At 42.7% G+C, this 144,179-nt stretch overlaps 1 long non-coding RNA gene across 1 annotated transcript; it reads left to right on the forward strand.

The window, feature by feature from the left end:
* The first annotated feature begins 8,986 nt into the window (after nt 1-8,986).
* On the forward strand, nt 8,987-93,589 carry LOC141105316 (uncharacterized). The gene is made up of 2 exons (XR_012235565.1): nt 8,987-9,091; nt 93,163-93,589. It is a non-coding gene; the product is annotated as an uncharacterized lncRNA (long non-coding RNA).
* The last annotated feature ends 50,590 nt before the right edge of the window (nt 93,590-144,179 follow it).

Here is a 144,179-nt window from a genome sequence, read left to right on the forward strand (position 1 = left end):
TGTGATGCATTTCAGAGCATGTGCAGTGGAGCCACTGAGCTGCTGCATAGGAGGCATCTCACACCAACGAACCTATAATGTCATTGCAGTGCATTAATAGCATAAAGGAACTACATTGCTAGTACAACCCCTGGCAAAAAGTATGGAATCACCACTCTTGGAAAATGATCATTCATTTGTTTAATTGTGTAGAAAAAAACTAATCACAGACACGCCTCAAAACTATTTTCATTTAGACCCCTTTTAAACTGGGGCGTTGCAGGTGCTTCTGGGCTAAAAATAGCGCCTGAAAAATGCCTCCCCTGCATCCCCAGTGTGAGAACCCGAGTGCTTTCATATTGGGGCGGTGCACTTGCAGGGCGTTAGAAGTCCTGCAAGCAGCATTTTTTGGGCAGTGAGGGGGCTGTGTATACACCGCTCCTCCACCGCCCCTGCCATTGAAATCAATGGGCACTGCTGCCGAGGGGCCTGCAAAGCACTTCGGCAGCAGCGCTTTGCGGGTGCTTTTAACCCTTTATTTGGCTGCTAGCGGGGGTTAAAAGCCTCCCGCTAACGGGCGAAAAGTGCCGCGATTAAAGCGATAAAGTGCTGCTAAAATTAGCAGCGCTTTACCGCTAACGCCCCCCCGCCCCAGTGTGAAAGTAGCCTTAACATTTCAACCTTCTGGCTTTAAGAAACACTTAAAAAAAATTAAAAAAGAAAGAAAACCGTAGTCAGTTGCAACTGTTTTTGCAGATCAAGCAGAGGAAAAAAATATGGATTCACTCAATTCTGAGGAAAATAGTATGGAATAACCATGGGCTTTGCAGTTCTAAAACAAACATCTGCATCAGATTACATCCTGAAAAAATGATGTCATCATCACCAAACATCCTTTCAATTGATGGAATAAGAAAAGTTTTCAAAATCTCAATATAAACTTGTGCATTTATTGAAGATTTAATGACTGTCATCTCCCTGTACCTTTACCTGATATGCAACCCCACATCATCAAGGATTATGGAAATTTGCATGTTTTCTTCAAGCAGTCATCTTCCAGCATCATCACCCTGCACAATGCAGATTAGTGATTCATCAGTGAATATCACTTTCATCCAGTTATCCACAGTCCATGATTGCCTTTCTTTAACCTACTGTAACCTTGTTTTTTCCTGTTTAGGTGTTTATTGGCTGAAGCATTGGTGCGTGTACGTTTGCGCATGCGCACATTGCCTGACAGAATTGGCACTTGTGGGACTGCGCCCACGTATTAGCGTCCGCCCTTGGGTACCAGTCATACCATGGCCAGCACGTCCCTGACACACTTTCTTATTCCATCAATTGAAAGGATGTTTGGTGATGATGACATAATTTTTTCAGGATGTAATCTGATGCAGATGTTTGTTTTAGAACTGCAAAGTACATGGTGATTTTCCACAGAATTGAGCGATTCCATATTTTTTTCCTCTGCTTGATCAGCAAAAACAGTTTCAACTGACTACAGTTTTCTTTATTTTTTTAAGTGTTTCTTAAAGCCAGAAGGTTGGAATGTTAAATGAAAATAGTTTTGAGGCATGTCTGTGATTCAGTTTTTTTCTACACGATTAAAACAATTGAATGAACATTTTCCAAGACTTTTTGCCAGTGGTTGTATATAGCTACTTTAGTCTACAGGATTCATCCTGCATGATAAGGTTGGTTCAGAATTTTTTTTTTCTTTATGACAGGTATGCTTTAATCAATTGGTGTGAACAGAGCATGAATTTTAATATAGTCTGTAGAATATTGTACTTAGGAAAGGTTCTCTGGAAGAATGTTTGACATTAAAACATTACATTAGCAAGTAGTATAGATTTTGTTTTCCTTTACGAAGATGTAAAGCCTAACTGAATGACATTTAGTTTACTAAAACACTGTGCATCATAAAACAAGTGACATTTTTAAAAACATTACTTGTTTTCACACATTTTAAATAATTTGTTGCATCTTAGTGCTGCCAATCTTTTAAAGTATATCTACAGTCAAAATCATAGATTTACTTCTGCATTGAATTTCAATTATTTCTACTCTAGTCCTATTCCTCTGAATGAGGTTGACATTTTTTAACTTTTAAAGTGCACCAAATCACTACGTTGTGAAGAGCATTATCCTTAGTCCTCCCATTGCCATAGCTACTAATAAAGTTAAGCAATACCCTGTATTCATTATGTCTGGGAGGCCTAAAAAGACAAGCAGAGATTAGTTGTGCATGCACACTATGCTGAGGGAAGTAGTTTAGCTCCTGAGGCTTAGAAGAGAATATGGCATATGCAGTTTGTACGCTATTACTTCTATTTTAATATTAACTTTAAATTATTTATTGTTCCTTCAAAGCTAAATGGGGGAAGTGTTAGCAACTGAGGGCTACTATAGATTGTTTTAAAAAAGCCTATGCAGTGTGCACAATATTCCTTCTTTTTTAGTGTAAAAAAATACACCTTATTGTGTGTATGTAGCCTGAACAACTGCATGCATTTCATCAGTTTTAAAATGCAGCCTTCTCCAACTGCCGCACCTATGTAGCTTGAATAATATTTCTTCATTTTCCTGTTTACATATATACACCAAAAGGTGGATTTTTGGGATAAAAAGCTGAACGCTTAGTGTCCTTTCCTAAATGCAGCCTACGCCAACTGTTTTAATGCAGACTATGGAGTATGGACAATACAGCTATAAACAATTCCTGCAGCGCTCATGCACATCTCCTTAACGCAACAAAATAAGCATAACAGGAAAAAATTACATGTACAACAATAAATCAAGACACTCACTCAAAACTGCATGTTGTTTCTGGGCTGTGTTGCTCCAGTGTTGCTAATGCAGTGCAAGCCTGTGTGTGCCTAACAACAGGTTCAATAGGAGAAGAGTAAGGATGAGCCGAACACCCCCAGTTCGGTACGCACCAGAACTTACGAACAGGCAAAAAATTTGTACAAACGCGCAAACACCATTAAAGTCTATGGGACACAAACATGAAAAACAAAAGTGCTTTTGAGGGGAACCCCGAGCCAAAATTTGAAAAAAAAATGGCGTAGGGGTCCCCCCTAAAATCCATGCTAGACCTTTATCTGAGCAAGCAACCTGGCAGGCCGCAGGAAAGAGGAGGGCGAGAGAGCACTCCCCTCCTGAACCGTACCAGGCCACATGCCCTCAACATGGGGAGGATGTTTTGGGGTCACCCCCAAAGCACCTTGTCCCTATGTTGATGGGGACAAGGGCCTCATCCCACCAACCCTTGCCTGGTGGTTGTGGGGGTCTGCGGGTGGGGGCTTATCGGAATCTGGAAGCCCCCTTTAACAAAGGGAACCCCCAGATCCTGCCCCCCCATGTGAATGGGTATCGGGTACATTGTACTCCTACACATTCACCAAAAAAGTGTCAAATTGTTAAAAATGACAAGAGACAATTTGGGACAAGTCCTTTATTAAAAAAAAAAACACGCCCCCTTCTGACATTATGTGATGTCACATAACGTCAGAGGGTGTGGGTGACCTGTTTACGTCACTGGGTGGCCCGCCCTCAGCTATATAACAGCTGTCATCGTGGAGAGGCTTCAGTCAGTGTGACGCTTCCCATGGAGGCAGAGTTTTTTCCATTTTTTTATCGGGTCGCTGTGATCGAAGATGGATGGACATCGTGGGACAGTTTTTCTTTAATAAAGGACTTTCCCAAATTGTCTCTTGCCATTTTTAACATTTTGACACTTTTTTGGTGAATGAGTAGGGGTACAATGTACCTGATACTCATCCACACAGGGGGGGATCTGGGGGTCTCCTTGTTAAAGGGGGCTTCCAGATTCTGATAAGCCCCCTGCCCACAGACCCCCATAACCAGTGGGCAAGGGTTGTGGGGATGGGGGCCTTGTCACTGTCAACATGGGGACAAGGTGCTTTGGGAGCAACCCCAAAGCATCCTCCCCATGTTGAGATCATGTGGCCTGGTACAGTTCAGGAGGGGGGAGATGCTCTCTTGTCCCCCCTCTTTTCCTGTGGCCTGCCAGGTTGAGTGCTCGGACCCCTTTGCCATTTTTTTTAATGATTTTCATCTATATTGTTGGGACACCACGATACATTACAGCCATGAGTAGTTTTAAATGACATTTTTTCCTTTAGAAATGTCATTTTGCTGTTGTGTTGTTATAAACATGGGAAAAATGTGCTACTTTACAGGCATACTATAGACACCCCCCAGGCACGGTATTTAAGGAAATATTTCATTTTTTTTGTTTCACTTTAAGCATTATTAAAATCACTGCTCCCGAAAAAACGTCAGTTTTTAAAACTTTTTTCTGCATTGATACATGTCCCCTGGGGCAGGACCCGGGTCCCCAAACACTTTTTATGGCAATAACTTGCATATAAGCCTTTTGGTTTTTCATGTTAGTGTCCCATAGACTTTAACTGCGTTTTGCGGCTTTTGAATTTGCCGCGAACGCCGCATATTGTTCACTGTTCTGCGAACGGGCGAACACCCGATGTTCGTGTCGAACTTATGTTCAACTCGAACATCGGGCTCATCCCCAGAGAAGAGCAAGGAAGAGAAGCACTAATCAACTTGACAAAACAGGTTGGGTCCCGACCGCTAACACCCAGCCTGTATCGTATAGTAAAAAACAGTGACAGTGCACACTCCACAACAGTGCCCCTGTACTGGAGGCATCACCTCCTGCCTATACTGACATGTTTCAATTGGATACCACCAATCTTTCCTGTTTTTAGACCTGTTGTGTCTGCTACTTCAACTGCTCTATTTTGATATATTCTCATTAGGTAAAAGAACAGTTAGTAAAAACTACCCAAATTATTTTTTCTTTAAGTTGAAATTAACCACATTGAGGTTCTGCTGCTGTAAGTGAAGGAATAAAGTAAAAGTAAAACAATTGTATTACACATGCAAATTATGTGATGCCAGGAACATGGTGTTACTGGCACTAGCCTTGGGAATTGTACTGCTCCGTAACACTGCATACAGCTTAATGGCATTTTGCAAGCATGTCATTTTTAAGGTGTGTTTACATTACAAGCAGGATCCCTCTCCCTTCTGAATAAAAAGAAGAAAAAGTATTAAGAGTATTTTTAAAAATGTTTGTCTGTGTCCTCTATTTGACAATCACTGGCCTATTAGCCTTCAAAAAGGGAAGAAAAGATTTTTTAAATTAACCCCCTTGACTTCACTGGGGCTCAAATTACAGTTCACAATTCCTGGGATTTTTGGTGAATTCAATGAGTGTCCTGCAAATTAAACCCAAGCACATTCACTTATCCCTAGTTAAAACCCTAGGCAGTTTATCTTTTGCCCCACTGCAGAGATTTTCCTTCCCTTACTGTCCCAAAGATACAAGAAGTGAGATGACCTTTCTACAAACTGAGGAAAATTCTTCTCAGACTTTCTCTCAGACAGCTGTCATTAGAACAAGTGTCTCCTTTGGAACATATTTCCTCAGTTCTTGTTCTGGTGAGTGACAGCTAAAAAATGTTGATTTCACATTAAAAATATATATATTTTAGTAAGGCCCCTTTCACACAGACGCCTCCATTTTGCAGATTCAACTTGCTCAGTGGGGGATGGCTCAGCTGATCCCCACTGAGCAAGTAAATGACAGGTCCTGTCCGCTCTGCTTTGCACAGTCCCACTCTCCTCTATGTGGAAATCGGGTGGACTGCTTGTCCGTTTTCACCTGATCCTCCAGATGGATGGAAAATAGGACCACCATCCATATGGATTTTGCAGGATTGGATCGGATGGCAGCGGTTGTCAGTGGACATGTGTCCTCTGAGATCCACCGCTCCATAGAGGAGATTGTAAGGTCTGACCAAGTCCGCCTGAAAAACTGACAAGCAGACCTGATCGGAAAGCCTGTGTGAAAGGACCCTAATAGAAAAAGTGAATCTCATCTGTGGGAACAGACAGCAAGAAAGCCCTGACAGGGAGTCTAACCCTTCCTTATCTACCCAAAACGTAAAAAAGTTTTGGCTATAGATACAATTTAATAGCAATCACCTACGTGTGTTGAGGCCCCATTTGTTTCTAAGCCAGCAGGTCTTGTAAGCCACAAATTCTGCAGTAACTGAATGGAACAAGACATTGAAGAAAAAAAAGAAAAAAATAAACCCCAAAGAAGTGGTTTTATTGAAGAAGGATAAGGTATGCTTACCCCAGGGTATCTACTTTACTCATGTACCACTTCAAGTATAATTACCTCAATATGTCACCATGTAACCACATATCACAAGAAATAATACAAACAATAACAAACATATATTCTTTTTAAACCCACATATTCCCAAAACCATTTTAGCTGTCTACCAATACTGGATAGTGGACAGAAATACTTTCAAAACTGCTAAATGGGCTAAAGAAAGATCTTTTTTTACAAACGTGTGCTGTGTGTTACATAAGAATGTAAGGATAAAGGGGGGGAAAGACAGTTTCAAGCCCCCCCCCCTTTCCTCATGGGATTTGAGGCAGCGGCAGCCAATTAAAACATTACAGAAATTTGGGTCAGCGTAGGATAGGTTAAAAATAGGCCATATGACCCCCTGGAATGTTCTAGAACATCAGGGTAATTCTATAAAAAGGGGCTCTGGGTACTAGATTTTGACAGTCGCCAGAAGGTGATTGAAAAGGACAGCTCCCCCGCCCCTCCCTTGTCGTGGCTTTTTATGTGGTAAGACCCTTTCATATAAGGGGTAAAATGTTGTGCATTTTTGAAAAATAAAATATCATTCAGCCCGAGCTGTAGTGTCTGGGCTGTACTTTAACATGAAGAATGTTAAGATTGAAACAGTAAATGGTTTATAAAATAATTATTAATATGTTAAACTGTTATTAAACCAATAAAAAAGCCGTGGCCAATATTTATCCAATATTTATTGTCTGGATTAAATTTTTGGTATGTTTGGGTGAATGCCTGCTGCCTTCTATCCCATGTCTTTATTATTATGAATGTAAACCCAAAATATTTTTTTTTTGTCATAATGTAGAGTATAAGATTTCCTATCATTTGAGCCCAGTCTTGCCACAAAGAGTTAATCCAGCTCTGAGCAATCCTCTTTTATTGTTCAGTGAGATAAATCTTGACAAACAGAGAAAAACTTTGTCAAATCCTCCCCCTTGCTGTGAGTGACAGGTGATTTACATATCTTGTGCACTAGCCTAAGACATGCATTATTTTTTAATTCCCACCCCAACTCCTTTCTTCGGCAGCTCTGCAAGGATTGGCTGTTCCACACCTCAGCATGATTTGGCATGCTAAAGTCATGTGGTTACTTTCCTGTCTTTTCACTGGATGTTAGAGATCATAGCAGAAGTTCAGAGTGTAGAGGTGGGCCGGGAGTCTACCGACATCACGACTCTACCCACCGAGCTCCAGACAATAGACCCACCCACAGAATATGCAGTTTTTCGGGTCTCATAACAGACAGAGGGGAGACATTTGACAGGTAAAGATACTTGCAGGAGGCATGTATATCCTTATAGATAACCCCTATGGCAGTAGTTTAGAAAGGATGACATTGGGTTTACATCCACTTTGAATGAAAATCAAATCATATTTTATATAGATATTTTATATATATCTCAGTACACAGCGCTCAGTTGTGTTGTTTCCTGTCACATATTCTAGTGCAAAATTAACCCTTATATTAGTGAAACATATGTGCTATTCATCCAACAAATAATCAGATCATATTTTAGAAGCAACTCACGCAAAAATATCCCTCTATATGGAATTAAATAATGAACACTTGCTGGTCCCTTCCTTATCACACCAGATCCCCTGGGTATAATATATAGAAGAGACTACTTGTTGGGACTTTTAAGGTGCTAAATTTAAACACATAGAACCAGGTTCTCCAAAATGTCAATCTGTTTATTCAAGATAATTAAAAAATATTTTGTAATAATAAAATACATATAAATGCTCAGCCTTGTCAAGGCTATATTGGTACTGCATGTAAGTACATAACAAGTAGCTTCACCATTGAACACTACTGTGCCTTATTTAACCACAGCCATAAACCATATTCATTCCTCATCAATTCAGTTTTTTTTTCTTCCATTGCTACCACTCTCGTCCTGTATGTTGGTCATGTGGTGGTCGCAGCGAGAATCTACAATATTTCATGGATTTTAAAACCCCCTTCATTAGTTATTTGTAAGGACTATAATATTCATAAATTAGAGCGATCAGCCAAATAATCCAAACTTCCACCTCACCAAGCCACCCCCTAGGAGGAGAGCAATTAGAATGCTACTCAAATACTAGTCTATTGAGGGTTCAATATTACACCTATCCACTTCGGGAACACTCAAAGGAGTCCAGAAACTCTTTTACCCCTGATAAGGACAATCAATGATAAGCTTTTAACCCAAATAGCTGGTGAAAATAAGCTCACCCATTTTAGCACTCCTGCACTATACATTCAAAATTTAGCTTTGTGTAACTGTACCATATCAAATTGCTTTAAAGTATGTGCTGGGATGATGTCTGATGGGGAGGGTGCCTCCATCCTTGCCATTAACTAGCACCTGTAATGTCCTAAAAAGAAAAGTGTATTTTCTATATGTTCTCCCTACATATGGATAAAAAATCTCTTAAGCCACCAACTTTTACGATGGGTATTCTATATGAAGAAAATGCACCGTCCACGTATCTGCAAAACAGCCATATCCATTGTCATGACAGAGAAGTCATGACTTGGTATCATTGAATGGGTTACTGCGTTTCCTGAGTTGCAGGCTTATATTCTATTTTTTGCTGTGTTTCCTATTATTTTAGACTGCAGGAACATAACATTCCATTGTTTTTGTATACATCAATTTACTTAGGGCATTTTTACAAGAACATTCCAGTTAAGTACCTTTATATCTTATGTTTAGATCTTGTTGTACTTTTTTACCAAAAATACCTGAAATACAAACATCATTTAACAAGAGAGAATTGCTTTTTGAGTGCAATGGTTAGTGTATATTTTTAGCAAATTGTTCTGCCAGTGCTGCTGACTCTGAGGTTAGTAACTTTGTTAAATCTTCAAGTGACTGAGCTGGATGAAAGACCTAAAGATTTCAAAAGGTAAGTTGACCTTTTTATTATCTGTAGAGTCTACTGAATCATTACAAATTTGGCTAGATAAAAGTTTTAGAAGTTAAAAAAAAAAAAAAATTTCAAACTTTCCATGTGCAAAGAAAAGTTAAAGCTTCTAAGCTAAAAATGTTATAGGAAACAAAACTGCCAGTATAACCAGATTTACTACAATGATGGCGTAATTCTAAAAGGCAGGTGACTGACTTTGTTTTTTTTTTTTTTCTTGCTACTTTAGCGATTTCATTGAGAGGATTTTAATCACCATTTATGGCTCATTTTTTTATCCCATCTCATTATCGTCACATCATGGTAGCATATCCTTAACTTTATATATTTTGTCTGTTTTAAGAAATCGTGATTAATTTTTACAAAAAAATTGCAATTCCCTCAACTAACACTAGCCCATGGAATGCTACGTGAAGTCCCACCCCCCCTCCACCCGCCACCCCCCCCCCAACCTGCAGTCATGCTACCAGTCACACGTGCATACATTACAGGAACTTCTCGGCGAATCTCCCTGTTTTTTTAAAGATAATCCACTTCGCCCACTTATCTCTATCCAGGTCGGCATCTATCTCTGGCCAAGTTTCTTCAACCTCGCCCGCCTCTAGAATATAGGTTTCATCAACCCTTACTAACCAATCTCAAATGCTTGGGCCCTCGCCTCTTGCCATTTTTTTGGTATTAAACTTTTTGCCGAGTTTAGGAGTACCGGGGTTAGAGAAACATTATACTTGCTCCTATGGCCCTCAATCCCATGGAACAAAACCACCCAAGGGTCCTCCTTGATTTCAAAACCCATTATCTCCTGTATGATCTTAAGCGCCTCCTGCCAGAATTTTTTAATAATTGGGCACTCCCACCAGAGGTGGGCCATTGTTCCTCTGGCGGAGCATCCCCTCCAGCAGTTTCTGGAAATTTCCGGTTGGAGCTTATTCATTCCATCTGGTGTCATGTACCATCTGGCAAGGCATTTGAAATTTGCTTCTATCGTTCTCATATGCACTGCTGATTTATGTGTTGCGTTGAGAATGGCCTCCCATGTCACTCCGCTAGATGCAGCTCCCAATTCGGATTCCCACTTATTGAAATATAGTGGTTTCTCTACTTCACCCTCATCCTGCAATATTTTGTATAATTCTTTTATTTTCCTAAATACTTTGTTCTTCAGGAACAGATTCTCCAATGGCCTAAGGTTCGTCTTATCTCTAATAGGATCGGGGAGGCTTTTAATAAAAAGCGCCAACTGATTATATCGCCATGTGTCTATTTTCATTAGGTCCTTGAGTAGGTCTAACTCCTGTAAAGTGACTATTTTACCATTGTTCATAATATCTATTAGTTGTGTATCATTCTTTTTTATCCAATTCCCTCCCACTTCCCTCAACCCTGGCAGAAAAAACTCATTATCTTTTAAGTAAATAAATGGTGAATTAAACTCCCATGCTTTTTGTTTGTGTTATGCCCCGTACACACGGTCGGATTTTCCGATGGAAAATGTCCGATCGGAGCGTGTTGTCAGACATTCCGACCGTGTGTGTGCTCCATCGGACATTTTCCATCGGATTTTCCAACACACAAAGTTTGAGAGCAGGCTATAAAATTTTCCGACAACAAAATCCGATCGCGTCAATTCTGACCGTGTGTGGCCAGTTCCAACGCACAAAGTGCCACGCATGCTCAGAAGAAATTCCGAGACGGAACAGCTCGGTCTGGTAAAATTAGCGTTCGCAATGGATACAGCACTTTCGTCACGATGCTATGTAAAAAATGGTTTAATACAGCGCACTCTCTTCTTCTTTATAATGTGAGAAGAATGAAGTAGTTTTGCTGCTTATATTCACACAGACTTCTCACAAACTTCTTTCTTTATCATTTATTGGGATTCCCTCAATATATTTTGATTTGTCACATCTGACCAATTTTTTTTGGTTTGTTTTTAATTGCAATACATTTTTTTCCAGGCTGTTTTTGTTAAAAAATGTTTTTGCTTTTTAATAAAAAAATTTTTTGTGTGTGTTTTGTGTGTCAAGTTACCACAACACCATTATTATCTTAGATTATTGAATCTCAATTAGCTTGTTGGGTGTTGGTGTCTCTTGTTAATTTCACATTGTATATTTGAAACGTACCTGCCTCCTCACCAACAAACTGTTTTTTTGGAAGGAAAACACACATAGGAGAGTATAATTGAACCAAAAATTCCTTTATTAAGGGCTCACAACCAAACAAAGACGGAGGCAACACTGGAGAAACAGCAGAAATTGGTGAAGCCTTTGGCCCCCAGGGCAGACATCAACTATTTTACTGCCAAATTGGTGGCCTGAGGAGCCCATATCTAAGGGAGTGCAGTCTGGTCCAGAAGTCCCAGAGATCCTGAAAGCAGCAGATGACATCTGTGTCCCCAGGCTGTGGTACTACAAGAGACTGCATCTTTTGCCAGACCAGACTGAACCCAGGGTCATCACTCTCTGGTCTTCCTTCCAGTTGTGGCAGCAGGAAGAGGAGGAGGAGGATGGTCCAACTCAATCACGTCGGTCTTGGGTATGATTTCGCCACTCACCCCCTTAGTTAGGGCTTTATAAATAAGTTGCTCACACATGAGGCGTTGACCCTCCTGCATGCACTTCAGTTTAGTGGCAGCCATGCAGGCAAAGGCCTCTTCAGGAGTGGGTAAGGCTCTGAGGGAGGCAGAAGCCTCCTGAATGAGCCTGAGTGCTGAATCCTGCATGTGAGATGCCTTCCTCGCTCTTTTGTATGGAAGGCGGAGGGGAGGAACCTGCGATTCAGTCAGGCTGCGACTGGTCCCAGGCTTCTCCTGGCTGACACTTAGCCCCGCCTCCTCCTGGATGCCACTAACCCCGCCTCCTCCTGGCTGCAACTTAGCCCCGCCTCCTCCTGGCTGCCACATTCCACAGCCTCCTCCTGGCTGAGGTCTTCCTGTGTATGAAAAAGGGACATAGTTTTAGTTTTTTATTCATCAATCACACAATTTTCATCTCATGACTGTTGCAAATTGAATTGAATGTTAACAAATATAACAGACTATCATTCTGAGCCCAGCATTTTTCATTCTTGTCCCAATTATTTTTGCCCACTACTGTCTATTGATATGTAAAACACTTTATTAAATCAGCAATTAGTGATCAATAATGACATCTAGTAAAGATCATTTATTTATTGACCAGAAATCTGTAGAACAATGCTATACCTGACTCCAGCTGGGCTCCTCCACTTCTTCCTGGCTGGAAGGCCCAGGTTGGACATCGGAAGCCTCAGCTGGGGTGGAAGATAGGGTGGAAGGAAGAGTGGAGAGGGATTCCCTGACTTCAGTGTGGTCTGACAGAAATCGCAGTCTCTCATAGTACCACAGCCTGGGGACATAAATGTCATCTGCTCCAGCTCCGGATCTCTGGGAATCTGTGACCTTCTTGCGCTCCCTTAGATAAGTGCTCCTCAGGCCACCAATTTTGGCTTTTAAATAGGCGATGGTTGCCGTGGGGACCACCGGCGTCACCAACTCCAGCAGTTTCTCCAGCGCTGCCTGCCTCTTTTGTTTATGATTATAATGCGGGTGTTTCACCTGCCACAGACAGGGCAGCTCCCTGTACTTGTCTATGAACAGGGGGAGGAAGTTGTGATCATTGAAGCCATCCATTTCATCTGCAAGACACAACACAAGACAAACCCTAATGTCAGGCAAAACTCTCCTAATCTTGTCCCAATATAGGCCTCAATCTAGAAGCAGTATAGGCCCAAGTTTTGATCTTCCTTTCATTATCACGATCGGCGCCTCCTATACTCCTTCATCCGCTCACAGATCGTACGTACTACGCACGCGTGTTACGCTTTATACACACTGCGCATGCATGTAACTACGCCCGCCCCTGACGTTCTTTCTAGTCTATTCCCCGCCCCTTTTCGTTCGGCGCAGTGGGGGAAGAGCACATGGCGGAGACAAAGCAGGTGCGTGCTAATTACAGCAACGAGGAGGAGGAGGAGACAAGCCCGGAGCCTGAAATGTCTGGATCCAGAAGGAGAAGATTTAAGGCATCAAATATGTCCTTTGGGGAGATGTTGGAGATGGTCGACATCCTGAAGAGGGCCGACTATGATGGAAAGTATGGACCTTACCCCAACCCCAATGTCCGAAAGGCCAAGATCATGGCGAAAGGGGTCAAGAGCCTGCACCAAAATTTCGGGGTACGACGATCGAAAGATCAGCTCAGTACAGCAGTACAGAAAGATCCGGAGAGTGCTGCAAAAAAGTAAGTAGTTGTGCTGTGTTCCGATTCTTTTTGTGTTTATTACATTCGAGCTGCTCAATGTGCTTTTCTTAACTGTTGTACAGTTTAAAATGGCAACTTTCATGTTCATTGGCACATTATTCGTTCTTATCAAACATTTTTCTTTCGGCTTATGAAACACCATTGTTTTGGCCATATGCATTTGACCACATTTTTTAGGGCCTACTTGTCTGAAAATAATTTGGCTGTGTAGATGGGTTTGTTACTAGAATGAAATGCAAACTAGATTCTGTGTAAGGAGAGGACACTTAGCAGCTGTTTACACATCTGGACGCTGGAGCACTAGTGTGGGACACAAGAACAGCATTTTTATTAGGGGGTCCCACACAGATGCTCCAGTGTATACTATAGGGGTGTCTCCATCTGTGAATCTTGAACAAAACAGGTAAGTATTGAAGCTTGACAAAGGACACTGAAAATTCTACATCTTGGAACTCTGCCAAAATTTACAATTGTACCCCACTTCCAAGCAATGTTTCATATTTATAGTTCTTCCCTCCAATATCTGTGTGCTAAGTATACTATTTTTTGTTTTACATAGGGGAGAAAAGACTCGAAGGACACCCCTCATCCGAGGAGACCAGAGACCCCCCACCTCTGGAAGAAGGGGAAATCCCATAAAGACAAGAAGAGGAGGAGGAGGAAGATGTGGTGGAAATTGGCACCACAACAGGTGAGTGTCTGCGACCACAGGCTCAAGTAAGAGATGGATGCCGCCATATTTATAATGCATGTTTTTTTTTGGTTTCTATCTTTTTAGGTGATCGTGATGTTGTGGATCCAGGGCATTTCACCTCGGAAAGTGCACAGATCCTGATCAGGGAGATCATGGGGTGTAATGTTGCATTGGAAAACATCAAGAAAAACATCAATGATGTTATTCAAAAAAATAGGAACATCATTGATGTTTTGGGGGGAGTTTAAAACCCCTCCAAAGCCCTTTCTTTTATGGTGTGCTACAATTTTTAACTTTTTTGAAGAATTGTAGAAAAGCCAAATTTTGAAGATGCACACAGTGTGTCAACATGTGCTATCTGCCATCTCGGGAGATCAATGGACGCGTTTTGGGGGTGCAACTCCTTCCTCAATAATAAAATAGCTGAGAGGAAGGGGTTGCTCCCCCAAAACACATCCCTTGATCCCCCGTGATGGCAACTAGCACATGTTGACATTTGTACATTTGTGTGCATCTTCAAAATTTGGCTTTTCATGGGGTGACTTCACCCCATCTGAACGCAATATCATACTCATTTCCTAAATACTCATGTCTCATGTCTCAGTTCCTAAATACTCATGTCTGATCTTGAACTTTGTAAGTTCAAGATTTGTGTCTTTCTTGTTGGTTTGAAACATGCCTGTTTTATCTTAAATGGACATTTCTACTTTTTCTAATGCCACCCCAAAAATTGTTATACAACAAACATGTTGGTTTGTTTTAAAAACCTTTTCTAAATGCACATGTGATTGTGCTGGTATTAAAAAGATTGTTAATCAAGAATGTGTGGATAATTGTCTCAACGCTACAACACTTTTGTGGTGCTCCAATTGCTGCTTTCTGTGATAATGGGGGTTATTTCCTAAGGGAAAATCCACTTTGCACTACAAGTGCAGTTTCAGTGCAGTTTCAAGTGCACTTGTAGTGCAAAGTGTCTTTGCCATTAGTAAATAACACCCAACAGTGCTTTGTATAAGGTTACACAAACACACCATTTTCAGGACTCACCACATTTCTGTCAGGGTCAGCTAAAACAAACACAAGCAGTAAATGTCACCAAAGATTTGCTTACTTTTTTTTATTTGATAAAGGTTTCACACATTGTCTGGCATATTGATAGCCCCCCTACCCGCAAAGAATTCAAGGTATCTTAGCCGGACATCACGGGCACTCAGGGAGGGCAAGCCAGGACGGCCACTTTCAAGCGCCATCAGGGTTGTTTCATTTATAATTCCGGCCTCAGGCCCAACTGAGCCAGCATAGTTGGCAGAATGTTGCTGTAAAAAGTTATGTAGAACACAGCACGCCAGGATAATGTGATTCAGTTTGTACTCCGCCATATGTATGGGTGTAAGAAATAGGCGGAACCGGCTGGCCATGGTTCCAAATGTGTTATCCACCACTCTTCTGGCTCTGGCCAGCCGGTAATTAAAAACCCTCTGGTCCGGGATTAGGGTCCTCATCGGGAATGGCCGCATAAGATGGTCCCCCAGCGCAAAAGCTTCATCCGCAATGAAGACGAATGGGAGTCCTTCCACATTGTCTTCTGGAGGTGGCAAGTCCAAGCTGCCATTTTGGAGACGCCTGTAAAACTCTGTCTGGGCGATGACTCCACCATCGGACATCCGGCCATTCTTCCCCACGTCCACATACAGGAACTCGTAATTAGATGACACCACCGCCAACATCACAATACTATTGAACCCCTTATAATTATAATAGTACGACCCTGAGTTGGGTGGTGGGACGATGTGGACGTGTTTCCCATCAATTGCCCCTCCGCAGTTAGGAAAGTCCCACCGTTGGGAAAAGTGGGAGGCCACAGTCTGCCATTCCTGTGGCGTGGAAGGAAACTGTTGAGGAAAACGAAAAAATTTGTCTTTTTGCACATTAAAACATGGAACGCAGATTAGACACAAACCTTCTTGGTCAACATCAAGATAACATTTATTAATGGGAATTTTTTAAGACCAAAGTATAAGGTACACCTATCATATTCCCCCTCCCACCCTCTCCTGTGCCATTTCTAACATTATAGGGGGGGGCTCTTGGACAGGTAACCCTTTCCACTTCATTGAGAGATGAATGCCTAAATAATGGGTGTTACTTTGGGCAGCCCCTCCTTAGTTACACTATTGGCAGCCCACTGGACAGGTAAGAAGTGTCATAATACAAAGATATAAATACACACTGTACACATTTGAGCACATTTGGAAATTCTGCTATTACCTATCAAGATAATAATAGTATACAAAAACTTTAAACAGTACCATTTGAAAGTATACAGGCAGGCCCTTGCACTACATGCTTTGGGGAATTCATCCATAAATCTGACCACTAAAGAGGTGGGTATAGTGTGCATGGGTTTGGCAAAGTCAGCAGATAGATGATTGCGGATAGATAGAGAACTGGTATCAGCTGACTTAGCAGTTGGGGGGAGGGAGGGTTCCAAATGATTTGGGTACCCCCCCCCAAAAAAGTCTCTGGCACTCTGCCTGAATTTAAAGCACAAATCACATTTAAAAACATTTTAGGGGGTGTTTGGGGTAAAGCACTACTATGGAGCTGATAAAATACATTGTTAAGTGACTACATGAGGTGAATATAGGGCCAGGAGAGCATGCTGGGGAGGTAAGTGAAGGCAAATATGTATGAAGGAAAACAAAAATAGTGACCTAAAAATCCAGCATGCATGAGGACAAAGGGGACATTCACAGCATATTACAATCATGGTAATTAGGGAATGAGGAAAGAAATAAAATATATTATCAAACATTAAATACAATAAAATGTGATATTAAAGGATAAATCTTACCTTAATATACTCCTTCTGCAGGACCTGTATGATGGCAGAACAGGTCTCTGGGATAATGATCCCCAGAGCCTGGGGGGAGATGCCTGTCGAGAACTTCAAGTCCTGCAGGCTTCTCCCCATCGCCAAGTACCGCAGGGTGGCGACGAGCCTCTGCTATAGGGGGTCAGCAAAGCCAACAAACGGTGAAATACGGGGTCCGTCATCCTGAGAAAGTTCCTGAAATCATCAGAATTATTCTCACGGATCTCACGGAGCAAAGGCATATGACAGAACTGGTCACGCTGAAGCAACCAATTCTTGGTCCATGAACTCCTCCCCACCCTGTTCATGGACTGGACTTGTGTCAAGGTCAGGACCCCAACACCAAGCCCCCGCACAGCACAAACTCTACGAGGAGTACGTATACGCAACATGGCTAGAAAACGGTCGGCTGCTCAGGAAAGAAGTAACAGAACGCACTGAAGAACAGCAAGGCCTGTGAAGAGCGACCTGAAAAACAGTAACGAACGAACAAGAGCACAATGACTAATCAAAGTCACGCGTAGCTTGCTTGCACGCACTGAAGAGCAGATACAAACCCACAAGCACAAACTGAACCGCAGAAAACGATCTGAAAACCACGAGTCTGAAAAAGCGCAAATCGTCTCTCACCAAACTTTTACTAACACGAGATTAGCAAAAGGAGCCCAAAGGGTGCCGCGCTTGGTTCTGAACTGGCCTTTTCTAGTCTCGTCATACGTGGTTTACGTCACCGCATTCTTGGTGATCGGAAATTCCGACAACTTTGTGCGACCGTGTGTACGGAAATCAAGTTTGAGCCAACATCCTAGGATTTTGTTGTCGAAATGTCCGATCAATGTCCAACCGTGTGTACGGGGCATAACTGGTCCCATATGTTTAAAGTGTATCGTGTTATGTTATGTGCGTTAGGGCCTAACTTCCTAAAGTGTGGGGGATTCCAAATTAATTGGTGTAATTTTGCGTTACTCACATCTTTTTCTAGATTTATCACTGTAGGCAAGTAAAGGCGCAAAATTGCTAGGCATTCCTATGTACCCATTATGTGAATAACAGGAGGTGATGATTGATAAAATCCATAAAAAGTCTGTATGGGAAAAAAAAGGGGACTCAATACAACGTTCTGAAAAGTTTTCAAAGTCCACACAAATGGCTGCCTTCCTGGAAGAGCTGAACCTAAGCCCCAACAATCTGCAGAAAGAACACAAGGAGAGGAGGCGCCTCTAAGTGCAGTATTAAAACCAGATTTATTAAAAAAACTCTGTGCAAAACACTCACATTTTGTAGAATAACATTAGGCATGTAATGTGACTAAAAGTCCAGGAGGAGAGGGGTCCGTCAGATCCGTCACAACTAGCGCTGAGTCCTGCTGTGCGTGCGGCTGTGCCTGAACACCGTTGAAGCCGGCCGCGGTGATGGAGTTCCAGAGCGAGGCCTGGGACGCTGATGGAAGGCAGGCGCGGAGCTGTGACGTCACTGGAATGCGACGCGTTTCGTGAGCGTGCGGGCTACGATGGCACGGTAGCCGCGCTCCTTCATCAGAGCTTTCATGAAGGAGCGCGGCTACCGTGCCATCGTAGCCCGCACGCTCACGAAACGCGTCGCATTCCAGTGACGTCACAGCTCCGCGCCTGCCTTCCATCAGCGTCCCAGGCCTCGCTCTGGAACTCCATCACCGCGGCCGGCTTCAGCGGTGTTCAGGCACAGCCGCACGCACAGCAGGACTCAGCGCTAGTTGTGACGGATCTGACGGACCCCTCTCCTCCTGGACTTTTAGTCACATTACATGCCTAATGTTATTCTACAAAATGTGAGTGTTTTGCACAGAGTTTTTTTAATAAATCTGGTTTTAATACTGCACTTAGAGGCGCCTCCTCTCCTTGTGTTCTTTCTAGATTTACCCATCTTTTATCAATCGGTTCCTTTCCCCAATCTAACACCTGTGCTAATATTATCGCTCTGTGATATTTTTTAAAATCTGGAAGTGCCAATCCACCCTGGGCTTTATCCCTATTCAGAACCTTATAGGCAATCTGTGGCTTCTTATTTTTCCATATAAATCTAGTGAGAATATTATTCAATACCCTGAAAAAGGTCTGTGCCAGCGGGATCGGGAGTAACTGCATTATATACAGGATCTTTGGGTCTAGAGACATTTTGACCATATTTACTCGTCCGATCCAAGAGATCGGAAGGTGCATACATTTTTTTGTTTCCTGCTTGATCACGTCAAGGAGTGGGATATAGTTTAAGTGATACATTTTCCTTAAAGAATTTGCTAGTGTAACTCCCAAGTAACTTATTTTTTTGCTCCACGGAAAATGGAATATTTCCTTAAGTTTGGTTACTTCTTGTCCATCAATGTTAATGTTTAGAACTACTGATTTACTAAGGTTAACCTTATAATTTGATAGCGCTCCGTATCTCCTCAAAATAGCCAGGAGATTGGGGAGTGAAATCCTCGGTTTCATGATATAGTGTTTGTGTCTCTCCACTACGCATCCGCTTATGTCCGGGTTCTTTCGAATCGAGGCTAATAAGGGTTCCAGGGTCAATACAAACAGAAGGGGGGACAGAGGGCAGCCCTGACTGGTCCCGTTTTCCATTTTGAACTCCGCCGACGGAGTACCGTTCACCCTGACAAATGCCGAGGGAGATTTATACAAGGCTTTAATCCAATTCACCATGGTGCCTCCCAAACTGACTGCCCTCAATATAAAACCCAAGTCTACTCTGTTGAAGGCTTTCTCTGCGTCGATCGACAGAAGTAGACCGGGGGTCCCCTTCGCTTTCATCGCATTCATAACCAGGAGCGTCCTAACGCCATTGTCCCTCCCCTCTCTCCCTGGTATGAAACCTGTCTGGTCTGGGTGGATCCAGTGTGACATTTTGTCTGTTAATCTACTGGCTAGTACCTTGGCGTATAATTTAATGTCTGTGTTCAGCAGGACTATCGGCCTATAGCTCGAGCACAGCGAGCTATCTTTCCCTTCCTTTGGTATTAATGTTACTGACGCAGTGTCACGTACCTGACGGTAGAGCCTGATGTGCAGGGAACGGCCTCTCTTGCTCCTCTGATTCTGGCACCCTGATAGAGTAGACAGGAGGAGCAGAAGTGCAGAGTCGCACAAGTGCCAAACAGTTTGTCTTCACTGTAATGTGGAACAGTGGCAGGTGGCACGGTGCTGGAGCAGGGTTCTCCAATGAGCGGAAGATGCAGGTCGGGCAAGCCGGGTCAAACACTGGCAGGAACGTCAGGAACAGAAGCGGAGGCAGGTGCGTAGTCTGGATGCAGGCAGGGTCGGCAACGGGCTGGCAGCGTGGTAGAAGGAGCAGGCAGATGTGGAGTCAGAACAAGCCGGGTCAGATGCAGGCAGCAGGTAGCAGAGGCAAGCCGGGTCTGTAAACAGGTGCAGGTATCACGGGTAAAGCAGGCAGGAACACACAGGAATGCTGTAGAACGGACAGCACTGGATGCAAGCACAGACCAGGTTTAAATAGCCCCTTGGTAATGTGCACACAGGTGAACCGAAGGTGTTCTGACAGAGGCTGAGGTCACAGGTCGACTTCTCCGTCGGCCATCTTGAGTACTGGCTAGTCTTCCCTGACAGGCTGAGGTCACAGGTCGACCTCTCCTTCGGCCATCTTGAGTACTGGCTAGTCTTCCCTGACAGGCTGAGGTCACAGGTCGACTTCTCCTTCGGCCATCTTGAGTACTGACTGGTCTTCCCTGACATTGCCCCCCCCCCAACGGGCAGCCTCCGGATGCCCAATCTGGCTACTTTGTCAGGATAGGTCCTCTTAAAGGTTCGGATCAGTTCTTGGGCATGAATGTTGGTTTCAGGTTCCCACGAATTGTCTTCAGGACCGTAACCCCTCCACTTAATAAGATATTGAACTTGACCTCTCCTTCTCCTGCAATCTAAAATCGCCTATATTTCAAATTCCTCTTCGCCATCTACCACCACAGGTTCGGGTGGCTCTGTATTCCGATCCGGAAAAGAGTTGAGGATGGCGGGCTTCAGTAAGGTTATATGAAACACCGGGTGGATCCTGAAGGTCTCCGGTAACTCCAGCTCATAGGCAACATCGTTAATTCGTCTCTTTACAGGAAACGGTCTCACGAATCTTGGGCCTAATTTCCTTGAAGGACAGGTTAGTCTCAGATTTGTTGTGGCTAACCAGACTTGGTCCCCCGGGTTCAGCATCAGGTCCCCTCTTCTCTTCTTATCGAAGATCTGTTTGTTATAAGCTTGAGTCTTGGCCATTGTCTCTTGTAGCAGCTTGTTGTTGGATCTAAAGAAATCCAATGTTTCAAGTACAGCGGGTACCGGGCATTCAGGAATGTTATTAAACAGAAAGGACGGGTGAAAACCGTAGTTTGCAAAGAAGGGAGATTGTTTCGTGGCTGAATGAGAAGAATTATTGTAGGCAAACTCGGCTAAGGGAAGTAAGGACACCCAATCGGCTTGTGAAAAGGAGGAGAAGCAACGCAGATATTGTTCCAGTGTCTGGTTGGTCCTTTCTGTCTGACCATTAGTCTGCGGATGATAGGCTGAAGAGAATGAAAGTTCAATACCCAAGGATTCACACAAGGATCTCCAGAATCTGGAGGTGAACTGGACCCCTCTGTCTGAGACGATGTTAGCCGGAACCCCATGGAGTCTTATAACCTCTGTGATGAAGATCCGTGCCATCTCTTGTGCAGAAGGGGTGCCCTTCATAGGAATGAAGTGGGCCATCTTGGACAATCGATCAACGATTACAAAGATAGTACTGTATCCCTCGGATGGGGGCAGTTCCGCAATGAAGTCAATTGAAATCATTCTCCATGGTCTGTTCGGGACAGGTAATGGCTTCAACAGATCCCAGGCCCTGGATTTACTGTTCTTATTACGGATGCAGGTGGTGCACGATTCCACATATCTCCTACAGTCTCTTGCCACCCCCGGCCACCAGAAGGTTCGCTGCACCAATTCAGCAGTCTTGCTGACCCCAAAGTGTCCTGCCAGCACGTGGTCGTGGCACATGCTCAGCGTGGTAGTTCGGAGATCCTCTGGCATGAAGACCTTATCATTATACCAGAGTAGCCCTTCCTGTGTCCGTAAAGTGATCCCAGATGGTGTAGAACTCCTCACAGAGGCTTGTTTAATCTGCGTCATTAAGTCCTCTTGTAGAAGAAGGAAATTTCCCAAGGACAGGATCGTATCCGGGGGAGAGATGTCTTGGGATTTGCTGAACATGCGTGATAGCGCATCTGGCTTTATGTTCTTGGATCCAGGTCTGTATGTCAGATGGAAGGTAAATCTCGAAAAGAAAAGTGCCGACCTGGCCTGGCGAGGTCTCAATCTCTTTGCTGTTCTTAGATATTCGAGATTCTTGTGATCTGTGTAGATTAAGATTGGATGTGCTGCTCCCTCGAGAAGGTATCTCCATTCTTCTAATGCTGCCTTAATTGCTAAAAGTTTGCGATCCCCAACGTCGTAATTCTTCTCCGCGCTAGACATTTTACGCGAGAAGAACGCAACTGGATGCAACAGGGCCTTGGGGCCCTGTCTTTGGGACAAGATAGCTCCCACCGCAGTTTCCGAGGCATCCACTTCTAAGACATACGGTAAGGCCAAGTCTGGGTGCTTCAAGACGGGTGCGGATGTGAAAAAACTCTTCAGCGTTTCAAAGGCCGACTGAGCCTCTGGAGACCAGCGGAATCGGGACCCCTGTTTGGTAAGCTGTGTAATGGGGGCAATGATTGCTGAGAACCCCCGAATAAATTTTCGATAAAAGTTTGCAAAGCCTATGAAACGTTGAATACCTTTCTTGTCACATGGAGTAGGCCAGTCCAGGATAGCCGTTACCTTCTGGGGATCCATCCGGATCCCTTCGGTGGAAATGATCAGCCCCAGAAATTGGATACTCTGGCGTTCAAACTCGCACTTCTCGGGTTTGGCATATAATCCGTGTTGTCGAAGGCGGGTTAATACAATTCTCACGTGTCTGCGGTGGTGTTCTAGGGAGGAAGAAAAAATTAGCATATCATCAAGGTATACAATGACAAATAAGTCCAGGAAGTCTCTGAGAACATCATTAATGAAATGCTTCCACTCGTCTCCCTCCCGAATGCGCACTAAATTATAGGCGCCCCGAAGATCCAATTTTGTAAATATGGTAGCGGAACCAAGTCTTTGAAAAAGTTCAGGAACTAATGGAAGTGGGTAACGGTTCTTCACTGTCACCTTGTTAAGTTCACGGTAGTCCACACAGGGCCTTAATGACTGATCCTTCTTCTGGACGAAGAAAATCCCCGCCCCAGCTGGAGACGTGGAAGGGCGGATGAAGCCTTTCCTGAGATTGTCATTGATATAGTCCTTCAGTGCCACCAGCTCACTTTCAGACAGAGAGAAAATCCTCCCAAAGGGAACTTCGGCTCCGGGGAGTAGCTCTATAGGGCAGTCATAGGGCCGATGAGGTGGGAGGATCTCTGCCCCCTTCTTACTAAACACGTCTAGGAAGCTGTGGTAGGCTGGAGGCACAAGCTGACTGGTTTCAGAGTCCGTATCTAGACACAGCAGAGCGGGAACATCACAGGAGGTCTGTAGGCAGTGCTGGATGCAGTAAGAGGAGACAAAGTTAATGCTTCCTTTAGACCAGTCGATATGGGGATGGTGAGCCTTCAACCAAGGTATACCGAGGATAACTGGGAACAGAGGGGAAGCGATGGCGTCTAGTCGTAGCAGTTCTCGGTGGTCCTGGGACATGATGGTCAGCAGAGGAATGGTTTCGTGAGTGACTGCTCCGGACTTAATGGTGGAACCATTGGCCAAGTGAACCGAGAGCTTCTGTGCTTTAGGCTGCAGGGGGATATGATGTTCGGCAACAAAGGACAAGTCCACGAAGCAGCTGCAGGCTCCGGAATCAATTATGGCGGTAGTCTGAAGAGTCCTTCCTGGCAGCTGTAGAGAAATGGGAATAGTAAAGTGAGCGGAGTTGCTAAGCGAGCTTGGGGTTAGTGAGGCAGAAGTAGTGAAGAGAGACTTACAAGGTTTCACTGGGCAGGACCTCACGTAATGTCCGGATCCCCCGCAGTATAAGCATAAGTTCTGTTGGCGGCGGCGTTGTCGTTCTTCAACAGTAAGAGAGGGCCGCAGCAGGCCGAGTTGCATAGGTTCCGGGGCGTCAGGAGCCGGAGTGACTGGAGCAGGTGGAGCGGGATAGGACGAGCTGGGTACCCGAGGTAACATCCACACTGGACGGGATGGAGTGGACGCTCTCTCTATTCTTCGCTCTCTCAGCCGGCGATCGATCTGGATGGATAGATCAATCAGAGTTTCTAAGATAGGGGGTACCCTACCCGCACTCAACTCATCTTTGAGTGGTTCGGAGAGGCCCATACGAAATTGGTATCGTAGGGCAGCGTCGTTCCAGTTTGTGTCAAATGCCCATCGTCGAAATTCAGAGACGTAGTCTTCCACCGCCCTACGACCCTGTTGAAGTGCATGAAGGGCCGCTTCGGCTGAAGCTGTCTGCTGAGGATCTTCATACAGCTGGGCCATGGCACTGAAGAAAGAGGTTAAGTCGGATAAGCATTCGGCCTTCTGTTCCAGAAGGCGGTGGGCCCAGGACTGTGGCTCCCCTTGTAGCAGGGAGATTACAAAGCCGACCTTGGTAGCTTCTAAGGAGAATGTGCGGGGTTGAAGGGCAAAATACCGTTCACATGCGTTCCGAAACGCTCTAAACTTGCTGCGTTCACCCAGGAACCGGTCTGGGGTAGGTACCCTGGGCTCAGGTGGGAGCATGACTACGGCAGGAGCAGGAGAAGATCCCTGAGAGGAGGCTGATGCTGAAGGTGGACCCTGCAGAGTTGCAGGGTCTGTCAGGGTCTGTAGGCGTCCCTCTAGCTGAGTGTAGCCCTGCTGTAGGTCTTTGACGGCTTGTGCCAAGCCGGCCAGGTGCTGGCAAAGTTCATCCAGAGGAGAGGGTCCCTGCGCAGGCTCAGACATGGCTGTCCGTTACTGTCACGTACCTGACGGTAGAGCCTGATGTGCAGGGAACGGCCTCTCTTGCTCCTCTGATTCTGGCACCCTGATAGAGTAGACAGGAGGAGCAGAAGTGCAGAGTAGCACAAGTGCCAAACAGTTCGTCTTCACTGTAATGTGGAACAGCGGCAGGTGGCACGGTGCTGGAGCAGGGTTCTCCAATGAGCGGAAGATGCAAGTCGGGCAAGCCGGGTCAAACACTGGCAGGAACGTCAGGAACAGAAGCGGAGGCAGGTGCGTAGTCTGGATGCAGGCAGGGTTGGCAACGGGCTGGCAGCGTGGTAGTAGAAGGAGCAGGCAGATGCGGAGTCAGAACAAGCCGGGTCAGATGCAGGCAGCAGGTAGCAGAGTCAGAGGCAAGCCGGGTCTGTAAACAGGTGCAGGTATCACGGGTAAAGCAGGCAGGAACACACAGGAACGCTGTAGAACGGACAGCACTGGATGCAAGCACAGACCAGGTTTAAATAGCCCCTTGGTAATGTGCACACAGGTGAACCGAAGGTGTTCTAACAGAGGCTGAGGTCACAGGTCGACTTCTCCGTCGGCCATCTTGAGTACTGGCTAGTCTTCCCTGACAGGCTGAGGTCACAGGTCGACCTCTCCTTCGGCCATCTTGAGTACTGGCTAGTCTTCCCTGACAGGCTGAGGTCACAGGTCGACTTCTCCTTCGGCCATCTTGAGTACTGACTGGTCTTCCCTGACACGCAGTCAGTGCCCCCTCACAAAGCTCTTCCTGACCCCCTATTCCATTCCAGATCTGACAAAGCTTGGTGATTACCGACTCCTTAAATTTTTTGTAAAAATAGGCTGTAAAGCCGTCTGGCCCTGGACTCTTTCCGAAGGGAGATGCTTTCACGGCTCTCTCGATCTCTTCTTCAGTAATCGGACCGTCGAGATCTTTTGCGCCACTATCCGAAAGGGTTGGTAAACCTGCCTCCCTTATAAACTCATCCATCTTCTCCTCTCTTTCCAGGGTACCTATCCCGCCATGCCTAACCTTATAAAGGGATGCGTAGTATCTCCGAAATTCTTCAGCTATATCTCTGGAGGTATATTTTAATATCCCCTTTTTATTTTGGATCTTATCTATAAAGTTGGTCCCTCCTTTCCTTTTCAAGGCTGTTGCCAGATGCTTCCCCACCTTATTACGCCATCTAAATCTCTCTTTTAGATTTTTGTTTAAGATACGCTTAGATTCTATCTCCATTAAATCTTTTAGTTCTTCTCTTTTTATTATTAGTTGGTGTAGGAGCAAGTTATGATTACCATTCGCGGCCTTATGTAAATGTTCAAGATGGTGAATTTCATCTAAGAGTTCTGATTTCCTTTTTGAGCTTTCTTTTTTTTCATTGGCCCCTATTGAGATCAAAATGCCCCTTAAGTAAGCTTTAAACGCCTCCCACAGGACTGATCCAGAAATCTCACCAGTATCATTTATCGAGAAAAACCCATCTATTTCTTCCTGTATTTTACTACTAATTATAGGATTCTCGAGAGACTTTTCATCCAACTGCCATGAAAATGGGGGCCTCTGGAATCCCGGTATCCCCACCTTCATTAAGACTGGGGCATGGTCGGAGAGCGTGGTGGTTCCGATCTTCGTATCCTTGACATAATCTAATAGTCTATGATCTACCATGAAATAATCGAGCCTTGAATAAGACCCATGAACTGAATAAAAGAAAGTATAGTCCCTGTCCTTCGCATGCTGAACTCTCCATGCATCGATCATTTGGCAACTATGCAATTTCTGTCCTATTTTTTTTAAGAGTTTTCTACTTACTCCCTGTAATCTAGATGTACTATCCAATGTTGGATCTAGGCAAAAATTGAGATCTCCTGCCAGTATCACCTCTCCTGCCCTAAAATCCATCAGCTTGTTCAGGACCTGAGACAGGTATTTAATTGGGTTTTTATTAGGGCAATAAACATTTGCCAGAGTGAAAACCCTTTCTCCCACAATCACCTTCAAAAAGAGGTAACGGCCCTCCTGGTCTGCGCTTCTCTCCAGGAGCGCAAACTTGGTCCTTCTTGAGACCCCAATTGCCACCCCTTTGGCCCTCTTATTGGGGGAGTTACCATAGAACCAGTTGGGGAAGCAGTTGGAAAACAGTCTAACATGAGTGTCCTGTGAGAGGTGGGTCTCCTGAAGAAACACAACGTCAACCTTGAGATGCTCTAATTCTCTCAACACTTTGTGTCTCTTGAGAGGGGAATTCAACCCTTTTACGTTATATGTCAAGGTGACTGACTTTGGAGTACTCAGTCTCCAGTTTCAATGGATCACAAAATCTAAGACATGTTCTAAATCATGTTAAATTAGTGCAGGTGACCTTGAAGATGGAAAAGAACAAGATGGAGATACTAGACATAAGCAAAGCACACTGGAAATCAGGCGGTCAAGTAAATTTGACATATGTGCATCTCCTGAATGAAAAGGAATTGGTGATGTGTATTGAAATACCTGGTCTGTCTGATCCAATGAAAACAACAGAAAAAGAAACCTAGTGCTCAAGGCACAGTACAACCCCTCTGGATTTTATAGCAGACCAGGTAATATAGTAAAAAATAGTAAACTTTATTTGTAAACATACAATAAAATAGCATAAGCAATGGGTCAAATTCACATAAAAAAAATATCAAGTTACAATGTACCCAAATTATATATCGGTATGGAGATTAGCTGCCCTAAGTACAATTCTGGACTAGCATATGCACATACTAACGATGACACCTGACATGTTTTGCACCATGTAGTCCTTCTTCAGAGGCTTATGTCATATTGGGTCATGAATATTCTATAATGTAAATATATAGTGTATTAGTAACATAGCAGAATAATACAACAATGTATCAAAAAAATAAACATGTCTTATCACATCAAAACAGAAAAACAGCAATAGAATTTGTACGTACAATATTGATGAGCAAATCGTTAATACAAACAACCAGGGATCTGGTGATCATTGCTCCCACAGATCGAAGAAATGGCTGTGGTGGACCCATATGGTGATACAGGGTAAGAGGGCATGGAGGAGAGGAAACAGAAAGATGGCCGCTGTCCCAGCCACAAGGACCCTAGGCAATAAAGCATGGCTCCTGCCAAATTGTGGCCAACTAGATCTAAATGGGTAAAGCAGTGGAATATTGTATATTCATCTGTATATATATATATATATATATATATATATATATACAAAGAGGAAAAACATGGGAAAAAGGGATCAGTTAGGATTCGTTTGAAAAACTGCATTCATTAAGTCTAGTGCTGAAATTAGGCTTTCAGAATGGTAAAAAGCATAAGCATGTACTCAAGTATTGACAGTGTATTGCACATGAGGCACAAAGGGAATGAGTAAGAGGAATACAGCAGAGAAAGAAGGTTCATTTTGGGTAAAGACTCCTAACTTTTCCACATACCTCCACTTGTGTTTCCATTAGCTATATAGCACATCTGCCACACAACCACAGCCGCATCACTATGGGTGCCTTGGGTGCTGCGCGATTGGTATCAGCTGGCCAACAGAGTGATGACCACGGTGCTAAGACAATAGCAGCTGAGGCCCATCACTGAGTCCCTTGGCGTGATAAAGCTCGGCTCAAGCACACCTCGAAGGGCGGAGTCACGTCCTGCGTCACCGCGCCACCGATGCACATGCAGTCCGCCTGCCAGCACCTCACGGTGGGACGCAAGCAGGTTCCAAAGCGAAACCCAGGATGGGCATCGACAGAAGACCCCTGCGTGCCAGGCAGTGGGGCAGGGTCATCAGACTGTGAAACCTCACATGGGATGGAATTACTGCCACATGAATAGTGTATACATACACAAACCACAGCCAAAAAACCTGTCCGTGAGAACTATGACTCCTGGTGGTATGTGCAACTCCTGCAGTATTCTAGTCTAGAGATATAAAGGGTAAACACAAAAATGGAATACAAACCAAATTTACAAGCAGTCTTTAGGTTCTCCCCACCAGGTGGTGAACAAGCTGGGATACGATGTGGTTGGTATCAAAGGCGTAAACTGCACTTAGGTGAACCAAATATTTTTAGATGGAAAAAGCTGCAAGCACACCATGCGATATCAAAGATTGTTGAGAGAATATGCTGAACTAATTTCAACACTGAAAATACAGTGAAAAGTAATTCTCATAATCCAAAAAAGGACCCACTAAAAATACACGTGATATTCATAAATATTGAAAACGACCCATGGGCGGGACAAAACAGGTCAGGTGACCACAGGTGGTGATGTCATTTCCGGCGGGCCACTTCCAGTTCCAGTTTTACTTTGTTTTTAATGTTTTAATATGAGTGGATCACCTGGAATTTTGGATTTTATACAATAAATATACAGAATTACACTATATAGCTTCTTTTGCCATTTGTACCCATCCCTAGAGGTTCGTTAAGGACAACACCTTTTGTAGCTTGAGTTACAGCCTGTGGGACCACAGAACCCAGCAGTCCTCATAACGTTTGCACACTTTTCAACAGTTGCACTGGAAAAACTACTTGGATTCACATGAACTTTATATATTTATTTGGAATTTATGGACTTTATATATATTGTTATTTTATATTTGATATGAGTTTTTCTGATTTATTTTGTGATTTATTAGTATAGTATATGGTAGCGCTCTTATGTTGTTCACCTTTTTAAAGGCACATTCAGGCAGCAATCTTGAATATTAGTAATCACTTATATTTAAATTTCATAAGAATAACATGCATCAAATGCATTGGAAGATGCCCCCTTGGACTTTGATGGCAGAAGTAAAGTGTAAAGAGTCAAAGTATGTATATAAAAAAAGGCACAGGAGTGCCAACTTTATTTATTACAAAAATAGTACAAAATATATAAATGTGATAGCACACATTGACACAGTGGTTTTAAAATGTATTACAACGGTACATCAATGAATGAGTATAAGCAAGAGGTAATTAGTACATATTCACCCAAGTTAGTGGTCAAGAGATTACTGGCCAAACCAAAAAAGGGGTTAGCCAGATAAAATCTTAACACATATAAACCTGACATGTTTCGGAAATTATTTGTGCAATGGTGTGCATATTCCATTGCACAAACATAGTTCATATAAGACATATATAGTTCCCCTAATGAAGTCACGTGATGTGACGACATGCTTCGGGATTGGAGCACTGGGTACACACACAGCCTGACGGCAGGAGACGAGCTTGGCGCTCATGGAGTTTTTTCCTTATACAGCTTCACGCATGTGAGTTTGCTTTTTAAGTGTTTTAATAAACTGGCTTCCATATACGGGATTACGCTATGTGTATTATCTCTTTATGTCTTACACCGATCACATCTGAGTCCATTAGACAAACACTGGGGATCAGGAGCCGACTGGAGATCTTATATCAAGGGCATACAAACTTGGCATTCGTGGATTGACGCCTATGCTCCTTTTAAATAAGTGAATGCATCATCTTTTTGATCCGCCCCTGTCCCATGGTGTTTGTCGCGGAATCACGCTATATCCTTTCTTCTCTGTGTTTCTCCATATGATCCCTAACATCCACCATTGAGATTGTTCACGCAATTTAAAGGAGATTGTTCCACCTTTGCATCAACCATCTTTACCTGTGATCTGCGACCAATATATGCTGTACACCTTACAGCAGTAAGGTGAGCTGCTTGCAGAAACAGAGGTTCCATCACTGAAGATTGCATTTGGTACACGTGTTTCCTGGTGGTGGGCTTGATCGATTTTGTTTTTTGTCTTATATGAACTATTTTTATATATTTTTTATATTTTTTTGCTATTATCACATGAACCTTTTTTTTGCCACCTTCATATATTGTATATTTTTGTGGACTCTTTTTTGTGTGTTTATATATGCACCACAATTTAGGCTTATGTGGTACCTGATTAATATTCCTATACATTTTATATGTTTATATGTGTATACCACTTACCTCACATTTTTTCTTGTGTGCAGCATTTCACTGCATTAGTCATTATTTGATTCACCTGGTTTCATGTACATTTATTCTTTTGTTATTATCACAATATTATCACAACACTTTCCAGTTTTTACTAGCTTTTATTAGCATATTCTTTGCAACACCCCCTTTATTTTTTTTCCTTTCACTCATAGCGCAAACACCATTATTATTTATATATTTTATACTATTTTTGTATTAAATAAAGTTGGCACTCCTGTGCCCTTTTTTTATATATACTTTGACTCTTTACACTTTACTTCTGCCATCAAAGTCCAAGGGGGCATCTTCCAATGCATTTGATGCATGTTCTTCTTCTGATGTCATTTAGCATGTTGGCAGTAATTCCACATTAATTGATTCTCATATTTTCCCTTTTTTTATATTTATATTTAATTTTCTTTTTATCACCAATTATTCTTTTTATAATCACTTGTTTAGCGTAGAAATTCACGGTGTTATACACTATTTAGCTAAATTGTGAAGGCAGGTCAAACAAAATGATTTCAGGTAATGCAATAACTCACAGCAGACTCTGCCTTATGCGTTTCGTCACACCTGACATCTTGCGGGGCATAGACGATTTAAATAGATAGCAGAAATCCAAGCCTCACTTTGCATTCCATTGCACTCAGTCTGTATGATTTCACCAAGCCTCTCTCCAGATCGGCCCAGTATTAAAAGCAAGCCTTGATACCAGAATGAGCTAGACATGGCCATTGGAGGGAAATGCGAGGGAAAAAGGGAAAAAACAGAACCAAAGGTTTGTTTACCTCAAATATTCCACTTGACCGATAATAGCGACAATAGTTGGTTGACGCCCTCCAGTGGTTAAGCTAGGTATTAAAAGTACACCTTTATAAAAAGTAAAAATTATTGTACACCAGGAGCAAATAGAGAATGATATTGACTGGAGAGGACACAATAATGTGGCAAACAGGAGGAGCAGAGCCATGGCTTAAATCAGAAAGTTCATTAGAGGAGCAAAGGGTTCAAGAGCAGAAAAAACACACAAAGCAAGGTTGTCCAAGAAATCAGGCAGGAAACTGTCCAGCATCTCATGTGGCACAGCAAAAAGAGGCAAAGCCAAACACTGCAGAGATTCTGGGCTCAGATCCATGTCCTGACAATAAATTTTAAATTTAGCAACCAAACTCCACACTGATATGTTAGGCCGAACATCCCCAAACCAAACCCAAGTGTGTCTGGCTCATCCATAACCAGGGCGTCAGAGTTGAAGCTGCAAGTATGAAAATGCATAAACTCATTAGGTCACAGTGTTCATACACTGCAATGATGATGGCCAAGAAACTTGAAACAACGATAAGCAGTGTAGATTAAATTACACTAAAATATTAGGCTGTATCTGTGCTGTAAACCACAAAGCACTTTATTCACAGTTGACCCAGGTGCATAATGATGATTTGTATGGCTTTTCTTAATATCCTAAGATTATGCGTAAACCTCTTATTTTTTTTGATTTGTGATGGAAGCTAGACATGCAGATACCTTCTTTTTTAAGAAGTCTCTAGTGTGCTTCTTTGCTTTATGCAATATTACAGTTACATTGGCAGTTTTAATCACAGACAAATCATTTTTATTGTATTAATACAATAAAAGTTATTAATGTTTAATTCTTTGATTTGCTGGACTCTTGTCCTACTTAAATATGTTGCAAAAATCCACTGGCTTCAAGTATTATTTGGGAACTATCAAAATGTCATCACATAGTGCTCTCTTCTCATAATGCAGCTGTTACACAGCTTCCGTGTATACAACTTTTAACTCAAAATGTCAAATCAAAAACAGATCACTTTTGAGACATCAATAAACTATTACAATTGCAAGAGAAGGTTACAGCACTGCAAAAAAATCAAGATTGGCCATTTTTGTTTGGTTCTACTTAAGTTCTCTATAAAAAAAAAAAATACTGTGTTGAAGAGATATGTGTTACCCTTGAAATCTGATTCTTTTGGGTCTGCCAGAAACCTTGTCCCCTGAGAGGCTGCAGACCTTCTTGCCTCTATGCCACTTTTGTGTCCTATTCCACAGTACGCAGAGAGGGACCAGGTTTCTAAAAATCAGATAACAGGGACATTACTAGCTCCTCGAGGCTGGGAAGCTTTAACACATTGTCTACCCAAAGGTTAAGTATTAAACCTTTTTAACCCAATTTAATTTTTTGGTCTGAAGACTGGGTTTCTTTAAATGTAAAATACGAGCCTTTGATCAAAGTAAATGATCAAGAAGCTGCAAGTTAGTAAGGCTATGAAAAACTGCACATTTGAAGCTACAGTTTTAGTATGCTAGTCTACAATTCATAATATACCTATTTCAATTAAATAGCATATTTTATAAAAGTTATGATTGTTACAGGCACTGAAAAACAATTTATTCGAATATATTTCCATGTTACAAAGTGTACTAGGGAGAAATTATATTACCATATAGCTAAAAGACAACATATCAGGCAAAAAGTGCTAGAAAATGTGTTTGCATTACTAACTGTGTGAAGGATAACCAGGGCTTTTTTTCAGCTGGAACATGAGGGAACGCAGATCTCCAGCACCTCCAGCAATGAATATATGTAATGGAAAGGAGTGCTGGAGTGTGCTGAAGGGTCTATTGATGCTGGATACTAGGGGAATCTATTGCCGTTGGCGGGGATCTATTTTTGTGTGGGGGTCTGTTGTTGCTGGGTAGGTCAATTGTTTCTGGTGGACAGATTTTGTTGCATAGGGGTATCACTTGTTGCTGAGGGAGGTCTATTGTTTCTGGGAGGTCTACTGTTGCAGGGGTGGGGTCTATTGTTTACCACATGGGATCTATTTTACTGTCTTTCTTGTTATCATTAACAAATTCCATGCAAATCACTTAGCAGCACAAAATGATACTTGGTTCTGTATTATCTAAAAGGGGCGGTACTGGGCGGTAGGTAGGAGGTGGAACCAAGGGACAGTGCTCAGAGGTGGGTAGGGGATAGAAAGGAAGGCTGACTTAGACGGCAGGAGTTCCTTCACCTATTCTCTGAGAAAAAAGCCCTGAGGATAACAATAATAAAAATTCAATATAGTTGTAATCTTTCTAATCCTTTAGAGAGCAGGTAAGTGAAGAAAACAGTACCTCGTAAGATAGAGTTAGCACTTCTGTCTGTGGCTTTAACAAAACTTGCTAACTTGGACTTCATAATAACCCATAGTCCAAGGCTCAGGGGAAGCCAATGCAGCAAGATCTCTGCAACTCATGTCAAAATTCAATATAAAGTTTAACAACAAAATTAGACTTTTGGATGCTGCCTTCCCACACAATAATGTTTTCTTGTGGGAGAACATAAAAAAGAGAAGCAGATTTAACTGACAGAGCCTTTACCAAAGAAACTTGGTTATTACATATTTTATCTTCTTTTGCCTTGATGCTACGTTCATGAAAATATATTAGGAGATAAACAGTAGCAGTTACAGTATCTAATAAAAAGAATGCACATTTTGCAAGAGGCTCATCTCTATTTTCAAATCAGAATAAAATACATGAAGTTCTAAACATTTATAATAATTAAATACATTTCATTTAATATTTGTGCTTATTCATGTGCCAATTAGTGCATGGGAACTGCATAAGAAAGCCAAACAGCGTAAGTTAATGTATCTGTTCAGATTTATACACTGTAAAATTATTAGTATTGTTAACATGCCCAAATTGCATTATCATGGAGGTAAGATTGGATTACACACAAGGTTGCCTAGGTGGGTGCCTAGGGACTGATAGATGTCAAGGGGCCCGTAGGTTTAAGTGATCAGGTGGCTCCTTAGCTACCAAAATTGCTTCTGCCAAACATAAAAAAAGACAGTTAGACCCCTTTCACACTGAGGCGCTTTACAGGCACTATAGCGCTAAAAATAGCGCCTGCAAAGCGCCTCCCCTGCCACTCCAATGTGAAATCCCGAGTGCTTACACACTGGAGAGGTGCGCTGGCAGGACTTCAAAAAAAGTACTGCAAGCAGCATCTTTGAGGTGATGTAGGAGCGGTATATACACCACTCCTAAAGCGCCCATGCCCATTGGGATCAATGGGCAGCACCGCCGCAGCGGCGCTTTGCAGGTGCTTTTAACCTTTTTTCAGCTGCTAGCAGGGGTTAAAAGCAAATAAAATAGTATAGTGCAGCGCTAGTGCAATGAAAAAAACAGTGAAGATATCCCAATGAGAAATTGGGGTATATATAAGTGCAAATACAATAATATTATTAAACCACAATATTGTTGAAGTGTAGATCAACAGTGATAGTGTATATAAAGTGCATATAGTCCATATATGACATCAAAATGGTGACTATAAATGAATGTGAATTGGTTGTCTGTAGATAATCCACCATCATAAGGAAAGAGGCTTACCAGACAGGTTGAATCCAACAAGGTGTATGTCTGATGAGTCAACCAAGCTTTTGATGTAACACACCCAAGGAGGTACAGCAACCACGACTTCCAATCTAGGCCGAATCGATGTGGATCCGTGATGATTGTGACATCAGTGAGTATCCACCATATGAATAGCAATCGAAATTCGTGAGCAGTTCCTCTCAGTGTGACATATGGCAAAAGGAGAAAAAATTGGGCCACATAGTGTGATTCCGTTTAGATGTAAAACATTTATTGAAAATGCTAAAATGGTCACTCACATTTGAGAAGATATTAAAAGCATTTGGATAAAATCAAAGCAACGAAGTGGCATCAGTAGAGCCCGTCACCACACGGGGACTTCCCTATGGCTTTCCCCGTGTGGTGTCAGAGGGGGGCGGGTCACCCATTACGTAAACGGGTGACCCTGCCCCCTCAGACACCACGGGGGAAGCCATAGGGATGTCCCCATGCGTCAGAGGGGATGGGGTCACCAGGTGGCCCCGCCCTCAGTTATATAAGAGCTGTCACAAAAACAGAAGCGTCACACAGCGGGAAACTCTCATTGAGGCGGATCATCCAGAGGTCGAAGCAGGGAAGAAGCCGGAGGAAGATGCCAGAGGAGAAGACCGGAGGAAGATGCCAGAGGAGAAGACCAGAGGAAGAAGCAGAGGAAGACAAGGGAATAAAAGGGGGAAGAACAAGATGGAGGAAGAAGAAGAAAACCGAAGGAAGACCAGAAGAAGATGGAAGAAGAAGCGGGGAAAGAAGAAGACATTAATAAAGGAATTGTCAAAAACCGGCTATTGTCTTTTTTAACATTTTTGACACTTTTTTTGTGAAATGGTAGGGGTACATTTGTACCCCATTACCAATTCACTCGGACTGTTGTAATCAAGGAAAACATGCGCCACTTTACAGGCATACTATAGACACCCCCCAGGTATGAAATTTAAAGCAATATTTCACTTTTAATTTCAGTATTATTTTATTGTATCAAGGTAAAATGGTACAACAATAGAGACTGAAACAGGTTCAAGCTATCAGTAGGTATCCAATGCTAACAGAACAACAAAGTCATCCGAAAAGAAAAAAAAAAGGTAGCGCCATTGAACCATATACAAAGGTAAAGTAACTTAACCTGTTATTAACCATGAACATGCAAGATACAGTTGTTAAAGGGGGGGAGAGGAGAGGAAAAAAAAAAAAAGGGAGGGGGGGTCAGGGAAGTCACCAGTGTGAAGTATACCCGTGTTAGTGATTCTTGGGTTGCTTTACATTACCTTGAATCTTAAATAACAGTCTTCAAATCTCAACTGTACACTAAAGGTTGCATAGCCATAGATTCCACTTATCCTTGAATAGTGCGACAGTGAGGTTCATAGTGGCCAACAATTTTTCTATTTCGCATTGGTGGTTTAGGGCAAGGATGGTCTCCAGAGGGGAAGGTGGTTTTGCAGCGAGTAGAAGTTGTGTAGCCACTACTCGCATGTTTGGTGTTAGTTCTTGGATAGTCAGGTGTAAGATTGCTAGTTCAGGATTAGGAGCTATGTGATGGCCACCTATGTCTGACAGTATGTAGAAAATTTTGTTCCAAAATGACCTTAGTGATATACAGGACCATAATAAGTGGAATAATGTACCTGATTCTCCGCATCCTCTCCAGCAGAAGGCTGTGTGCGAAGGATAAAACTTAGAAAGTTTGAATGGAGTAAGATACCAGGAGTGGACTACTTTCTGGAAGAGTTCCCAATGATTCACGCACCTAGTTGAGGCATAAGTATTAGAGAATGATTTTTTCCAATAGGTATCTGTAAAGGTCTTGCCTAAGGTCGTCTCCCATTTGGTAATGGTAGTGGACTTTGAAAAGGAATCCTGTGCATTGAACACTCTATAGAATAGGGAGTTCCCTCTTAATGGAGTTTTAGCTTCTTGGAGGAATGTAAGTATTGTGGTTGGTATGTCTAAGTACAAGGGTAGGGGGTGTTTGTGAAGGAAGGTTCGAACTTGTAGGTAAGTAAAATGTGCTAAGGAGGGAAGGTTAAAGTGAGAGGAGAGATATGCAAAAGTATGTAGGGTTGTTCCCTGGTATACAGTCAGGTCCATAAATATTGGGACATTGACACAATTCTAATCTTTTTGGCTCTTTACACCACCACAATGGATTTGAAATGAAACGAACAAGATGTGCTTTAACTGCAGACTTTCAGCTTTAATTTGAGTTTATTTACATACAAATCAGGTGAACGGTTTGGAATTACAACAGTTTGTATATGTGCCTCCCATTTTTTAAGGGACCAAAAGTAATGGAACAATTGGCTGCTCAGCTGTTCCATGGCCAGGTGTGTGTTATTCCCCCATTATCCCATTCACAAGGAGCAGATAAAAGGTCAAGAGTTAATTTCAAGTGTGCTATTTGCATTTGGAATCTGTTACTGTCAACTCTCAATATGAGATCCAAAGAGCTGTCACTATCAGTGAAGCAAGCCATCATTAAGCTGAAAAAACAAAACAAACCCATCAGAGAGATAGCAAAAACATTAGGTGTGGCCAAATCAACTCTTTGGAACATCCTTAAAAAGAAAGAACGCACTGGTGAGCTCAGCAACACCAAAAGACCCGGAAGACCACAGAACACAACTGTGGTGGATGACCGAAGAATTCTTTCCCTGGTGAAGAAAACACCCTTCACAACAGTTGGCCAGATCAAAGATACTCTCTAGGAGGTAGGTATATGTGTGTCAAAGTCAACAATCAAGAGAAGACTTCACCAGAGTGAATACAGAGGGTTCACCACCACAATAAACCATTGGTGAGCCTTAAAAACAAGAAGGCCAGATTAGAGTTTGCCAAACAACATCTAAAAAAGCCTTCACAGTTCTGGAACAACATCCTATGGACAGATGAGACCAAGATCAACTTGTACCAGAGTGATGGGAAGACAAGAGTATGGAGAAGGAAAGGAACTGTTCATGTTCCAAAGCATACCACCTCATCAGTGAAGCATGGTGGTGGTAGTGTCATGGCGTGGGCATGTATGGCTGCCAATGGAACTGGTTCTCTTGTAATTATTGATGATGTGACTGCTGACAAAAGCAGAAGGATGATTTCTGAAGTGTTTCGGGTAATATTATCTGCTTATATTCAGCAAAATGCTTCAGAACTCATTGGACGGCGCTTCACAGTGCAGATGGACAATGACCCGAAGCATACTGTGAAAGCAACCAAAGAGTTTTTTAAGCGAAAGAAGTGAAATGTTATGCAATGGCCAAGTAAATCACCTAACCTGAATCCGATTGAGCATGCATTTCACTTGCTGAAGACAGAGAAAATTGAGTACTGTCCGTGATATCACGGACAGTACTCAATTTTCTCTGTCACAATTGCACTAATACGGCTACAACAAATCAAGTATGATGGAAGATACTTGCTGAAGACAAAACTGAAGGGAAAATGCCCCAAGAACAAGCAGGAACTGAAGACAGTTGCAGTAGAGGCCTGGCAGAGCATCACCAGGGATGAAACCCAGCGTCTGGTGATGTCTATGCATTCCAGACTTCAGGCTGTAATTGACTGCAAAGGATTTGCAACCAAGTATTAAAAAGTGAAAGTTAGATGGATGAGTGTTAATCTGTCCCATTACTTTTGGTCCCTTAAAAAGCAGGAGGCACATATACAAACTGTTGTAATTCCTACACCGTTCACCTGATTTGGATGTAAATACCCTCAAATTAAAGCTGAAAGTCTGCAGTTAAAGAACATCTTGTCCATTTCCTTTCAAATCCATTGTATAGAGCCAAAAAGATTAGAATTGTGTCGATGTACCAATATTTATGGACCTGACTGTAGGTCTTTCATTAGGGTAAGTCCTTTAGATTCCCATAAATTCAGGTCAGTGCACGGTATAAAGTGGTGGAGTACTGATAGTGGGATAGGGAGTTTGCATAGTGACCCTGTAGATGGAGATGAAAGGGGAGTTTCTAACCACATTTTGATAGAGGTTTGCACTGTTGGGATAGGGGAACAAGGAGGCGGGGCTCCTATCTTAAGAGCAATTAGGGTTGATTTAGGATCTTTACGCAGTACAGTTTTGGATTTCATGAGTGCCCATGTTTTATTATTTATGGGGGGCATCCACCAATATTTAATTTGATCTATAACGCAAGCTTTGTAATAAGCCGTAACATTGGGGACGCCCATTTCCCTATTCTTCCTATGCCTCATCATAATGTTGAGAGAGCATCTAGGGGGTTTGTGGTTGCATATATACTGTGTGAAAAGTTTTTGGACGGAGGTGAGAACTAACATTTTCAGGGTTGCTAATTTCCCTGCTGTTGAGAGTTCTTGGGTCTGTAGATAAGAGAGTTGTTGGGGTAGCGAGTCCAGGAAAGGTTTAAAATTATGTTCGTAAAGCTGTGATGTATGTGGGGTCAGTTGAATGCCTAGAAATGGTAGCGAATGAGGGGATCAAAGAAAAGGAAATGTTTTGGATAAGGTCGACTTCAAAGGGGCTGGGATATTAATACCTAGGATTTGGGACTTTGTTGCATTCAATTTGTAGTAGGACACTGCACTGAACTTGTCTAATATTGTCTGTGTTGCAGGTAGTGGTGTTTTGGAGTTGGAAAGTATGAGCATGACATTGTCCGCGAAGAGGCTTATTTTGTGTTCAGTTCCTGCTAAAGAGAGGCCTGTAATGTCAGGGTGGGACCTAATACTCTTTGCTAGCGGTTCCATGAGTAGTGTAAAAATCATAGGCGATAGGGGGCATCCCTGCCTGGTTCCATTCCTTATTCGTATTGGTTTGGAAGTGATCCCAGAGGTTAGTACGGTGGCTGAGGGGGTGGAGTATAGGGATAGCGTAGCGGTCTGTAACCATCCACGAATGCCAAATGCGTCAAGTACTATCTTAAGATATCCCCAGTGGACCCTATCGAACACCTTCTCCATGTCCAAAGAGAGGAGCAGAGAAGGCGTCCGAGAGGGCCCAACCTGGGAGATTAGATTTTTGAGGCGTCTGGTTCCATCTGGGGACAAAAGCCCACCTGGTCAGGGTGGATAAGGTGTTTGTAAAAATTTGTTGCAATCTAAGCGCTAGAAATTTGGCAAAGATCTTTACATCCGTATTGAGAAGGGATATAGGACTGTAGTTAGCAGGGCAGGTGGGGTCCTTATTGGGTCTGGGAATCGTTACTATCACCGCTCTCAACATTTCGGGAGGGAAAGATCCAGAGGAGGAAGCAAGATTGAAGACGGCTCGTAGATGAGGGGCAGTTTCATTAGGGAGACATTTATAATATTCGTTTTAGAAACCATCATCTCCTGGGGATTTGTGGTTGGGGAGTTTTTTGATGATCAAACATATTTCCTGGGTTGTGAATGGCTGAAAGATGGACCTGAGTTGATCGTTAGTAAGGCTAGGAAGCTTCACTTTGCTCAAAAAATTATTAATAAGCTCAGGAGAGGGTTGGGGAGTGGCCTTATCACTGCAGAGATCATAGAGAGATTGATAGTAATCCGCAAAGGCATTGGCAATATCTTTGGGGTTGAAAAGAGTTTTGTGGAATATGGGGTGATTAAGTGTAGTTATTTTGTGCTTAAGCTGTTTCGCCTTGATTTTTTTAGCCAACCAAGCTCCTGTTTTGTTATGCAGGCCATAATAGTTAGCTTTGAGGTATTTTAGGTGATTTTCAAATTTATAAAGTAACAGGGATCTTAGTTTTTGTCTCTCTTGGAGGATGTCATTAGTTAAACGGGGAGTCAGGTTATCTTTATTATCTCGTTCTTTTGTGGCTATAGATTGGAGCAGGTCGTCAATCTGTCCCATCCTCTATTTTTTGGTGTATGAAGCCAGTTTAATTAGTATCCCTCTCATATACGCCTTAGAAGTATTCCATAGAGTATACTTACTAACGTCCGGAGTATCATTATACAGAAAGAAGTTATGATGTTCTTGCACAATCTTTTGGTACAATTGCTTGTTCTCCAAGAGGGAGGCGTTCAGTCTCCATAATGGAGGGGGGGGAGTTACGAAGTTTATCGTCAAATTCTAAGGTAATCGGAGCATGGTCTGACCAAGAAATTGTACCAATGTCAGCGTGGAGAACATTTTGTAAAGACATTTTATCAGTTAAAAAAAAGTCAATGCAGGAATAAGAAGAGTGGGCTGCAGATAAAAAGGTAAAGTCCTTCTCAGACCTGTGGAAACAGCGCCAGCGCGATAGTGTGAAAACCATTTGGTCCAGTTCACAAATGAGGGGGTCCGGAATGGTGCGAATGTGGCGAAAAGCAACAGAGTTCTTGATGGCAATAAAAACCCTGCAAGCCTTTTTGGGGCCATTTGCTAGGTATAGATGAGAAAAATGTTGGAAATTCAGTCGTGGACATTTGTTGGCAGCAAAGTGAGTTTCCTGAGCAAAAATTATGTCTGCTTTGAGGGAGCGAGCTTCCCTTAACAGTGCTGCACGCTTAAAGGGGCTATTGAGGCCTTTAGAGTTAAGGGACATCCTTTAGAGGCATGTAGAGAGTCTGTTATAGGCTAGGGTGTTGCCATATGAGACTGTGTCATATTGAGGAAGAAGGGGAAAGGAGTACCTGATGGGTGGGAAGTTCAATATCCGTGGTTTAATGTCGCATACGGTAGGGTTGTTCAGTTTGATCACTTCTGAAGAGATAGGTAGAGTTCCACAGATCCAAAAGGTAGGATAGTTGACATAGTCCGTGGGTAGGGTCCGTGCGTGGAGTTCTCAGCATCTTGAATGGTGACTAGAAGGGTACAGAGAGTCAAATCGAGAGGTAGGTGGGAAACAAACAGAAATAACATATTTAAGAAACTCCTGGCAATGCAGGCACAATGGGCAGCCGAGGCTGCTATAGGACCGTGGGGGTGCAAGTAAACTAGCAGTGCTGCGCACTGAACTATGAAAGAAAACGGAACAAACTAGGCGGACGAGCTCCCAGCCTCACACTCATGCGAGATGTATGGTAGCAGGGAGAGGCTCAATTAAGGGAAAAAGGTCCCTGTTAGGACCATTCAGCTTGCAGGTGTTCAGGAGAGGACGGAGCTGGAGGCTGCGCATCAGGAGGGAGAAGTTGCCACTGTTTAAAGATTTGAATGCCTTTGCCCACACTATATATGGGGTATGTTTTGCCATTCCAAGTGACAAGCAGTTTAGTGGGGAAACCCCATCGATAGATGATGCTGTTGTTACGTAGGATTTTTGTAAGTGGAGTGAGTTTCTTTCTGTTCATTGCTGTCTGCTGCGATATGTCTGTGAATAGGGAAATACCAATGAATTCTTCTGGAACTGCCGGACTTTGTTTAGCCGCCGCCATGACACGTTCTTTCACATGGTAGTAGTGAATGCGTGTCAGTGTGTCCCTGGGCACAGTGTCAGGTAGAAACTTGGGTTTAGGTATGCGATGGGCCCTATCGACACATAATTCGATGTCGCTCAGGGATGGAATTAGGGCCTTCACGAGGCGCTGGTCAAAATTAGTGAGCTCATTGGGGGGTATGGTTTCAGGTATTCCCCTAAATTTAATGTTGTTTCTCCTTGAGCGGTCTTCTAAGTCCGCCATTTTGTTTTGAAGGTGCTGGAGCTCAGATTCCTGGTCAGCGTATGCATCAACAAGATCATTGTGTGTGGAGTAGAGATCCGCCATCTTGGATTCTAAGTGTTGGATTTTATCAGTATGTGATTGAACTGTATCATTCAAGGGGGCAAACATATCTGAAAAGTCACTGTATAGTGTTCTCCTGAGTGAGAGCAGCATATTTTTCAGTGTGCTTTCTGAGATGGTTTGCTCTGTGGCTGGGAACAGCTCTATAAGGGACTCCTGCTTGTTAGCTTGTATTGCAGCCTGTTAGAGAGCTTGCTGCAGCCCAGGAGAGAATTCATCTTCCTCCCTACGTAGCCTGGTTTTCGCTGGGCTGCGGGTGGTGGGGGTAGAAGGGAGGGAGAATTCTCTCAGCTCCTCAGGATGGGTGTCTGCCTGTCTCCCTACAGCTTCATGGGCAGTCTGCGTGCGGGCCTCTCCGCTGGAGCTAGGTCCGGCGCCATTTTGCCTACCTTGCGGTGGAGCCACCGGGTAGAAGTCTGTGAGGCGCTGGGGCGGTTTATTAGCTTTCCGCCATTTTGTCATCTCTCCCGCAATGCTCGGCAGTGTGGGAATCCGGATCGTAGCACACAGAGCCTCTGCCTGTCGTTGCTGTGAGTTGCTGAGAGCGTGAGGGTTCCGGAGCTCTCAGTTAAGCGGCCATCTTCTCCGCTGGCCAGACACGCCCCCAATATTTCACTTTTATTGTTTCACTTTAAGCATTATTAAAATCACTCCTCCTGAAAAAATAGCCGTTTTTAAAACTTTTTTTGCATTGATACATGTCCCCTGGGGCAGGACCCGGGTCCCCAAACACTTTTTATGACAATAACTTGCATATAAGCCTTTAAAATGAGCACTTTTGATTATTCATGTTCGTCTTTCATAGACTTTAATGGTGTTTGCGTGTTCAAACAAATTTTTTGCCTATTCGCATGTTCTGCTGCGAACCGAACAGGGGGGTGTTTGGCTCATCCCTAGTATTAATCATATAGCTATGTTAATGAGATTCTTTCCTCTCATATATATGGCTTTAGTCCTCCATTTTATGAAAACTACAGATGTTATTGAAATTGTTGTTAATTATCATTCTTAAACCATTTTTCTGCTTTATTACGTTAAATATCTCAGCAACTTTAGCAAAAGGTGATATGGACACCTCTTTGTTCCAGTCTCACGAGACTAACTTAAAGTGGTGTTCCGGCCGAAATTATACTTTTTAAATAAAAATACCCCTATAATACACAAGTTTAATGTATTCTAGTAAAGTTAGTCTGTAAAATAAGGTATGTTTTGTTAGTTTATTGCATTAGTTTGTTATTTTATAAACTTACAGCAGGCCGTGGCCATGTTAAGTGTGGGCATCTGAAGCCAGACTGTATTTCTTCCTGGATCTCATCGTTGCAGATCTCGCACATGCTCAGTGCAGCACAAGCAGTGTAATAGGTTTCAGGTCAGGTTTCCATAGCAACAGCAGTGTCAGAGGAAGTTGCCACCCCTTCCCAGAAGGCATTGCAAACAGGAAATGATGCGATGGGCCACGGCCAGGGAGGAGGAAGTGAAAAATGAATACAGCAGATATACAGTAGGTGTTGAGAAAAAAAATTTAAAAATATCCAATTCGTTTACAGTGCACAGTTTAGTGAGGGATGCTGAAGAGTTGTAAAAGTGGGTGGAACTCCACTTTAATGTGACTTCTGGATCCCTTGCCAATAGTCATATTTTGTAAGTCTTCAAACCTTTAATCCATGCTTGGGCATTTTTTGTTTTTATTCTTGTTTTACAAATTGTAATGGTACAATTTTCATGGTTGGTTTTCCATGTTCTGCAGGGATGTTCCCTGCGCTCCTTTCTTGCTACCCTTGGCTGCTTATTGATTCAATAGGCATTTGACAGTAGCCAATGTACCCTTCGGGGGAGACTTTTTCTCCCCTCAACGGATATGTTATGAGCTTACATATGTTATGTTTCATACTCATGACATTCAAATTTAACATCCTCTTTTTGATCTTTTTTTCTTTTCCTTTTTATCTTCCTTTACCCCTTCTATTCTGGAGACAGATTCTTTTTTTATGCAGTCTCTAATTACGTGATACCATATTTTATAACTTTTTAACATCATGGCTCCCTTAAATATATTTTCCCTGAATGTACAGGGATTTAACATCCCGCAAAAACGTACCAAAGCCTTTCGTTCCTTTGCTTCCAAGAAAGTACACATTGTATGCCTCCAAGAAACCCACTTTACTACACAATACACCCCTAAATTCTTCAGTAAGATGTACTCCCAAGTATTTACAGCCTCGGCCTCTACAAAACAGCGTGCTTATTGCATTTCATTGTAACACCCCATTTACATTATTAAAAAAGATTAAAGATCCTGAAGGCCACTATCTGATTCTTACAGGACATTTGTTAGATACCGCTATTACCATTGTGTTATATTATGCCCCCAACAAACAACCTATTTCTTTTTTCTCCCATTTACTACAAACAGTAGACTCACATAAAATAGGTACTGTAATAACATGTGGAGATTCTAATCAGACTATTTTTCCCTTTCTAGATAAATCTCCAATACCTCAGTCACAAAGGTCTGATAAACACTCTTTTTCTAAACTTATTTCGAAATATAATTTAGTAGATTTCTGGTGTGAGTTGAATCCTACCAAGAGACAATACACACATTATTCTTATCCTCATCGCTCATTCTCGAGAATTGATCATATATTTTTGACCATAGGTATGGTTCCTGAAATTTTGGCAACAAAAATTGTTCCATTACCATGGTCTGACCATAGTGCACTCTATAGACTCTACTAGCTTCTACAATCCCAAAAGCACGTGACCCCACGTGGCTTCATAGAGATTCTTTGCTCAAAAATTCAGCACATAAACTTAGTATTGAACTCGCACTTAAGGAATATCTAAAATATGATTCCTCACCTGACATTTCCACGACCAATCTATGGGAAGCACACAAACCTATCCTCTGTGGCATGTTTGCGTCAAACTGCACTATTTAATCGAGAACTAAAAGCCCTTCATTGTAAACTAGAAACTAATTTTAATGCATGTCATATGGCATTTTAACATAACTCTTCTCCATCATCGAGATTGAAATTAGATAAAGCCAAATTAGAATTTGACTTATTTCTCACTGAGTCAGCAGACAAAACCATTAAAAGATCACAACACAATTTCTATATAAATGCAAACAAACCAAATACGCACTAAAATCTTGTCACACTCCATTCAAACCTATTTGTCTCAAAATATCCAGAGATGTATACTCTACTAATCCTCTGAAAATCCTACAAAAAAATTAAATCACATTTAACCAATTTAAATTCATCTGACAGTGAGATGGATACCTCTAAAGCGAACGATTTCTTCTCCCATATTTCTCTTTCTTCACTATCCAAAACACAATTGAAATTGATGAAGGTGACCAATGTTATTAAGAATCTGAAACTAAATAAAAGACCCGGTCCTGATGGATTTTCTGCTCTTTATTATCGAACATTTGCGGAAACGCTATCACCAGTTCTAGCTAGTACCTTCAATTCCCTCCTTAAGGCTAACTCTTTTAGGAAGGAAACTCTAACGGCAATCGTTTGCATGCTTCCCAAACCCCATACAGATGACACTATTGGGTCAAATTACCACCCAATTTCCTTGTTAAATTTGGATATAAAAATGTTAGACAAAATTCTCGCTAACAGGCTAAATAAAATTATAGATAATCTTATACACTGAGATCAAGTTGGTTTCATCCCCATTCGCCAAGCTAGCGATAACACGTGCAACCCTTTTGTCACATGCCGCTAATATAGGAATACGTTGTATTCCTACCTGTTTTCTCTCTCTTGACATTAAGAAAGCATTTAATACGATATCATGGTCCTATATGCACTTTACCCTTAATAAATTGGGCTTTGGCCCACATTTTTTACAATAGTTCTCTTCCTTATACCATGAACCTAGAGCTTACATTAAATATGCAGGTTACAAATCGGAAGAGTTTGGTATACAAATAGGTACACGTCAAGGATGTCCACTCTCACCACTTTTGTTTGCATTACTTGTTGAACCTTTGGCACAAAGAATAAGGATGGAACCTAACTTCACGGGTATTGAGTTGGGTGGATGTCACCACAAATTATGCTTATTTGCAGATGACATTGTCTTATTTTTGTCCTCGCCACAAGTTTCTGCCCCTAACTGTATGATTATACTACATGAATTTTCACTCATTTCAGGTCTTAAAGTCAATGTTCAAAAATCAGTGGCGTTGAACATCTCATTAACTGAAAGGAGAAACGAACAATAAGAGATTCGCTACCCTTTAAATGGGCTGACCATATCCTTCCATATTTAGGTATTCAACTCACTGCCAGCCCCTCCAATCTATTTGCTGCTAATTATCCAGCTTTATTGAAGAGAACTACTAGTTTGTTATCTAATTGGTCATCCTTACCAATCTTTTGGTTTGGAAAAATTAATATAATAAAATTGACCATACTCCCTAAATTCTTATATTTATTCAGAGTTCTCCCGATACATATTCCTGCCTACTTTCTTAGAATTATACAACAAAAAGCAATACAATTCACTTGGGGAAAAATCAAACCACGGTTACCTAGGAAAACTTTGTACCTCTCTAAGTCACTGGGCGGCTTGGGATTTCCAGACTTCTCGATATATTACAGAGCTGCTCAATTGGTACACTCAATATCACTCCACTATAGAGATTTCTTTGTGGGTAATAATTGAAGCAATAGATTGTGACCCTCTTTCTATAAATAATATCCTATGGTTACGTCCTATAGATCGTAAGGCTATAAAAAATCCAATTACTAAATGCTCTCTATCTATCTGGGATAGACATAATACATCACGCAGTCTACAATCTCCATATAACCTGCTCCTTTCTTTTCATAAAAATCCGGTCTTTTATCCAGCTTGGATATCTCCCAAAACTTTTAAAGCCTGGTCTAAGGTTGACATTTCATGTTTATATGACACAATTTCAGCTACATCAATCCGTCCTTTACTGGAACTATGTGAATCCTTTGGGTTCCCCCAATCTGAAATATTCCGCTACCTTCAAATCAAACATTTTTATGCTTCTCTCCTTAATATTAATGGTACCAAAAACAACCTCTCCCAATTTGAACGAATTTGTCTAAAAGACTCACACGTTAAAAGTCGCATTTCAATAATTTATTCTTAATCGCTCACTAAATCTCACTAAAAAGACACAAATATACCATCATATGTTGCTAAATAGGAAAAAGATCTTGAGTGCAACATTGATCTTCCAGTATGGTCTAAAAAATGGTCTAATACTACATCTTCTTCAACAAACATAATGGCAGCTGAAACATCATATAAGGTACTTTCATGGTGATACATTTTGGGAAAGGTCTTTCTAATAGCCTCAAAAATGTTTGATTGTTCTATTACACCAGACCCAATAACAGCTCTCTTAAACTTAAAGCCAGACTTTCTCACACATAAAAGATTTAAACTATTCCTTATATTCTTGACAGCCACAACGCAGTCCATAGCTAATGCATGGAAAACACCTGTTTTGAACATTGCAAAAACCAAACTCAGAATAAATCAATCATTCATACGTCCTAAGATGGACGCTCTAGATAATGACAATTTGAAAAAGTTTGATCATTTATGGAGACCATGGATCAAACATTGCATACCAGAAAACTTTGACAATCGAATACTCTCGTCATGGTAATTGACACCCTCTCACATAATTTTCTTATTGCCTTCTATAAATAATTTTTGCCTCCGGAACCCTGATGTCCTGCCTACCCCTATACTCTTATTTCTTATTATTTTTCTTTTTCTTTCACGGATTATTTTCTTTTTCTTTTCAATCTTTTACACATATTATTTGTTACCAACAGGTCATTTTACATAATCGTAGTTATCGTTAATATTATTGATAGTAACAAAAAGCATAGCATTAAATATATCTATGTTAACTATAGTTTATTGAGATTTTCAACCGGAAAACAATATATCTATATATGACAAGCTAATATTTCATTAATATGCAGAAGGATTATTACAATACCCTGATCATAATGGACTTTCTCAAAATGAATCCTTTCTTTAACAGTCATAAATCTAGAGTAATATATTTACCTGTATTTTGTGTATTATAGAATAATATTTCTGTATTATAGAATACTATTCTGAATATATTGGAAGATACATTGTAATTGTTATTATTTGTTATTTCAAATACATTTTGAATGAGAAATATGTGACATAAGTAATAAGGTAACCATATGGCAAGTGGCTTGGAGGGGGGGGGAGCAGGAACTGCCTAGAGCAGGGGTCTCAAACTGGCGGCCCTCCAGCTGTTGCAAAACTACAAGTCCCATGAGGCATTTCAAGGCTGACAGTTACAAGCATGACTCCTGCAGGCAGAAGCATGATGGGACTTGTAGTTTCGCAACAGCTGGAGGGCCGTCAGTTTGAGACCCCTGGCCTAGAGCCTTGTTTGGTTTTACCCCAGTTTTGCATTAAAGCAACACATGCAACAATATCGCTTAATATGGGATGTATTTATTTTGCTCACCAACACATTAAAAACCCTTCATTATTAATTAAAAAAAAAATCACAAAAGCAACACAATTATGATAACAGACTTGTTCTACACATACTCTTTGGTTTTGCTTCAGTTTGATCATATTCAGTTGGAATTAAGATTGTATTTCTTAAAATGGTGTCACATGTTGATCCTATTTTGTTCTTAAGATGGCAATAAAGAATGGAGGAGGGATGGTGGCATGTTCGGTAGCTCCTTTTTTTCCTGCTATGCACTGCTTTGGGACATTGACATGCACTTCGTTTATAACATCAATTAATGTACAAAAACAACAATTTAATAGCCAAAATGGATGGTATGGATGCATAGGAGGTAGGCATCCAAATGTATATACAAAATATATGCTGCACGGCCTTTTACCCATACACACATAGCTAGACTCTTTATATATTATATATATAGGGCTCACATTCATATAGCTTTTCTCTACACTGTTGTTTGGGCCGCCGTGCGGACGTGGATTATGCTGCCCCAGCTCCCGGGGATGGTATTCCCATGGTGCCTTCAGGTGTCAATAGGGATGGGCGAACGGTTCAGCCCGAGCATAAGTTCGGATGAACTTTGGTTGTTCGGACATTCAGCGAACAACAAACATTATCCGATGTTCGTGGCAAATTCAGAAGCTGCAGAACCCCGTCAAAGTGCTTATTTTAAAGACTTATATGCAAGTTATTGTCATAAAAAGTGTTTGGGGACCTGGGTCCTGCCCTAGGGGATATGTATCAATGCAAAAAAAGTTTTAAAAACGAATGTTTCTTCAGGAGCAGTGATTTTAATAATGCTTAAAGTGGAACAATAAAAATGAAATATTCCTTTAAATATTGTGCCTGGGGGGGTGTCTATAGTATGCCTGTAAAGTGGCACAGTTTTCCCATGTTAAGAACAGTACCACAGCAAAATGACATTTCTAAAGGAAAAAAAGTCATTTAAAACTGATTGCGGCTGTAATGAATTATCGGGTCTCTGCAATATAGATGGAAAAACTCATTGAGAAAAATGGCATGGGTTCCCCCCCAGTCCATTACCAGGTCCTTTGGGTCTGGTATGAATATTAAGGGAAACCCCGAACCAAAAATTTTTAAAAAATTGTATGGGGGTCCCCCCAAAATCCATACAGGCCCTTCAGGTCTATTATGGATATTAAGAGGAACCCTGCGCCAAAATGTAAAAAAAAATGGTGTAGGGGCCCCCCAAAATCTATACCAGACCCTTATACAAGCACACAACCTGGCAGGCTGCAGGAAAAGAGGGGGGAAGAGAGAACGCCCCGCTCTTGAACTGTACCAGGCCACATGCCCTCAACATGGGGAGGGTGCTTTGGAGTAACCCCCCAAAGCACCTTGTTGCCATGTTGATGGGGACAAGGGCCTCATCCCCACAACCCTTGCCAGGTGGTTTTTGGGTCTGTAGGCGGGGGGCTTATCAGAATCTGGAAGCCCCCTTTAACAAGAGGACCCCCAGATCCCAGCCTCCCCCTATGTGAATTGGTAATGGGTACATTGTACCCCTACCATTTCACAAAAAAAAGTGCAAAAAATAGTAAAAAAGACAGAAGACACTGTCCCACAATGTAGATCCATCTCGCGCCGCCCAATGAGCCGAAAATAGAAAAAAAAAGCCACAACAGCTCTGCGTCCATGGGAGGCTTCCGCCGAATAACACTTCTCGATGACAGCTATTATATAGCTAAGGGTGGGGCCACTCAGTGACGTAAACAGGTGACTCTGCCTTCCTCTGATGCCACGTGGCTTCAGAGGGGGTGGGGTCATCCATTTACATCACCGGGTAGCCCCGCCCTCAGCTATATAACAGCTGTCACTGAGAAGAAGCATCACTCGGCGGAGCCTCCCATGGAGGCGGAGCTGTTGCGGCTTTTTTCTTTTATCAGTCCGTCAGGTGGCATGAGATGGATCTACAACGTGGGACATTTTTATTTTTTTATTTTTTAATAAAGGACTTCTCCCAAAGTGTCTCCTTTCTTTTTCTATTTTTGACAATTTTTTTGTGAAATGGTAGGGGTACAATGGGGGGGAGGCCGGGATCTGCAAATTCCAATAAGCCCCCCGCCCGTATACCCCCACAACCACTGGGCAAGGGTTGTGGGGATGAGGCACTTGCCCCCATCCATCCACAAGATGCGCTGGGGGCTACTCCAAAGCACCCTCCCCATGTTGGGGGAATGTGGCCTGGTACAGTTCAGGGTTGGTGCTCTCTCGTCCCCCCTCTTTTCCTGTGGCCTGCCAGGTTGCATGCTTGGATAAGGGTCTGGTATGGATTTTGGGTGGGACCCCAAGGACATTTTTTTATTTTGGCGCGGGGTTCCTCTTAATATCCATAACAGACCTGAAGGGCTTGGTATGGATTTTGGATTTGCAATTACTCCTATTTTTGTTTTATAGATACATCTACTTTGAAATTGCTCCTGATGATTGGGAATACCCATGAAATGCGTAGAATTACTGTTACATGCTACATCACTGCAAATATATGTTTGAGATTCATCTGTCTATTATGTCAATGGGCAACTTATTACCTTTATTAATATTTTACAATTCAAAATTATGCTGGAATATATGTATATACATGCAATATTAAGTTGTCATCTATTGTCATTGACTATATAAAATGTATCATTATTATATGATTGTTTACCAGAAATCAATAAACATGATTGCATTTTATTCTTTAGTAGTGTGCTTCATTTAATGTCCCATAATTCCCCCCTTTTCTCAATATATTAGGGATGGAGGCATATGAACCTATCCATTCATTGCCTCATATAAAGTCCCACCCCTGTTTCCCCCTGTTTCACGGGGTTTACTAAAGGATTCATAAATTAAATGTGTGAATTTTTACTTAGGTCATCCAATCATCCAAACTCATTGCTCACTTATTTCTTCTGCACACGACAGGATTATTAAAGTGTGTGAATATTCTCAAAAATTGGTAACTAAGCCTCTGTATTTCTATCATTGGAGAGGTAATTTAACATGTTGCTTAAAGGTATCTTTCAATGGTCTCATTATACTGGTCTAATTATACTGACATTAATAATCTAGATGTAATCAGATGTATTTAAATGTTAGCAGTCTTGTTGTATTTATTTTTCCAAATACTAGCATGGATATTGTGAACAAAATATTAAATCATCAATACTAATGCACTGCACCTTATTAGAAAATGGAATTGCTTCTTAATATTGAGGGTCAAATGACCTTGAGGACAGAAGCAGAAGGAACAACATAAAGCTGCGGGGGGTCCTAGAGTCAGTCCCACGCTCTGTTCTCCACCCTGGTTCCTGCGCTGACCACACAGGACCTCATAGTGGACAGGAGTCATAGAATCCCCAAGCCGCCCTTCCTTCCAGAAGGCACTCAGAGAGACATACTTCTAAGAGTCCATTTCTACCATATAAAGGAACAGATCCTCCAGGCAGCACGCAAGCCTGACACTATTCCTCCACAATACACTGACATCCTACTGCTACCAGACCTCTCCAGGCACATGCTGCAAAGACGCTGCAACCTGGCGACGATCACAAAAGCTTTATGAAACCACAAAATTTCACACAAGTGGAAGTACCCCGCAACGCTCTCCATCACTCACAATGGAACCACAAAATCCATTACAAGGATGGAAGAAGGTATAGCAATCCTAAGCCAATGGGGAATACTTCCAGACCAAGCCTTACCATCCAACTCTGCATTGCAGCCACAGTGGCTCCAAACTGAATGGCAAGTGGCAACTCATAAGCGTGCCAACAAGAAACATTCCGGTGGCAGCTCATGATAGAACCACAAAGATGACCACACATCTCTCCGGTCACAGGAGTCTACAGTTTAGTCTCCTTTCCTCCCCCATTTCTACGTTAAGCAGCTATGTCTGCACGCGGATCCATTGTAAGATCCTTTTTTACAAACCCACAGTTCATCTTCTTTACATTTTGTCTTTTTTGTTTTTTCTGTTACTTGTTTATTACACAAAGCTATTCTCGTCGTATGGAACTGTTACCAGCTGCTGAGGACAAGTCCCTCGACTCCTCACATCAACCCACGGAGGATTCCAACACAAGAACCCATGGACACAGTGAGTACTTAATCCACGTTACCCGCCACCACACTTCCCAACAGTATAAATGACCATCACATGTCTGTCTATCTATTAAAACAAGACGCCTGAATCACCCGGCCAAGAGATTTTCGATGTCGAAGGAGGCCCTTAAACAAGGAGCAGATATTCTCTGTATACAGGAGACTCCTTTTCAGACACAAAAAGCGCCAAAATGTATGCACAGAGAGTATCCTCACGTTTTTTTGGCATGCACGTCTGACAGCAAAAAAGGAGGTTTGATGCTAGCACTAAGAAGCTCTTTATCATTCCAACTTAAAGAGTCCTACATAGATGAAGGGGGCAGGTACATCATAATTACCATGGACATTAACTCCAAACCGTACACACTAGTCACAGTGTACTCCCCAAACAACCACCAAATTTGCTTCCTAAAGAAAGTACTCAAGAAAACCAAATCCATGCAGTATGGAAGCCTTATCGTAGGAGGTGACTTTAACATAGCAGACCCCGCTCTGGATACCACCACGGTCAAACCGAACAGATCTACACACCTTCATCATCTTCTACATACACAGGAACTGTTCGATGCATGGAGACGCCTCCATGCCAACGAAAGGAACTACACTTTCTTTTCCACTAGGCATTGCTCATATTCACACATAGATATATTTCTCACAGACCAGTGGCTCTTGCAACGTATCAGATACATAATATCACATGGTCTGACCATGCCACAATATCGCTGTCCATTGCTGAACAGGGTGTCTCTCCCTCACCTCCCATCTGGCGCTGCAATGTTAAGCTACTACAAGAACCTCCAGTGATCTCTCAGCATCTCCAAGATTTCTTCCATATCAATTGCACACCTACGATAGACCCATTCACGTTATGGAACGCACATAAAGCGTACATGAGAGGCATACTAATACAGCTAGGGGCCAATGAAAAGAAACATCACTCCATTAAACTATACTATCTGACATACACAAAATGGAAACCCAAAACATAATTTTGCCAACAACAGCTACGGCGAACACACTTTCTAAACTCAGAGAAACCCTGTGGGAACTTCTGACACAATATGACAAACATCTCAGAAGACTACAACTAAACTCATATGCTAATGCAAATAGGGCAGGGAAATACCTAGCTAGTAGAATCAAAGCTGCCCGCACAAAAACCAGAATAGTGTATTTGACACATAGCACCCTGCACCACAAAATGACCAATCCACAGGAGATAGCGAATCAGTTTGCAGATTACTATGGTGCACTTTACAACCTAAATAAGGACAAATCAATCCCACAACCAAATATAGCCAACATACAACAATTCCTACAGAAAATAAATATCCCATCACTGACGGAAGATCAGCTTTATGCAGCTGAACTCCCCATTCTCAGCCCAAGAAATAGAAAAAAATCACAACACTACCAAATGGTAAATCACAGGGTCCGGATGGTTTTGTAAATGAATACTACAAAATATTCAAGGGAATCCTTGCCCCACACATGCAAACAGTCTTCACAAAAGCGGAGGAATATTCTTCATTCCCTCAGGAGATGCTGAGAGCCCACATTGTCACCTTACCCAAACCAGGGAAAGATCCCACCACCCCAGCCAATTTCAGGCCAATATCCCTTCTCAACTCAGATATCAAAATTTACACAAAATTGCTTGCCAAGAGACTGATGGATATTGTTCCCTTTATCATTAAGCGTGACCAGATGGGATTCGTGAGGGGGAGACAGACCTCATATGCTACTAGACGCATTATTAATATTATTCACCACGCTGTTAAAACACAAACGCCTTCTCTGCTGCTATCTATAGACGCAGAGAAGGCGTTCGACAGAGTCCACTGGACTTATATAGAAATGGTGCTGACCAAATTTGGCTTCAAAGGTTCAATCCTGGCAGCAATATTGGCTCTCTACTCATGCTCACCAGCACAAGTGCATACATCGGGTTTCCTATCCAAGCCATTTAACATTTCTAATGGCACTCACCAGGGTTGCCCTCTTTCCCCCACAATAATTAACCTAATAATAGAACCCTTAGCTGAAACCATGAGATCAAATACTAATATTACGGGCTTTACTTTCGGCTCTAGTAAACACGTCATAAACTTGTTCGCAGATGATGTCATTCTACTACTGACGCACCCACACACATCCCTCCCACGGGCCCACAAAATCCTGATGGACTTTGGAGACATATCTTACTACAAAGTCAACTTTACCAAATCCATGATACTAGATATAGGAGTCTCCCAATCTACTAAAAGGTTTTTACAGGACACTCTACCATACCTCTACCATACTCGTGGAGTTCAAAGGGTATTTCTTATCTAGGTATAACCTTAACCATACAACCTCATCCTTATCAGATGCCAACCTTAATCCGTTCATAGTCAAACTAGAACAACAAATCACAGCCATTTCCAAAAGAGAATTGTCCTGGTTGGGAAAAATAGCAGCATTTAAAATGTCTATCCTTCCACAAATTCTTTATATTTTCCGATCCCTGCTGATTCCCATACCACCTCACTACCTCCAGAACCATAAGGAAATTTAAATGGGGAAAAAATCGAAATGCTCACGCAACAATCTTATCCCACATAAAAGTATAGGGGGTGCAGGATTTGCAGAAATTCAAGACAATCTATGGGCAATAAGACTAGACCAGCTTAAACATTGGTTTCATGTCAATGACTCCCCACTATAGGTAGAAATAGAATGCTCATCACTCCCGATAAACAACCCTACCACATTCCTAATAAGTGACATATGGGAACCCTGGAAAACCGGGGGCCTATCACCCTCCATACAGATTTCCTTGAAGGCATGGAGATTCCTCCAAAAACTAGAATATAGCGACACACACAAAATAGTATATGACTTCCCAATAGATCTCTTGGGGGCAAAGATTCCTATGCTCTCAACCACAAATCTTCAAGCACGAGGCATAAACCACATACAAGACCTTTTTATGGGACTAACACCCAAATCAGCAGAACAAATGATGACTACACACAAACTACCCAATAATTTGCTGTTCTCCTGTGTACGCATTTCCCACTTCCTAAGGGCACATTCCATAACCAAAATTTAAAATATCATCCACAGCATGACGCTTTTATATAAACACGCCTCATTCCGCTAAAGGTATATCACTATTTTACAACCTCATTCAAAACAAACATACTTTTAGTAAAACAGCTGCCAGCAGGAAGTGGGGAAAAGAGCTAGGCACTTCATTCCCTGATGAAAAATGGAAACATGCTTTCAAGGAAATACATAAAATCTCCCACTGTGTGAATCATTGGAAAATGATGCTTAAAATTACCAACAGATGGCACTATACGCCATGCGTTGGAGAAATTGTGGACAAATCGGCAATCTGTTAAACACCTTATGGGAATGCCCGAGCATAACAAGTCTCGAACAAAACGTTCAAGCTGATCTCGTCATCTACAGGGATTTTAGTAACACCAAACCCTGCATTAGCAATCCTTCACATTGTTATAGAGATATTTCTCCCAGAATATAGATCAGTCACCACCCACATACTACTGGCAACTCATACCCTCATTCTTCGAAACTGGAAAAACACCCTGGCCATCAACCCATCTGAGGTGATTACGCCTTTGAACGCCTATTGGCTAGCAACTCTTTAACATGTAAAAAACTTGACAGCCAGTGGAAAACATAAAGTCACCTAATATTCTTTTCTATTTTGAATACATTGCTTAACTAGTATTACCTAACCTTATTGCGTTGAACTTGCTGAACCCACTGTTATAACTATGCAATATGGTAACAAACCAAAACTTGACTTTGCGCACTGTGTGTAACTAATGTATGTTTGTTAAAACTTTGAAAACTCAATAAAAAAAATATTGAAACGAAAACTTTGAAATACCAGATGACGAAGAATAGAAATAACTGGCAAAGATTTGAAAACCAGACAGTTAATTGCAAAGACAACACCCTTATTATCAGAATGCAGCAGAATTCTCCTGTGTACCCCATAGTTCAAGAGACACAAGAACAGGTAACAACTCTAGGAGGACAATATTAGTAGTAAAACCTTTATCAATCCATGAAGAATACCATTTATTTGCAGACCAATGGCCCTGGCAAAATGCCCTGTATCCACAAGCTCCAGAGGCATCCGTAAAAATATTAAGAACTGATGAAACACAAAAGGGTGCTTGCCACAAAGCGCAGCCATTAAAAGAGTATAAAAATTTGTGCCAAATTAAAAAATCATCACAAATATCGGCAGTGACTCTAACAAAATGATTAGGGGAAGTAACTCCCAAAATAGCTCTATATAAGTGTTTTGAGAATACTCTGCCCATAGGCATCACTCTGGATGCGAATGCCAGCAATCCTAATAACGACTGAATCATTCGCAATTGCACTTTTCGTTTGGATAAAATGAGTTACAACACCAGTCTGGTTTTTATAATTTTTTCCATAGGAAGATGGAATTCCATAGCTACAGTATCAATTTGAACATCTAAAAAATCTAAACATGTGGTCGGGGAGACAGACTTCTCAGGAGCCAAAGGGACCCTGAATAAATGACAAGTCATTTGAAATTCAGTGAAAAGATATAGACAATCTAAAGTATTAGCCCTACCTATAAATAGAAAATCATCCAAATAGTGTATACAATTACAAGAACCTGAACGATAACTAACCACCTATTCTAGAAAAGTAGAAAAAAGCTCAAAATAATGCCATGAAATAGAACACCCCATCGGCAGACACTTGTCAAAAAAGTATTCACCCCGAAAAAGGAAACCCAAGGCATTGAATGCAGATGAATATATGGGCAACAAACGGAACGCAGATTTTATATCAGCTTTCTTCAACAGAGCACAATTCCCAACGTCCCGAATTTTAATTAATGCATCCTCAAAGGAGGAATATGAGAGAGAACACAAGCCAGAATCAATTTCATCCTTCAAGGAAAAACCGTTGGGGAAAGATAATTGATGTATAAGTCGAAATGAGCCAGGTTCTTTCTTTGGAATGACCCCCAATGGAGAAACCCTAAAATTCTGAAATAGAGGGGTATCAAAGGGGCCAGCAATTTTCCCTTCTTCAATTCTATAGAAATCTTAATCTGAACAATATCGTGATGTAAACGAACCCGAAGCCAAATTATCAAAAACCACACAACCTAAACCAGAAAATGCTGGTAAATAAAAACCATATCTAAATTCAATAAATAGCAGGGACCTTAGAGTGTAAGCTATTGAGGGTAGAGACTGATGTGAATGTACAATGTATAGATAAAGCGCTGCGTAAATTGACGGCGCTATATAAGTACCTGAAATATATAAATAAATAAATTACTGCTTTCTTGCGATCTGGATAAAGATGAAGCCATGGCAACATGTTTTCCAATCTCACCAATGTTAGGGCTTTTATGAAAAAATATCTTTAAAAGTAGAAGTGGCATGCAGACCCAGTTTCTTAAAGCAACGCACAGCTGGGTGTGGCCCGGCACAATGAGCGCCTTCGTGCTTGTATCTGCAATTGTTAGGCCATTTACACTGACCTTCATTAAATTTAAAACACAATCCTTTACGATAAGGTCCAGCAGCAGGTGTAAGTGGCTTTGAAAACTGTTTCTGTGGCAATAACAGATTCAGCCATAGGCCAACATCCAGGGCTGATGCTACCACTAGGCAAACTAGGGGCGCACTGCTGCCTAGGGCTCCCAGCCTCTGGTTTCCCTCCGCGTCTGCATGCTCTGCAGGCTGCAGCATGTAACTCAGTCTCAGTAAGCCACTCCGTCCGACCGACAGTGTAGCAAACAGAAGCAAACATCCGCTGCCGCTGCGCGCCTCTGTGATCATCAGTGACTGACCTATCTGTCTCTCTGAGACTCTCTGGTGATCATCCCAGTACAGCCAGCTCTGCCTTACACACAATGCATTCCTTACAGCAGGGTGCCCAAATGCTGGCACTCTGATGTGGCTCGCCACCTCCTGCTCTGGGATGGTGGGCAAGCCGAGATTGCGGGTTCCCAACTTGCCATCCCCGAGCATCAGTGTAAAGAATGGAGCTGGCACTAGAGGAAGCAGAGCCGATGTGTCAGGGAAGACATCTGCAGAGTACAACTGTTGCTTCCAACAGCCAAGTATGTCCAGAATGACTGCGGGCGCTTCTGCTGTCGCACATGCGCGTGCGCGAACGCGAGCTTGCGTTGGCGCGAGTGTGCGTGCACCTGTTGCCAGAACTGGCGCCAGTCAGTCTATTTAAACAGAGCTTCAAACACTGGCTGGTTGCTGCTTGGTCTACAGCGTTACCTGAATACTGACTCCTGTTAGTTTGACTTCTGCTACCGATCAGGCTTGTTCCCTACTACCGCTGCCTGCTTCCTGCCCTGATCTCGGCTTCCCATGGACTATTCTCTGTCTCTAGTTCCTGTTACCTAGCACCTGTTGCCGGACCTGCTTGTGACCCGACTACGCCTTCTCCCTGCTGTCTATGCCTGATTTGCCCGTCTGCTGCCAAGGCCTGCCTGTGACCCGACTACGCTTCTGCCTGCCTCTTCTGCCTGATCTGCCTGTCTGCTGTCTACCCGGTGGTCTGACCCTGCTTCTGGCTGTCCAGCCTGCTTCAAGCTCCTGCGTCCAGTGGTGCATCTCTGCTCATCTCCTGCCAAGTCCGCCAGCCATCTGCCACCTCGCCTGCCTGCTACCTGCTGTGTCCAGTTTCCTACTGCGAGTTCCTGGCTTCTGTTGACACAGACTTCTGGACTGATCATAGGCACTCTTACCCCACTGTGCTCCTGAGCCTGCTGTCTCACTATCAGGGGCTCTCGAGCTGGAGCCACCAGGTACGTGACACGATGTTTCCTGTAAAGCGCAGCCTCCTGTCACAGTCAGGGGCGGAGCCATGGGGGGTGGCAAAATGAGGTTTCGCCTAAGGTGTCAAAAATCTTTGCACCAGCCCTGCTAACATCTTTCATTCCCCATTTTAAAGAATGGTGTATCAAAAGCTTTTGATGGGAAAGATTCGTCATAAAAAAACAGGAAAGACCTGGAACATTTTTCTAAGCTTCTAAAATGATCTCTATGTGCTGAAAGAGACCACTGCATAACTCTAGACGACGTTCCCGCCATAATACTAGCATATATACAAAACGCTTGTAGCCAGTTGTTGAAGTTACGAGTAGGGATGAGCCGAACACCCCACAGTTCGGTTCGCACCAGAACCTGCGAACGGACCGAAAATTTGCACGAACTTTAGAACCACATTGAATTCTATGGGACTTGAACGTTCGAAATCAAAAGTGCTAATTTTAAAGGCTAATTTGCATGGTATTGTCCTAAAAAGGGTTTGGGGACCCGGGTCCTGCCCCAGGGGACATGTATCAATGCAAAAAAAAGTTTTAAAAACGGCCGATTGAAATATTCCTTTAAATATCGTACCTGGGGGGTGTCTATAGTATGCCTGTAAAGTGGCGCGTGTTTCCTGTGCTTAGAACAGTCCCTGCACAAAATGACATTTTTAAAGGAATACAAGTCATTTAAAACTGCTTGCAGCTTTAATGTAATGTCGGGTCCCGGCAATATGGATGAAAATCAGTGAGACAAACGGCATGGGTATCCCCCCCAGTCCATTACCAGGCCCTTTGGGACTTGTATGTATATTAAGTGGAACCCCGCACCCAAATTTAAAAAAGGAAAGGCGTGGGGCCCCCAGGCCCTATATACTCTGAACAGCAGTATACGGGCGGTGCAAACAAGACAGGGACTGTAGGTTTGTTGTTAAGTAGAATCAGTTTGTAATTTTGAACTGGTACATTGTTAAAGTGTAGCTCCAGCCAAAAAATCTATTTTAAGCTTTTTGGAAAACATAGGGAAGGGTTATCACCCCTGTGATATTTGTTTTGCTGTCTGTGCACCTCTTCAGAAGATTTCACCTCACTTTCTGTCCCAATGACAAATGTTTTTTGACAATTTGGGGTTTTTAGTGAAACAAGGATTGTTGATAAAGCATCAGTGGAGAGGAGACACGTTTTTTCCATATTAACTCTTACAGGAGAGAATTTCCCTTTCTAGAGGTAGATTTCATCTCACTTCCTGTTGTCTCCTTCCGTGTGCAAGTAGGAGTCGTTTGTAAGTTGGATGCTTGAAAGTAGGGGCCTGCCCTATATACACTGCAGAAATTTGGGCTTTAGGTGTTGGTGTTGTTACAACACTGTAAGCCCTCACAGTTACTCTTGGTTGGCACAGGAACGGGCCCTGCTGTGAAATATTAGATCAAGAATTGTAATTACATGCCCCTGTTGAACAGGGGCAGAAAAATTGGGCCTTTGGTGGTGGTGGTGGTGCTGGTGCCACAACACTGTAAGTCCTCACAGTTACTCTTGGTGAGCACAGAAACGGGCCCTGCTGTGAAATATTAGATCAAGAATTGTTATTACATGCACCTGTTGAACAGGGGCAGAAAAATTGGGCCTTTGGTGGTGGTGCTGGTGCCACAACACTGTAAGTCCTCACAGTTACTCTTGGTGGGTTCAGAAATGGGCCCTGCTGTGAAATATTAGATCAAGAATTCTAATTACATGTCCCTGTTGAACGGGGGCAGAAAAATTGGGCCTTAGGCACTGGTGCCACAACACTGCAACCCCTCACAGATACTCTAGTTGGAGCGCAGGAATGAGCCCTCCTGCAAAATATTGCATCAAAAATTGTAATTACACGCCCCTGTTAAACAGGGGCTGAAAAATTGAGCCTTAGGCACTGGTGCCACAACACTGCAACCTCTCACAGATACTCTAGTTGGAGCGCAGGAACAAGCCCTGCTGCAAAGTATTGCATCAAAAATTGTAATTACACGCCCCTGTTAAACAGGGGCTGAAAAATTGGGCCTTAGCCACTGGTGACGGCGCCCAGAACCAAAAATATTCTTACAAGCTATCAGCATGATCATTGAGGAGGAAGAGGATAGTCACTCAGCATACCAGGATAGTCACTCAGCATCAGCATAGGCAGTCTTGAAGGGATCTGACATTAAAAAAAAAAAATTATACGGTTACATCAGCATCAGGTGCTTGGTAGCTTGTGGTGATCCAAGACTGCTTCATTTTTATGAAGGTCAGTCGATCAACCGAGTCGGTGGACAGGTACACCCTGTGATCGGTTACAAAGCCTCCAGCAGCACTGAATGTGCGTTCCGAAAGAACGCTGGATGCAGGACAGGCCAGTAGCTCAACTGCATACTGTGCAAGCTCTGGCCAGTGATCCATCCTCAAGACCCAGTAACCCAGAGGATTTTCAGTGGGAAAGATGTCCAAGTCAGATCTTGTCCCTAGGTATTCCTGCACCATGTAAAACAGACGCTGGTGATGGTTGCTGGAACCGATCATACCCTGGGGCTGCGGACTAAAAAATTGTCTGAACGCATCAGTCAGACGGCCACCTTCTCCACCACTCCTTCTTTGACTGACCGAAGCCTTAGCAACACGTTGTCCAGCAACAGGAGTTTGTAATCTCCCAGTCTCTGGGAATGCGTTGCACAGACCTTTCTGCAAGGCCTCCCGAAGATGTTTCATCCTCTGCTCCCTCTGCGACGGCAAGATAAGGTCAGCAACCTTACCCTTGTAACGTGGATCAAGGAGGATTGCCAGCCAGTAACGATCCCTCTCCTTGATACCACGAATACGAGGATCCTTCCTCAGGCTTTGCAGAATCAAGGTGGCCATGCAGCGTAGATTTGCTGAGGCATTTGGTCCGGAGTCCTCTGGGTCACTAAGGACGACATTATCCCCAGCCACCTCCTCCCAGCCACGTACAAGTCTATGGGTTTCTTCGGACTGTAAATGATCCCTTGAAGACTGCTGCTGATGCTGAGTGCCAGGCTCCACCTCCATGCTGACACAATACTCCTGTTCCTCCTCCTCTTCCTGTGTGATCGGTGGGCACGCAGAAACACTGTCTGGATAAAGGGGGCCTTGAGAGGTAAGGAAGTCCTCCTCTTCCTGCCTCTGTTCTGCCTCAAGTGCCCTGTCCATTATTCCACGCAGCGTGTGCTCCAACAGGTGGACAAGAGGGACAGTGTCACTGATGCATGCACTATCACTGCACACCATCCTCATGGCCTCCTCAAATGGTGACAGGACAGTGCATGCAGCCCTGATCATAGCCCACTGGCGTGGGGAAAAAAAACAAGCTCCCCTGACCCTGTCCTGGTGCCATAGTCGCACAGGTAGTCATTTATGGCCCTCTGCTGCATGTGCAGCCACTGCAGCATGGCCAATGTTGAGTTCCACCTGGTGGGCATGTCACAGATTAGGCGGTTCTTGGGCAGGTTAAATTCCTTTTGGAGGTCAGCCAGCCGAGCACTGGCATTATATGACCGGCGGAAATGCACACAGACTTTCCTGGCCTGCCTCAGGACATCCTGTAAGCCCGGGTACCTGCCCAAGAACCGCTGCACCACCAAGTTAAGGTCATGAGCCAAACAGGGCACATGGGTCAGTTGTCCCTGTTGGAGGGTGGAGAGGAGGTTGGTGCCATTGTTGCAAACCACCATTCCTGGCTGAAGCTGGCGTGGCGTCAACCACCTATGAGCCTGCCCCTGCAGAGCTGACAGAATCTCTGCCCCAGGGCGGCTCCTGTCCCCCAAGCACACCAGCTCAAGCACCGCATGGCATCTTTTGGCCTGCGTACTTGCGTAGCCCCTTGAACGGCTACAGAGCACCGCTGGTTCCGAGGACAAAGCACGGGAAGAGGCCATGGAGGAAGAAGAAGAGGAGAGGGTGGAGGAGAGAGGTGTGTCAGTATCACCAGTAGTAGCATTTTGGAGGCGTGGTGGCGGAACAACCTCCAACACTGCTGCACCTTGTCCTGCATCCGTCCCAGCTGCCAGAAGAGTCACCCAATGCGCCATGAAAGATAAGTAACATCCCTGTCCATGCTTGCTGGAACATGAGTCAGCGGTAATATGCATCTTACCACTGACCACCCTGTCCAGCGAGGCCAAGACATTGCCTTCCACATGCCGGTAGAGAGCCGTGAGAAAAAGTGGCGTTTGGGAACCTGCCACTGAAGAACCGCACATTTCACAAACTCAAGGAAGGGGGCAGAGTCTACCAACTGAAAAGGCAGCAGTTGAAGTGCTAGCAATTTAGCCAAGCTAGCATTCAACCGCTGGGCATGTGGATGGCTGGGAGCGAACTTCTTTCGGCGGTGCAGCAGCTGGGGCAGGGAAATTTGCCTGGTACAATCTGACGTCGGTGTACAGATAGCAGATTGCCCGCAAGTACTTGGCTGTGACACACCTAATTCTACACCTTCATTCCTCTCAGTGCAGGTCTCAGAGAGGACTGAAGGTATAGTGGGGTTGGGGATCTCAGCTGATGAGGAGCAAGGAGAGGTCCTCTTTGTTCTTTGGTGTGGGTCTTTTAGGTACGCTTGCCAACGAACTGCATGGCAGGTCAACATATGTCTGGTCAAGCATGTGGTACCCAAGCGGGTGATGTTTTGGCCACGCGAGATACGCTTGAGAAATATGTTGCAAATAGCAGCGGTGGGATCTTATGCACTCATCTCAAAAAAGGCTGACACCAAAAACCTTTTAGGATTAACGCACAGAGACAGCAGCGCCCTGCACATGCGGAGCTTTGCGGTGTGATGTAGTCGGTGTGCTGTCCTTAAGCTGGCCCCTGGAGGGCATCCTGCCTCGTTGGTGATGTGCCTCCTCCTCCTCCTCCTCTCTCCTATCAGGCACCCACGTGGAGTCAGTGACCACATCATCCCCTCCCTCCTCATCACTGGAGCAAAGCTGGCAGTATGCTGCAGCTGGGGGAACATGACTGCCAGATTGCTGTCCTTCTTGGGCACCCCCTCTGTCTGGGCTCACGTTACTGCCTTCCTCTAGCTGAGTACCATCATTGGAGCCTTCAAAACGCTGGGCATCCTCCTGGAGCATGTACCCAACACTGTGGTCAAACAGTTCAGGGGACTCCTCAGGAGGACATGGTGGGGCTAGGGAAGGAGTGCCTGATGCCATTGAGCTGAGGGAAGAGGCTGCGTTGGCAGCTGCTTTGCCAGACAACGTACCCTGAGCCTGGGTGAGAGGGGATGAGGAGGATGAGGACGGCTTGTTCATCCACTCTACCAAGTCTTCCGCATGTTGCGGCTCAACGCGGCTAGCTGCCGAAAAAAGGACAAGCATGTCCCACGGCCACATGCTGATGAGGATGCACCAGGACCATGACCAGCACCATTGCCTCTAGACACAGAGCCTGCTTGCCCTCTTTTATTGGCTTGTGACTGTCTGCCTCTCCTTGTTGGCCTTCCAGACATACTAATGGCCTGCACTGAGATGTAGCTGCACAAAACTGGGATGTATATATATATACTGTTTATACAGCAGCTAGCAGAATGCCTGCCTGTGGTATTAATAGGATCAGAAGAAGCACACCCACACTTGTCTTCAGGTAGCTATAGGTGCAACTGTGCAGGGTACACAGTACACTAACTGTAAATACTTCAAGAGCCTGCCTGTGCTATTAATAGCATCAGAAGAAGCACACAAGCACTTGTCTTCAGGTAGTTATAGGTGCAACTGTGCAGGGTACACAGTACACTAACTGTAAATACTTCAAGAGCCTGCCTGTGTTATTAATCGGATCAGAAGAAGCACACCAGCACTTGTCTTCAGGTAGCTATAGGTGCAACTGTGCAGAGTACACAGTACACTAACTGTAAATACTTCAAGAGCCTGCCTGTGCTATTAATAGGATCAGAAGAAGAACACACGCACTTGTCTTGCCTGCCTGTCAGTATATTAGGAAGAGAATAACAGGAACGGATCTAGCTAAACTGAATCCAGTATATATATATATATATATATATATATATATATACACACACACAACACCTGGGATGTATATATATATATATATATATACACAATACACTGTAAGTGCAGCTAACTGACTCGACCTGCCTACTCTATCTAATTGAAATCAAATGACACTGTGTCTCTGTCTATCTATTTCTCTCCGCCGCAACACACTACACAAGGCCGCCACGCAGGCGGCCCTATATAGTGTGGGGCGTGTACTAAACCCCCTGAGCCATAATTGGACAAAGCCACCCTGGCTTTGGTCAATTATGGCTCTCTGTACACACGGCGCTGTGATTGGCCAAGCATGCGGGTCATAGTGCATGCTTGGCCAATCATCACCCAGCAATGCACTGCGGTGCCGCAGTGAATTATGGGCCGTGTCGCACCACTCGAATTTGGCACGAACGGCCCATATTGTTCGCAATTCGACTCGAACTCGAAGCTCATCCCTAGTTACGAGGAACCGACTTGCGTCTATCATCTTCAAATTTATCACCATCCATTTTAATAATTCTATTATCCTTATTAGAAGGCAATAAAGAAAGTAATTCTATATATTCCCCTTTCCATATCTTCTCTTTAATGGCAACCTGAAGGTGGAAACCTAACGGCGACAGTTAACTTCTTTCATACATGCCTCAGGTACAAGAGGAAGAAGCAAGTAAACGCCCCACTTACATCATAGGGGCAGTCAAGGAAACATTTTGCACAACAGGAGAATTAACAGTATGAGGTATATTCTCCCTCCAGACAATAGCTAGTCCCAAAGAATAGGAGGGTTGAGGTATTACTTCCAGGCAGATCCTGCATAAGCTCACCAGTAACAGAGGGATCATCAGGCAGCACAGCTGTATTAGATAAATGTACAACGTCATCATCATCATGAAACGTTGGCTGTAATGTATGTTTTTTACCTCCTTTTTTGGATAAAGTCTTCTTCTTCCCAAGTCCAGAATCTATCATCCTGGACAGGGATTTGATCCTGCATGGCCTCTTGCAAGTCCTCTTCGTTAAAGTCGCGGGATGATCTGTGCATGCTCCAGCATCAGATACCGAAGAATAGCCGCAATGTCTTTGGCTAACATCGTATACATCATCTTGCATCACGGGGTCAATGGGAGGTTCCCAACGGGAGGAAGAGACAGCGTCAGGAGCAGGAAGATCCAGTGTCAGAGGTGGGAGGACATAAAAAGGAGGTCCGAGGATGAATGGAGGCAGCCGGGATGTCTAAGCAGCCGGAGGGGAGCAGCGGATGATATGGAGGAAGGAGGTGGAAGCGAGAGACACAGCCGCAGTCACTGGTCACCGTCATCCAAGCTAGCCCACTCCATCACTCATCACAATAAAGACTCCATGGTACAGCCGTAGATGTACTACTTTCTTCAAATCTCCGCCGACTGCACTGCTATTGATGCATTTTTCTTCTTTTATAGTTGACTGCTCGTGCCATGAACGTTGATGACAATCAAAGGCCAATCATAGTTTAACTGTAATTTTGGTCTGCCAACATCCCATATGTGGTGGGCCGGGACATGTCATGCCCCATCCCCCACTGTTATTCTCTGTAACCCTCTCGGCACAGTTTTTGAGTGTGATTCTTACAGGTTGGTTTTTGTTGTTTTTGTATCCAGTAAATGTTTTGATATACTAAACCAGGGCTTGACAAATATGCTTTGAAGCTAGAGACCGCTAAAAAGGTTAGGAGCCAATTTGTGCGGAGATATGTAACATGTGCATTGCAATCAACGTTTTCATGCGCCCCAACATGTTTATTTACGTTTGTACATGCATATTTTTGGGGGTGGGGAGCCTCAACAAAAATTTGGGGGGGGGGGATTTTATGTGCTTGGGTGTAATTTTATTTTTTGCAATTAAAAAAATATAACAGTGTAAAAGAGGTGTGAAAGAGGCCATCTACGTCAAAATGGAACAACTATTCCTCAACAGAAGTGGGGGCCTATGACCCCATCTGTCTTCCACATATGCCTTTCTTACATCTCTACAATGGCGATTTAACAAATTTACTACTTTACCCATTACACTAACATTGGGATTATGTAACTAGAACTAGTTGCATTACTTTCACACCTCCCATCTTGTTCTTGGACAATCAACATTTACACATTCCATAGTGATTGGATTAAGCTATGTTCATATACAGTAAATGCTGGGGTATCTTCCTGAAACTCAATGGATCTGAGGAAGTGGACTGGACAGACTACAAGACATCGTTGACATTACAGAACAGGTTCAGTTGAATGTTGAACTTCTATTTGCAAAACAACAACCTGGATAAATGAGAAACTTCACAGACATTTTCAAACTGGTTTACCTAAAATAATTTTTAGCATCACCCACTCTCACCTACTTTTGCCACAAAAGTAAACCAACAGCTCTTAATACTGATGTAAACATAAAATTGTTTAAATGCCAGCTACTTCCAATATCAGAAAGCTCAGTCTGTCACAGACAGACAGTATAATGACCTAGAACACACAGTTAAAGTACACAAGAATGACTAAGAGCAAAACCTTTTAACTATTGTGAAGTAAACTTCTATAAGGACTGATAATAATCCTACTGAATAGCTAAGAAAAGAGCTGAATCATGCAGTCTGGAGGAAGGCACACTTCAAATGTGAGATAGGTGGAACAATTTTGTTAAGGAGTGTGTACCAAACTATCTGTTAACAAGTTCAGAAGTCTCATTGAGAGCTTCAGAATTTGTGCAATGACAGCTCTAAAGGTTGTGCAAGAAAACACTAGGTTAAGGGACCCATCCGTTTTGTTAATGCCAATTAGATTTTTTTTTTATTTAAAATATTTTGTTAAATCTAAATTCAAATGCAAAGTCTGATTTTTTTTTAATAGTGGAATAATTAATAATGCATGCCAATTAATATGGTCAGTTTAAAGCCATTTCAAAATTGTTTATTTATTTTTTTTTTTTGTGGAAGGGTATCAACAAATTTGTACAAAAAAATAGTGTAGCGCTCCCAAAATATCTAACCACCATTATTAAGATCTCATCTACCTTTACATACAATTCAAATACATAATAAGTGCAATCAACTCCAAAAAGTGCAATGTGCTATAAACCATAAAATTAATAAAATGCATGGTCCCTATAAGAACCTTTCATGCAGCTCTCCAATATATTATATTTGAAAAACTAAATTGCTAGTGCAATTAACATACAATTAAACAGATACATATGTCCACTGTCCATATATAGTCAATAAAACATCCATTGTGCTTTACACTTCTTAAATGTGCTCTCTTGCAAAATCTTGCTGCCAGTGAATCAATCCATTCCTACTATGAAAATACCTCTGTGCAACTTTTGCATGGAAGCTCACTTTCTTTGGTGGACCCCCCCCCCCCCCTTTTTAAGGAAATATCAGTCATAGCTCTGTTTGTTTTCTTCCCATGTAGATTCTGCCTAATGGGGCACTCTCCTGCTTCTCAGTTACTCTTACCATCCAGCTTATTTAACTAGTAAGGTCAGAATTTCCAAGGAAATAAGAAAACCCACATAGCGTGTTCGATCACTTTATTTAAAGTATGCAGTATGGAATGCAAAATCATGCAAGTCATGGTAGCATGAGAAAGTTCAATCAGCAGTAAGAAAGTATATTAGATATAGCTAAATATCTCAGCAGGGGCATGTAAACAATATTCCTAATTAAGGGAGCAGCCATTAGAGGGAGGAGGGCCAACACCAGATGCACCACTTAGATCCTGGATTTAGTATCAGCAATGCTGAAGGCTCAATACAATCCCATCTCTGAATATTCAGGATACAAATAATCCAGCGTGCTCCTGGGAGACAGCAATACACTGCACGTGACTTGCATGATCTTGCATTCCAATTTAAGATAGAGAGACATATTCCCTTCTCTGTCTCATCTGTGAACCTTGGTCGTGTCCTGAGGAAGCCTAACGGTGAAACGCGTAGACATACGCGTAAACATACAAGAGCTCACTGCACAATAATCATAGATGCTATATGTTACAATTGTCATTGTTTTTTAGATATTTGTATTTTTCAATAAATTTATATTTTTTATACTGCTATATCTTCTCCACTGTTTCTTAGCCTAGAAAGTCCACCTCCCTGGTAATACTCAGTATTACCTTATTTTGTATCCTCAATGATTTATGGACGTGGCTCATTTTTGGTGCACTTTCCTCTCTTTTTTCGATCTCTGATCTAGTACTCATTCTCGTTGCTGTCCACAGGATGGAACCTGGACTCATAATCGAAAACACGACCCTTTAATTTTGCATATCTACGTAATGCATTGTTACCTTGTATTAATTGTTGTACAACCTAAGCATGAACAGCTTATTTCACTGTGTTCATGTATTTTCACTGACTATCATCCTTCAAGTTATTTCTTTATCTCTGTTAAAATGTACAAAAAAATAACAGTAAAAACTATTGAAATAAAAAAAAAGTGACTTTTGCTAACAGAGGAACGACGCACTAGAAAGAATCCACACTCAGAGCTTTGGGGAGAGATATGTAAAAAATACAGATATATCTGTATAATACCATATGTGTACATATAATAAAGATATAAAAAATCAAGTAGCTGCTATCACTAAGTGCTTTCACTCCACTTGGGGACAATAATATAACCAAAAATACAGTGCTGCGCTACTATATATACTATTATTAGATTACAAACACTGTGATTATACACTAGTGCTTAACCACTTGAGCCCCGGACCATTATGCTGCCTAAGGACCAGAGGTCTTTTTCCAATTTGGCACTGCGTCGCTTTAACTGCTAATTGCACGGTCATGCAATGCTGTACCTAAACGAAATTTGCGTCCTTTTCTTCCCACAAATAGAGCTTTCTTTTGATGGTATTTGATCACCTCTGCAGTTTTTATTTTTTGCGCTATAAACGGAAAAAGACCGAAAATTTTGAAAAAAAATGATATTTTCTACTTTTTGTTATAAAAAAAATCCAATAAACTAAATTTTAGTCATACATTTAGGCCAAAATGTATTCGGCCACATGTCTTTGGTAAAAAAAATGTCAATAAGCATATATTTATTGGTTTGCGCAAAAGTTATAGCGTCTACAAACTAGGGTACATTTTCTGTAATTTACGCAGCTTTTAGTTTATGACTGCCTATGTCATTTCTTGAGGTGCTAAAATGGCAGGGCAGTACAAACCCCCCCCAAATGACCCCATTTTGGAAAGTAGACACCCCAAGGAAATTGCTGAGAGGCATGTTGAACCCATTGAATATTTATTTTTTTTGTCCCAAGTGATTGAATAATGACAAAAAAAAAAAAAAATATTTACAAAAAGTTGTCACTAAATGATATATTGCTCACACAGGCCATGGGCCTATGTGGAATTGCACCCCAAAATACATTCAGCTGCTTCTCCTGAGTATGGGGATACCACATGTGTGGGACTTTTTGGGAGCTTAGCCGCGTACGGGGCCCCGAAAACCAAGCACCGCCTTCAGGATTTCTAAGGGTGTAAATTTTTGATTTCACTCTTCACTGCCTATCACAGTTTCAGAGGCCATGGAATGCCCAGGTGGCACAAACCCCCCCCCAAATGACCCCATTTTGGAAAGTAGACACCCCAAGCTATTTGCTGAGAGGCATATTGAGTCCATGGAATATTTTATATTTTGACACAAGTTGCGGGAAAGTGACACTTTTTTTTTTTTGCACAAAGTTGTCACTAAATGATATATTGCTCACACAGGGCACGGGCATATGTGGAATTGCACCCCAAAATACATTTAGCTGCTTCTCCTGAGTATGGGTATACCACATGTGTGGGACTTTTTGGGAGCCTAGCCGCGTACGGGGCCCCGAAAACCAAGCACCGCCTTCAGGATTTCCAAGGGTGAAAATTTTTGATTTCACTCTTCACTGCCTATCACAGTTTCGGAGGCCATGGAATGCCCAGGTGGCACAAACCCCCCCCCCCCCCAAATGACCCCATTTTGGAAAGTAGACACCCCAAGCTATTTGCTGAGAGGCATGGTGAGTATTTTGCAGCTCTCATTTGTTTTTGAAAATGAAGAAAGACAAGAAAAAACTTTTTTTTTTTTCTTTTTTCAATTTTCAAAACTTTGTGACAAAAAGTAAGGTCTGCAAAATACTCACTATACCTCTCAGCAAATAGCTTTGGGTGTCTACTTTCCAAAATGGGGTCATTTGGGGGGGTTTTGTGCCACCTGGGCTTTCCATGGCCTCCGAAACTGTGATAGGCAGTGAAGAGTGAAATCAAAAATTCACGCCCTTAGAAAGCCTGAAGGCGGTGCTTGGTTTTCGGGGTCCCGTACGCGGCTAGGCTCCCAAAAAGTCTCACACATGTGGTATCCCCGTACTCAGGAGAAGCAGCAGAATGTATTTTGGGGTGTAATTTCACATATTCCCATGGCATGTTTGAGCAATATATCATTTAGTGACAACTTTGTGCAAAAAAAAAAAAAAAATTTGTCTCTTTCCCGCAACTTGTGTCGCAATATAAAATATTCCATGGACTCGACATACCTCTCAGCAAATAGCTTGGGGTGTCTACTTTCCAAAATGGGGTCATTTGGGGGGGTTTTGAACTGTCCTGGCATTTTATGCACAACATTTAGAAGCTTATGTCACACATCACCAACTCTTCTAACCACTTGAAGACAAAGCCCTTTCTGACACTCATTGTTTACATGAAAAAGTTATTTTTTTGCAAAAAAATTACTTTGAACCCCCAAACATTATATATTTTTTTAAAGCAAATGCCCTACAGATTAAAATGGTGGGTGTTTCATTTTTTTTTTTCACACAGTATTTGCGCAGCGATTTTTCAAACGCATTTTTTGGGGAAAAAACACACTTTTTTAAATTTTAATGCACTAAAACACACTATATTGCCCAAATGTTTGATGAAATAAAAAAGATGATCTTAGGCCGAGTACATGGATACCAAACATGACATGCTTTAAAATTGCGCACAAACGTGCAGTGGCAACAAAATAAATGCATTTTTAAAAGCCTTTAAAAGCCTTTACAGGTTACCACTTTAGATTTACAGAGGAGGTCTACTGCAAAAATTACTGCCCTCGATCTGACCTTCGCGGCGATACCTCACATGCATGGTGCAATTGCTGTTTACGTTTGACGACAGACCGCCGTTTGCGTTCGCCTTAGCGCGAGAGCAGGGGGCGACAGGGGTGCTTTTTTTTTTTTTTTTTTTTTTTCTTTATTATTTTTTTTGCTTTTTTATCTTATTTTTAAACTGTTCCTTTCATTTTTTTTTTTTAATCATTTTTATTGTTATCTCGGGGAATGCAAATATCCCCTATGATAGCAATAGGTAGTGACAGGTACTCTTTTTTGAAAAAATTGGGGTCTATTAGACCCTAGATCTCTCCTCTGCCCTCAAAGCATCTGATGACACCAAGATCGGTGTAATAAAATGCTTCCCCAATTTCCCAATGGCGCTATTTACATCCGGCGAAATCTAAGTCATAAAATGATCGTAGCTTCCGGTTTCTTAGACCATAGAGATGTTTGGAGCCACTCTGGTCTCTGATCAGCTCTATGGTCAGCTGGCTGAATCACCGGCTGCATTCTCAGGTTCCCTGTTGAGACAGGAGAGCCAGAGAAAAACACGGAAGACGGTGTGGGGGGGGCATTCCCTCCCACGGCTTGTAAAAGCAGTCTAGAGGCTAATTAGCCATTAGGATTGCTTTTACATGAAAGCCGACCGCTGGCTGAAAAGAATGATACCAAGATGATACCTAAACCTGCAGGCATCATTCTGGTATAACCATTCAAAGTCGTGAATGGCGTACCTGAAGACAAAAAAATGGTTAACAATGGTTAACAATAAAGCACAGTAAACAGTAAAGTATAAATAATTACATACCTGAAAAACAAACATGATAAAACATAATAACAATAACAATAACAATAAAACATTGCAGAATAGAATACAGTAAAAAAAGAGCAGAACAATAGAGAGAGAGAATAGAGAGAGAGAACAATAAAACGACAACTATTTTTTTTTATTTTATATATATATATTTTTTTTTACACTTTTTTTGTAACTAACTTTTATAACTGTAACCGGTTCCAGTTTCGGGTCTCTCAAAATGCGATGGCATCTTGGGAGACCCTGTGAAAGTGTGCCTAGTCTGTGGAATGCTGTACCCTACGCTAATACTCAACTAGTGCATGGTAGCGTTCAAAACATTCACCAATGCAAAGACCAGGATTGTCAGGACAGGAGGGACAATAATAGCGGGTGTCACGCCTATATCCGCGCTTGCTGCAGACACGACATCTTTTTGGGGGGGTTCGTTGGGTAGGGGTACTCGGGAGGACATAAAAATGCCTCTCATGCAGCCGACTGCATTTGGTTGGGGATGTGAATGGGGGAAGTACGGGCGCTGCAGAAGCGGTGTGTTCCCAATTAGGATTGGCGAATGCAGCAGGAAGGGCACTATGGGCATGACGGGCCTGTGTTTGTCTTTTTGGTGGCAGCGGGACACTACTTGTGCTTGCCACCTCACCAGCTTGAACTGCACTTATGGGACTCGCCACGTCACCAAGTGTTACTGCAGCGCTGGTTTGACTACGACCGGGGTGTACTAGGCCGCTGGTGCTTGCCAGTTCAATAAAAAGCTTCCAAAAAAACTGTTAGCGATCGCAGGGATCAGGCCTGACTCTGCAAACGCTGCAGTTATGCGTTTAGTATTTTGTAAGTGACAGTGATCGATCGATACTGCACTTGGGTGGGCTGGGCTGGGCCGGGCGGAGGGGCAAAACGCAGGTGCTAGCAGGTATCTGGGCTGATCCCGCTAACACTGCGTTTTTGGGAACCCTAAACTGCTGGGGACGCTAGTATAGATCTGATCGGATCAGATATTGATCCGTTCAGATACTATACCACTAAAGGAGGCGTATGCTGCGTGCGTGGGTGTTAGTGGTACTGGCGCTAACCTGACGCTGCCTGGGGCCGGTGCTTGCTAGTTCACCAAAATGCTACCAAAAAAACTGTTAGCGATCGCAGGGATCAGGCCTGACTCTGCGAACGCTGCAGTTATGCGTTTAGTGCCTTGTAAGTGACAGTGATCGATCGATACTGCACTTGGGTGGACTGGGCTGGGCTGGGCCGGGCGGAGGGGCACAACGCAGGTGCTAGCAGGTATCTGGGCTGATCCCGCTAACACTGCGTTTTTGGGAACCCTAAACTGCTGGGGACGCTAGTATAGATCTGATCGGACCAGATATTGATCCGTTCAGATACTATACCACTAAGGGAGGTGTATGGTACGTGCGTGGGTGTCAGTGGTACTGGCGCTAATCTGGCGCAGCCTGGGGCTGGTGCTTGCCAGCTCACCAAAATGCTACAAAAAAAACTGTTAGCGATCGCAGGGATCAGGCCTGACTCTGCGAACGCTGCAGTTATGCGTTTAGTGTTTTGTAAGTGACAGTGATCGATCGATACTGCACTTGGGTGGGCCGGGCGGAGGGACAAAACGCAGGTGCTAGCAGGTATCTGGGCTGATCCCACTAACACTGCGTTTTTGGGAACCCTAAACTGCTGGGGACGCTAGTATAGATCTGATCAGATCAGATATTGATCCGTTCAGATACTATACCACTAAGGGAGGCGTATGCTGCGTGCGTGGGTGTTAGCGGTACTGGCGCTAATCTGACGCTGCCTGGGGCGACGCATATCACCGCCGGGCGACCGGGGGGCTAAACCTTTATTCGGTAATAAACGGCGGGTGCCCTGACACTATAAAAAATAAACAAACTAACCAGCGTCACCCGTAACAGTTATACGGTGATCAGTGGTGAAAGGGTTAACTAGGGGGCAATCAAGGGGTTAAAACATTTATTAGATAGTATATGGGGGTCCCTGTCGCTATAAAACGCTGACGGCGAACCTAAATATTTACCTCACTAACTAGCGTCACCAGCGACACTAATACAGCGATCAGAAAAATGATCGCTTAGTGACACTGGTGACAGGGGGTGATCAAGGGGTTAAAACTTTATTAGGGGGGGTTAGGGGGGTATCCTAGACCTAAAGGGGGGTAACAGTAACTGTCCCAACACTGTAACTGTCACAAACTGACACCAATGCAGTAATCAGAAAAAAAAAAAAAAACAAACAAAAAAACTGCTGGTGTCAGTTTGTGACAGGGGGGGGGTGATTGGGGGGGGATCGGGGGGGCGATCGGGGGGGGATCGGGGTGTTTTGTGTGCCTGGCATGTTCTACTGTGTGTGTGTGTGTTGTGCACTCACTCACTTGTCTTCTCTCCTCGGGCCGGAACGGAAATTACCGAGCCGAGGAGAGATGACATCATTTCCTTTGCTGCTGTTTAGCATACAGCAGCAAAGGAATGTTCTCATTGGCCGGCGGCGATCGCGAGGGGGGGGCCACGAACGGATGGCCTCCCCCTCATCTCCGATCGCCGTGGGAGAAAAGACGACCACCTCGGGCACCGGGGGGGGGGTCCGATCGGACCCCCCACCCGCGGAAGGCAAATCACGTACATGTACGTGATTTTGCCTGTCCGTGCCACCTTGCCGACGTAAATCGGCGTGAGGCGGTCGTCAAGTGGTTAAACCATTCATAATCATCACCAAAATAAATATTTAAAAAAATCATAAATCTGTTAAAGTCCATAAAAAAATAACCAGTGACTGAGTGTAGTGGATCCAAAAATAACAATTCACCAAATAGTGCAAAAGAAATTCTCCAAAAGTGCTTGTGCTCACCTCCACCAGTATCATAGGCTGCTCACCTCACATTTGACCCCTGTTTTACCAGTGGGTCAAAACCAGCAGTTTCCCCTCTAGGGATGACAAATATATCTGGCGTAATGCTGGCGCTTTAAATCCTCCGTCTCTCACACTCCCTTTAATAGACTTAGGAGAACCCGATACCTCTCATCCAATATAAGATATATAAAAACGATATATGTGCTTTTGTTCAGATTTTATCACTGAGGTTCACAATCACTTTAATTCTCTAAAACCCTGATGAGTAACTTTATAAATCATATATATTTCTTCCTTTGGCCTTCCTTTGGCCAATCCTACATGGCAACTAGGTATTTTTCTAACAAATATTTTAAATAGAACAACTTTTTATTCACATCAGCGCTAACCCTACAGTCCTGGTATTCCCAGGCGGTCTCTCATCCAAGTACTAAGGAGGCCCAACTCTGCTTAGCCTCTGAGATCAGTTGAGCTCCGACACATCCATGGTGATGTGGCTATAACAAAAAAACAATGTGGGCAACAAAACAACCTACAATAAAATATGCTAAAAATATCTCTCTATAAATACAAAAATATATACAGTATAAAAAAGGTATATCAACAAATTTGTCCACATCTATATATTTTAGGGGGCATTAAGAGGTCGTTCATTTCTCCCAAAAGCAGGTCCCCTTCCATTCTCTATGTTAATTTGTGGATTTCCCCATTTAAGAAGATCAGTGTGCTATCATACCCTGTGGAGGGGAAGATGTCACCACGTGATGCCAGGGGGCCTCTCTGAAGCTAATGTAGGCAAATATAGAAAGAGTTGGTGGAGGCAAAGAGACAAAAGGTGCAGATGCTTTTGGGTTGAAAAAGAGTAGTGGGGTAAATGGAATTCAGTACTAGAGTCGACCATAGTTATTATAAAAAAAGAAAACGCATCTAAAAGTACCAATATTACACGTGAAAGCACATGTAGGATAGATAAATCCTCACCTAAAGTTTTGGCTGGGAAATAGTGTCAGTGAGCCACAGCATTGGACTTATTCCTTCATTCCAGGGCTTGATTCCAGGGCTTGAGTCCACTAGGTCTAGGAATACAACTTTATGATTATATAGTAGATGCTCAGTATAGGATTGTCATAGTTATGTAATAGAGTTTTGTCTGTCAGCTTACCTGTCTCCATGTGTTCATCTCTAAAGACCAGCTGACTCTCACCTGACTGGTTGTATAACCTCTCCTCAAAGCATGGCCCCACCCCAGGCCCTATCAGGGAACCCTATATTAACCTGTGCACTGCAAGCCAGCAGTGCTGATCAACCATTGTGTGTTAGCTTTCGTGTGTACTTGCTGTTTTTCCTGCATCTGATGCCAGTTACCTACTTTGGCCTGTTCTCGACTATTCCCGTCTGCTCATGACCCTGACCTTTGACGTGTCCCTGACTATCCCTGTTTGCCTGTGACCCTGAACCTTGGCGTGAACTCTGTTGTCCTTGTCTGCTTGTGGCCCTGACCTTGGCTTATTCCCTTACTATCCCTATCCTCCTGTTTCCTACTGTGGGTGTGAGCTGGGGGACCCTGGGGGTCGCGACCTGGAGCCAGTTGCAGCCCAGTCCATCCTCACCACTAGAGGCTCTGGTGAACACCTGCTGGCTCTTAGATTCTGCGCCCCAGGGAATCTTACACTCTAACCCCGCTGGGATTCGTGCTGGTGTTCCAGCGGCCCTGCCTTCCTTACCACCCTGACTCCCATCTGCAGCAGTCATCCATAGGGTCCACTACCTTGCGGTGCACTTCTGATCCTTACGGTGTGCATCTGTCACCTAGCCTCAAGGTGACCTGACAAGGATCTAGAATGATATAAGCTGGCAATACTGCAGTGTTCACCCAAATCTCTTGCTGTTGCAGTTGCAGACCAGGCAAACTAAATGGCCAGGTTTGACTTTGTGCACCCTCTTGAACTGCAACATTCATTAAGTGGCAGTATTAATACCGTCACTTAATGACAACTTCCCACTGTGCAGGCTGTAGGCACCACTGGCTGCTAGGCCACACAGCAACTTTGGTTGCAGAGATACAGGTGGTCATCGGCATCTTAGTGACCAAAGATCCTGCTACCATGTTCCAAGTTGTAAACAAGCCAGTGGGCATCCTGAATGATGTACTGGACTAAATTTAGTTAACACCATATTTAGTCAATGATGTCAGGGATCTTGTTGACAATAATCAGCCTGCTGGTGAGTTTTCAGTTGCAGCAAGAGCCCATCAGGAGAGAATCTTTGTGTGTAGGCCATCATGCTTGTGTCAGCAGGTCATCGGGATCCTCGTTCATCTTGATTGAATTTTGTGAATGAGTAACCAGGGGAATTCCTTACTCATTGATATGAGGGGGCGGATATCTGGTCACCCTCCTGCACAAACCTTCAGAACCATTGGGCCAGGCTTGTGGGGAAAATATCCAAGTCCCCATCAACATGGGAAGATATAGTTTAGGAGAGGGGGGCTCACGCTAGTCACTGCTCACTTTGCTGGCTAGCCAGGCTGCCTGCTGACTCAGGGTCTGTAGGTACGCCATTACTTTTCTTTTGCTTTTTTTCACCCAGAGTTGTTTTGTTTACAAAAGAAGCAAGGAAATGCCATTTAGTGCCAAATGGTATCTTTCTACATGTCACATTTGCTTTAGTAAAACCTACAGGCATGCCACTTCACAGGCAAGTTTAAAGCATTTCCAAAGCGGGTAGGAATTGTGATTGTTTCAGGTTAAGCCTATAAGAAAAAACCTGCTTACCACCTTTGCCACTGAATGGTATTTTTTAAAGATTGTTTTGCATTTGTACATATTTTTTTTTTTTTTACAATCCCTTTTCTAATAGCTTTGCAAATGTCCAGAGTTGATTTATAAGATTTACTTTTTAGTAACTTTATTGGAGTTCACATTAACATTTGCAATGTGCATATTTTACAATAGGTTAAACCATCACTAAGTATAGATGGTTTCTAGCAAGTAACACCCTGCATACTAAGTAGGAGGGTGTTATTTGCTATGTAAAGTTGGTGACCTTTTGATGGGAATAACCGTTTTCTATAAAGGAGTAAGAGAGAAATGGGTGCTTATTTGCTGTACACAGGATGGGGAGGAACCAGTAGAGCACTGATAAGTCTGCATTCTCTGTTGGGCACAGAGTTTGGAATGTGCCACTGGAACATCTGGTACCCATCTACTGTGCTTATGTAGAAAAAATGCTAGTGAAGGGCACCCTAAGTTGCTCTGTGAATACTCTCACCCTGCCATTACTAAACAAAAAGAAAAACTCCTTTTGTCACCCATAAGACCTCTACATCCCATTTCATATACTGTATCAACACACTGTTTACAGTATATACACTATATTACCAAAAGTATTGGGACGCCTGCCTTTACACGCACATGAACTTTAATGGCATCCCAGTCTTAGTCCCTAGGGTGCAATATTGAGTTGGCCCACTGTTTGCAGCGATAACAGCTTTAACTCTTCTGGGAAGGCTGCTCACAAGGTTTAGGCGTGTGTATATGGGAATGTTTGACCATTCTTCCAGAAGTGCATTTGTGAGGTCAGGCACTGATGTTGAACGAGAAGGCCTGGCTCACAGTCTCCACTCTAATTCATCCCAAAGAAAACATTCCCATAGTCACACTCCTAAACCTTGTGGACAGCCTTCCCAGAGGAGTTGAAGCTGTTATAGCTGCAAAGGGTGGGCCTACTCAATATTGAACCCTACGGACTAAGACTGGGATGCTATTAAAGTTCATGTGCGTGTAAAGGCAGGCGTCCCAATACTTTTGGTAATATAGTGCATTTAATATTAAGGACTAAAAATATCTGAGGACTAAAAATGCCAAATTTGTCTTTTAAGCTATGTAAATATGGATTATTGCATAGGGGTATTCCATTATTACCATAATGTTGATTAAAACTATTATAATTTTTGTTTAAGTCTTTAAAAATATACAGAAGTAGAATCAATAGGCAAACATTTTTAAATCAACCTTTACATTCATGTTCAGTTAAGGACAAAAAAGTACACAAAAAGCTAAACCATGTGAGGAACAATAATAATGTGTTACAGTATATGTGGGATTGCATTCTCATGCAATAAATACATCTATTATATTATATATATTATATATTATATATTATATATTATAAATTTAATAAAGCGTTAACAAACTGCCTACACAATATGCTCTCTTTTATTTTATTCTTTACACACATCAATCATCACAACACGAACATTTTTCTTCTAGCAAAACATGTAATTTTAAAAGTAAAGTCCCACAAGGAGGTTAATGTAATATTAATACCAAAATAATGCTATCCTTTATTTTTCTCTAACTCACCCTCCAGCTACCAGTAGAGTGGCATAAATGGTATAGTGTTAATAAGTGCCTAGAAATGTTATCTTACCTGCTAAACTGCTCCCAAGCTTAGATTACTGCAGTCGAGGGCTACTGTATGCCTGAGTGTCTAGAAATTAAGCCAATATGTAGAGCATTTTGGAGGCCAAGAGGAGCATGTGTCAAGCAAAGTGCACTTGTAAAGGAAGAGAACTCCAGTTAAGGATTTTATATTTAATAAACATTGACCTCAATCAACTGAAAATTGATTGATAAAAGTAACTGAAAATTGCTAATTTTTGTCCAAGTTGGCAATATTATGTTTTGTAAGAAGTCACAGGTGAAGGAACACTACAATTTTCTACAAATTATATGTTAATCGAGCAACCATTTGTTAAAGCAACGGTATTATGAATAAACAGTTTAAAAATGCCATATCCATAAACAAATATGCATTAGAGGCGGTGTAAACTCTGCCCATTAGCAGGTCATGCGAGGAAAAGTTCATCAGTGTTAACAAGAAAGGAGACAGAAAATAAGACCAGAAGGGTGGAGAGAATGGATATAGAGAAAAAAGGGTGAAGGCTAAAAATTGGGGGAGGGAATACTTTTCATCCCACTTTAGATATTAATTGACAATTGGCTGGAAACTTATCCAGAAGGCTTGATATGTGAACAATGTTTTCTGGCAGCCTTTTTTTTTTGGGGGGGGGGGGGGTTATGGTGTTGCAATGAATGAGGTCCGTCCATTTATACTAATTTAAAAGTGGCTAAATACTTGCGAATTGTGCATTGTAACCAAGTCTGTTTTAAACCTGAGTTAATTGTTTTTGTTTATCCATTTAATAGATAAGTACATGTGTGCTTGAACCCAGGTCCTTCCTTAATAAAGGTGCTCTACTTCAGTGCACCGGAGTTCCTTCTTTTTCGTTGATGCACACAGGTTTTTTTTTTCAAATTATTTATTTTAAATAGCCATTATTTGACATATACCCTCCATGTTGTTCATTATTTTCTAAATGTATGAATTATTCATTGGGTTGATTTATTAAAAGACAAATAGGCAGTTCAAAATGTGAGGGAATTTTCAATTTGCGATGGGATTTTCTCTTCGCTTAGTGGATAAGATCAAGCTTTGCCGATTTCCATCATCCAATTATGTGCAGGCAAACGTGTTTTTTTATTTTCCTTGCATATGAGTGGATATTCTTTGCAAAGTGAATTGTCACAACATTCACTAAGCTAAGGGAAAATTTCCTTGCAAAGTCAAAGTTTACTTGCAAGGTAAACAGCCTATTTACCCTTGGTAAATCAACTATTCATCATATGGGAGAATTCCTTTTGCACATACATATAATTAATAAATAACCACTAAAATCATTTTGGACAAGAAGTTTTAGGGTTAAGATTTTCTACTAACCATACAGAATTGTCTGTCATGGTCAGTAGTGTATTAATTTCATGTGTGTTTTTATATGAAATAACATTGACATAAGCTGTTTGACTTGGTTGTTTTCTGGGATCCATTATGCTAGTATATACAGTCATGGCCAAAAATATTGGCACCCCTGCATTTCTGTCAGATAATGCACCACTTCTCCCAGAAAATTGGTGCAATTACAAATGTGTAGGCAGTTTCCTGTTTATTTATTTTTTTTGTATTGGAATGACATGAAAATGTGGAGAAACAAAAAACCAAATCTGACACATTCCATGCAAAACTCCAAAAATGGACTGGACAAAATTATTGGCACCCTCAATTTAATATTTGGTAGCACACCCCTTGGAAAAAATAACTGAAATCAATCGCTTCCTGTAACCATCAGTGAGTTTCTTACACCTCTCTACTGGAATTTTGGACCACTCTTCTTTTGCCAACTGCTCCAGGTTTCTTAGATTGGAAGTATTCCTTTTCCCAAATGCTGTTTTGAGATCTCTCCACAGGTGCTTATGGGATTTAGATCTGGACTCTCCAGCGCTTTGTTTTAAACCATTTCTGGGTGCTTTTTGACATGTGCTTTGGGTCATTGTCCTGCTGTAGGACTCATGACCTCTGACAGAGACCCAACTTTCTGACACTGGGCCCAATATTGCACCCAATAATTCTTTGGTAGTCTTCAGATTTCATAATGCCATGCACATGGTCAAGACATCCAGTGCCTGAAGCAGCAAAGCAACCCCAAAGCATTAGTGAACCTCCACCATGTTTGATTGTAGAGACTGTATTCTTTTCTTTAAAGGTCTAATTTCTTTTTTTGAAAACAGAATGATGGGCTTTACCAAAAGGCTGTCATTTTGTTTTGTCTGTCCACAGCACATTCTCCCATAAGGATTTTGGCTTCCTCAAGTTTTGGCAAACTCCGATCTGGCTTTTTTATGTTTCTGTGTCAGCAGTGGGGTCCTCCTGGGTCTCCTATTATAGTGTTCGTTTTCATTCAGATGGCGATGTATAGTGCGAGCTGACACAGTCGTATCCTGTGCCTGAAGGTCAGCTTGAATTTGTCTGGAAGTTTATCAAGTTCCACCATTCGAACAATCCTTGTTGCAATCTTTGATACATTTTTCTCTTTCATCCACATCCAGGGAGATTAGCTACAATGCCATGGGCTGTAAACTTCTTGACTATGGTGCGCACAGTGGACACAGGAACATTAAGATCTCTGGCGATGGACTTGTAACTTTGAGATTGTCCACGCTTTTCCACAATTTTTGTTCTCAAATCCTCAGACAATTCTTTGCTGCTCTTTCTCTTCTCCATGCTCCATGTGGCATACAGAGACACACAACAGAAAGGTTAAATAATTTTTCACCATTTTAACTGATTGCCTGTGTGATTTCTATATTGTCGTCACCTGTTAACTGATACAGGTGAGTCTAATTACAAATTACAGGAGCATCACAAATTTGCAATTATTTCTTACAATTTTGAGAAGATGCCAATAATTTTGTCCAGTCCATTTTTGGAGTCTTGCGCGGAATGTGTCAAAATTGGCTTTTTTGTTTCTCCACTTTTTTGTGTCATACCAATACAAACAAAATAAATAAACATGAGAATGCCTAAACATTTGTAATTGCAACAATTTTCTGGGTGAAGTGGTGCATTATCTGACAAATGCAGGGGTGCTAATATTTTTGGCAATGACTGTATGGCGAGTCCCTGTAGCCAGCATGCGGCAGTGGTCCAGTTCCAAGATGGGTGTTATTAAACTTAACTGAAAATACATTTTAATTTCCCTTTGAAGCCCAAGTCTTGATTCCACCCACCCCTGCTACCTTTGCCTTCATTTTTATTAATGTTGTGAGCATACTTTTACTTACTTCTCTCTGGTCATGCAGTGTCCCGAGTCCTTTACTTCCTTTTCTACCTCTGATGGGCAAGTCCTGAATGCTGCAGCATTCACTTGCTAGTCCATAGAGGCTTAGAGCCCTTTCACACTGACAGCGTGGGGGTGTAGTTTTTGAGGCACTTTTCGGCCGCTAGCGAGGCGCTTTTAACCCCTGCTAGCGGCTGTAAAAGGTTAAAAGCACCTGCAAAGCACTGCTGCTTTGGCGGCACTGCCCATTGATTTCAATGGGCAAGGGTGCTTTAGGAGTGGTGTATACACCGCACCTAAAGCGCCTTGAAGAAGCTGCTTGTAGGACTTTTCTGACGTCCTGCCAGCGCAGCACCCCAGTGTGAAAGCTCTCAGGCTTTCACACTGGGATTGCAGATGAGGCATTTTTCAGGCGCTTTACAGGTGCCTAAAAAATGCCTCCAGTGTGAAAGGGGTCTAAAAGATACTGGGAGAGGATCCTTGACACCTTAGGTTTGCTTGCTGTAGGTTCAATTATTCAGGGTGTCTTTCAGCAGGAAATAGAAAGTGCACTTTGCTTTTAAGAAAATCAGAACTGTACATTTTTCATAAAATAATTTAAGATTAACTTTGAAAAATACAAAAGGTTGACATTTTTACACTCCACTTAGTTGTTCTTGCTGTATCAGCTTATCACAGTCGCATTCAAACTAGAACATGAAGAATTCTAAAATACATCAAGGTGCACCTTGAACCTGGCTCACAACAGCATTCATGAACCCAACAGCTCATTATGCCAAGAATCATCTACCACCACATTCTAATTGCTTATACTGCAGAACGACTGCGGGGTGCTTCCCTTGTACAGGTTACCTCACAAAACAAAAAAATAAACTCATTTGCTTCATTAATGCTTTCCCCAGGCTATTTAAATCTGATACTGATTCTTCAGATCATCCAGAATACAAGACAAGATTTATTTTCTTCTTCCTCATTGTCAACTTTTCTTCCCCGCCTGCACCGTGTTATTGATACTGCCTCAGCAAAATAATTTAACAGTCACCTTAGCACAACACATCTTTTCTCCTGTAATATCTTTATCTGAAATGCTTTCTAGATGTGTGTGCTAATAAAAAAAAAGTGAGATGTGTGTGAGAAATCAGTAGATTTTTTCTACCGCGTTTTCCCTTAGAAAATGAACGAGAAACTTCAAACTAGACTTTTGCGCTATAATTTAGTATTTTGCCTCCAGAGCAGCATTTTCTACATTCGATAATCTCTAGTCACAATATGGCTGCTTGAGTTTGCACATATTTAAAATATGCCCCAACATGAACAGCAAATTATTCTTCCTACCATCATGTAGAGGGGACTGAAAGTGAAAAGTTATTCTTGAATATAAATATATTCTCACTTTATAAATATATGCATTTATACTTCTTAGGGAGAGATTTTACGTGTAACATTAGTGGTTAATGAGAACTGTAATCCATAATAGCTGTTTTGACAGGTTATTAATGCCACTTGTGGTCCGCTGTACCAGTAATCTTTATTATTTATCTATCGTGCAGCTTACAGGAAAGTAAAAAAAAAAAAAAAATCATATGGGAGGGACATCAAAGTCATAAAGAAACAAGTATTAAAGTAAAGGTAGGTTATTCTGTTAAGAACCAATGTTTTGTTGTTAACACTCAGAAATTTCAAGTTAAAAATAGTGCATGCATGAACACTTGAAAAAATCATGTGACTTTTGCAGAAAGTATTTCAGTTGGTGTGCGTATTAAAAATACAATATTTAGATAAAATGTTTGAGGGATGCCCTGAATCTGCCTGTAAAGTGGCACATTTGTATGATGTATACAACCTACCACAGCCTAACTGACATTTACAAAGGAAAAAAGGCTGCTTAAATTGCCAGTAAATGACAGTCCCAAGCTGCTTCCTTCTGTTTGTGAACAAAACAGCCAGGGATTCCCTTCATATACACCAAACCCTCATTTTAAATTCGGGTCTGGTATAGGGGTTAATGGGGGACCTCCACACAAAAAAGGTACATGGCTCCCTCTAAAAATACACACCAGACCCTTTTTCTTGGTGGATGCCATGCAAAAACACAAAACAGTGTGGCATCTTTAAGGGAGGACCCTCACAAAAAGAAAAAAAAATGTATAGGGTCCCCACAAAATCTATACTAGACCCTCATCTGCGCATGTGCCCCCGTACTTACTGAACCATACCAGGACACATGTCCTCAACATGGTGGTGGGGAGGCAGGTGACAGATGCACACCGCTGGGGTCAGAAGCGCACCACTGAGCCTGTGGACCCTTCGGCTGAGTGCTGCGGATAGAGCTCTGGGTGGTTCAGGAAAGCAGCTCCACCTGAGCACTGACACAGATTGAACAGGGAGCTAGAGCATAAGATTCCCAAGGTTGTGGAGTCTAAGAGCCAGCAGGTCTTCACCAGAGCCTCTGATGGTAATCATGCACTTTGCTGCAGCTGACTCCAGGTTATTGCACCCAGGGTCTTCCAGCTCACATCCACGGCTGGCTCTGGTGGATGGAGAGGAAGAAGCAATCCAGGGCAACAATGAATGGTCAGAAGGACAAACCAAGGGTCGGGGTAACAAGCAGACAGGTATGGTCAGGAGAACACGCCAAAGGTCGGGGCTGCAAGCAGACAGGGATAGTTGGAAGAACACACCAAAAGTTGGGGGAACAACAGACAAGGATAGTCAGGGGAACATGCCAAAGTCAGTACACAGAATCAAATGTAGAGCGCACAGCAAGAACCACAGAGGGGAGCCTAAAGACACTATTGCTCGGGCAAGGCTGGCTTGCAGTGCACTGTGTTAAATAGTAATCCTGTTAGAGGCTTGGGTGGAGCCATGCTGAGAGAAGATTACTTAAACATGCAGGTGTGAGAGTGTGGTCTCTAACCTGATACACAGACCAGAGGTAAGCAGACAGACAGGTCTGAAACATTACTGCAGATTCATGACAGTTAAATTGCCAGGTGGGATCCCTCTGGCAAAGCCCCTTGTCCCCATATTGATTAGGACAAGGTTCTCTTACCAACACCCCTGGCTTGGTAGTCAGGGGGGCTTATCAGAATCAGTTAAAATTTAATTTAAACTTAATGTCAGTTTAAAAATAAGGGTCCCCAGATACTGGACCCTCCTCTGCATGCATGGGTAAGGGGTACATAGTACCCTTGCTCACTCACAGAAAAAAAACTGTAAAGCACACACACACTTTTTGACATTTAAAAAGACAAAAACACCACTGCTTTGATGATTTATGAGCAGATGTTCAGTATATTGAAGGATTCACATGCAAAATTTTTGAAAATCTGGGAACAGAAGTTGCTACTTCATGTCCCTGCCCCCAACTAGTTATGGTAGGCTTTAAGCCTTGTTTGTACAGCTCCCGTATCCGAGGTACTCGCCCTCTCTTGGAGCCCCTCTCCTCTTCTGTCTTCTTTCTTCTTTTTTCTCTCTGTTCTCTGTTTCCTCCTTCTTCTCTTCCTTCCTGATATGAAGGTTAGCACTGTAGACTACTGTACTCCAGGGTACAGAGTAATATAGTCTATGACATATGCCCAAATTTTTAACCTGGTCCTCTATGGTCCTGGTAACAGTTTATTGTTATTTTACTCATTACAAGTCCACACACTGTTTCTTTACATACCTGTTCGATATTGCCACTGCATGGGCAAACCATGGCTTGTTATGACTCTTGAAACTTCAATAAAAATATTGAAACAGAAAAAAAAAAACAATAAAAGTTGTCCCACAAAGTAAATGAATCATATCATCTAGTTGTGCAAATACATGCTAATCACAATGAGCAACACCCACTGGATCACCCAAAAAAGTGAACCTGCCAGCCAACTGAAATTTCCAGTCCCAACAACTGCTTCTGGTGAATAACATCTCCCTGAGCTGTCATCTGCAATGCAAAAAAAGAGGCAACGTACACCTGGTAAGATCATGAACCAAATATGGCCACGGTCATATTTGGTCAATGCCTTTGCCCAAATACGGTCATGCAGCCATATTTCACCAATTATGTCAGCCACTATCCCTGATCAACAGTCAGCCAACTTTCACATTCGCTTCTCAATCTCCAAGTGCAATGGCGGGCGCGGCATCCGATATTGTGTCAGACATTGATTATTATAGAATCTATAATAATAAATCCCCCCTACAACACGGGCAGCCTCTGAGGCTATCACAACACTAGCAACACTAGTATCACTATCAAGTTCACAACACTAACACAATAGCAGCAGATTATTATGAAAAAGTTAAGTTGAACTGTAGCTTGCTTCACTATTGTTCTCCTGCTGTGCTTATGCCTAATTGCTAAATAATTCAGGTTCTCTGACAAACAGACCAGCTAAAATTGACTGTCTTCTGAAATGATTCAGTGTGTGTGTCTCTCTCTGCTAGCAAATCGTAAGTGAAAGTAAGTTGGCTGTACGTGTGTACTTAGTTCTAGCTATTTTACTGCCCCTCCTCTTTGGTTACAATCGGCCAATAACATTCATCATCATCATTATTTTTATTTTACTTCCCCCACCCAATTCCAGCAGCGGTATTTTCTCTCTATGTTGAATCTTTTCTCTCTATGTCGAATCTTTTCTCTCTATGTAGAATAATCTTGGACTAATAGAGTTACGGTTAGGCACATTCGACCACAATTTCGATAGACACAGATTGTTATTGTCAGAGTCATTTCGAATCTCCTATCTATATCGAACTGTTGTCGCAACAAAAACGAAAATAAAGCATTTGTTTATTTCGGATCTTTCGGTTTTCATATTCTGCACTTTTGTTATCGTTTGTTGGTCTGGTGGACCTCCTTTGTGTAAGAATTCAATTAAGGTTATTGGTTTTAACCACTTGCCGACCAGCCACCATCATTATACTGCGGCAGGTCGGCACGTTCCCGCGAACCATCGTAGCTGTATATCAGCCCTTTAAGCGGGAATAGCAGGCACGCGTGCCCGCTGCACTGCGGGGTTGCTGATGTGCGTGGCCGGTGGTCATGATGACCGTCGGTCACGTACGATCGTGGGCATGAGAGCCAGAACAGGGACGTGTGTGTGTGTGTAAACACACAAATCCCTGTTCTGTGAGGAGAGGAGAGACAGATTGTGTGTTCTTACTAGCTAGGAACAATGATCAGTCATCTCCTCTAGTGAGTCCCACCCCCCTACAAGTAGAACACACACAAGGGAACACAGTTAACCCCTTGATCGTCCCCTAGTGTTAACCCCTTCCCTACCAGTGACATTTACACAGTGATCAGTGCATGTATCACTGTATAAATATCAGTGGTACCAAAAATGTGTCAAAAGTGTCTGATCTGTCCACCATAATGTTGCAGTCATGATAAAAATCGCTGATCACCGCCATTACTAGTAGAAAAAAAAATAATAATAAAAATGCCATAAATCTTTCCCCTAGTTTGTAGACGCAATAACTTTTGTACAAACCAAACAATATACACTTATTGCGATTTTTATTACCAAAAATATGTAGAATACATATCGGCCTAAATTGAGGAAAAAAATTAGCTTTCTTTAAAAAAAAATTGGGGGTATTTATTATAGCAAAAAGTACAAAATATTGCTCTTTTCTTGTTTATAGCGCAAAAAATAAAAACCGCAGAGATGATCAAATACGACCAAATGAAAGCTCTATTTGTGGGAAAAAAAGACGTCAATTTTGTTTGGGTACAGAATCGCAAGACAGCATCGGAAGACCACGCAATTGTCAGTTAAAGCAACACAGTGCCGTATCTCAAAAAAATGGCCTGGTCATTGAGCAGCCAAATCTTCTGGGGCTGAAGTGGTTAAAGAAGCACAACACCTATTTCTTTTTTGTTTGGAGAAAGCTATTTACACCCATTTCATGATGAAGGGGTAAATATGTCTAATAAGTGGGTATTTTGGTATGAGTTGGATTGATGTTTTACTATCCTTGTGAGTAACATTTTTATATAATTTTGGGCATATACCAACATACTACACAATGTTCTTTTTGCTGTATAATAATCCTGATACTGTGTGGCTATTGGGTTGGAAGAAAGAGGATACTTTGTCCTATTCAAAGGTGCAGGAGAATGCAGTTTTGACTCTTATGTTGGAGTCATTGATTTCTGCTGAGCCTTTAAGTAGAAAATTGTACAAACACTCTATTTTGATATGAAACTGTTATTAGCTAGGTTTGTGATTGCAATGATTTGAGTTTTTTTTTTCTTCCATTATTTACACATTATTTACACTGTGGGGATGTTTTTCTAACATGTTTCTAAACGAGAAAAAATTAACAGAGCCGTATATGAGTGTTAATATTTCTGATGAAGAACTAGACGTGATCATCTTGCCTGCTTCAAAATACCCGGCTGGGTAAAGTGTTCTTTGACTCACTCACTTTGTAAGGGGTCAATATCTTCTGGCGAGTTTCCATTTATATTATTATCTCACAGAGATTACGGGGGAGAAATTGTGTTGATTGGAGAAAAATACAATTGAGTGGATTTTTTTATTTACTTATTTTATGAACTTCACTTACTGTATTTATTTATAATATGTTTGTGTTAGCTGTGTTTATTTTTTTTTTCTTATATTCATTTCCATGTTATTGTTTTATATGTACACTGTATTTGTAGTTAAATTGTTTATTACTGAGGGGAGAGTAGAACTGGAACATATTTTTATATTAGATTATAGAACACTGTGGAGGCAATTTTCTAGCAGTTGCATTAGCACATGTGATGTAGTTAGCACAGGGTATAATTATATATATATATATATATATATATATATATATATATATATATAAGCATTGCAATAGAAATATGCTTCAAACAAAAGTAATTCTTCCACAGCAGAGCCAGGTGGATAACACCTCCATCTCTTTGCAAGATAAAGTAGAACTATGGGCAACATAAACAATTAAGTATATGATGCAATCTGTCAATAGCTTTACCACGGCAGGTTTTTTTTTTTTGTCCCCCATAAGGCATCATGTACACTGCTGCTGGTAAACAGACGTTCAGAGGCAGTTGGCTGCTTTTTTCAGCTGCCCATGAACTGATCCAATGTTATCTTATATGTACATGTACACAGGTTTGTTTAATGTCGTTTTTAGGCAGTTGAGCTTGGAGGCCTTTCTTGGAAAGCAAAAAAATGAGTTCAGACACTGAGTTTAGAGGCATTTCAAGCACCAAACGCTTCTAAACAGGTCTAAACGTGGTAACTCACGTTTAGTCACGTTTCGTTTACAGGTATTTTTCATTTTTGGCTATTTTGTAAAAAAATTATAAATGCTTCTAAACACAAACGCAGCTAAACGCGGCATGTAAACGCAGCAAAACAGACGTTTTAAACATGGGTTTCTATCTGTCAAGTTAAATCGTTCAGGAGAGGTTGTAAAAACGTCCCATGTACATTAAGCCTAACAGTTTTATCGTATGTTCATCCTGCCAGCAGTTCTGTTGTTTTTACACTTCACTTTTTTGTACTCTATCTAACACTAAACTTTTCTTGCTGGAGATTGGCTTTAAAGTGTATGCATAAAAAACAAAAACTTTCTCGGTTTTAAATAGTTTAGGGATGGTTTAAAACCCCTGTCACAATTATTTTGGCTGAGTCCAGAGTCCTGTTGAATCCCCTGCTCGGGGGATGCAACAGAAAGTGAGAGGAAATATCTGCACTGTGTGGGGAATTTCTCTTTTAGACAGTTGTCACAGATCATGTGTTCCCATTGCAAGATTTAACCTCACCTCTTGATTTGGTGATAATGCAAACAAATTTCGATTACCCATAACTTCTGTCTTAGTAAGACTAGTCACCTGGACAATTAGAGAGGGTGAATCTACCTAGCATGGGTACAGACAGCAATAACTTATCCAGGGTTCTAACCATTCCACACTACACGTACACTAAGTCCTGATGCTGGAACCTGCAGTTCTCCAGGAGAGTCATGTGACTCTATGCTGTCAGTTATCCTTGCTTGTTATTGGTACGTTTCATATAAAAAAAACACAACACCCAAGAAACCCAACACGAGACATGTGTCTTATAGTAAATTATGACTACTGTTATTTACTGCATATTAAAAACAAATCAGTTTATCTGCTCATTGTATCTGTTATTAAACAGGTGCCACAAAGACAAAATGCCATCTGGAATGGTTGCACAAGATAGGAAATATGAAGAGATGAATGAAGAATAAAAAGTGACAGTAGACAAATGAGGCCAGGCTTCAGTGAAATTTCAGTTGGGAGGTGCCCAATCTCTCACGGTACATTCTGCCTCCCTAGAATTGTTTTTTGTGGACCCCAGAGACACTTAATGGAGACTCTTTACTGCAATCAGTGAACAGGAACTTTTCTCACCTGAGAATGAGTTGTCTGTGTCCTTGGGGGCAGAAGAAGAAGGAGGGACATCTGCTGGGAAACAAACTCGTCCTCTGGATTAATGATACCTTCCAATTTGTTCTTCCCACCACTCTGTTAAAAGCACAATACACAGTGTAAATCTACAGCAAATGTAATGTGGCATTAAACCGAATATATGTTAACTGTCAGCCACCCTAAGAGCCATTCTGCTTGTTATCTAGTTTAAAGTTACATTAACACATAAGTATAATCTCTTATTTAAGGGGAATGTAAGGTTTTTCTATAGATTATATTTATTATGCTTTAGATGAAAATACTATTTTAAAAATATTTTTTTAGTCAGGGAATAGGTGATACTGCATAAGAATATTTTGTATATATCCATTTCCAGCCAGTAAATGGAGCTCTAGATTTTTTTTTTCTTATTTTTTCCATTTTAAATTCAAGTTTGATTCCATCCAAAAATGTTTTCTTTTTGTTAAGTTTGGAACAGAGCCAATAAGGTTTAGAAAGGGAATTTTTTGTCAGATTTTGAGTGTTATTGGGGCCTGCTAGAAGGGATTGCCCTTACTTTATGACATCTGTCATCTGAAAAGAAAATCTGGTGCCTGGAATGTTGCAGAATCTCACTCACAACGAATGAGCAACATCTTGCTAATCTGACTAGTAAAGGAGTAACTCCATAGGAAAGGGTAAGTGGCCTCTTAGCAATCCTGGGGCAAGAATGAAAAAACTTGTGGCTTCATGAAACTAGAGGGTCCCTTTCCCCAATCCCTCCTCCTATTCTTTTTATTAGCTCTTCTGTGTCCAGGACAATTTAACATTTTTACATGTTTTTTAGGACATAAGGATTTTATTTTAGTTTTTTGTCAATGAAGCCTCCACCTTGAATGTGATCACTTTGCCAGAGTTGACATAGTAGTCACATGATAGGGATCAACTCTAATGGGTTCCCGATTGTCAAAGCGAATTGCGATCAAGCAGCCATGTTAATGGTCAACTTCTTTTTCTCCTTGTCAAAAGAAGTTTATTGAGTATACAATGTTATAAAGATACATAAAGTAAGTTTACAAGGATCTATAAAGTAAGCTCATTGTTTTACAGTAGGGTTTATATAGGTAAATATCATGAAATTTCAAATATTAAACATTGGGTTCACGTAAATCTAAATTAAAGATATATATCATTTCCTTAGTTACTTTTGTAGGTATTTAAATGATTTATACCTACTATACATATTGTTTACAGGTAGAGTGTATATAGGTCAAATAAATTCTGATAATGAGCTTTAATCGTAAGGTGGAGAAAAGGAAAGAGAAAGAAGAAAAAGGGTTGAAAGGTAGAGGTATGGTCCACAAGGTTGTCCCGCTCGTCAGTTTATTATTCTTTTTAGTTCTCTTTGAAGCCTTAGAATGGGTGTCTCTGTAAGTCATTTAATCTGTTACCATGGCAACAGGACAGAGTCATTGAAGTTTGACGGGAACTGTTGTTTTATCCAAGGATGCCAAAGTTTTTCAAATTTCGGAATTTGATTTTGATCGATGGCTACCATCTTAGCATGGGACATTGTATTATTCATTCTGTGAATTGTTTCTGCTAGTACCAATGTAGGAGATTTCCATGCCTTGGCCACTGTTTGTTTTGCAGCCGTTATTAGTTGGATCATAAGTTTGAATTGAGAGAGTGTTAACCATTCCGGTTTTAGATTAAGTAAAGTTAAATATGGATCTGGTTGTATTATTTTTTTAAATATTTTAGATGCAATCACGAAGACTTCCTTCCAGAAGGTTTGGATTACTGGGCACGTCCACCATATGTGTAAATATGTGCCTATTTCTGGGCATCCTCGAAAACAAAGAGCTGAGGTATTAGGTGAATATTTTGCCACTCTAGCGGGTACAAGGTACCAGCGAGTTAGGACTTTATAATTTGTCTCCAGTGCTAAGATGTTGGGTGAAGATGACTTAGATGTGAGCCATATGTTAGACCAGTCCGTGTCTTCTAAAGTTCGTCCCAGGTCCTCCTCCCACCTCTGAACGTAAGAGGGTCTATTAAGATTTGCTACTCCATAAAATTGATTATAAAGTGATGAAATTGTACCTTTAGCAAATGGATCTTTTGTACAGATTGATTCAAAAATGGATAATTGGGATAATGGTGTATCCCCCTTTAGGAATGGTGTATAGAAATTTTTGATTTGGAGATATCTGAATATCTCAGAGTTTGGTAGATCATATTTTTCTCTAAGCGATGGGAATGAAAGGAATGATTTAGATGCTATGAAGTCATTTAGTGTCTGAATGCCTGATGTTGTCCAAGCTTTAAAAGAATTTGGGTAGATCCATGCCGGATAAAAGGCCGGATTTCTGATAAAAGAAAGGAGAGGATTGTGTGGAGATTGTAACTGATATTTGGTTTTTAGTTTATCCCAGAGAGATAAGAAGTGTTTAGTTATGGGATTCTGAATTTTAAAGCGGTCTTTAGGATCAAGCCATAATAAATTTGATATTAATAGAGGGTCATTTTCTGAAGCCTCTATAAATACCCATAATGGGATTTCCTGTTTTGCATGGTATTTGGACAGACTGGCCAAATGTGCTGCTCTGTAGTAGTTAGTAAAATTAGGGTATCCCAGGCCTCCTTTATTTTTGGGAAGATGTAGTGTGTGTATAGGTATACGTGGTTTAGAAGAGCCCCATATAAACGAAGTTGCTCTTTTTTGTACTATTCTCAAAAAATAGGAAGGAATTGGAATAGGGAGGACTCTGAATAGATAAAGCAATTTGGGTAGAATATTCATTTTGATTGCATTAATCTTCCCTATCCAGGATAAAGGAAGTTGCGACCATTGTTTTATTAGATTTGTGATCTGTCTTAATACAGGAGGATAATTGGCTGAGAATAAGTCAGAATGAGATGCTGTTAAATGAATTCCAAGATATGGGATTGATTTTTCTGCCCATGTGAATGGGAGTGCAGCCCTAGCCGGGATCAATTCCATGTTTGTGAGTGAAATATTAAGCACTAGGCATTTCTTAGGATTAATCATAAGGCCGGATAGGGCTGCAAATCCATCAAGAGCTGGTATTAAGTTAGGACCAGAGACCTGTGGTGATGATAGAAAAAGTAATATATCGTCTGCAAATATACATAATTTGTGTGTAATACCTCCTACTTCAATGCCAGTTATAGTTTGGTTTGTTCTGATGTATTGGGCCATGGGTTCGAGTATAAGGGCAAATAATAAGGGAGATAATGGGCAACCCTGTCGGGTACCTCTTTCGATATTAAAGGCTTCAGATTTGTATCCAGCATATTTTATATAGGCTTTGGGTTTATTATATAATGCTTTGATCCATGTTAAAAAATGGGGTCCAAAACCCCATTTTTGTAATAAATATTGCATATATTGCCAGGATACTGTGTCAAATGCCCTCTTAATATCGAGAGATAGAAAACATAAAGGGATTTTCCGTTTTTTAGCAATATGTGCCAATAACACTGCCCTGCGTATATTATCGCCTGCCTGTCTATTTGGCATGAAGCCTACTTGATCTCTATGTATTAATTTTCCTATAATGCTATTGAGGCATTTTGCTATTATTTTTGCTAATAATTTAATATCGAGGTTTAACAGAGAGATAGGCCGATAATTCACACAGGAAGTATCATCAGAAAGGGGTTTTGGGATCATACAAACAATTGCCATTAGTGTTTCTTGCCGAAAAGAATGTCCATCTAGAAGTTTGTTAAAAGTTTCAGTGAGAATGGGAGAGAGTATTTCTGAGAATGTTTTATAGTATAAAGCCGAGTAGCCGTCTGGGCCTGGTCTTTTGTTAAGTTTTAGGTCTTTTATGGCGTTAGCAACTTCATCTATAGTTATAGGCTCATCCAAACTGCTTTTTTGATTCTGAGATAACTCAGGTAAGGTTATTTTTGAGAAGAAGGATTCAGCTTCTGTAGGATTAAATTCATTGTTTGTCTTGTATAAAGTTGCGAGATGTGAGTGAAATTTATGGACTATTTTAACTGGATTACAAGTGTAAACATTTTTTGATAATTTCAAACGTATTGGTTTGAAAGATTTGTTAGTTGAATTTAATGCCCGAGCCAAATATGTACCTGGTTTGTTTGTATTCATGTAGAAATTGTGTTTGGAGCGTTTGAGGGATTTATCAACTGACTCAGTGAGAAATAGATCGTATTCCAATCTAGATTTTTCCAGATGAGATTTTGTACTCTGAGATGGATTATCTTGAAATGATATGTAGGCTGCATTAAAATTGAGTTCTAGTTTTTTTGCTAGATTTTTGCGTTCCCGTTTAAATAGTGCCATTTGTCTTTGTATTGTACCACGCAAGACAGGCTTATGAGCTTCCCACAGTGTTATTGGGGAGATGTCTGTTGTATTATTAATTGATATGTATTCCTTTAAAGCTTGTTCAATGGCCATCTGATGTAGTGGGTGTTTGAGCATTATGTCCGGTAAGTACCACGTTGGGTCATGCGCTTTTGGTATGGCTGAGGCTATAGTAGTGTATACTGCATTATGGTCAGACCACGGAATCGGAATTATATCTGATGCAATAATTTCTGGTATCATTCCTATTGTTAGAAAAATATGATCTATTCTGGTGAAGGTTTGGTGAGGGTGCGAGAAATAAGTGAATTTCTTTTTCATTGGGTTACTTTCTCTCCATGAATCTACCAGATTGTATTTGGAAAGAAGTTGAGAAAAAGGTAATCTAGAGGTTATTTTGGATGGTGTAAAAGGTGATTTATCTAGAAATGGGAGGAGGACCTGGTTCGAATCCCCACACATTATCACTGTTCCTATTTTGTGTGTATTAATCACTTGTAATATATGTGAGAGGAATGGTGTAGGTTGTTTGTTAGGAGCGTAGTAGGAAATCACCGTGATTGCTGTATCCATTATATAACCCATGAGTATCAGGTATCTACCTTCTGGGTCTTTAATTTCTGATGATAAGGTGAATGGTGTGGATCGGTGAAATGCAATTAGAGTTCCCCTTTGCTTGGTACAGGCAGAAGCCGTGTAAATTTGTTGATAAAAAGGAGAAATATATTTTGGAGTAGAATCTTTGGTGAAGTGTGTTTCTTGGAGGCATACTATGTGAGCCTTCTTGTTATGGAAAGTACGGAAGGCTTTGGTCCTTTTTTGAGGGACATTTATTCCCTGAACATTCAGGGAAAGTATATTCAGTGGTGCCATGGCAATAGATCAAATAGTTTTGACTTACTTTTTGTTATGCAGAGCTGACTGCGCAGATCAACCTGTGTGGACTGAAGAGATGAATAGATAGAAAAGAAACCAGTGAATTCTGGAGTAAAGAGTAAACAAAAAACATATGAGATTAGATGATACATTGTATAAATTATTTTTTGGAAGTAATCACAATTTACCCGTGAAAGAGAATAAATATCTCTCTCAGGGGAATAAGTGCCTTCGTCACACTCCCACATAATATGGTTGGGAGAATGAGGAGGGCTAATGGGGGTACACGGATCTTCCGCTTACAGGAGAGAAGTGCTATGTCAAAAGACATCAAATGATGTTTCATTAATTGGAGTGCAGAATATAGTTTTTGTTGAAATTATTTATTCCAGGGTGGTTGTATATGGTTAGTCTTGCCCTAGGCTAAATAATTCAGTTAGAAAGGTACTGTTAATAACTTTGGTATTGATGAAGATAGTTTGAATTATTTTGGGATTTTAACCCTTTTAGAGTAAACAATTACATATTTTATTCATATGTAACTGTTTAGATATGTTAACTCATAAAATTGAGGTTGTATTGCTTCAGATTAGAATAAACAAAAACATAATTCTAGGAACTAGTTAGGTAATAATATATTTGTTTTAAGAAAAGAAAGAAAAAGCTTCCATTACTTCTGGATTATTGAACATATTTGTCCTAAAAAGTAATAAATCTATTGTTATTACCTGAAAATATATAACTGAACAAGAATTTCCTTATTTCACTTATATATTCTAAGGCTATATGAATCAGAAGTAATAAGAAATATAACTGGAATGTAACATGATCCCACACAGTGTGTGACTATCAGAATGCAGTTACATTCAGTTATAAATATAGGTTTTTTATAGAGAACCATCTCTTAGTATAATAAATGAAGAGATATCAGGAATTAGGATGTCAGTCCATTGAATCTTCTTGGTCCATGGATGATGTGGCATAACGGCCTCTTTTGTGAGAATGATGATTCCCATTTTGTTCTGAAATTTTCTGGGTGCTGCCTGAAGGTGAAGATGACGCCATTCTTCTGCGTGGGGGAGTGTTGCTGCTTGTGGGTTCTGTCAGATTTAATTTTAAAAGGGTTTGTTGTAGTTCATCTGCTGATCTGCTTCTGTAAATTGTACCTTGGTAGTTAAATCTGACTGAAAAGGGGAAGCCCCATTGATACATAATGTTGTGGCGTTGCAGTTCCATTAGTTGGGGTTTCATGGATCGTCTTTTAGTAATAGTAAGTTGGGATAGGTCAGCAAAAATTTGATAATTGTGTCCTTGAAAATTAAGTTCCTTTTTTTCTCTTGCAGCAATTAGTATTTGTTCTTTCGTTCTGTAATAATGAAATTTTGTGATTATATCACGTGGGGGTCCATCTTTCTTTTTGGCTGTGAGGGCTCTGTGTACTCTGTCCAGTTCTAAACGTTCAATAGGGATATCTGGCTTTAGTTCTTGTAATAGAGCAGTAATAGTAGATTGCAGGTCTGTCACAGTTTCAGGTATTCCCCTTATGCGCAAGTTTGAACGTCTGGCTCTATTTTCGTAATCTTCGAGCTTAGTTTGAAGTATTAAATTCTCTTTTTTTAATTGTTCCAATTCTGTTATATTTTCTTGGGTTGTAATTTCAATTTCATCCATTTTTATTTCTAAGGCTGCGGTGCGGTTTCCCAGCTCTCTTATTTCTTTGGTTAGGCTTTTTGTTATTTGGTCTGAGGTTTGTTTTAAAGCCTTATGAAGCATCTTTTCAAATTGTAATAATATTACTGGGGATACTGAGGAGGCTTGTGGAGAAGTTTGTGAGAGAATTTGTTCTGTATCTGACTCAAATGGAGAGTCTTGCTGTGACATTTTCTGTCTGTGAGAGCGCCCTGATGCTGTATCTTGTGAGGTGACTGGAGCTGCTTCAGCTGCAGTGAGTGCCTGTGAGCTCTTTGTGAGGTGATTTTTATTTCTGCCACGGTTTCCTCCCAGTACCATATTTCCTGCCCAAACTTTCACAGTTTGTTCCCTGGGGCAAAAAGGTTCAAATGGATACCTTTTGAGCCTGCAGGCTCCGCTTTGTCCTTCTCTTCTCTCCTCAGCGGTGTGGAGCTCGAACAATGCATGTCTGCTCCGCTAGGCTCCGCCTCCTGCCCCTCCAACTTCTTTTTCTCAAGTGAGGATATTTATTAACATATTCTTTACACAGAGCCTAGTCATGTGAAACATTAACAAATAGATCTGAGACAAGAAGAGGTTAGTTTAAAAGATGAGTATTTGTGTATGTGCTTATATGTGCATATACTGTATATGAAAATAAATAATATGACGTATGGTTGATAAAGACCCATTAGCACCAATCAGGTCCGTTGCATTACTTTGGGCAGCTGTTGCATGTGAAAAAGCTGCCCAACACACCAACAGACCAAAAATCAGATCTGTACTACATAAAATGATAAGTAGTATTTATTTCTGTTACATGCCTTATTTGTTGCCTACAGTACAATGCCTAAAAAATGTCAAGCAGTTGGCTGCGGGCCAGCCCTATTACATTCTTCAGTTCCCCCTCTGTTGTGCATCTTGGTTTTCTTCCTAGTCCTTGATGGTTGTTGGTTCACACTCTAGCCCTTCCACATCCTTGTCTCAAGATTTATGTATGTAGGCCTGCCTACCAGGAGAATCATGGCACAGTTGGTGCTTCTTTTATAGGATTGGTGAGCTCTTAGTTGGGATGAGAGTCAATCTAGATAGGATCACTATGCGTAGGTCACTGTCCTTGCGTTAGCAGGTTGTTGAGATCAACGTTCATCATGATTGACATTGGATCGACCTCACTGGATGATGTAAATGAAGATAGGTTTACACCATGGGATTTTTTTTGTTCTTTTGTTTTTTGTTAAAGGACTTTATCACGGTATGTGTGTGTTTATTATTTAATTTTCTTTGGTGAATGAATGACCAGAGGTACTATGTACCCTTTACTGATTCATGTGGAGAGGCAGATATCTGGGGGTCCCTTATTTTAAAGGTGGCTTTTAGATTCCTAGTTGTTGTGCAACCCACAGAGAGTTGTGGGGAAGTGTCTCTTGTCCCCATCAACAGGGGGACATTGGGGACATGGTGTCTTTCCAGGGGGTACCCTGGCAGTGTACCCTCCCTATGTGGGCATATGGCCTGGAATGGTTCAGCATTCTTGGGTCGCATGGGTTTTTAGGGTAACCCTCCACAATTTTCTTTTCCTGGCTGATGTCATTGATTTACCATGTTGTCCCCAGCAACATGGTATGATATGGTTCAGGATGATCATGCCCCTCCCTTTTCTGACCAGCCAGGCTGCATGCTCATGTGGATAAGGGTCGGGTATAAAGATTTGAGGGGGAATCTTTATCTTTTTTTCAACCCAGGAACCCAGCAGACCGGGGGTTGGAAATGTAATTTATCAGCATGTGGTATTTTGTTTTCTTTCTAAATGTCCCTTTTGCTTTAGTGCATTCTACAGGTACACAAGTTCACAGACATACTTAAACTATAACTATAAATACAAAAGGCAAAACTTTTTTTTTAGTTCTGGATAGAGTGTAGAGGGATTAGAATACCTGTCACTTTTTATTGCTGTCTGTGCCCCCCCTTAAGGAGATTCATCCTCTCTAGTTGTCCTGTTTACCATTATCATTGAAAGTAAAAGTAAAAGAAAATCCCAAATTTTGGGTTGTCCCCAGAAAAGTAATAGAGAGGAAATTTTCCAGTGAGGACGCTAGTTCTGGTGACCTGGGAGTCCCCAAGGAATTTTCCTAATTTGCAGGGATTTCCTTCACTTGCTGTTTGGCTATGGGACAGGAAATGAAGGTAAATGGGACACAGATGGCGAAAAAAAATCTGACAGGGTTTACAACCCTCACTTGCTCTTCAAAATGATTGCCTACATTAAGGCATTCCCTAAGCATGTTATTTAAAAGGAATTGCATTTATACTATTTCACTTTAACCACTTGCCCACTGGGCACTTAAACCCCCTTCCTAACCAGACCAATTTTCAGCTTTTAGTGCTCTCACATTTTTTTTTTTTTTTTTTTTTTTAAATTTCTCTTCCATATATTTATTGAAAGATTTTCATACAGATTATACATTATACAATTGGACATAGTATGTCGTGTAATGACATTCCAATTAGACAGTATAAGGAATACAGTTCAATTTGTGAGTTCAATAATTATAACATTTTACCAACCTTGGTTGGTTATAACTTTATTTAACATATATCTATTGTGGATTCTAGACTACCAATGTTATAAACCGTAGTTTCGTAGTTTTTTAGTTGTAGACCTCTTCACTAGAGTCGCACCCCAAATGGGACCTTTAGTGCCACAGGAGTGAAGAGGCCCCTTCTATCATATGTTAATATTGATGAATATGTGCTAGTTAGAACTAGCTGTTGCATATATCTTGTTTCTCTTGTCTATAGAAAGGTATTGCTCGGTCAAGAAGAGGAGGTGGGTATCAGTGTTTAGGTTAGTGGTTTGCGCAGTGTGCAGTCCAGTCAGTCCATGGTTGCCAGTTCTTTTGTGTTTTCATCGCCTGGCCAGTGTGCGTAGCTGTTATGATCTCGTAGCTGTAATGAAGGGCTACTAAGTCAATGACTTGGGTTATTGTCAGGGGATTGTCAGACTTCCATTGCCTGGTTATGTTTAGTCTTGCCGCCAGGAGGATGTGGGTGACCACTGGCCTGAAAGAATGTGGGATTGATTCTATAGTTAGGTTAAGTATCGCTATTGCAGGGGAGGGGTGTATTTTAGTTTGGGTTATGTGAGAGATTAAACTAAAAATTCTTTCCCAGTAGTTGTGGAGTTTAGTGCATGTCCATAGTATATGCATTATGTCGCTAGGAGAAGAATGACATCTCCAGCATATATTAGGGATTTTTGGGTTAAAGGTCGTAATTCTGGCTGGAGTGATGTACCAACGTAGTGTGATTTTCTGTGTAAGTTCCCATAGGGCCGCGCATTTGGTGGCTTTGTATATAGTTTTGAGGGCAAGTTGCCATTGGTCTTCCGTAAAGGGCTGATCTAAATCTTTTTCCCAATTTTGGTGTGGTTTTAGTTTAAGGAAGGTACGTTTGTTGTGGAGAATGTTGTAGAAGTAGGATATACCTCTGGTTTTAGTGGCTGTGTTGGTAAGGTATTCCCAGGTTTTAGGGTGGATATTGTAGAGGGGGAGGGGTAGGGTTTTTAGATAGTGGTGTAGGCGCATGTAAGTGAATTTGTCAGATGCTGTTAGATTGAATTCAGATTGGAGTTGTGCGTATGATTTAATGTGGTTGTCTTGTATTAGGTCTTGTATGAGATGTATGCCTTTGGTGGTCCAAGTTGATAGAGAGATTTCTGGAAGTGTGTGATGTAGGGATTCCAAGGGGATGTGTCCTGGAGATGTGATAGGATTAGGGGTCAGTAAGGATACTGATTTCTTCCATGCGAGTGCCGCAGCTCTCATGGTCGGGGGGAACGCCTTTGGTATTATGGTTCCCAGTGGAATACTAAGTAACCAAGTTTTCAAGTTTGGTTGAGATAATGCGGAGCTTTCAATTTGTCCCCAAAGTGTAGTGGATTGTGATTGGAACCAGGAAGGTAATTGAGCTAGGATTGTCGCTAGGTAATAGTCCTCGAAGTCTATAGATCCTGTTCCACCGACTAGTTTATGTTTTACTAAATTGTGTTGGGCGCTCCTCGGTTTTTTCCCGCTCCATAAGTATTTGTTGAAAGTAGTTTTGAGAGATTTGAAGAAAGTGGTTGGCAGTGGTATAGGTAGGGTTCTAAAGTGATAAAGTATTTGGGGGAGGCATATCATCTTAAATGCTGCAAGTCTGCCCGACCATGAGAGCTCGTGCTTTGCTATTTGTTGGGAAGTTGATTGAATTTGTTGTAAGAGTGGTATGTAGTTGCTCGAGTAAATTTTCTTAGTTTCTCTCGGTAGTTGGATGCCCAAGTATGATATATCGGTTTCTGCCCATTTAAATGGGTATTGTTGTTGTAGGAGGTGTTTCATGGTGGTGTTTATGTTTATGTCTAATATGAATGATTTGGTCACATTAACCTTGTAATACGAAATCGAGCTAAACCAAGTGAGCAGTTTTTGTATTTCTGCCAGGGAGACAGTCGGATCTGTAAGGATTAATATTACATCGTCCGCGAATAAGCTTATTTTGTGGTGTGAGAGGCCTATACGCATGCCTGAGATGTTAGGGTGGGAGCGAACGTGTTCAGCCAGGGGTTCCATAAGCATGTTAAATATTAGAGGGGAGAGGGGACAGCCCTGGCGTGTGCCATTTGTGATGGGGAATGGGCGTGAGAGCATGCCTTCTGTGAACACTTGGGCTTCAGGGTTAGAGTACAATGCTAGGATGGCTGTTAGGATCCGTCCCTGGAATCCGAATTTGTGTAGGACTGCTTCTAGGTAGGTCCAGTGAACTCTATCGAACGCCTTCTCTGCATCTAGGGAAAGAAGCAGAGAAGGCGTTCCAGTGGATTCAGCATGGTGGATAAGGTCTAGCATTCTCCTGGTGGCATCTGAAGATTGTCTGCCTTTGGTAAAGCCAGTCTGATCTTGGTGTATGATAGTTGGCATAATTTCGTTTAGTCTGTTGGCAATGGTTTTGGAGTAAATTTTTAGGTCTAAGTTGAGAAAGGAGATCGGGCGAAAGTTTTGGGGGGCATCCGACTGTTTCCCTGGTTTTGGTATGGTTATTACAAGCGCTTTTAAGTATTCTTTCGAGAAGCTAGCAGAGGAGGCAGCGTGGTTAAAGAGATCTGTAAGGTATGGGATTAGTTGGTTGGAGAACACTTTGTAGTATTCCCCTGTTATCCCGTCTGGACCTGGTGCTTTGCCACTAGGCAATGAGTCAATAGTAGTCTTGATTTCCAGGTCGGTGAATGGTGCGTTCAGGGCGGTCAGTTGGTCGGTGGATAGTTTGGGCAGTTTGATTTTAGTGAGGAAGTTGTTAATGTCGTCTTGTGTGGGTTGGGGGGTATGGTGGTCATGTTTTAAGTTGTATAGGTCTTCATAGTAGGTGCTGAAAGCATCGGCAATGTCCTGGGGATTGGTCAATGGGGTGTTGGTGTGGGGGTGTTTAAGTAGTGTTATTCTAGCTTTATTTCGTCTTCCTTTGAGTCTTTGGGCTAAAGTCTTCCCTGCCTTGTTGGAAGTAGAGTATGAAGATGCTTTGAATTTCCTTTGAAGGAATTCGTATGAGTGAAGGAGAAGGGTTTTCAGTTCCTGTCTTAGGGATAGTAGTTGATTTGTAAGTGGGTTTTGAGGGTCACATTTGTGCTTCTTTTCTAGGTCCGCTATTTGGGCTGTTATTTTATCTATGCGCTGCGTCCTCTGTCGCTTATGATGAGAGCTTAATTTAATGAGCATTCCCCTCATGTACGCTTTATGAGCGCTCCACACCACGGCAGGGTCGGGTACCGATCCCTTATTCAACGAGAAAAATTCTGAAATGTGTTCTGAAATTTCTGGGGTGTATTTATTATTTTGAATTATGGAGTTGTTTAGTCTCCATAGGAATGTATTATGTTGAAGATTGTGATCTTGGATGGTAATTGAGGTGGGTGCGTGGTCCGACCATGCCATGGTGTGGATTACAGACTGAGATATTTTTTGTAAAATACATTTATCAGCCAGGAACAAATCGATTCTGGAGTAAGAACCATGTCTGGGGGAAAAAAAGGTGAAGTCACGTTCGGCGCCATGGTGGCAGCGCCAGACATCATACAGGTCATGGGTTTGTATGAACGCTTTTAGAGGCGATTCACGTCTCTTCGCTGAAGCGGTGGAGTCCAGGGACACATCTGGGACCAGGTTGAAGTCCCCACACACAATTGTGTGGCCTTTTTGGATGGGTTTTAATGTACGGATAATCTTGCGTAGGAATCTCAATTGGTGAGTATTCGGAGCGTATAGGTTGATGATGGTGTAGGTTGCTCTATTAATGGTACAGATAAGGATGATGAAGCGTCCTTCAGGGTCTGGGACTATTTCTAAAAGTTGGAAGTCTATGGTATCTTTGACGGCTATCATGACCCCTCTGGTCTTGGTAGAATGAGTTGCGTGGAATATGTTTGGAAAGTGACGATTTTTACACAGGGGAGTGTTGGGAGCTAGTAGGTGGGTTTCTTGGATGCAAATGATGTCACTCTGGAGATCTTTGACGGTTTTCCAAAGTGAGTGTCGTTTGGCTGGATGATTCAGCCCGTTGACGTTGAGTGAAAGGATGTTAAACGGCATCTTGTGGGTGTGGGTGTGGTGTAAGCTTCTAGTAACACTTACAGTTAGATGATCTCGTGGTGAGCTGGTTTTTTGTCTTCCCGGTCGATGTGATGGGTAGAGTGCGGTATGGAAGTCCGAGGGTCAGTTCAGCTGGGTCCTGTATACGAGAGCGGTGATCGTTGTATCTGGCTGGCCAGGGGGCCAATGTGAGGATGAACTAGTAGACTGCAAATAGAGCAATACGTTAGGTAGCAAGACAGTTATAATCAAATAAAGATCATGTGTACTTTGGGTAACAGTGAAAATTTTGAGAGAGCTCTGTGTTGTGAGCTGGTGAGTTAGCTTGCTAGCAGAGAGGTGTCGGATATAGCGTTGCAAGAGAAAAAAAAACTTTGTAAGAAAAAAGAACAAAAATAGAAAAACAAACAGAGGGGGTGCTGAGCACCTGTGGACCTCTGTATTGGGGTACAAAGAGTCACTACCACGGGTAGCAGAAGACTGGAGTGGAGGATAGCCATAGCACAGGGGAACTGTTGTTGCTATTGTTGGCTTTGTTGTAATTGTAAGTTTTCACTTGGTGTTTTGATCTAGTTGTCTGCGGGGAGAGGATGCAATTCTGTTATGCTGAGCTGGATTAGGTGGTTCTGGGTTTATGCCCCAGGTATGGAGTAGCTTCAGGCCCTTTTCAAGTTCCCCAATTGCATGGGTTTGACCGTTGCGGACAATGAGAATGGTGGCAGGGTATCGCCATTTGTATTGCAGCTTGTGATTTTGTAGGCCTTTGGTGATTGGGTTCAAGTGGCGCCTCATTTGGAGGGTGTATTTTGAGAGATCAGGGAATAGCTGAATTCCCGTGTAAGGTGCTGGTAGTGGCGATTTAGCCCTGAGTCCCATGAGCAGTTTTTCTTTGATGTGGTAAAAGTGAACCCTCATCAGGACATCTCTGGGGACTGAGGCAGCTAGATGGGATGGTTTAGCAATTCTATGAATTCTGTCTACGATGACGTCTCTCGGGGAGGCCTCAGGGAGAACTAAGTGTATCAGTTCTTTTGCGTAGCGTGGCAGATCTGCGGGTAGTATGGACTCGGGGACCCCCCTCAGTTTAACATTGTTCCTGCGTGATCTGTCTTCTAAGTCGGCCAGCTTGGCGCGCATCCATGTCTGTTCCTCTCTAACAGCTTCAAAGGCTTCAATGGTGTCATTCACTGTGGAGGTGCAGGCATGTATTCCTCTCTCAGCGTTTGTCACTCTATCATCCAGAGAGTGGATGTCAGTGGTGATCTTGTGGAAGAGGGATGATAGATCTGTCATGAGGGAGGTCTGCAGGGATATGAGCATATCCTTGAGCGTTGTGTCCATGACCGGCTGCCCTGAGGTGGGGAAGGAGGCCATAGAGGATTGTAAGGCCTGGTCTAGTGAGTACTGGGTGGGAGCCTGGGCCTCAATTTGCGAGTACCGCGACCGTTGCGGCATCGCATCTATCCTCATTTTTGCCTTTGCTGGGCTGCCTAGGTTGGGATCCCCTTCTGGGGTATGGGGGAGGTTATCCACGGTACCTGTATCCTGAGGATCATCTGTCTCATCATCCGGCAGGTCCGTGTAAGCAGTGGACGGCGCGGCCTGGCCGGCGCCATCTTGGATCTTCCATCCCGCCGGCTTGTAAGCAAATTCGGTGAGTTTTTGTGGTATGTGATCTGTAAATCTCTTCCTGGAAGACATCCTTGTTGTCCCCTGACTGTGAGGAGTGTGGATGGGTAGGTTTGATTCGTTTTTTGCAGCCGATGTCGTTGGATTCTGTCCCCTGGCTCAGAGCTGTGGAGTTAAGCGTCCATCTGCTATCCCGGCTGGCCACGCCCCCGCCAGTGCTCTCACATTTTGAATGACAATTACACAGTCATGCCACACTCTACCTATATGAATTTTTTGTCCTTTTTGTCACACAAATAGAACTTTCTTTTGGTGGTATTTCAACACCACTGGGCTTTTATTGTTTGCGCTATAAATAAAAAAACCTGAAAATTTAAAAATACATTTTTCTGTGATTGTTATAAAATTTTGCAAATTAGTAATTTTTCTTTATAAATTTTGGCCAAAAGTTATACTGCTACATATAACCCAAATCAGTGTATATTATTTGGCCTTTTTGAAGGTTATAGAATCTACAAGCTATGGTGGTAATCATTGAAAATTGATCACATCTGATGTACTGACCACCTATCTTATTTCTTGAGACACTAACAAGCCAGGAAAGTACAAATACTCCCCAAATGACCCCCTTTTGGAAAGTAGACATTCCAAGGTATTTAGTAAGAGGCATGGTGAGTTTTTTGAAGTTGTCATTTTTTCCCACAATTCTTTGCAAAATAAAGGTTTTTTTTGTTTTTGTTTTTTTTTTTACAGAATTGTCATTATAACAGGTTATTTTTCTCACATGGCATGTGCATACCACAAATTACACCCAAAAATACATTCTGCTACTCCTCCTGAGTATGGCGATACCACATGTATGAGACTTTTACGCAGCCTGGCCACATACAGAGGCCTGACATGCAGGGAGTACCATCAGGCGTTACATAGTTACATAGTAGGTGAGGTTGAAAAAAGACACAAGTCTATCAAGTCCAACCTATGTGTGTGATTATGTGTCAGTATTACATTGTATATCCCTGTATGTTGCCGTCATTCAGGTGCTTATCTAATAGTTTCTTGAAACTATCGATGCTCTAATGCCCCATACACACGGTCGGACTTTGTTCGGACATTCCGACAACAAAATCCTAGGATTTTTTCCGACGGATGTTGGCTCAAACTTGTCTTGCATACACACGGTCACACAAAGTTGTCGGAAAATCCGATCGTTCTGAACGCAGTGACGTAAAACACGTATGTCGGGACTATAAACGGGGCAGTGGCCAATAGCTTTCATCTCTTTATTTATTCTGAGCATGCGTGGCACTTTGTCCGTCGGATTTGTGTACACACAATCGGAATTTCCGACAACGGATTTTGTTGTTGGAAAATTTTATATCCTGCTCTCACACTTTGTGTGTCAGAAAATCCGATGGAAAATGTGTGATGGAGCCTACACACGGTCGGAATTTCCAACAACAAGGTCCTATCACACATTTTCCATCGGAAAATCTGACCGTGTGTACGGGGCATTACAGTAAAGAACCCTCTACGTAGTTTAAGGTTAAACCTCTTTTCTTCTAATTTTAATGAGTGGCCACGAGTCTTGTTAAACTCTCTTCTGCGAAAAAGTCTCTTCTCCAGAGAGAATAAGTTCAGTGCTTGCAACCTTTCCTCATAACTAAGATCCTCCAGACCCTTTATTAGCTTTGTTGCCCTTCTTTGTACTCGCTCCATTTCCAGTACATTCTTCCTGAGGACTGGTGCCAAGAACTGGACAGCATACTCTAGGTGCGGCCAGACGAGAGTCTTGTAGAGCGGGAGAATTATTGTTTTATCTCTGGAGTTGATCCCCTTTTTAATTCATGCCAATATTCGGTTTGCTTTTTTAGCAGCAGCTTGGCATTGCATGCCATTGCTGTACCTATCATCTACTAGGACCCCCAGGTCCTTTTCCATCCTAGATTCCCCCAGAGTAGGGATGAGCTTCGAGTTCGAGTCGAACTCATGTTCGACTCGAACATTGGCTGTTCGCAAGTTCACCGAACAGCGAACAATTTGGGGTGTTCGCGGCAAATTCGAATGCCGCGGAACACCCTTTAAAAGTCTATGGGAGAAATCAAAAGTGCTAATTTTAAAGGCTAATATGCAAGTTATTGTCATAAAAAGTGTTTGGGGACCTGGGTCCTGCCCCAGGGGACATGGATCAATGCAAAAAAAAGTTTTAAAAACGGCCGTTTTTTCAGGAGCAGTGATTTTAATAATACTTAAAGTCAATCAATAAAAGTGTAATATCCCTTTAAATTTCGTACCTGGGGGGTGTCTATAGTGTGCCTGTAAAGGGGCGCATGTTTCCTGTGTTTAGAACAGTCTGACAGCAAAATGACATTTTGAAGGAAAAAACTCATTTAAAACTACCCGCGGCTATTGCATTGCCGACAATACACATAGAAGTTCATTGATAAAAACGGCATGGGAATTCCCCAAAGGGGAACCCCGAACCAAAATTAAAAAAAAAAAATGACGTGGGGGTCCCCCTAAATTCCATACCAGGCCCTTCAGGTCTGGTATGGATATTAAGGGGAACCCCGGCCAAAATTAAAAAAAAAAAATGACGTGGGGTTCCCCCTAAATTCCATACCAGACCCTTCAGGTCTGGTATGGATTTTAAGGGGAACCCCGCGCCAAAAAAAAAAAAAAAACGGCGTGGGGTCCCCCCAAAAATCCATACCAGACCCTTATCCGAGCACGCAACCTGGCAGGCCGCAGGAAAAGAGGGGGGGACAAGAGTGCGGCCCCCCCTCCCTCCTGAACCGTACCAGGCCACATGCCCTCAACATTGGGAGGGTGCTTTGGGGTAGCCCCCCAAAACACCTTGTCCCCATGTTGATGAGGACAAGGGCCTCATCCCCACAACCCTGGCTGGTGGTTGTGGGGGTCTGCGGGCGGGGGGCTTATCGGAATCTGGAAGCCCCCTTTAACAAGGTGACCCCCAGATCCCGGCCCCCCCCCTGTGTGAAATGGTAAGGGGGTACATAAGTACCCCTACCATTTCACGAAAAAAGTGTCAAAAATGTTAAAAATGACAAGAGACAGTTTTTGACAATTCCTTTATTTAAATGCTTCTTCTTTCTTCTATCTTCCTTCATCTTCTGGTTCTTCTGGCTCTTCTGGTTCTTCTGGTTCTTCCTCCGACGTTCTCGTCCAGCATCTCCTCCGCGGCGTCTTCTGTCTTCTTCTCCTCGGGCCGCTCCGCACCCATGGCATGGGGGGAGGCTCCCGCTCTTCTCTTCTTCTCTTCTTCTTTTCTTCTTTTCTTCTCTTCTTCTCTTCTTCTTCATTTTCTTCTCCGGGCCGCTCCGCAATCCATGCTGGCATGGAGGGAGGCTCCCGCTGTGTGACGGCGCTCCTCGTCTGACAGTTCTTAAATAACGGGGGGGCGGGGCCACCCGGTGACCCCGCCCCCCTCTGACGCACGGTGACTTGACGGGACTTCCCTGTGGCATTCCCCGTGACGTCACAGGGAAGTCCCGTCAAGTCACCGTGCGTCAGAGGGGGGCGGGGTCACCGGGTGGCCCCGCCCCCCCGTTATTTAAGAACTGTCAGACGAGGAGCGCCGTCACACAGCGGGAGCCTCCCTCCATGCCAGCATGGATTGCGGAGCGGCCCGGAGAAGAAAATGAAGAAGAAGAGAAGAAGAGAAGAAAAGAAGAAAAGAAGAAAAGAAGAAGAGAAGAAGAGAAGAGCGGGAGCCTCCCCCCCATGCCATGGGTGCGGAGCGGCCCGAGGAGAAGAAGACAGAAGACGCCGCGGAGGAGATGCTGGACGAGAACTCCGGAGGAAGAACCAGAAGAACCAGAAGAGCCAGAAGAACCAGAAGATGAAGGAAGATAGAAGAAAGAAGAAGCATTTAAATAAAGGAATTGTCAAAAACTGTCTCTTGTCATTTTTAACATTTTTGACACTTTTTTCGTGAAATGGTAGGGGTACTTATGTACCCCCTTACCATTTCACACAGGGGGGGGGCCGGGATCTGGGGGTCACCTTGTTAAAGGGGGCTTCCAGATTCCGATAAGCCCCCGCCCGCAGACCCCCACAACCACCGGCCAGGGTTGTGGGGATGAGGCCCTTGTCCTCATCAACATGGGGACAAGGTGTTTTGGGGGGCTACCCCAAAGCACCCTCCCAATGTTGAGGGCATGTGGCCTGGTACAGTTCAGGAGGGAGGGGGGGCCGCACTCTCGTCCCCCCCTCTTTTCCTGCGGCCTGCCAGGTTGCGTGCTCGGATAAGGGTCTGGTATGGATTTTTGGGGGGACCCCACGCCGTTTTTTTTTTTTTTTTTGGCGTGGGGTTCCCCTTAAAATCCATACCAGACCTGAAGGGTCTGGTATGGAATTTAGGGGGAACCCCACGTCATTTTTTTTTTTTAAATTTTGGCCGGGGTTCCCCTTAATATCCATACCAGACCTGAAGGGCCTGGTATGGAATTTAGGGGGACCCCCACGTCATTTTTTTTTTTTAATTTTGGTTCGGGGTTCCCCTTTGGGGAATTCCCATGCCGTTTTTATCAATGAACTTCTATGTGTATTGTCGGCAATGCAATAGCCGCGGGTAGTTTTAAATGAGTTTTTTCCTTCAAAATGTCATTTTGCTGTCAGACTGTTCTAAACACAGGAAACATGCGCCTCTTTACAGGCACACTATAGACACCCCCCAGGTACGAAATTTAAAGGGATATTACACTTTTATTGTTTGACTTTAAGCATTATTAAAATCACTGCTCCTGAAAAAACGGCCGTTTTTAAAACTTTTTTTTGCATTGATCCATGTCCCCTGGGGCAGGACCCAGGTCCCCAAACACTTTTTATGACAATAACTTGCATATAAGCCTTGAAAATTAGCACTTTTGATTATTCATGTTCGTGTCCCATAGACTTTAACGGTGTTCGCATGTTCGAACGAACTTTTTTCCTGTTCGCATGTTCTGGTGCGAACCGAACAGGGGGGTGTTCGGCTCATCCCTACCCCAGAGGTTCTCCCCCCAGTGCATAGATTGCATTCATATTTTTGCCACCCAGATGCTTTATTTTACATTTTTCTACATTGAACCTCGTTTGCCATGTAGTTGCCCACCCCATTACTTTGTTCAGATCTTTTTGCAAGGTTTCCACATCCTGCGGAGAAGTTATTGCCCTGCTTAGCTTAGTATCGTGTGCAAATACAGAGATTGAACTGTTTATCCCATCCTCCAGGTTGTTTATGAACAAATTAAATAGGATTGGTCCCAGCACAGAACCCTGGGGGACCCCACTACCCACTCCTGACCATTCCGAGTACTCCCCATTTACCACCACCCTCTGAACTCGCCCTTGTAGCCAGTTTCAATCCATACACTCACCCTATGGTCCATGCCAATGGACCTTATTTTGTACAGTAAACGTTTATGGGGAACTGTGTCAAATGCTTTTGCAAAATCCAGATACACCACGTCTACAGGCCTTCCTTTATCTAGCTGGCAACTCACCTCCTCATAGAAGGTTAGTAGATTGGTTTGGCAAGAACGTTTCTTTGTGAATCCATGCTAATTACTGTTAATGATACCGTTCTCATTACTAAAATATTGTATATAGTCCCTTATCATCCCCTCCAAGAATTTACATACTATTGATGTTAGGCTAACTGGTCTGTAATTCCCAGGGATGTATTCTGGGCCCGTTTTAAATATTGGTGCTACATTGGCTTTTCTCCAATCAGCTGGTACCATTCCAGTCAGTAGACTGTCTGTAAAAATTAGGAACAGCGGTCTGGCAATCACTTGACTGAGTTCCCTAAGTACCCTCGGATGCAAGCCATCTGGTCCAGGTGATTTATTAATGTTAAGTTTCTCAAGTCTAATTTTAATTCTGTCCTCTGTTAACCATGGAAGTGCTTCCTGTGATGTGTCATGAGGTTAAACACTGCAGTTTTGGTTACTGAAGCCTCCTGATTCCCTCATGAAGACTGAGGAGAAGAATAAATTCAATATCTTCGCCATCTCCCCGTCCTTTGTAACCAGATGTCCTTCCTCATTCTTTATGGGGCCAGTATTGTCTGTCCTCCCTTTTTTACTGTTTACATACTTAAAGAATTTCTTGATATTTTTTTGCTCTCCTCCGCTATGGGTCTTTCATGTTCTATCTTAGCCGTCCTAATTGCACCCTTACATTTCTTGTTGCATTCTTTAAAAATATGAATATTGATGATGATCCCTCAACCTTGTATTTTTTGAAAGCCCTGTCCTTTGTTTTTATATGCATTTTTACATTGGAGTTAAGCCATTCGGGACTTTGGTTCGCTCTTTTAAATTTATTACCCAATGGGATGCATTGGCTAATACCCTTATTTAATATGCTCTTAAAGCTAACCCATCTCTCCTCTGTGTTCTTTGTTCCTAATATTTTATCCCAATTTATGCCTTTTAGCAAGGTTTGTAGTTTAGGGAAGTTGGCTCTTTTGAAATTCAGTGTCTTTGCATTCCCTTTATGTTTTTTTTTTTTTGCATTCTCTTTATGTGATTTATACTGAAACTAATTGACCTGTATTTCCACATCAGGTCTGTATTGTTGGTAATCAGTAGATGCAGTAATGCTTTATTTCTAGTTGGTGCGTCTACCATCTGACCCATAAAATTGTCCTGCAAGACATTAAGGAACTGGCGAGCCTTAAATGAATGTGTGGTTCCCTCCGCCCAGTCTATGTCTGGATAATTAAAATCCCCCATTATGATAACACTTCCCATCCTTGCTGCTAATCCAAATTGTGATAGGAGATCTGTCTCCACTTCCTCCCTCAGGTAAGGGGGCCTATAGCATACTCCCAGTATTATTTTTCCCTTAGCTTCATCCCTTTGGAGCTCTACCCATAAGGATTCCACCTCCTCCCTAGCTCCCTCAGTGATGTCATCTCTCACATTCACTTGTACATTATTCTTGATATATAGGCATACCCCTGCCTATATATAGGCATATATAGGTGTTCTAGGAGAATAAATTACACATATAATTTCCTGATAACCTACCACACTTTTCAAGGTCTTGGAGCGCCAGGACAATGGCAATGCCCACATGACCCAATTTTGGAAAGCAAACAACCCAACGTATAATCTATGAGGCATAATGAGTCTTTTGAACATGTAATTTTTTTCCACAGGTTTTTGGAAAATGTGGAAAGAAAATTAAAACACATTTTTTTTTTACACAAAGTTGTCCATTTATAAGATATTTCTAACAGATAGCATGTACATAGCAAAAATTACCCCCCAAAATATATTCTGCTACACCTCCTGAGTGTGGTGATGCCATGTGTCTGAGACTTTTACACAGCCTGGCCACATACAGATGCCCAACATTCAATTAGCACCTCCAGGATCCACTGATAGGGTGGTACTGATGAGCACTCACTTATGGGCACTGATTTTCACTATTGGGCACTGTAGTGGCACTGATGAGCACTGTAGTGGCTCTGTAGTGGCATTGATGGGCCCTGTAGTGGCACTGATATGGCACTGATGGGTACTGATGGCACTGTAGGGCCCATATGAGCACTGTAGTGGCACTAATGTGGCACTGATGGGTACTGTAGTGGCACAGGTGGTACTGTAGGGCAAAGGTGAGCACTGATGTGGCACTGTAGTGGCATAGGTGGTACTGATGGGCACTGTAGTGGCACTGATGGTTCAGATGAGCACTGTAGTGGCCTTGGTGGCACTGTAGAGGCACTGTAGAGGCACTGATGTGCCACTGTAGGAAAAGATTGGCACTGATGGCACAGATAAGCACTTTAGTGGAACTGTAGATCACTGATGTGGCACTGTAGTGGCACAGGGGGCACTGTAGTGGCATTGATGGGCACTGTAGTGGCCCTGATGTGGCACTGTAGTGGAACAGGGGGCAATGATGGGGCACTGTAGTGGCACAGGGGGCACTGATGGGGCACTGTAGTGGCACAGGGGGCACTGATGTGGCACTGTAATGGCACAGGTGGCATTGTAGGGCACTGCTAGGCACTGTGAAGCACAGTCAAAATCAATTAGACTTACTGTGCTTCATTCAATCTCTCTCCTCTCCTCGCATGCTGTATCGGTGTGAGGTGAGGAGAGAGCTGAACCCCTGTATGACCCGAATTGTTTACATTGCGATTGCTCTGTCATTGGACGGAGTGATCACTTGGGAAAAGGCCACTGTCATTGGCCCTTTACTGCGGTCCTGTGAACCCGGCGAGCATGGACTCTGTCGTGTGCACGCCCCAGGGGGGCGCACGGGAAGCGCATGTTCGGGAGGACGTCCCTGGATGCCCTCCCAGAACTAGCCAACCACGCTGTAGCCGTTTTTCGGCTATGGCCCAGTCAGCAAGTGGTTAAAGTGGTTGTAAACCTCAGAATCGAAATATGAACAAAGCATATCCTTCTATAGTGTGTACGTGTCTCAATCCAGAGCACTAAGTGTCATTTCTGTCTGCTGCTTCGTATCTCTGCTATCAGCATGAATCACTTCTCAGAAGTTTTCCTGACACCAAGAGAAAAATGGTGACAGGTGAGGGACCTCCAGCAGATTGACAGCCCCAGCTCTGTTCATATGTGCTGTGTGGAGGTGGCTGTGTGTGTCTCTTCCCTCAGCTCTCAAAGCTCTCCTCACTGAACTCTGCAGAATGTAACTTCAGGTCTCTGCCCCCTTTTCTCTGAAATCTCAGACAAGCTTTAAAATGCAGCACTTTGAATGGATGTAGAAAAAAGATGACGCAGGTAGACAATTCCAACTTATGTATGAGGATTTGTTTCATCTCTGTGTATCACCTGAGGCCAGTCACTGCACTGTGTATATGTTAGGGTTTACAATCACTTTAAAGCAAAGGTCCGCCCACCCCTGCAAAAATGAAAAGCCAGCAGCTACACATACTGCAGCTGCTGACTTTTAATAATAGGATACTTACCTGTCCAGGAGTCCAGCAATGTCGGCACTGCAGCTGATGGTTCCATCAGCTGTCGGGTAGTGCCAGCTCCACGCTGGGTCCCTTTTGTGCATGCGTGAGGCACCACTGCGCTCTCTTACTGGCCCAGCGGCGGGGAAAAGCGGAGGGAGGAGGAGGGAGCAGAGCTACTCACGTAATTAGCTGGAGCCTGGTCCCCCAGAAGTAGGGATAGGGTACCTGTCAAAGACAGGTATCCACTCCCCCTCAAAAGGTGCCAAATGTGGCACTGGAGGGGGGGGGGGAGACAAATGAGCGGAAGTTCCACTTTTGGAGCTTAACTTTTTTAAGCCTTAATAAAATAAAAAATAAAAAAACTGCTCCTCGTTCTTCTCTTCTATCCAATACTAAAAAAAAAATGCTGGTTTTGCACTTTAAATACTCAATGTACTGTAGTCCCACCTTATGGAGTATACCCTCTATAACAAAAATACAAACTTGTATTTTTTTCTATTTTCTGAAGGAAAACTATCATGGTGTTTGTTCAGCCAAACTCATTTTATGATTGACTAGAAGTTAAACTATTACTTAAAATATTTGTAAAAAAAAAACTTTTTACATAAATATGAAAAATACATGATGCATGGTACTTTTATAACACTTCTAATAACCAAGCCCAGCGCTACCTGCTCACTTATTTATAGCTTCTGTCAACTTAAAAAGCCATACCAGACCCTATCCACTAGGAGTAAGTGTGCGGGGGGGGTTCTCCTCTGATTCATTGGCTGTATGGGTAATCTGATATGCAGCACTTATTTAAAAGTTGGAGAATTATTATTATTATTACAATCTAGAAGAAGCAATCTTTTTTTTACATGTATATGTAATGTTTCATATTTACCAACCAAAAATCTAAAATAACAGCCATAAATGTAATAATTGTTTTAGTTCTGAACATAATTAAAAAAAACAAAAAAACATATACGGTATATACACACACACACACACATAGACACACACACACACACACACACACACACACATACTTTACACAGCTTTTCAAAATAATCCTCACAGTGGATATCAGGAATTCTCTGTCTGTATAGTCAGCATTATAAAACTTTAAGCAAATACCTCAATGAATAATTCAGGAAATCCAAAAGTATTTATCATATTTGTTTTATTATTATTATTATACAGTATTTATATAGCGCCAACAGTTTACGTAGCGTTTTATAACTTCAAATCCATTAGGCAACACTTACTATTTAGGAAGGTCCATTTATCTTTGAGGCTCACAAGCATCATAAAGTAAATCTGCCTGTACTGTATCTACAGACAATATCAATCTGAATGTGTCAGCTCCTATTCACAACCCAGATTTTATTTTTATCATTATTTTTGCTGATAGAAGACAGAGAAAGGTAAACAACGAAAATGCTGCTTGAACATTGTGTTTGAGCTTTGGAGTGCACACCCTAATGCAACCGGCTGCACACACCTATGGAGCTAACCAAAATGTAGGAATTACATTAACACTGTGTTTGTGGAAGGGAAGTGGGGTACACTTTTGTCTTGCAGGAATTGACACCCTTCATAACATTTTCAAGAAGTTAAATTGGAGTATGAATGAACCTACAAGTAAAGCTGGCAATAGACGGATCAAAATTTGTCCGGTTAGCAGGTACCCGCCAAATTTTGATCAACGCGTGGCAACCCCTGCTATGATCAATCATTTGCTTGGATTCTGTCAAAGGGAAATACTGGAAAACGTTTGTAAAATCATGCATGTATCTTTCAGAGTACCACAACACACAGATGTGCACCATCTGTCGTTGTAGTGAAGTACATTGGAAAAAAGGTTTAGGTGTTTTAAGGTGCATTTCCAGTCTGTTCAAAATAAAATGGATGCCTTAATGCATGTTAATGTGTTGTATTAACACACGCTTTATGCGAAGTGTAGTCTTATTGAGCCCTAAAGGTCATTTGAGTACCTCCTCAATTCTAAGCCAAGATTGCAGCATACTTGCTCTGCATATTCAGTCATCTTATTCAAAATTTCTTTGTAAATGCAGATATATTTGTATGCAACCAGACAGCATTGTGTCCATAGTAATCACACGGTCTGTAATACCTGTGATTACATCTTGCTTGTTCTATAATACATTGGCTAAATTAGAATATAGTTATTTAGAAAGCCAATACTTTGTTTAGGGGTTTTCTGTAATTTCAAAATATTTACAGATCTGAGTGGCACTTGCAATGTAAGGCCCCTTTCACACGGGACGGATCCGTGTTGATCCGCCCCGTGTTTATCCGCTGCTCAGCGGGGATAGCTCCGCTTTCCCCAGCTGAGCAGGCAGATGACAGGGCGGGACCCGCACACTGTGCAGGGACCGCCCTGTCAGATCTCCGCTCTCCCCTATGGGGGATCGGAGGAACACGGACCGTCTGTCCGTGTTCCTCCGATCCGCTCTGCAGAGGGATAGAAAAATAGGATTTTCTTCCGTCCGCAGAATCGGACGAGAGCGGAGGCGGACGACATCGGGTGTCAGCGGATGTACATCCGCTGACACCCGCTATCCCATAGGGATGCATGTATGTCCGTATTTCATCCGAAAACGGATGGGTGAAATACGGACATACTGTCCGCATGTGTGAAAGGGGCCTAAAAACTTACATTCTGGAGTATTTGCTAAACTATACTGTTGCAAAGGGATTAATAGTTTAAAAATAATATATTATTTGTTCATTCAGGACAAAATCGGCAGTATGCCTTAAAATCCACCTTGATCCAGTTCTTCAAACCTTGAACCCCATTTTTTCCCGATGTTGCTCTGATGGAATGTACACTAAAATATTGGTATTTCCAATATAGGGAAACATGGATGCACGCCCAAGATGCAGTGCTCAGGCCGAAGTAGCCGGTCTAAACACAGTCACATGAGAAGGAAGACAACATCATTAAAGTGGTTCCAAAGCCTAATGGTTTTTTACCTTAATGCATTCCATGCATTAAGAAAAATAACCTTCTGTGTAACAGAATCCCCTCTTCCCCACCTCCTTATACTTACCTGAACCTATTCATGATCCAGCACTGTGCATGAGAGTGGATGCTCTCAACCACCTCTCTGGGCAGATTGATAGCAACAGGAGCCAATGGCCCCCATTGCAGTCAATCAAATGCTGTGATGAGAAGCAGGGGCAGGATCGGACCTCCCAGTCTGTGTCAATAGACGCAGACAGGGTGGCTCAGGAGTGCAGCATCTTCCTATGGGGGCACTCGCCAAAGGGGAGGAGCTAGAAGCGCTGGCAGGGGACCACAGAAAATGAGGATCAGGGCTGCCCTATGCAAAACCATTGCACAGAAAAGGTATGACATATTTATTATTTTATTTAAAAAAAAAAAAAAAAAAAACAAGAATCTTTAATATCACTTTAACCCTCTGTAAGTTACTGTGACGGATCCTATCCCACACTCCATTGAGTGCTTCCGTCAGTAATACTGCTTCCTCCAGTCTGACCATTAGAGAGATATATTCTTATAGCTGCATTGAATACAAGTCTAGCCGAAAATAGCTTGTAGAATCTTGAACGCTTTATTGGACAGAACACAGCCTTTTTATACACATTTAACACAAGGGGTTAGATAACGAGGTAGGGCTGACTTATGGATACTCCCCCCTCCCCTCTAGCAAAACCTTAAAAGACAATTATATAATTAACATGTTAATTAACACAACACTTAAGGCAGCCCAGGTGACCAGACAGTTCGTCTCCGCAGGTCAATGTGATCAGCTCTTTCAAGAATCATGTATTGTTCAGAATTAACAACCAAATAACAGGGTGAATGTGGACAGAAAAAGGTCCTTGCAGCCAGTGTCCGCGACAGTGCCCCCCCTGTCCCATAGTCCGGCAGACCCAACTAGATCCACCACGGGTCAGCTTGGGGCTGTCCGGGAGAGTTTTATAGTTCAGTTTGCCGGGAAAGTCCATCAGCGTTCCCATTCTGCTTTCCTGGCCGATATTGTATGGTAAAATTGTAAGGCTGCAGTGCCAAGCTCCATCATAACAAACGTCCATTATCCCGGAGACCCGATTAAGCCAGATTAATGGATTGTGGTCGGTGAGCACCGTAAAAGATTGTCCGTAGAGATAAGGTTGGAATTTCTTGAGAGCCCACACCAGCGCCAAACACTCCTTCTCCACGGCTGCATAACCTACTTCCCTGGGTAGCAGCTTCCGACTGATGTAGGCCACTGGGTGCTCACCGCCATCAGGTCCTACTTGGCTCAGTACTGCCCCCAGCTCAAATGTAGAGGCATCTGTGTGGACACAAAAATGTTTGGTTGGGTCAAGGGCAGCTAGAACAGGAGCTGAAGTTAGTGCATTCTTTAATCGTTGGAAGGCAGCTTCACACTCGGGGGACCACAGTACCTATCGGGGAAGGTGCTTCTTAGTCAGGTCTGTCAGGGGCTTAGCGATGGAACTATATTGCAGGCAAATTTCCTATAGTACCCAGCTGTGCCGAGGAACGCCAGGACCTGGGTTTTAGTACGGGGGGTCGCTACTTGGCAATTGCCTCAATCTTAGCAGGCTCAGGTCGTTGTTGTCCACTGCCTACTCGATGTCCAAGGTACTGTACCTCGGACATCCCTATGCTGCATTTCTCTGACTTAAGGGTTAGTCCTGCAGCCTTGATGCGGTCTAACACGACACCCAGGTTAACCAGATGGTCCTCCCAGGTATCGCTGTAGATCGCAATGTCGTCCAGATATGCACAAGCATAGTCCTGGAGGCCATCAAGGAGTTGGTCTACCATCCTCTGGAAAGTCGTCGGTGCATTCTTCATCCCAAATAGCATTACTTTAGACTGATATAAGCCAAATGGGGTAATGAACACCAATTTCGGAATAGATTCCGCATCCAGGGGAATTTGCCAGTACACTTTGCATAGGTCAAGGGTTGTCAGGAATTTTACCCGAGCAATGCGATCTAACAGATCACCGACCCGGGGAATAGGGTAAGCATCAGTGGTGGTGCACTCATTTAATCTGCGGTAGTCTACACAGAAGCGAGTTGTGCCATCCCGCTTAGGTACAAGGACCACCGGGGAAGCCCAGGGGCTGCTGGATGGCTCAATGATTCCCAACTCAAGCATCTCCTTAATCTCATGACGCATCCCCTCTCTCACTGCGTCAGGTATCTGGTAAGCCGCCTGTCTTAGTGGCAGTTGTCCCGGGGTCTCCACATGGTGCACTGCCATAGTAGTGTACCCAGGGACTGTGGAGAACATTTCCCTTCTCTGACTAAGGACCTGTCTAGCTTGTTCTCTCCGCTTTGTCCCTAGCTGGTCCTCAAGCTTTATCGTTTCTATCCCTGCAGTAATTCTGTTTAGCTCCGGGAGCACCAGCAGGGGAAGATTCTCAGAATCTTCCACAGCTGGAGCACATATAGCGGCTACCTCTCCTGATCTTTCCCAGTATGCTTTCAACATGTTCACATGAAAGGTCCGTCGGACTCTTTCATCCGAACATTTAGCCACTAGGTAGGTTGTATCACAGAGCTTTGCCACAACCCGGTAAGGTCCCTGCCAAGTGGCCTGTAACTTGTCCTGCTTGGTTGGCCTGAGGGCAAGAACCTTCTGCCCAACCTCCCGAGTGCGGTTCCGAGCAGTACGATCGTACCATCGTTTCTGCCGCCTTTGGGCAGCCCGAAGGTTCTCCTAGACGGTGTCCGTGAGCTCCTTCAGTCTGTCCCTAAACTCAAGAACGTATGCTACGATAGAGGACCCTTGGGGATCAATTCCCCCTTCCCAGTGGGCTCTGACTAGATCTAGGGGCCCCCTCACCCGCCTCCCATACAGTAACTCAAACGAGGAGAACCCGGTAGATTCCTGCGGCACCTCCCGATAAGCAAAGAGAAGGTGTGGCAGATATCTCTCCCAATCCCTGTGAGAGGTTGCAAATGTCCTAAGCAGCTGTTTCAGTGTTCCATTGAACCTCTCACACAGTCCGTTGGTCTGGGGGTGATAGGGAGAGCTCTGTAGGGGCTTTATCCCACAGAGCCTCCATAACTGCTGAGTGAGCTCAGCAGTGAACTGGGTCCCTTGGTCAGAGATGATTTCCCGAGGGAAACCCACCCTGGCAAAGATCCGGAGCAAAGCATCAGCCACAGTTTCTGCATGGATATTTGCCAGGGGAATGGCCTCCGGGTACCGGGAGGCATAATCCACCACAGTAAGGATATATCTCTTCCCAGAAGGACTAGGTCGGGGCAATGGTCCAACCAGGTCTACGGCAATGCGGCTAAAGGGTTAATCAATGATTGGTAAAGGGTGTAGGGGAGCTTTTAGTGGGCCCCCATGCTTACCCACCCGCTGGCATGTGTCACAGGTCCGGCAATACTGTCGGACATCCCCTGTAATCCCTGGACAAAAAGACGACTGAGTCAGACGGTGGTGGGTCCGGGACATCCCCAGGTGTCCGGCTAAGGGTATGTCATGCCCAATGCGCAGCAGGTCATGCCGATATTTCTGCGGCACAACCAGCTGCCGCTTGGGTGGATGGGAGGCTGTCTTTCCCTCAGTAACCCGATAGAGTAATCCCTGGACCCACTCTATCCGCTCCCTCTCCAACCCCCCAGGGTCCAATCTTGCTCTTTCCCTATAGCTAGCTGGGGAAGGGTCGCTAAGAGTTGCCTGAGCAAAGTCTTGGGGAGAAGCCAAAGTCGGGGTAGTACAGTCTAGGTCAGGGGTGACAGGTCTTACCTGGGTCCCATCCTCGAGGGATCACACCTCCATCCGGGCTTGCTGGCGGGTGGTAACAGAGTAGGCTTCCGGGGATACATCCAGGGAGAAGGCTGAATTTAAACGTCCCAAATCGTTGCCCAACAAAACCTCTGCAGGTAAGTTCTGCATTATTCCCACTTCCACTTCTTTGGCACCCGAACCCCAATCAAGGTGAACCCGGCAGTGGGGACCCGCATAACATTTCCCCCGGCCACCCGCACAGCCACAGACCGTCCCGTCTGCTCTGCCGGGTTTATCATTCGGGACTGTATCAGGGTAATAGTAGCTCCCGTGTCCCGCAGTCCCTGGGCAGCCCGACCATTAATCCACACGGCTTGTCGATGGTGCAAACGATTATCTGTAGTGGCAGCTTGCACAGGGTCTGCCTCATGTAGAATTCCAATATTCTCCTCACTTGGATAAGTCACATCATCTCTCTCCAGATAGTGTGCAGCAGCCCGGGCAGGTTCAAGGGGCCTGTTGTTCCGCGCGTCCTGGGAAAAATTCTGTGGACAATACCTCCTAACATGCCCTGCTTGGTTGCATCTGTAGCAGAGGTCCCCTTTTCCTCGTGAAGATGGTAGCTGAGTGGGGCCGGGGATCGACGGCTGGTGTGGAGGGGCAACGCTCTGTGGAATGTTGGGGACAGGCTGAGCTGGGATCTTAGGCTCTGGTTGTACAATCCGCCTTGAATCCACGTATTGGTCAGCTAGGGTGGCAGCTTCATCTACTGTGACTGGCCGCCAATCCTTTAACCAGTCTCTAGCTTCATGTGGGCTATGATCGTAGAATTGCTCCAGGAGGATTAGCTGGAGCGCATCTGCCATGGTAACAGCTTGGCACCCGGTCATCCAACTCTTCGCTGCTCGGGTCATTTGATGAGTCCATTCTGTGTAAGGCTCTCTCTCCTTTCAGCGGAGGTTGCGAAACCTCAAACGGTGTGCCTCTGGAGTAATGCCGAAGCGAGCCAATAGTCTTTCTTTTACCCGGTCATAGTCCTGGGCTCCTGGCTGATCTCGTCAGGGACATTATTGTATGCCTCTGCAGCCCTTCCTGTGAGCTGGCTGACCAGGAGCGTGACCCAATCTGCTTTATTGACACCTTGGAGACCGCATTGCCGCTCAAAAATTTGCAGGTAAACATCCATCTCATCTTCACCATCTTGAAACATGCGGAAGGCGGCATAGGGTAGCTTTTTGCAGGCTGCAGGAGCTTCCCGGTTGAACATAACTAACGCTCCTTGGTCCTGCTGCAGTTTAGCCATTCGCAGCTGGGACACCTCTTGTAACACTTGACTAATAACCTCCTGCGGTGGGTGAGTACCATACAAGGCCAGTCTCCACTGGACGTCACGCTGGAACTCTGTCGCCTCTGAGGTATCTGCTGGTGGGTTGCTGGCCTGGTCAATCTCCATTAGTTCGGTGATGAGAGTTGCTTTGGATTTGTTGCTGTAGACTTTTCCATGGGCTTCCAAGAGATCCTTCAAGATGCTGCGCTTGGGTCTGGCGTAGTGATGTTCCATCTGCTGTTAGGAGCAGGGGGTCCCGGCGGTGATTTGGGTGTGCCTAGGTAAGAGGAAGCATCCCACAGCTTGCCACCAATTGTGACGGATCCTATCCCACACTCCACTGAGTGCTTCCATCAGTAATACTGCTTCCTCCAGTCTGACCATTAGAGAGATATATTCTTATAGCTGCATTGAATACAAGTCTAGCCGAAAATAGCTTGTAGAATCTTGAATGCTTTATTGGACAGAACACAGCCTTTTTATACAAATTTAACACAAGGGGTAAATAATGAGGTAGGGCTGACTCATGGATACTCCCCCCTCCCCTCTAGCAAAACCTTAAAAGACAATGATATAATTAACATGTTAATTAACACAACACTTAAGGCAGCCCAGGTGACCAGACAGTTCGTCTCCGCAGGTCAATGTGATCAGCTCTTTCAAGAATCATGTATTGTTCAGAATTAACAACCAAACAACAGGGTGAATGTGGACAGAAAAAGGTCCTTGCAGCCAGTGTCCGCGACAGTTACCAAAACAGTTAACACAGAATTTACAGGGTTTAATTCAGATAGTAGAACAACCTGGTACCAACCTATTTTGAATTCTGTAGAGCAGAGTTCAGACTGAAGAACAGAGAAGCAGGACATAGAGCCACTCAGTTGTGCTGTGGTGTAAGGAGCCATGTTAATAGAAGGGAGTAACATGACGGAGAGACATGTTTGTAAGTCTACTTCAGAGAATAATCAGGTACCCTGCCCTGTGCTTTGTAGCAGAGTTGTGTATCTAGATGGACAGAAGTAGCAAATATAACAGCCCCCTTATATGTATTTTATCAGTTTATTTAGCAATTTGCCTGGACTTCATCTTAAAAGTGGCTGTAAAGCCACTATTATATTTATACCATCCCATTGGTTATGTAATGATATGTGTCCCAGTGCCTGTGCTGTATAAAAAAAAATTCTGATATCTACCTTATTTCAGAGCATCTCCTGGCGCTCACATGATTCCTAGTCTCTCTCCTCTCCCAGGCTGACAGCTACAGCGGGAGGGGCCGAGAACTGCCACTGACGTCAGCCAGAAGGAGAGGAGGAGAGAAACGAGGAGTCACATGAGCGCCAGAATACGCTCGGAAAAAAGATAGAAATTGGCATCGTTTTTATACAGCACAGACACTGGGAAACACCATTATTTAACAGATGGAATGGTATGAATGGTAGTTTTTTTATAGCAGCAGGAGGGGAGGGGTGCAGAGGCAAATTAGGCAAATTAGGCAGCTGCCTCAGGCCTCCCACTCACAGGGGCCTCGCGATCACCTAATTTGCCTGTGATCAATACTAATGTCGGCAGCGTCGGCTCCGCCTCTTCTGCCGCCGCGACTCCATGGCCCAGGGGCTGACTGACCAATCGGGTACTGCCTGAGGGCCCCCTGGGCCAATCATGGAGCATCCCAGTCTGGTGGCAGCAGGTGCAGGGAGCGAAACAGCAAAGACTTCTAGGTACCAGCAGCCGACTCCAGGTGCGATCTCAGCAAGGCGTGCAGGTAGCCAAAGACACACAGCTGCTGAGCTGCTCCTTCAGTCTGCGCCGCTCACCCCTGACCCGACCGCCAATACACTTCAGCAGTCAGGGACAGAAACTACCCAGCAGCGCAGCCCCATGACTGTGAAGGAGCTTCAATGGTTCCGATCTTCTGATGCTGCCTGGCCGTCCGTCCGGAGAGAAAGTGAGTGCCTGGCCATGCAGCCCTGAGCCCTCCTGTACTCCTGGATAGGAGGAGCGGCAGAACCGCTGGGTATAGAAGAATTGATCTTTCCATATTCCTCTTGCAGCCGCTAAATGTTTGCAGGAGGGGGAGGAGAAACAGCATTCACCAGCTGCAGGAGGAATATGGAAAGATCAGTTCTTCTATATGCAGCGGCTCCGCCACTCCTCCTATCCAGCTTTCTTTGCTGCCCCCCCTGGCTCCGCCCACCATGATCTCCTCTGCCCCCCTGTGCTCTCCACCCCACCATGCTCTTGGTCCCCCCATGTGCTCCCTGGCTCCGCCCCCATGATCTCCACCCCCCTGTGCTCTCCACCCCACCTTACTCTCGGTCCCCCCATGTGCTCCCTTGCTGCACCCCCTGTGCTCTCCGGCTCCCTCCCCAGTGCTCCCCACCCCAGCATGCTTTCGGTCCCCATGTGCTCCCCACCCCACCATGCTAATAACCCCCATTTGCTCTATGCCCCCGCATGCTCTCCACCTCACCATGCTTTCTGCCCCCCCATGTGTTCCCTGGCTCCCCCCAGTGCTTTTCACCACACCGTGCTGTCCGGTCCCCCCATGTGCTCCCTGGCTCCATTTCCTAGTGCTCTCCACTGTGCTCTCCAGTTCCCCCCCACAGTGCTCTCTGGCTCCCCCCTATGCTCCCCACCCTACCGTGCTCTCAATTCCCCCCCACACTACTCTCTGCCCTTCCATGCTCTCCACCCCACCGTGCTCTCAAGTCCCCCCCACACTACTCTCTGCCCTTCCTTGCTCTCCACCCCACTGTGCTCTCAAGTCCCCCCCACACTGCTCTCTGCCCTTCCATGCTTTCCAGCTCCCCCTCACAGTGCTACTCAGCTCCCCCAGTGCTCTCTGCCCCCCATGTGCTCCCTGGCTCCCCCAAGTGCTTTCTGTGGCACCTTGCTCTCCGGCCCCCCTAGTGCTCCCTGGCTCCTCTCCCTAGTGCTCTCCACTCCACCGTGCTCCCCAGCCCCTGTGCTCTCCATCCCCATTCTCTCCCCCCCAGTGCTCTCTGGCTCCCCCAGTGCTCTCTGCCCCCCCCACCAGTGCTCTCTGCCCCCCCAGTGCTCTCTCGCTCCCCCACCAGTACTCTCTCACTCCCCCACCAGTGCTCTCTGCCCCCCCCCGTGCTCTCTGCCCCCCAGTGCTCTCTCGCTCCCCCAGTGCTCTCTTGCTCCCCCTACTCTCTGCCCCAGCGTGCTCTACAGCCCTCCAGTGCTCTCAGCCAGCTGCTCTCTACCCCCCCCAGTGCTCTATGCCTCACTCCCATGCTATCCACCACCCCTGTGCTCTCGGCCCCCCTCACCTCCCGCAGCTCTGCAAGGTTCCAGTCTCCTTTCTCCCACCGCTGCTGCAGGGGATCTGTCAGGATGGAGAGCGGGGAGAGGACCAGTCTCATGGATTGCTCAGTCTACAATGCATGGGCCCCTTTTTTGCCCCAGTCCAGGCCTGGTGGAGAAGGTGAGCAGCATCGCAGCAAGAACTGATAGCCCTGGAGGGAGAAGAGCTCTGAAGACCTCCCAGGACCGGAGGACAGGCTGACTGGGGCCCAAAAAACAAAGACAGGCAGAAGGTGTTGGCGGCCAGGGACCACTCAGTCTCACAGCAAACAGATCCTCTGGAAGGAGGAGAACACTGTTCCCACCCGGAAAACATGGGCCTCATGTCTAAGTTTTGCCTAAGGCCTCACAAAGCCTAGAGCCGCCTCTGGAGGGGTGGGCAGTGTCTTGAGCTTAAAGGCAGTGAGGGGAGGGGGGAGAGGACAAAGGAGAGCTGCGGATGACAAAAGCACGTAAACTGACCACGGTGTCAGGGGCTCAGCAGCCTTGATAAACCGTGGTCAGTTTACAGGGGGAGGGCAGAACCAGGCAGGATCAGCCAGGTATTTTAGGTTATACAGGGGGCCAAATTACACATCACAAGCACAGTGCTGTTATTCCTGCTTTAAGGGAACAGGATCCATATTTTTTTTAGTGTAACAAACACTTTAAGTCAGTGGTTCTCAACTCCAGTCCTCAGGACCCACCAACAGGCCAGGTTTGCAAGATAGCTGAAATACATCACAGGTGATATCACTTGCTGCTCAGTGATTGCAGTATTCTAGTCTGCATCTCCCCAAGGTAATACTTAAAATCTGGCCTGTTGGTGGGTCCCGAGGACTGGAGTTGAGAACCACTGCTTTAAGTACTTTTGCAGAAAGCAGATGTGTTTTGCAGTACAGGTAGCACAATGCTTATTGTTGCACCAAAAGTAAAGTTTTTCAAAAGAAATCCCATTGCCATGGTGTCTTGTAAAAAAAGTCACCAGGCTTTAATAGCGTGCTGTTGTTTTATATAAATAAGTATAGGATATAAAAGAATTTTAAAAAAGCCATACCCAAGCACCTTTGCCTTTCCCTTCGCACACTTTGTTATGTTCTACAAAGTCCATTATAATTTGCTCCATATAAGACATATTTCAGTATATAGGTAAAGTAAAAAGCTAATAGTCAATCCACCTTTTCTAGTGTTTATAATAACACCACTTCAGCCAGATTAATGAAATGTTTTCTCAGTAATTAATTTTGAAGTGATACATGGAAATTCAAATGTGGTAAGTGACATCTGAATAGTCTTTTATGAAAATAGATCAAAAACTAAAGTAAAATCCCTTGGAGTAATGAATGAACTAAGAAATTTATTTATCTCTTTTTACTTAATTATTTACTCAAACACTCAGAGGCCACAGGGACCATTTTTAGGGTATAGCATATCTTCAAAGCTGAAGAGAGAAATTAAATTACAATAATATTCATTTCGACTTTGCAAGTAAATATATACATTTGTCTTTCTCTGCACAAAAACAAAACAATGTTTGGTAGTATGATGTTCAATGGAAACGTTTTTTTACTGTGTAACATTAAATTTTGTATAGTATGGAAGACCGTCCTGAAGCTGCGTATGACCTGCTTTGCGTTTTAAGGTGGATGTGGGCTGCAGTATACACACTGATTTGAAGGTGGTAATGTCTTTTTTAAATGGATAGGAGACAATTAAGGACCAATTTGCCTTCCAATGCTCCATCTTGGCTCCAAGCAACCATCTTGGGAAGTACAGCCGTCTTGACACAGAAATACTTAACCGGTTGCGGACCGCCCACCGTAGATTTCCTGGCTCTGTGCCAGATCACGTACCTTCTGGGTCTGGGGCACGTGCGTGCTGCCGGTGACCTGCTCCAGCTGTGATTGGACACAGCAGGAGCTAATCAGCGGGTCGGGCAGACACGATGTTCTCTGGGACCCGCCGATCATTCAGGAGAAAGGCAAAACAGAGGTCTGCCTATGTAAACAAGACAGGCTGCCGTTCTGTGAGAGGGGAATGTGCTGATCCTGTGTTCCTGCAAAGCAGGAACACGGATCTTTACATTTCCCCAGTCAAAGCACCTCCCCCATAGTTAGTAATCACTCCTAGGGAACACAGCTAACCCTTTGATCGCCCATGATATTAACCCCTTCCCTGCAAGTGTCATTAGTACATCGACAGTGTATATTTTTTAGCACTGATCACTGTATTAGTGTCACGGGTCCCAAAAAAGTGTCAGTTAGTGTCCAATTTGTCTGATTTGAATATCGCAGTCCCACTATGAGTCGCTGATCGCCTCCATTACTAGTAAAAATAAAAATATAAAAACCAAGCGAAAACCAATCAATATACACGTATTGGGATTTTTTTTTTACCAAAAACATGTAGCAGAATACATTAGACATGTGCATGCGTTTTCATCCGAATGCATTTTCGTCCGAATTTCAGGTATTTTCGTTATCGTTTTAACAAATGATAACGAAAGTGTAGAATAAGAAAACTGAAAGATCCAACATAAACAAATGCTTTATTTTCGTTGCGTCAACAGTTTGATATAGATAGGAGATTCGACATGATGCTGGCAATAACAATCTGTGTCTATCGAACCTGTGGTCAAATGTGCCTAACCTTAACTGTATTAGTCCAAGATTATTCTACATAGGGAGAAAAGATTTGACATAGAGAGAAAAGATCACTGCTGGAATTGGGTGGGGGAAGTAAAATAAAAATAATGATGATGATGAATGTTATTGGCTGATTATAACCAAAGAGGAGGGGCAGTAAAATAGCTAGAACTAAGTACACACGTACAGCCAACTTACTTTCACTTGCAATTTGCTAGCAGAGAGAGACACACACACACACACACTGAATAATTTCAGAAGACAGTCAATCTCAGCTGGTCCGTTTGTCAGAGAACCTGAATTATTTAGCAATTAAGCATAAGCACAGCAGCAGAACAATAGTGAAGCAAGCTACAGTTCAACTTAACTTTTTCATAATAATCGGCTGCTATTGTGTTAGTGTTGTGAACTTGATAGTGATACTAGTGTTGCTAGTGTTGTGATAGCCTCAGAGGCTGCCCGTGTTGTGGGGGGGATTTATTATTATAGATTCTATATTATAATGCCATATCAATATCTAACACAACGTCGGATGCCGCGCCCACCATTGCACTTGGAGATTGAGAAATGAATGTGAAAGTTGGCTGACTGTTGGGGTAGAGTAGACCATTCATTATAAACGACGAAGATTCGACAAAGCAACGAAAAACATACAAACGTCGAATCTTTGGCTTATGGTGTCTGTCAAAAGTTCTAAGAAGATTCGACGGAGCAGCTAAACTGTACGACGCTGCAATCATACATTTCCGGTCAAATGCATCCGCCCATAGGCTATAGAAACATTCTAATGTTGGTTGACTAGTAAAATAATTCATAAATATTATTATTACTAGTCATACAACATTAGAATTCTACTACAGCTAGCTTGTAGGTGGAAAATTTGACCAGAAATGTACACATACAGTTTAGCTGCTCCGTCGAATCTTCTTTGAACATTCGACAGACACCATAAGCCTTCAATGACAGATTCAACCTTAATTAATTTGGATTTTCAGACGAATGCAATTTTTAACGAAAAACAAAATACATAAAAACGAATTTTGGGAGTAACTAAATAAATTTATTTTTCGGACGAAAATGAAATTCCAAAACAAAATATTTCAGTGTGCACATGTTTAGAATACATATTGGCCTACATTTAGGAAGAAATTAGATTTTTTACTTTTTTTTTTATTGGGAAGGTTTTATAGCAAAAAGTAAAAAATATTGTTTTTCTTTTCAAAATTGGAAATGTAAAGGGAAATACTGCGCTAATCCCAAAAAGGTGAAAAATGAGCAACTACATAAAATGTGAGGAACATGGAATAACAGGGTGGTGGAAAATGTAGCGCTAACTGTTATACACAAATATCGTGATAAATGTGCCAAAAAGAATAAATGATCAAAAAAACTCAAAAGTCCATATAAAGTGATTGTCCATTGACAAAAACAGTGATAAACAACGGAATAAACCTATAACATAAAATAGTGAAAAAAGTGAATGTCCAACTGTGTGAGCAAAATAATCAAACACCGGATGGTATAAATCCAAGAGCAGTGGTAATGGGAATACAACTCTGTCCGTGGAGACAACATCAAAGGAGAATCATCAACAACTGAATGACATGTAGATGCTCTTACCAGAACGGGTGGACTTAAATGTAAGCGACATAGAGTCATCAGGATTGGATCTTTGGATATTTGATTGCTTCCAGATGGTGCAGGTAAAAAAGGGGTATTTTATTTCTAAAAACCGATTACAAATAAAAAGTGATCACAAATAAAATGAGGGCAATATGGAGAGTGATGGAGCGGTCCAAATGGAGAGTGATGGAGCGGCCCAAATGGGCCGCTCCATCACTCTCCATATTGCCCTCATTTTATTGTTGACCACTTTTTATTTGTAATCGGTTTTTAGAAATAAAATACCCCTTTTTTACCTGCACCATGTGGAAGCAATCAAAGATTCAACCCTGACGTTCCTTGGATTGGCGGTGGATTTGGAGGTCACTCCCAGTTCCCCTGGATTCCATCCTAGAGGTCTGAACCATCCGGATATCCCTATACCTGCCCTGGGTGGCACACTGCCTTGATGACTCTATGTTGCTGACATTTGAGTCTGTTCCTCCGTTCTGGTAAAAGCATCTACATGTCATTCAGTTGTTGATGATTCCCCCTTGATGTTGTTTCCACAGACGGAGTTGTATTCCCATTACCACGGCTCTTAGATTTATACCATCTGGTGTTTGATTATTTTGCTCACACAGTTGGACATTCACTTTTTTTACTATTTTGTGCTATAGGTTTATTCCGTTGTTTATCACTGTTTCTGTCGATGGACAAACACTTTATATGGACTTTTGAGTTTTTTTTGATCATTTATTCTTTTTGGCACATTTATCACGATATTTGTGTATAACAGTTAGCGCTACATTTTCCCCCACCTTCTTTTCAAAATTGTCGGTCTCTTTTTGTATATAGTGCAAAAAATAAAAACCGCAGAGGTGATCAAATACCACCAAAAGAAAGCTCTATTTGTGGGAAAAGAAGGACACAAATTAAATTTGGGTACAGAGTGACACAACAGTGCAATTGTCAGTTAAAATAACGCAGTGCCGTATTGCAAAAAATGGCCTGGTCATGAAGGTGGGTAAACCTACCGGAGCTGAAGTGGTTAAAATGTAACTAAAGGAAAAACTTTTTTTTTTTAGTTTTGGATAGAGAGGAGAGGTACTTGAACACCAGTCAGGTTATTATTGCTGTCTTTGTTCCCCATTGGGGATATTCACCCTCTCCATTTGTCCTGTTTAGCTTTATCATCAAAAGTGAAAGTAAAAAAAAAAACACCACATATTGGAACAGTAAGGCCCCTTTCACATTGGGGCAGTGGGGGCGTCGGCGGTACAACAGCGCTATTTTTAGCGCTGCTGTACCGTCGTTCTTGCAGCTGTATTCGGCCGCTAGCGGTGCGGTTTTAACCCCGCTGGCGGACGAAAAAGGGTTAAAATCACTCGTACAGCGCGGCTATAGCCGCGGTATTGCCGCGGTATAGCCGCGCTGTCCCATTGATTTCAATGGGCAGGAGCGGTTTAGGAGCGAATACACCGCTCCTTCACCGCTCCAAAGAAGCGGAGGCTGTTTAGGGGCGGTTTGCAGGCGGTATTTTTAGCACAATACCGCCTGCAAACCGCCCCAGTGTGAAAGGGGTCTAATAGAGTGGAAATCTTTCAATGGAGACATTCGTTATGGTGACAGTGCTGACACCATGGGATTCCCTCAATCTGAAGGGATTTCCTTCCGCTTCCTGTTTTGGTTATGGGACAAGAAGTGAAGAGAAATCTCCCCTATGGAACAGAGATAGCAAAAAAAAAAAAACCTGACAGGAGTTACAACCCTCCCTTATTTTGTTAAAAATTGAAAAAATTGCCTTTAGCTCTACTTTGGGTAGCAGATTCTGTCAGGCCGGCTGACATACACTCGGCCTGAATGTTGGATGATTTTTATTGAACCGACCAATGTCTCCCGACATTCGGCCCATGTGTACTAGGCATAACACAGATTCTTAGCATGGTCAGTTTTCAACCATGAAGTGGGGAATTGGCAGAATCAACCAGGTATTTCAGAGGAATAACAGTAACAAGTAGCATCTTTATATTAAAGGTACATATGAAATACAGAAAGGAGAAAATGTATTCATTTAGATTAGATTGGTGTACAAACACTTTAGGCAAGTTTTTGGCAGGTGAGCAGACTTTAGAAAGTATGGTCAATATGAAAATGCTTGCATTTTTATGGCCAAGGCTTGTCAAACGTTTTTGGCATTACTATTTCTAAATAATAATTTAATTATTATAAGGCTCGTCTCCACTTTTGAATAAAGGTTCTAGAGCTTCTTTAGGGTGTTTCTCATGCATAGGGCAGCCCAAACAAGTGAATAGACTGCCCTATGCGTGACACTCCAAAATGGCAGGAAAAAAAAAAAAAAACACTAGCGGCAACGTGAGTTCCCACTATGTGGAGGTATGAACGGGGCCTAACAGCTGAGTGTTCCCATCCACTCTCTCCTATATACTCGTATAAAGATGGCCATACACTATGCAATCTGCTTGTACAATCTCTGTTCAATTTCCATTACATTTTCCAAAACTATGGAATAGGAGGACCCACCTTAACAATCTATTCAATTTGTATCAAATCAGGCAAGCACTTGCTTTACATAGCTGAAGGTAAATCTAAAGGAGAGTGTACAGACTGTACAAAAATTGGGGGAAATAAAACAAGAGATGGTAGAGTAATGAGGGAGGTGTGGTCCAGACAGATAAGCATGCCCTATTCTGTGATGCACTAAGGCAGTGCATGATGGGAGATGATCCACAGGAAGTGATGGAAGCAGAAAACATTTTTAATAAATTAAAAAGAAATATGAAAATTGAAAGGTTCTGTGGAGGTAAGTCAGAAATAAGCACATTGGGATGGCTGGGGCAGAAAGAGCATTAGAAGAGGCTTCAATTTATTATGAAATGCTACATTCTGCCTGAAAAGGAAAACTAAGCCTTTAAAGATATATAAGTATCATTGATGATATCCCCAAGTAGTATAATTAGCGTTCTTTACTAAGGTGCATCATGCAGTATCCTATATTCCAATGCCCTGTACGCACGATAGGATTTTCCGATGGAAAATGTGTGATAGGACCTTGTTGTCGGAAATTCCGACCGTGTGTAGCCTCCATCACACATTTTCCATAGGAATTTCCGACACACAAAGTTTGAGAGCTTGCTATAAAATTTCCCGACAACAAAATCCGTTGTCGGAAATTCCGATCGTGTGTACACAAATACGACACACAATGTGCCACGCATGCTCAGAATAAATTAAGAGATGAAAGCTATCGGCTACTGCCCGTTTATAGTCCCGACATACGTGTTTTACGTCACCGCGTTCAGAACGATCAGATTTTCCAACAACTTTGTGTGACCGTGTGCATGCAAGCCAAGTTTGAGTCAACAGCCGTTGGAAAAAATCCATGGATTTTGTTGTCGGAATGTCCGATCAATGTCCGACCGTGTGTATGGGGCATAAGGAGTGGGGGACTGCACGAGGCACCTAAAAATTCACATTAAAATGAGACCAGCTCTTATGTGACATAATTACTATATAATATTTACAGATCTCATTGGTTTTATTGATTGGACAATAATATGGATTTTTTCAGATTTCAAACTATTCTACATTCTGTATGAAAAATATAGGATTTAGTTAAAAAGCCCAATCACAATGCAACTCTAAATGTCCATTCTAGATTCTGTGCAGTACTCTCTCTGATTAAGTCATAATGGATTTACTTCAGCTGGCAAGGCACAGTTCAGTGTGGTTTTCAGAAATTGTACCTTTTTAAAAAAAAAAAGTGTTGCTAAATGTATAATAGATATTTGCTACAAATGATTAAAATCAATACCAATGAGAAACATTGCTTTGTGGAGGTATCCAATTGTCTTTAGAGATCAGGAAGGAACTTTTTCGAAGCTAGAATAAACTGGACCAAACTTTATAGGGATCTTGTCAAATCCTTATGATGGCATGAAGTAATTGCTATACAAGGGTAAACATAATAAGTAAAATAGTTCCCTACTTCATGCATTGCTCCCTCACAGCATTTACATCAGCAAAGGGAGCAGAATCTTGCATATCCAGACAGTGGGGGAGTGACACATTATATTTAGAATTTAAGGCCCCCTGTTTTCTTTTTTCATGGGCGCCTTAAAGCAATTCTGTCATCAATCAAAAAATAATTGCCTTTACGTATAAAGCACCTAGAGGTTCCTGCATTTACTGTATTATTCTCCAATCCCCAACTTTTTACCTTAATTTGACATTTCCTGATGAAAATAAAGCTTGCCCATCCCTTTCTGCTTCACACATTTCTGTTGGCAAAGGAGGCAACTCATAAGACTCGTGGACCAATAGAAGTGTGTAGAGCAGTGGTCTCCAAACTGCGACAATGGGGCTGGATGTGCCCCTTTGCTTGCTTTTATCTGTCCCTTGGGGCATTATTACCCCATGGTCAAATACAGTGGGACATAGTTCCTGCCACTGATAATTACAATGGGGCACTATTCCTTCCACTGACTCCAATGATGGGGTACTATTCCTCCAACTGACACCAATGATTGGGCACTATACATACCCCTAATATCAAGAATGGAGCATTGTTTACTGCAAATGAAACCAGAACATTTTCTACTCCCGTTAGCCACAGTCTGGCCCCCCTAAGGTTTGAAGGACAATAAATTGATCCTTTGTTTAGAAAGTTTGAGGAACAATGGTATAGAGGTTTGAAGGGAGTGGGCAAGCTTTGATGCAAACCAGGGGAAGAGTCGCAGCTTAGCCAGTTAGAATAGCTCAGCATTTAGTATTTGTACATCTCTTTCTGAAATATTTTCTACTCAAGTCTTTGGGCATCTGTAGGTTTATGAAATGAAATCCCAGGAGCCAGACAATACTACAGAGAAAGATGCAACCATATAGAACGTGTCAGGTCCAGCTTTTTACAATTAAATGTGCATGCTGAGGACATACAGTATACAATAGTTTCATACCACTGCAAACAGGTCACTCCCTTCTATGTTCCTACAATTCTTACATAAGATTCAGGATTGGAACAATTCTCTTCAAAGTTATTTAAAAATAAACCAAAGGTCTTATTATCAAGTTGCTTTTAAATGATATATTACAAATCACATGAAAAAAAAAAATAAAAACAAATATCAGTGCTCTTACTTGCTTCGTTATATTTACAGTATAGCTATAAATCAGAAAGTGAAACTTCAATCCCAACTATTGAGACGATGCTTGACCACAACGGAACAACTTGGAGAACTTCTAGTACTGAATTAGAACATGTAGTAGGAGAAATAATGGTTTATGAAGAGGTGCAATGAGACTCTTAATAGGAGCTATGAGACTTTGGTATATGAATTAGACTATTTTTGAAACCTGCCAGTATAATATTACTTGTACAAATCAACTTAGATATGATCTGAGACCCAAGAGTCCTCTTCCTAGGTTTTAACATTTCCAAGATACTAGAAATGGAAATGTTTTATATATTCCTAACCATAAATAGTAACAATAATGAAAAGCTAATATTCACATTTTCCCTCAAATGCTACAAGACAAAATAAAACCCCAGCACATAAATAGGAAACAGGCTTAAAACAATTCAGATAACAGACATGAAAAATCTCATTGAGGGACTGTAAAATCCCTGATCTATAAAAATAGAAGACAACAAAAATATGATGTACAGAAGAATTTTGCAAAGGATTTGGCAGTTTTTCTAATTATTGTAGACTGCTGCCACAATGACAAATCCAATACATGTCTTATCAGGGGAATTTCATGAGTTACCAGGTCTGAATTTTTAAAAGGCAATACTGCTCATGAAAATAAAACCTATGAGCTATATTTTTGTTAAAGAATGTATTTGCATATACAATTAAAGGAGCAGGGCACTCAGAACCAACATTTTACTTATATGTGAGCCTGGTGGGCCTTTGACTTATGTCTTTCATACTTTAAGGTCATCCTGCCATAATTTCTGACTGTTTTCTTGTCCTCATGGAAGTTGTGGGTGTCTCTGCCTTTGTGGGAGACTCCTATCGTTATCTCCATAATATAAAATAAATAAAAACTCCAACAGAGGTCTCATCAATGGGGAATACAGGTGAAATATTGGGTTTGGATGAACTGACTCTTTAGCATAAAATAGGATAAAAAAACATGTCCCTGTCTTGCTCCTATGCTGCCCAGAACATTGCAAAAAATGCAACAATGTACTCCACATCTATCAGTTGAAGCAACAGTAATATAAAACGTACAGTACCTTTTACAGACTCTTTCATAAAATAAGATAAATCATGCAGTCATTATTGAAACCGTTTACTTCAGACCTCATATGTTCTTATTAGTCTCAGCCTGAAAAGGTGTGACATTTTATGACACATTTACCATAGCAAGTATTTTGTCATTGAAGTGTTAGTATCTTTGATACTTTTTTGAAATTGTTATGAGTGTTAACATCATTGAATTGTTGTGAAAGTTAAAAGAGAAGTAAAGGAGTTTTATTTTTATTTTTTGATTCATACTTACCTTGGTGGATGCAGCTCCCCTGATGCCTCTACACTGAGTACCGAGCGATCAAACACCGCTGACTGCTCAGTTTTCAGAGCTCCGTGAGCGAGGAGAGAGCTGCAGACAGGTCAGTCACAGCTCTCTGCTCTTTTCCCTCAACACTCATTTGAGCGCTGAGCTCTGGAGGAAGGCGGAGCGGCCGGCTCAGGCTCTCAGTAGCTCACTGAGAGGCCGAGCGGGGTATCAGTCCAGGCACCTGGTGGATCCAGACTTTATTGTCACGATGACGCAGTGCCTGGACTGATATTGGTGACATCAGCAGAGAGCGGACTCCAGCCCACTCTCTGCTGAAAACGGGTCACAGAAGTGCAAAACTAACTGCACTCCTGTGACCCATAGGAGAAGTACAGCCAAACAAGCTTTGGCTATACTTCTCCTTTAAAGAAGTGGCACATAGCCACAGATCAGCACCAACTTCTATTAAATATTTTTTCAACTTATAAACACTCATTATCAATAAATATTTACTCAAAAACGTACAGAAAATGAAAAGAACACAAGTACTTATACTAACAGCTGAAATTTTAAAAAACAGCAATGACCATTTTCTAGACTAATAGGTAAGCTATTGTCAAATACCATAAATGGAATGGGGGACATGGCACTACCCTGGGAGATACCAAAGCAAAAACAAATTTAAAAAATGAATTTGGTAGGGAGCAGAAATTTTATCAGTTGTTTAGGCTGGGTTCACACCGCGGCTCACAGCAGGCGTCCGCTGCGTCCCTGTTCACCGTTTCAGGTCCGATTTCAGCCTGAACTTTTGGCTGAATTTGGACCTGAAATGGACCAGAAGACACACAAGACTTATGTGCAATTCGTACCGGAGCCGCTCCAGAGATGTGTGAACCGGCTCCATAGAGAGCTGGTCACAATCTCCTGACATGTGAATTGGATGTGGGGAAACCGCATCAAATTCGCAATAGTGTGAACCCAGCCTCATGGTGAACATTAAAAACACCAAAATACTTTAAATGCCATGCCTGGGGGTGCCCTTAACTTGCTTGTAATGTGGTGCATTTGTACAATGTATACAACCTACTACAGCAAAACGGACATTCAGAAAGCAAAAAAATGCCATTTAAATGTATTTACTTTTCTTTGTAAAGAAAAGAGAATTTTATATACAGTATCTCACAAAAGTGAGTACACCCCTCACATTTTTGTAAATATTTTATTATATCTTTTCATATGACAACACTGAAGAAATGACACTTTGCTACAATGTAAAGTAGTGGGTGTACAGTTTGTATAACAGTGTAAATTTGCTGTCCCCTCAAAATAACTCAACACACAGCCATTAATGTCTAAACCGCTGGCAACAAAAGTGAGTACACCCTTAAGTGAAAATGTCCAAATTGGGCCCAAAGTGTCAATATTTTGTGTAGCCGCCATTATTTTCCCTCCCTGCCTTAACCCTCTTGGGCATGGAGTTCACCAGAGCTTCACAGGTTGCCACTGGAGTCCTCTTCCACTCCTCCATGACGACATCACGGAGCTGGTGGATGTTAGAGACCTTGCGCTCCTCCACCTTCCGTTTGAGGATGCCCCACAGATACTCAATAGGGTTTAGATCTGGAGACATGCTTGGCCAGTCCATCACCTTTACCCTCAGCTACTTTAGCTAGGCAGCGGTTGCTCAGGAGGTATGTTTGGGGTCGTTATCATGTTGGAATACTGCCCTGCGGCCCAGTCTCCAAAGGGAGGGGATCATGCTCAGCTTCAGTATGTCAGAGTACTGTACATGTCAGCATTTATGGTTCCCTTAATGAATTGTAGTTCCCCAGTGCTGGCAGCACTCATGCAGCCACAGACCATGACACTCCCACCACCATGCTTGACTGTAGGCAAGACACACTTGTCTTTGTACTCCTCACCTGGTTGCCCCCACACACACTTGACACCATCTGAACCAAATAAGTTCATCTTGGTCTCACCAGACCACAGGATATGGTTCCAGTAATCCATGTCCTTAGTCTGCTTGTCTTCAGAAAACTGTTTGCGGGTTTTCTTGTGCATCATCTTAGAAGAGGCTTCCTTCTGGGGCAAAAGCCATGCAGGCCAATTTGATGCAGTGTGCGGCATATGGTCTGAGCACTGACAGGCTGACCCCACCCCTTCAACCTCTGCAGCAATTCTGGCAGCACTCATACGTCTATTTCCCAAAGACAACCTCTGGATATGACGCTGAGCACGTGCACTCAACTTCTTTGGTCGACCATGGCGAGGCCTGATCTGAGTGGAACCTGTCATGTTAAACCGCTGTATGGTCTTGGCCACCATGCTGCATTTCAGTTTCAGGGTCTTGACAATCTTCTTATAGCGTAGGTCATCTTTATGTAGAGCAACAATCATTTTTTTCAGATCCAAAGAGAGTTCTTTGCTATGAGGTGCCATGTTGAACTTCCAGTGACCAGTATGAGAGAGTGAGAGCGATAACACCAAATTTAACACACCTGCTCCCTATTCACACCTGAGACCTTGTAACACTCACATGACACCGGGGAGGGAAAAATGACTAACTGGGCCCAATTTGAACATTTTCACTTAAAAATGTGAGGGGTGTACTCACTTTTGTGAGATACTGTAGATGTTAATTCAGGATCCCACATAAAAAAGAAGTTCCTCCTGAAAATACATACCAGACCTTTTTTCTTAATAAGGGTCTGGTATGGATTTCAAGTGGGATCCCATGCAAAATAAAAAAAAAAATAGACCCCGCCCAAAAAAAAAAAATTAAAAAAATATATGCCAGCATGGAGCCGCCCCTCCTGAACCATATCAAGCTAGGTGCCCTCAACATGGGAGGGTTACCTTGGAACCCCTCTGGCAAAGAGGCTCTTCCCCACAACCCTGGCTCAGTGGTTGTGGAGATCTGCTGGTGGGGGGCTTATCAGAATCTGGAGAGCACCTTTAAGATAAGGTTGCCCCCTGATACCACCTCCCCCTCTATGAATTAGTAGTGGGATGCATAGCACCCTAATCATTCAAAAAAAAAAGTGAACAGTAAATAACATCACACTTTTTGACAGAACCCCAAAAAAGTCCCACAATGTACATACAGTACATCATCAGTGATGTCATGCAGTGATGCAGGTACAAATCAGCCACAATGCACAATGAAGGATGTTCACTAAAAGAAAAAAAATCCTGCCGACCAACAGACATGTCCCTGCTGACTAGCATCGAATTACATTTCCTGGTCCCCACTGTTAAAAGTTACAAAGGGACAGGGCTTCCAGGGTGACATTGCCCAAATATGGTCATGTGGCCATATTTAGTCAGTGATGTCACGTTATTCCTGCCGTTTGTTTACATGCACATGGATTCCCAGCATGTAATTGAATGTGACCAATTGACATTGGTTGCACGGTTGAAAATCCTGCTACTATATTTGTGGTTTGGATCATGTCAAACAAATGTAGCACCTTCTAATGTGCTACTAGAGGTAGTACAGGCAAACCATAGTCTGGCCCAGGGATAAATCTGAGTTATTGAATCTGGGTCAGAGTTATTAGAGGTTAGGGCTGGATGACTCATCCTTGCAGCTCTCTGGTTCCTCCCCCTGGTTCTAGAGTGTTGGAGAACACTCTAGAATTTAGTGGGCGGAAGTGTGCCTGGCAGGGAGCTAAGGAGCCTTTAAATATTGGATGAGCCATGCCAGCAGGGGAGTCGGGTGGAAAAGGAGAAGCAGTGCTGAGGGAGTCTGTTGGTGGCCATTGAGGGACCCCTACCCGGGTGCACCTGTTCCTGGTCTGGAAGTTCCTACCACAGGAGGCAGTTGCAGGGACACTGTCCAGAGAGGCAGCTGGAGCAAAGAGGAACAGAGTGAGTGGATCAGCATGGTGCAAAGCAGACAAGGGGAGAGACTGCCAGTTGTAGCAGGTCTCTCTTGAAGACAAGCAGTGTGCTTAAAGTTATTGTAAAGTCTCATTTAAAAAAAAAAAAGAACATGTTATACTTACCTCCTCTGTGCAGTTGGTTTTGCACAGAGCAGCCTGGATCCTCCTCTTCTAGGGTCCCAATTTGCTGCTCCTGGCCCCTCCCTCCTATTGAGTGCCCCCTCAGCCAGCAGCTCTCTATGGGGGTACATGAGCCGAGTCAAGGCTCCGTGAATCCATTCAGACATGGAGCCCAGACCCAGGCCTGCCCCCTCTCTCCCTTGATTGGCTGGCTAACTTTGATTGACAGCCGCAGGAGCCAATGGCGCCACTGCTTTTTCTCAGCCAATAAGGAGGAGTGTCCCGGACAGCTTAGACATTTGTGGACATCGCTGGAGAGAAATAGGGCTCAAGTAAGTAATTAGGGTGGTGCTGGGAGGCTGCTACACACAGAAGGTTTTTTTTTTTTATCTTAATGCATGGAATGCATTAAGATAAAAAACCTTGTGCCTTTATAACTTCCTTAAGTCTTCATCCAACCTTGCCCTGGTGTCAGGGCTGGGCTCAGCCCTCCCTTCTCAGAGCTCAGGTTGCCTCACTGTTGGTTAATT

Source organism: Aquarana catesbeiana, linkage group LG08 (assembly GCF_042186555.1).
Source record: "Aquarana catesbeiana isolate 2022-GZ linkage group LG08, ASM4218655v1, whole genome shotgun sequence".
In the NCBI taxonomy this organism is placed as follows: Eukaryota; Metazoa; Chordata; class Amphibia; order Anura; family Ranidae; genus Aquarana; species Aquarana catesbeiana.